Source organism: Rhinatrema bivittatum, chromosome 15, assembly GCF_901001135.1.
Source record: "Rhinatrema bivittatum chromosome 15, aRhiBiv1.1, whole genome shotgun sequence".
In the NCBI taxonomy this organism is placed as follows: domain Eukaryota; kingdom Metazoa; phylum Chordata; class Amphibia; order Gymnophiona; family Rhinatrematidae; genus Rhinatrema; species Rhinatrema bivittatum.
Window position 1 is genome coordinate 43,723,425 of NC_042629.1, and position 144,179 is coordinate 43,867,603.

The 144,179-nt window shown below is 43.4% G+C and overlaps 2 protein-coding genes across 8 annotated transcripts; one reads left to right on the top strand and one right to left on the bottom strand.

Moving 5' to 3' along the window:
- Positions 1–749: 749 nt before the first annotated feature.
- LOC115076687 (beta-1,4-galactosyltransferase 3-like) lies at positions 750–59,196 on the top strand. Of its 6 annotated transcripts, XM_029578408.1 has the most exons (8): positions 751–1,077; positions 26,622–26,793; positions 26,886–27,107; positions 36,992–37,227; positions 39,492–39,682; positions 48,042–48,164; positions 55,100–55,204; positions 58,050–59,196. In XM_029578408.1, exons 3-8 carry the CDS (start codon positions 27,074–27,076, stop codon positions 58,222–58,224), a joined length of 864 nt encoding a protein of 287 aa, XP_029434268.1. In that variant the 5' UTR covers positions 751–1,077; positions 26,622–26,793; positions 26,886–27,073; the 3' UTR covers positions 58,225–59,196. The 6 variants fall into 6 exon arrangements, with proteins under 6 accessions (XP_029434263.1, XP_029434265.1, XP_029434268.1 ...); XM_029578403.1 differs by having other exon boundaries at positions 750–1,077; positions 26,622–27,107; XM_029578405.1 differs by having other exon boundaries at positions 750–936; positions 26,622–27,107.
- A 28,951-nt stretch (positions 59,197–88,147) lies between these two features.
- Positions 88,148–125,472, bottom strand: B4GALT4 (beta-1,4-galactosyltransferase 4). Of its 2 annotated transcripts, none has more exons than XM_029578588.1 (7): positions 125,336–125,472; positions 118,268–118,666; positions 103,059–103,291; positions 101,984–102,171; positions 97,609–97,731; positions 92,086–92,190; positions 88,148–88,871 (listed from the first exon to the last, which is right to left on the bottom strand). In XM_029578588.1, the coding sequence occupies exons 2-7, from the start codon at positions 118,515–118,517 to the stop codon at positions 88,730–88,732; spliced, it is 1,041 nt and encodes a 346-aa protein (XP_029434448.1). In that variant the 5' UTR covers positions 118,518–118,666; positions 125,336–125,472; the 3' UTR covers positions 88,148–88,729. The 2 variants fall into 2 exon arrangements, with proteins under 2 accessions (XP_029434448.1, XP_029434447.1); XM_029578587.1 differs by having other exon boundaries at positions 103,059–103,294.
- Positions 125,473–144,179: the final 18,707 nt, after the last annotated feature.

The following is a 144,179-nucleotide window of genomic DNA, read 5'->3' on the forward strand; positions in this document are numbered from 1 at the left end:
CACTTCTTACTAGCAGTACCAGGCTCAGTGCTAAGCTTCTCAGTGACCAGCGGGCAAGATTTTTCTGTCACTTCGCACTAGTGCCAAGCTGAACGTAACGTAGGGGTGGAGAAAGCCCAGGCAAACCACTTACCCCTGCCCCCAGCCAATTCTCTTCTTCTGGCCACCCTTAGACCCCCCCCCTCCCCCGCTGGCAGCGCAGCCCAGCAATGGAGAGAACAAGGAGCAATCCTGTTGGCAGAGGTGGGGAAGAGAAAGGGAGTAGGAATGGTGATTTTCTGCCAGGTCGCCAACCCAGAACCAGACTGACCATTAACGCAATAGGGCAGTGCCCGAGAGCCCTCATCACCTTTAGCCTCAGATGAGTGGTTAGGGGCCAATGACATTTACTGTCCGGGGCCCAGATCACTGTCAGTCTGCTGGCCTGGAACCTTTTTGAATTTAATACCCTATCCCAATTTCAACTGGAGTAGAAGATGGAGGCCACTGACACTGTCCTGGGACCTTTTCTTTTTAGAAAATTACCAGCGAGATCTGGGGGTGGAGGGGGAAGGGAGAAGGAAAAGTGGAGAGGGGAGCATGGAATTATTTTGGAGGGAGAGGGACCCTGGGGAGAGGGGAAAAGAAAGTAGTGAGGGATCCTGGGGGTTATGTGAGAGGTGGGGGAGTGCAGGGAGGGACCCTGAGATGAAAGGAGAGTGGAGGGGAAAGCAAGGAGGAATCTGGGAAGGGAGAGGGGAAGAGAAAGTAGTGAGAGATCCTGGAGGGTGGCGGGAAGAGAGTGAGGGATCCTGGGAGCAGGAGAAGAAAGACTGGTGAGGAGAGCAGGGAGGGAAAGAGATCGCGTGCACCTGATCCTGTAACTTGAGAGCAGCGGCATCGGCTCCTCCTCCTCCTCTCACTGCCACCTCCCGGAGCGGCCCTCGCTCGCCGCAGGTAACGCGCTTCTTCGGTGTCTGAGGAGAGGCATTCCTTATAGCGCTCCCCATAGAAAGGGGCCTGGGCCGGGCCGAACCCGACTATAGGGTAGAGGGAGGAGAGCGCGGTAACCGGCTTGGAGGCACTTAACAGTCGCACGTAAGTAACGCGCCACCGAAACGCGTAGAAAGGAGCAAGAAGAAGGGCACGTAATGGCTTTCCCCAAACTTCCCGTTATAACGCCCAGTCTCTCCCTGCTCAGGGCAATAGCAACAATCGCCCCTCCAGAGAGTGGGGGCGCTGCGGCCGCCCCCCTAATCCCACGCAAGGGGCAGCTTTGACATGTGCGCTCCCCCCCTTGTTTGGTTTATATTTATTCTGGCTTTCGGCTCCTTCACAGCAGATTGCATTCTTGTACTGTAGGTGATCGGGGCCGTTTGCTTTTATCAGATGTTAATCTTCCTGAAGACTGGGGCGCGAGAGGTCCGTTTTCTTCTTTTTAAATTCAAAAACAAAGAGACAACGAACAAATATTTGTTTACGCTTAGGAAGTTGTGACCTTTTTTTGTTTGGGGAAACAACTGCGGGGGGGGGGGGGGTAAGGATATTTAGTATTTTCTTTTGACAATGATAAGAAAGTGAAATGACAGTAGGAGTGTGGAGAAAAGGAGGTACATTTATAATCGCAGGGACCTTAACGGCACCCTCTCAGTGGAGAGGTGCTCTCTCGCGTATTTATTTCGTGCCTTCACTGGCCAGGAATAAGGTGGAATCCCGCTTTTATAAAACTTTAAACACCTGCAGGCTGAAGCGCTATCCTGCACTCAGGCTAGCGCACTGGGTAACATTTCTATTGGGTGAGCAGTTTGGATGCGCTAAAATAACTCCTGATGCAATATGGGGATTAGCCTATCCAAAACATGTGTCCAATCGCGCGCATAGCTAATAGTGCTCATCACACGCAAATTCCATGCAGATAAGGCTGTTACCCTGAAAGGCCAAAAATTGCCGAGCGCCCAGGGCGTCCATTTTAAAATGGCAAATTTAACATCTGCCAGGGCATTAGTGTTAAAGCAAGCCGTGCTCAAGGGCTCCCTGAAAAAAAAAATCCTGCTTTCTGTGATTCCTCCTATTGGTATGGTCATGATACTAAGTAGGAGGAATCTCAGAAAGCAGAATCTTGCAGTGCTCCAGGGCTCAACAACAAAAAAAATAAAATCGGAAATCCACAGAGAGCAGTAACCCCAAGGTGTGGGCCAATTGGAGCCCCTGTTGGCAGTAAGTGGAGTGGCCAATCAGGAACAGCCCTGCCAGGGATGGCAAGGGAGCTCTGGCCAGGCTGTTGTGGGCGCACAGCCATGCCTCCTGGGCACCGGATGCAGAGTGCTGGGGACGCACAAATTACCCATTGTGCATCCCTTTTGGCGCATCAGCTCATTTGCCTGTTGCATCAAGATCCCAGGAGAAGTGGATGTGCATGCATTCAAAAAAAAAAAATGTGCGCCCAGTTTGAATGCGCACTTTTTACATGAAATTGCATCGGCCTGCCTGTGTGCAAAATGGAACTCCATTAGCACAGTTGTTTGGCTTATGCAGCAATTCAGTTCTGAGATATTGTGAAGGTGAGTTTGTGGCTGGCCCATGTTTAATTCTAGCCTGCTTATCCAGCAAATCGTAATGTAAATATTTATAGGAACCGGAGTGATTTCCAGGCTGGTGTTGCCTTTGCCGTCCAGCCTCTTAAGATAACCAAGGCATTCTGACTGCCTGGCAGCACAAGACTACCATCTCTTAAGTATGGTGATCTTTTAGTACTACTGTCAAAATCATGTATGAATAGGTACCGTGGTCGGTTTGTTTTTTTCCCTCCCCTAGCCCAGACATCATGCGCAGGTGGCACAGAGAACCTTTGCCACTCTGAGGGCAGGAGGGGTGATATTTCATATTGTGGCAGCTGCCTTCCCTCTCTCCCTGGGATCCAGTGTTTTGCTCCCACCTCCAGCTGATCCCAGTGGACAGTAGAAGTCTGTACCCCATTGCTGCAGCCTAAATCAAAGGGGCAGGCTAAGTTCTCTGTCTTTAAATATGTAGTCAAAGTGTTAAAACAAACCCTAAATTTAAAATAGATATTATATAGAAAGTACTTCCATAGAGTCATTACAAATGTGCAAGAATTCTTAGTTACCAGATCAGAGAGCACTGATGATCTATTTCAAAATAATCATAAACCTTTGTTAATAAACATTAATACGGTCCTTTGTTTTCAGTTTAAAGGATTTCCACTGATACATTCCTGGGTTTTTGCAAAATTGAAATCAGTTTAAACAGATTTTCACCCTAATTTAAAAATCATAGCTCAGGCCTGCAACACTTTCCAGCATCTAAAAGACCAGTGGTGGGGCATATGCAGGAACTGGGATGCATCCAGGGTGGCAGGAGCCACAGGCATGCTGCAGCCTGGAGTGAATGCTCGCACTGCAGGAGGAAGGGCTGCCGGTGGAGGGAGAGGCGAGTGCATCCACCGCCAAAGCTAGGGTTGCACCAGAGAAAGGAAGCCAGAGCTGTTGCCGCCGCTTCTAGGACAAGAAATGGGAGTTAACCCGCTGGTGGTGATCTCGGAACTGCCGTTTGAGAAGGGAAGGCCAAAACTGCGACTGGAACCACTGCTGGGAGAGGAGGCACAAGGAACAGTGTCCTGGGTGGAAGGGTGAGGGAGGGCCCTGGAAGGTGTGATTTAAAAAAAAAAGGGAGATATGCTGGGGGGAGTGGGAAGGAAGAGGTAAGTCTCTGGGTGAGGAGGGAGAAAGGAGATGTGGAGAAGAGACATGCTGGGGAGAAAATAGAAGAAAGGTGGAAAGGTGCTGGAAAAAGGAAAAAATTGAGAGGAGATGTTGTAGGAGACAAAATGGGTAGATGCTGAGAAAAGAAGTCATTACAGTTTTCATCTAGCTCTGTCAGTGAAGGAAAAAAATGTTCTCTATTTATAATTTTTCGCAAAATACATAAAACATAATCTTGAATCAGCAAAATATAGGAAAACAAACCCAACAAAGCAGACCACTATATAAATAAGGAAGGGGAATCTGAAAAAGCCTGGAAGCTGACCATATACAAAGGAAAAAAAATGAAAGAAAAATTAACATAAGAACATAAGAAATTGCCATGCTGGGTCAGACCAAGGGTCCATCAAGCCCAGCATCCTGTTTCCAACAGAGGCCAAACCAGGCCACAAGAAACTGGCAATTACCCAAACACTAAGAAGATCCCATGCTACTGATACAATTAATAGCAGTGGCTAGACCCCAAGTAAACTTGATTAATAGCCATTAATGGACTTCTCCAAGAACTTATCCAAACCTTTTTTGAACCCAGCTAACAAGTGACATTTTTGCTTCACGTATATAAAGCTTATCACATCCCATCTCTGATCGAAGTAAAACACAGGCCATCATGTTGCCACCCCTTTTTTTTTATTTAAGAAATATCTTAGAGAATTAAAAAAAAAATGTCTCATATCGGTCTTAAGCAAACATTTGCACAGAAATTGAATTTAAAAAAAGTAGTGCCAAACAGGAGAACATCTGCCTGCTAGCAGGACATTTTTTCCTGTGTTCGACACAGATCCGGATAAAGCCGTATTTTCTGGCCCGTGAAACGTTTTAACCGATTTTTTGCTAATACAAGTGGAAGGCAGCAACCTGATCTTGAAGAAACACAAAGGAGACCCAGCAACGAAGCTTTCTTAAGGCCTGATTCACTAAGGCATTTCTCCCATTCTGTGTCTATGGGGAAAATGCCTGGATGAATTCTCCAGCAACCCTGTCAAATCCAAAACTATCCCTGATAAGTCTTGTGCCATAACTCTGTCACCATGAAGATCCCTTTTTTTTTTTTTTTTTACCAGAAGTTAAAACTAGATTTTTATTAATTGGTGAAATACCTGTAGCAGGGACAAAAAGATCTTCAGCAGGTATTTCCTGAAAAGGTCCAGTGAGGAACTTTGCAGAAAATTGAATGATCTTGAAAATTATGCGACCATCTTTATACCAAGTTTGGGTTTCCCTGCTATAGGACCCTAATTTTTTTTGCTATCATACCTTCTGTCCACCAAAGTAAACTCCACTAATTATCTCCATTTTTGTTAGTGTTGTAATAAGCACTGACACATTTTCCAGGGAAGGGAGGGAAATAAAAAGGAAGGTCCCTAAACATTGGTTAGAATAGATGGGGGTGGGCTTATCCTGGAGGCACATGGCACCAAGAGTCTAGCAACAGCAACAGGCTTGCATGCCAAGCAGAGCTCTGACTCCCTGAACAGGCAGCCCTTGAAATAGGGAAGCAAGTAACTTTTTTTTTCAAAATAGGAAGTTAAAATAAAAATGGACCCTCTCTCTGACCCATTTGCCATACTGGGTCAAAGAGAGGGTCCATTAAGTCCATCATCCTGTTTCCAACAGTGGCCAATTTAGGATACAAGTGCCTGGCAAGTACCCAAACCCTAAGTAGATCTCATGCCAGGAATAGCAATGGCTATTCCCTAAGTCAACTTGACTAGTAGTTTATGGACTTCTTTTTCTCCAGGAACTTGTCCAAATCCTTTTTTTTTTTAAACCCAGCTAAGCTAACTGTCTTTACGACATCCTACGGCAATGTATTCTAGAGCTTAATTATACCTTGAATGAAAAAAGAATTTTCTTCGATTTGTTTTAAATGTGCTACTTGCTAATTTCATGGAGTGCTATCTAGTAATATCTCAAAGAGTAAACTGATTTACATTAACCCGTTCTAGTCCGCTCATAATTTTGTAGACCTCTATTATATCCCCTCCTCAGCCGTCTCTTCTCCAAGCTGAACAGCCCTAACCTCTTTAGCCTTTCCTCACAGGGGAGCCATTCAATCCCCTTTATCATTTTGGTCGCCCCTCTCTGTAGCTTCTCCAGTGCATCAAGATCTTTTTTTTTTTTTTAAGTGTTAAAAGACAAGGAAGCACTTAAACATAGATTCTTTTAAATAGCTTTTTTTTTTTTAATTCATTTGTTTAGTCCAGATAGCTGTAGCTGAAATTTCATAGTTCTGTATCCTGACTTTTGCTGAAACCCCAAGGAGCAAGAGAAAACAAGCGAAAAACAAAAGCTCTTTCTAAGGCTGTCATTTGGCAGAGCACCTGGCTTTGTTGCTGTATAAAGCCACGCAACTCCGTTTTTATTTAAACAAACTGCTATTGATGTCCTGTGTTGATGTTGCTGTGTTTTGCATGCAGGTAGAGATTACAATGTGCACGGGTTTCCATAGTTCACATGCACCACATAAACTGGAAAACACAGTCCTCCTTCGCTGCAGGTTCTTATCCCCACTGCTTAAAATGCGACCTTAAGCAAGCCACCTAGCCATTCCAAAAAGACAAAATTTCTTTTCGGAGCAGGGATCTTATCAGTAGGAGCTGCCTAGTACTACAGTGAATGTGTTAATAGCTCTTTTTAAAAGTATTCTGTCAAAACTGTCTGTTTTGTAATATTTAAAGGGAAAAAGGCATATCTTATTTAATTTAATCTATTATTAATATCCATATTTAATTTAATATCCTTATTTAATTTAATATCCATATTTATTTAATTTAATATCCTTATTTAATTTAATATCCATATTTAATATCCTTATTTAATTTAATCTATTATTAATATCCATATGTTATAGGTTATATGCTAAATGCAATATGTTATACGTTATATGTTAAGAAACGCTGTTCCATGTAACGCCTTTTGTGCGAAAGTTTTGTTATATGTAAACCGACCTGATTCGATACTTGTATTGAGAATGTCGGTATATAAAAATCCGAAATAAATAAATAAATAAATCTTCATCTGACATTGAAATCTTATCGGCTTTCTGAACATATGGTTTAGAGAGATGATTGGAAGGTATGATGTATAACTTTTTTTTTTTTTGTGGCCTGGAATCACCTTTTCTGTAATTGGATCCAGTAAAGGTTATTAATTCATTGTGCCCAGTTCAATAAATATTAAATCCAAAGGGTCAAGGAGTGCGTTTTTAAGAGGTCCACCAACCCTGCCTAGGAAAGGCTGCCTCTGATGACTGTATTAGAGCACAGAAATAAAAGATTAACAAATAGAAAGAAAATAAAAAAAATTGTCAGATGACATTTGGTTTCTTGCCAAAACAGGAAGCTGTATTATTTACAGATCTGAAAGGGTTGGGGAAAGTAAATTCCCAGCCACAAGGAGGGACTGCTTCCAAGAAGGCAAGAAAGGGAGGTGTGAAATAGTATCTACCTTCTTCTTAAGGAGGTTTTTAGAACAAAACAAATGTGTAGCATTATGTAAAGGGAAGAATATTTCATAAGAACATAAGAACTTGCCATGCTGGGTCAGACCAAGGGTCCATCAAGCCCAGCATCCTGTTTCCAACAAAGGCCAAACCAGGCCACAAGAACCTGGCAATTACCCAAACACTAAGAAGATCCCATACTACTGATGCAATTAATAGCAGTGGCTATTCCCCAAGTAAAATTGATTATTTATTTATTTATTTATTTAGGATTTTTATATACCGACCTTCTTAATACAAGTATCAAATCAGGTCGGTTTCCAAAGAACAAAACTGTCGCGGTTAAGGCGTTACAATAAACAGAGTTTCTGAACATAGGAACATCAATAAATATTACATAAGCAACAGTAACTCGACAGAGTAACGTGGATAAATATGGGTACTAGCTAAATAGGGGTAGTGTAACTTAGGATATACATTTAATAGAAAAATGTGTAGATGGGCGCAAACGTGAGTAGTGCAAGAGCTCGACGAACTAATGCATCAACAGAAGAGTGTATTAATAGCCGTTAATGGACTTCTCCTCCAAGAACTTATCCAAACCTTTTTTAAACCCAGCTACACTAACTGCACTAACCACATCCTCCGGCAACAAATTCCAGAGCTTAGTTGTGCATTGAGTGAGAGAGAAGTTTCTCCCATTAGTCTTGAAAGTGCTACTTTTGGTGCTGAGCATTCTCCCACTATGATACTGGTTGCTAGACAGCCTCCTGCCAGCAGTGGCCCTCACTGGGCCACAGTCAGATCTACTTTAGCCTCCACCTTGAAGGCTGCAGGATGCAGCTTGGCCAGCCCTATAAAAACCCTCCTTCAGTCTCAGCTCAGGGTTTCATTATGAGTTGTCCTGGCTCCTTGCTTAGACCTTCCTTTTGATTACCTTGCCTTTCTTTTCCTATTTGCCTTTCCTTGTCCTTGCTCTGTCTAGGCCTCTCAGTGGCGTTCTTTGCCTTGTTCTTGCTGTGTAGATCTCTGCCTTGCCCTGCCCTTCTCCTGTCTAGGTCTCTATGGCCCCTTTTGCCTGTCTGTTCCTTGCTCTTGTTGCATCTTGTTCCTGCTTTGCCCCCTGTGTTCGCTCCCCTATGTTCCTGTATCGCTGCCTGTCCTGTTTTCTTCCTGCCTTGTTCCTGCTTTGCCCCCTGTGTTCGCTCCCCTATGTTCCTGTATCGCTGCCTGTCCTGTTTTCTTCCTGCCTTGTTCCTGCTTGAACCCCTGCTCCAAGTGCCCTGCTGGTGAAGTTCTGCCGACCTGCGGGCTCAACCCAAGGGGGAGGCGGCTGGCCAGGCAGCAGAGCCTGCACTACTCTATTTTAGAGTCCTGTACTGCGCCTCGTGGGTGAATACCTTGCACCAGCCTGCCCAGCGCTGACATCCTCTTGCTTACAAACTGGGGGCATCTTACCCTGAATCACCTTTTGGAACAAGTAAGGTTCCAACACCTGGAGCTCACTTCTCTAGTCCCCCCTAGCTGGGGCCTGTCAGCACATGGTGCCATAGATACCCATATCTGGGAACTTTTGTCTTCCAGTCACCCTGAGATTACCATGGATTGGGGGGACGGGGACCGCACAGTGGGACCGGATGCTCACAAATGTGCTCTCATAAACACTCTTACATGTTCACACTTGCTTTCACTGCTCATTCTCTCACATGTCCATTTACACCTTTACTTCTGCCATTCTCCCACCAACACACACACACTCATGTCTCTCCCTCTTCCAAAGAAACAAACCGGAAACCGATCCAAGACTGCAGTAGCGACTAAGAAATGAGATGGACCGGTGAACACCAGGAAATCTTTTATTATGCACAAATCATCATTTCTTGGTCTCCCTCTTCCATACACACATGCCCACTCACTTTCACACCCATGCTCACTTGCACTCAGCTCTCTCCTACTCACCTACATACACTCTCAGATCTCTTCTTCCTACACAAATACACACTCACTCACTCACTCTCACAGACAAGCTCATTCATTCTCTCTCCCCCCTTTCAAAACACACTAGCAACAGCAGACTCTAACGTGGACTCCTGGAGCACAGCAGCAGCCTCTTCCTTCTCCTTCTGTGCTGCGGAAGTGGACGCTGCCTGTTTCTTACTCCTCATTTGATGCACGGGCAGGAAATCGCAATGTCAGTTGGCCAAGGCAAATAGGATGGGGCGGGCAAGCAGCTGGATACAGGAAACAGGCCGCGCAGGAGCAGGTGGTGTCACGAGGAAGCGAAGTTAAGAGTTAAAAAGGTCCGGAGATGGTAGAAATCACTGTCGAGTTCCTCCTTTTATCAGCCGCGCAAGACCAGTGACGTTCCTTTCTTCTTTCCGGGTCCAAGAAGATTGGTTTTGCTGCAGCAAATTGGCCCGGTATTGGCCCGGAGACCCGGTAATTCTTTTAGAATTCCGGAGTCTCCGGGCCAAATCCGGAAAGTTCCCAGGTATGCAGATACCACCACACCTATTTGGGCAGTCACCATACATAGTACATCTGTCCTGAGTTTTAGGCAGATTTGGTTATGGTATATTCTTAATGGCCAAGCTGCAGCTTGGAGCTGAGGTCTGGAGGGAGTGTGGTGGCAGCACATGCCCCTGTGGTGGGCAAAGGGAGTGTTGTCTAATTCTCGCATCCTCATCCACTGACTTTGTGAATCTGTTTGTGAACTACTGGTTTCACTGTTGTATGGTTCATAAAAATTGTACAACCCTGATGGCAGATAAAGATCACAAGGTCTATGTCGGCTGCCCAATTTAATTCCTTTGTATTACTTTTAGACCTCAGTTGATCTTGGGTCTTCCTCTGCTGTCTTGTAACTAAGGATTCTCCTTGCTCATCCCAGGGCTTGAATTCCATTGATCTGCAGATTTTCTAAGGAACTGCAAGCTAATTGAGAGAGCAGTGTGTGTCTTTTATTTTGTTTTTCTTAAGAGAAATATCATGGGAGTTGCATGTATATTAAATGGAGTTTTATTGTAGACTTGTCATAAGAGAACCCTTGTCTTGCACAGGTATAAAAGGTTTCAGAGAACATATTGAATCCCCATTGGTATTCTGATATAAAAATAAACAGCTGTTTTTGTGATCTGGTAGTTTCCTACTGATCCTTCACTTCTCCAATGTAATAGGAAGTTGCCCCATATTTCATGAGAAATTTTTTTTTATTATTTTAATTTTAACATGGACATGAAACAGGGTAGCAAAAATGGCAGTTCTGTTCCGTAGGCCCTCTCCCTCCCCCAAGAATTTCTGGGGTTTGCATTTCAAAAACAGAAAATACATTTTGGCACAAGAGAAACCAGATTTTAAAATGGTAGCTTTCAGCGGCCCGTGTAGGGCTCACGTTTGTATATACAAAATACAAGTAGACTTTCCAGTGTGCGCGGTACCTCTGGCAACGTAAACACAGTGGCACCTCCTCTTCAGCAGGTGTAAAATGTATATATTAAAATAAAATAAAATAAAATAAATGCATGTAAATGGCTTCCCCCGACCACCTCTTTGTAACTTGCATAAACATAATTGCCCTGACTGATGTTTCAAAACGCCACTTATACACAATGGGCCAGGTTTTCAAATCTCCGCCCGATTTTATAATATGCCTTGCGAGCGCCAAGCCCTAGGGGAGCCCCGATGGCTTTCCCCGTTCTCTCCGAGGCCGCCATCCCCCCCCTTACCTTTATTATTTAAGTTGCGCGCGCCGGCCAAGTGCCAGCGCGCGATCCCCCAGCCTAGCAGGCCTTTGGAGGCCTCTGGCTACGCACCCGCCCCGGGACATACGCGCGTCCCGGGGCTTGCGCACGTCGCCAAGCCTGTGCAAAATAGGCTCGGCGCGCGCAGGAGGGGTTTAAAAGGGTTACACGCAAATATTACGCGCGTAACCCTTTTAAAATCCGCCCCAGTGGGTTTTTATGCGAGCAAGTTGTTTGGAAAATCAAGCCCTTAAGCAGCAAATACCAGCTGGGACATTTCTTTCTCCCCTGCCAGTGTTCTGCTGCACTTCTGTGCTTCCAGCTCGTCTGGAACTAATGCCAAGAGCCTTCATTTGCTACTATCTGGGGCATGTTTTACCCCTGTTTTTTATATCCGATCTTAACTTACTTTAGTCCAATTGTTGTAGTGAGTTTCCGTGGTTGGGGTGGGAGGGCCCATGCACCAGGGTTCCTTCTTGTACTCCGACCACCAGGAAACCACCAGAGGCTGTGAGAGCTGCCTCTGCAGCATCCTCAGGCCTGGCTGACCCAGGGAGCAGGGGACCTTGGACAGAAACTGAGCCCAGGTCCCTCCGCATTGTAGTGTGCGGCACTGCCATTTATCCACCAGGCTAATCCAGAAATGAACACTTTAACATCCCCTTTTTGAGACTTGGGGTTTTTTTGGGGGGGGGGGGAGGGGGGAGAGAGGATAATTCAGTGGGCATTTTTGTTAAAAATAAATAAAAAAATAAATAAATCCTGCTGGTTTTATTGCAAGACACTTATGGATTGCATCATAATCCAAAATTGCAAAGCCCAGTCTGGATATCCAGGGCCGGGTGAGACACTGACTTTTCAGTAGATTGAATCAGGTTTTATCAATCAACGAATATCCAGTCTCCTGATCTGATATTTGGTTATTTTTCCATGAATTTCTACGAATTGCTGAAATCCAATGGCAGATCGCCCTGCGAAAGATCCTCACCCTGGAAAAGTCATAGATCCGATCTCGATGGGTCATCTCCAGCGATGGAGTACCGGGGAGCGGGGAACAAGGGAGATGACTAAACATGGGGGCCCTGCAGTGAAGGGGGGGCCCCACCAGGCAGAAAGAGAGGAAAAGGCAGGGGAGACACCTATGGCCTACTGCAGCAGCAGAAGGCGTGGCAGGAGCACGCTGGGCTGCTGCCGCCTGCTCTGACACTAAATACCGGCACCTGGAGCAGAAAAAGTACAAAACTCGCAGGCTCTCCCTGCAGTAATCTTGCATGACAGGCTGTGCCCATTCCATCTCACCTCTGATTTGCTGTCTGTCAAGGCTTCCAGTCCACCTGGGCGAGCCTCCCGGCTGCTACCTGTGCATGAGTCATCTCCCCCACCCTTAGCCCTACAGCCCCGGCCACATCTGACATCATCTGCTGAATGCTGGGCTAAGACGAGATCTAGGATGCCGAAGGTGCTGCACCTGAGGAGCGTGCAAAAGCAGCTGCCCCATTGTGCGCTACTGACATGCTCCAACTGTATCTCCAGATTAAGGTTGGTTTCATCTTTCTTTATAGCGTGTGTACTGTATCGGTTTGCTACCATTTGTATTGGGGAAAATGCCCCAATATTCTGGGGCCAAAGAAACATGCCTCAACTTACTTACAATAGAATTGTCTTTTTTTTTTTTTTTTTGAAACCCATTAAGTGCAGTAATATACTTCTACCTTCGTGCATATTTCTATTTTACTTGTGAATGCCAAGTCAATAACAAAAAAAAAAAAAAGATCCCAGTAATTGTTGATTTTACTGCGTGAACAAAAGCCTTCCTGTTTGTGCCTCATTGAAACATGGCTAGCAGACACAGATCATATTCTAATTTAATCAAATTGCACTGCAGGGCTATGAAGTGATATCACAACCGAGAATAGGCTGATTTGGGGGGGGGGCTAATGATAGTGTTCCAAAAATATCTAGGACTATTGCCAGTTAACATCAACATTGTTTCTTCATTCAAAGTTTTGCTCCTAATCTCTAAATTGTTAACTCAAAGGTCCATATTAGCCAGCTAAATGCTTTCTAACTCGGAAGTTAACCAGCTAAATTATTATTTGGGCGTAACCAGGAGGAAAGTTTAGCTGGCTAAGTTAATCGGCTAACTCCAATATTCAGAGTTAGCTGGGTATTCTAGCTGTCTAAACCTGGTCAAGTGAAAGAATTGTCTAAAGTTAGGCAGCTATAGTTAGCCAGCTTAGGATAGCCGGCTATATTCAATAGTGCGGTTTCACATAGCCGGACTATGTCTGAATATGGACCTCTATATGTTTAACATTGTGTCTCGAGATATTTTGCACGCCGTATGAGTTGCTTGCTAATAGTAACTTTAGATATATCTATCATAATCCTAGATTTTAATCTCCTCCATATGAACAAAATGCCCCTGTAGTTCACATGCGAGATTTGTTTAGAAGCTATGTACGCCTGCCTTATTCTAGGCCCGAAACATAAGGCAGGGCATGTGGTTGTTTAGTATTCTTGAATCAGAAGCTGTGAAAGGTTAAAAAGTTGATATTCGGATTGTTACAGTTCCTTAGTCTGACCATAAACTAACTTCAGTTAAAGTTCTGGTTCAATATAAACTGTTAATCATGCCACAGAACTGTCAAATAATAAAGAGACGTAAACATAGATTTAAGTGAACCAAAATAAAAATTGCCTGTACAACTAGAGAAAATTCGTCATGAAAATGTCACCATGGCCATATCTAATTGGAAAAAAATATCATTGGTCACTTCAAGAATTATCTCCTCTCCAAAATATACACTTAAAAGGACTCAAAAATAATAACCATGGTACACACTGAAATTGAGGGAAGAAAAACAAATCCTTCCCCCATTTGGAAAGAAAATGGTGAAGAATAAATCGGAGCAAAACCTAAGAGATTATATAAGCAAAAATTGCAGAGCTTTAGATATGGGAAAAAAAAAAAAGATACTTTACCACTAAAATTCACAAATATGGACATAATTCAAAATGTGTATTTTCCACAGTCTAACATCTTACTAAACTACTCCATAAGATATAGTACTCGGTGAGTTCTCGCTTATACCCTTGTCTTCGTCGTCATTTTATGCAATTTTTCATAAATAAGATTCAAGTTTCCTCCTGTGACTGACAGCCTTCTAACCATTTCTCAGAACGCAGTGACTTGTTAGCAGAATGTTTTCCCATGTATTGTGTGTAGAAATTCAGCAAATAGCTAAATTTAAATCCAGCATTTTGTGTACTAAATCCCCTTTTGATCCATGCTTTAAAAGCTCTTTACAAAGATAGTTCACCTCATATAGTGAAAATAGATAATCTATCATTAACTGAATGTGTCCTATCTAACTTTATCAAAAAAGCGTCTGTGAAACCAATTGTAAAAAACTGTATTGCTGATCCAAGTAATTTTGCTAACTGCAGACTGATATCCTCTTTATTCTTTATGGCCAAGGTCTGTGAAAATGTGAATAAACTGACAAGAGTATCTTGAAGGAAATTCATTATTGAATCCCAACCAATTTGGCATCATGCAAAATCGAAGCACAAAAACATTATTATTAGTGATTAGATATAGGCCAGCAGTAACGTCTGATTCTTATTGATATCTCAGCAGCCTTCAACACAACTGCTCATAGAATACTAGTAAAACTAAAGGAGTTTGCATTACAGGAACAGTGTTAAAATAGTTCAAATCATTCATATCTAAGTGAGCACTACAGATCCAGATTGGACATGACACATGAAACTCAGAACAGGGGTACCACAAGGTTCTGCAATATTGGCAACCTTATTTATCATATATTTGGCACCACTGTGCAGACTGTTAGGTGGCCTTGGGTAACATTTTGGTATGTGCACTGACAATATGCAGTTTTTTAAATCCCAGTGACCAACATGATTGATTTTACTTTGAAACAAATGGAGATTTATCTGACAGAGAACCAAGACTTTGCGATCTTGGCTTGATGTTAGACACCAAGCTATCAATGAAAGGTCATATACAAAGTTATAATCAAAATTAAAAACTATGGGCCAGATTTTTCAAAAGTACGCCCGCGCGTACTTTTGTTCGCGCAACCTTTTACGAAGCCCCGAGACTTACACGCGTCCCGGGGTTTTGCGCGCAAGTGCCCTGCGCTCGTAAATCTGGCAGGATTTACGCGTGCAGGGCTTTTAAAATCTACCCCTGTGTATGTTAAGGAGGTTACAACTTTTGAACCAAACAATGTTCATTCTTTACTGGAATCGACTATTGCAGTTCATTGATGTTGGGTCTCCCTTAACAGTACGTTAAGAACACTTCAACTATTAACAAATTCAGCTGCCTGAATTCTCACTGGACATCCTAAATAGGACCAGATCATTCCTGTATTGTGCAAGTTGTGTTGGTTACCTATGCAGTTCAGAATTACGGTAACTATAAAGTTATTCATGCTCAGGGTCGGATTTCCCATAAGGCCAACCTAGGCCATGGCGGGGGGCGTATATACAGCAGAAATAACAATCAAACATTTACACATTTTTCAGTGTTATTTTGAAAAGGCCATATAAAATGCTGTTTTTTAAATTTACATCCATACACTTTAAATAAATTGAGCAGTACATTTTCGTTGCCCATCTCTACAGTTTGCGCTATCTTGCTCAGTCACAGGCAAAAAGCATTTGCTATTTCTCTCTCACACACTCAGCGTAAACCACGTGTTAAAGGAAAATTCCAGATTTGGCATTACATTAGTGATTCCAAGTGATTCATTACGCTCATATCGCTTGCCTTCTACATATCTACTGATAATAGGTACGTAAAATATATCGCTACTACTTTTATATACTGTTTTGTTAACTCAGGGCTGAAAGCCATAAGCAGGAAAAGTTGACGGGGGTGTTCGCCAAATTATAAGGGGCTGCGATTTTTATTACAAAACATGAAACATACACAACTTATGGCTTGTTTATGCAGCATCATTTAATGTGGTGTAATGTAAGTTTGACACAAAATGCAAAACATTTAAAAAAAATTCTATAATGTCAGATGAGAATCGATGTAAATCTTCTGCATTTTATGCCAATTTTATTCACTGTTTTTTTTTGTATCGAATACGCCATCTGGGTGAATAATTTGAACTAACCAAAGAAGTAATCGTCGTACCTCATATGGGTGTTATAGCAGACGTCTGCATTTTGCGGGCTGGCCCGACCCGAACCCATGGGCCGGGTCGGGTTCAAAATATTTCAGCGCGGGTCGGGTCAGGTTGGACAGAAGAACTTCCGGGGGGCGATGCGGGTCCCGCGGGCTGAAAACATTTTTACTGGTTTTGCTCTGTTTTATTTTGCTTCTGGGTTCACTTGTCGCAAGTTTAAATACATTTCGAATAACTGGCAGGGATTACATATTAAATTGAAAATTATAAATCAACTTTTGAAGGGGAGGGAGCGCAGAATTGTGCTTAGGCCCAGGGCGTAGAAATGTGTAAATCCGGCCCTGTTCATGCTGATATAATAGATCATTAATAATTCTGAGACCATATGGTTAGGATCTTCTTTCCTTGTACATGCCTTTCAGCGTACGTTAAGGTCAGCCAGTAAGGGGCTCTTAGAAATTCCTACAATCTATCGAGCACGCTTAGCAGAAGTGAGAGTCCATGCTATTTCCATAGCAGGTCCAATTTTATGGAACACAATTCCTGAAGATCTAAGATTGACGCAAAACACAAAGACTTGGGGAAAAAATACTAAACAAAAAAACCCCCTTAGACATGGCTTTTCCAGCAAGATTTTGGGATAACAAATAATGAACCAGCAGAATGTAAATGAATTAGTGGGGTCAGAAAGCAGGCCGACTGCTTTTGTGATGTAGGATATGTGTAAGTTGTTTGTACTATTAGAGTTGTGGATTCATATAAGTTCTAAGCCTGTAACCCTCCACAGCTGTGAGTGTGCAGTAAATAACAGGCGAGCAGCAGCAGGGAGGAAGTGCAGCCCAAGACTTTTGAACTTCCTCTGCTTGTGGTGCTGGTATTTATGGGTTGATTTTAAAACCCGCGCGTGTAATAAAATTAGATGTCTGCGCGCGCATTCACGCCGGATTTTAATATCCGTGCGTGTGGCAGTGCAATCAGCCTTTTTTTTCCTAACACCCTACCTACCTCCCCTATTTATTTATTTTGTTCTGTAACTTACCTGCTCTGATGAGCAGAGGTAAGTTACTTGTGCTGGCCTGCTGCCGGTGTGCATTTCCCCAGGACAGTGTCGAATGGCGCTGACCCAGCTCGGCACTTCGGTGTGTAACGAGGATTATGCATGTGGCCAGGGCCTTCTGAAAATGCGTGCAGCGTGCGCAAGGCCCAGCCATACACATAACTCCCGTTATTTACGGACGTGGCCCTTTTAAAATTGGACCGTTAGTGTTTGAGCTGATGGCACTGAGCTGGGGATGGATGCTGGGGAAGAAGAGATAGATACTAGGGTTGAGGGAGAAGCACTAATTGGATGCTGGAGAAGTGGAGGGTGGACAGGAGTGAAATGCTGGAGAAGGGGGTCAGGTGGGGACAGATGCTGGGGTAACAGGTTAGCTATCTGTGGACAAGTTCCCTATGAGGGAGTAGCTTGCGTACGTCCCATTGCTCTCTGGCATGGTCTGGCCTCCGCCCAGTTTTGATTTTCCAAAAATAGTTTTTACTGTGAAATGAGTTTAGCCAAAACAGTTTGGCATATGGCACAGTTTCTCACATTCAAAAGCAAATGGGGTGACTGATCTTTATCTGCCACCCTCCTGGGTTCCCCTCTCTCTTTCCCTCTGGATTTTGGGCTCTCTTTGGACTGGTGGTCGGTTCCCTCTCACCGGGACATCCTGTTGTACCTTTAAGTTCTGATAGCTGAACTCCTGCTGACAAAGCATCGGGTGGCTTGTCTTCTCCTCTGCTCTCCAGCAGTATGGGACCAGATTGGTATCTGCCTTGCTAGCTGGCAGTCCACTTCTTCTCCTTTTTTCCAGACCACATCTCAAATGGCAACTGCATCGCCTGTGAGGCCCACTGAGAGCTCAGAGATGGGCGCGTTTTCTTCCCTCTCCAAATCCCAGCTCTCTAGAAATGTCCCTGGGGTTCATATAAGACGCTTAAGCCACTCCTTTTGGGGAGGCCCAACAAGATGGTTCAGGCCACTCGCTACTCTGACAATCTCAGCATGTCCTGTGGGAGGAGCACAGACCTAATAAGTGCTCCTCTTTTTACACTTTGACTGTAACAACTGAATCAGTGCATGCAGATTTTTATTTTTTTTTTAGCAGCATTGAAATTGATCCCTTTGCCTTGCGCCTCCACCATCTGAAGATCCCCCTAGGACTGCTGCTTTTCTGGGTGTATGGGGGGGATCTATAGTAGTTTGACTTGTTCTGTTTTTCAAATAGGAGGTATATTGGTACACTGGGGCTTGTGCAGTATTTGCAGTGCTACCTTTTCCATAAGTAGGCGTTGCTGCATCGGTTCTGAGTGGCGCTTGTCTTACAAAGATGATGTAAGAGTCTGCCAGTGCAGGGAGTTTGTGTTGCTGTTATGGAGGTGGAACCGGAATCTGAATATATCTTTATTGTTTTGATGAATTTTAAGGGAAAATGTTCCCTGCTTTGCGCCCACTGTTGTGGGAAATTCTGCGTAGGAGGAGCGTGCTTGAAAACTGGAGGTGCAGGGTTTATATTGAGATTCTGTCCCATCTTAGATGAATGCCAGACTTCGTTCCCATATAAAAGAACTGGTTGAGTAATTGTTAAATTAGAATGGTGGTTAGAAGTGGCCAGGGCCTTCTGTGCAATGATGCCTTTTGTAGCCAATTTTAGATGCGGGATAAGGGTGGGCATGAGCGTGCCCTTTTGTTACCCACTCTATATTTCTGTATAGAGCAAGGTTATAGCCAGAATTGAATGTGGGGTCCAAGGTTTAACCTGTGTGGGCACTGGGCTAGCTCCCATCTTTTACCCCATCTATATGACTTCACAGCAGGGGCTACTAAACCTTTTAATGTCTGGCAGACCTCTGTATCTTCTCTCTGTCTCCTACTTTATACCAGAGCAGCTGGGCTTCCACTGATGCCATGCATTCCTGCACTTAAGAGCATGAGAAGAGATGGGATAATTACTTTCATGTCCTCAAAACCTTTAAAGGGCTTGCCTATAGGGGGGCCTGTTCCAGTTGGCCTCCTTTTTAAAGGGCAGGGGATTATGGGACTGGTAGTTCATTCCATTGCCTCCAGATCCTTTTCACCGCTGCACCACGTAAGGGCTGACTCTCTCTAGATGTGACATGGCCCTCAGCCAAATGTAAGGTGCCGCCCAGAAGAGCAGCATGGTACTCTTGTCCTCCCTGCTTCATGCTGACTAAGAGTCGGGGAGAACGGCTGCTGTGGGACTGGCTCGCGCTGCTCACAAGAACCAGTCGGAGGAGGGAGAAAGAGAGCCGTGTGCTCGGCAGGAGGATTTCTTCCCCGTTCAGGGTGCAGCAGTCTGGAGCAAAAGGCAGGGGAATAGGGAGGGGTGTGTGCGTGGGGGGGGGGGGGGGCAAAATGAAACCTTGCACCAGAGCCCATGTGATCATTGCTCCACCACTGCCCATCCCTGTTTTGTCAGCGGCCTGTTGTATACAGAGTGTCCTGGTAGTTACTGAAGCAACTGAATGTTTATACATAATGTAGGGGTTTTGCACCAATAGAAAATTCTTCTGAAAATAAGAGTTAAAAATAATGAAATCCATGACAAAAGAGGAAAAAATATGTAGAGCCCTTTCCCCCATGCCTGGGTCTCGTGGCAGCTTCTCAGCATATGGGATACAATCCCTTAGTGGTAGTAACTGGCTTATAGAGTCAAGGGTGGAAGAAAGCAAGTCCTGTGTTTATACTTGCAACACAAAGAAAGTTGAGCAAGCCCATGTATGTTTACTTTCAGCGTTTTGAGGTCTTTTGTTTGACATCCGCTTTTGGCTTGCTTTCCTAAAGAAAAAGGCTTGGGTGTCTCTTTAACTGTCTTTGGTGTGGTCAATACAAGATTTGCAGGACCTGTCAAGGGGGGTGGGGGGTGGGGTCCTAGAGGATTCTATTATTAATTTTTTTATCTTCTTACATGCCAGAAAGTAGGCACCGTTCCTTCTGTGTGGAACCTCTGGTTAGCTTAAGCCTTTCTTCTGCTTTGAAGCACATTCGCATTCAGTTTCCGACTTTGCATTTTTAGCCTTCCTTTCCAATTAATGCCCAAGAGAGCTTAGAGGATTATCAGTAATCTGACATAAAAAGTCCTTGCCCCAAAGAGCTTACAATCTAAGAAGTAGATTTTTAAAGTCTTGCACATGCAAATTTTAAATAGCCGGGCAGGGCCAGCACTGACGCGCGTAACCCCTAATTTTCCTCCTCTATGTGGACCATTGTCGGGGGGGGGGGGGGTGAGTTACAGACACATTCAGAGGTATTCATTAGAGTATCAGGCTGAGCCTTATAAAGCATCTCTCTCCCTCTGCACAGAGCTGCAAATGTATGCGCGTGAAGAGTACTCCATAAGCTGCGCGTATGGTTTATAAAATAGCGCATATCTTTGCGCGTGGCGCGAGAATTTCGTTGTTTTTTATTATGGGCGCACGTGCAGCCCATTTAAAATCTACCCGTAAGTGGGCCACCTGAGGCAGTGGGAGATAACGTAACTTGGGCCTGAGATTGTCACCACTCCTCTCTCTTCACCCAGGACTGAATCTACCCAAGAGAAAACGTTTGCCCTTGTCATCGACCTGCCACCTCTTCCCGCTGGTTGTCGTCCACCTTTTGAGCGGGAAAGGAAAACCTGAAGCAAAACCCAAAGCCTGCTTTCCAATGTATCAGTTCAGAATACTCAAAGCAGATTTTTGTGGCTCTGCTTTTTGAAAAAAATTTTTCCCCTTTTTTCAAAATTCACCCAACATCTTTCTAGAAGAAATTCATTTAGATTTTCTTCAATATGTCTGCTTTAAATAGACAGAACATAAGAAACTGCCATGCTGGGTCAGACCAAGGGTCCATCAAGCCCAGCATCCTGTTTCCAACAGAAGCCAGTCCAGGCTACAAGTACCCAAACACCAAGAAGATCCCATGCTACTGATGCAAAAGATGAAAGGAGATCAGAAATGTATCTGGTTGGAGTTTAGACTACAAATAGAAGGCATTTTTCTTTTCGCATGTGCTCAATCTGTAGGCTGCTTGGCATCTTCCTAGATAGAAGGGAGAGTCACCATTAAGGTTAAGTGATGCCCAATCTTTTCTGGTTTCCTGCTCCTTGTTGGGGCCTTTGACAGTGTATGTGTGCGTTTCTCAGGCAGGAAGCCCCTGCTGACCTAGGCTCCCCGAGGAACCAAGCAAGCCAGGCAGATTAGGAAGTTTCCACGACTCCCAGATACAGTGCAAAGGTTTGTATAGTTTCATGGTTTCTGTCATCACAGCATCGTACCTGGTCATATTTAATTAACTTAATGTCTGCAAAACTTCCTTGTGACTGCATAGTAAACCGTAGGCAGTGCCCATCCTGCTTACTGGTTGGTTTGTTTTTTTTTAGCTACTGGAAAGATCCCTTGAAGGTTCACTTTATTGCTTCTGTTATGTTCAGTAGTGGGTCGCTGTAAAAATTCATACCACTCTGTGTGGTTTAGTACAAAGAATGATGGTGGGTTGTGTTTTTTTTTTCTCTTTTTCCTGTTAGTGCAACTTCAGCTTGATTTTGTTTTGTTACACTGTTCAGGATTTTTTTTTTTTAATTGTTTTGAAGGTTATGACTAACCTTATCAAGTGATCATAAATGTGCATTGCAAAAGGGGTTATGATATTTCTTTATTGTGCATTGTCTTTTTAATCCAGAATACATCAAGTGAATATATTAGTTAGCCCTCTAGTGTATTGTATTTTTTTTTTTTACTGACCTACAGCCACTCTGAGTTAATTTGTAACTAGGTTGTGTAGAAGCAGAACTTTTACTGCCATCCAGTATCCGGTGCTGTCGTCCTTTTTCCTCTTCCTCTTCCTCTTCCTCCCTCAGAAAGGAGCACCCAGTTTTGCAGGCCAGGATTCCTGCCTCTATTTCAGTTCTGGGTATTTAAAATCGTCGTCATGAAAGTAGCATGGAATGAAGGAACCAGAATGTAAGAAAGCAAGCAAGGTAAGAGTCTTGCTCGCACCCGGCCTAGCAATGGTTGTGGTTAGTGCAGTTAGTGCAGCTGGGTTCAAAAAAGGTTTGGATAAGTTCTTGGAGGAGAAGTCCATTAACGGCTATTAATCAAGTTTACTTAGGGAATAGCCACTGCTATTGCATGGGATGATCTTGGTGTTTGGTTAATTGCCAGGTTCTTGTGGCCTGGTTTGGCCTCTGTTGGAAACAGGATGCTGGGCTTGATGGTCCCTTGGTCTGACCCAGCATGGCAATTTCTTATGTTCTTATAAACAAGCGAGGATTTATACAGGATTTACAGTCCAACAGTATTACTACTTCTAATACTACCCTCACTGCGCCTTATTTCTAAGTGCTGCTGGATGTGTGCAGCGTTGTACAGGTACACATAAGAGAGTGCCTGCTTTGCGGAGTTTACAGTCCAGTAAAGATACACAGACCTGATAAATGGGAAGCTTCAGGAAGCTTTTATGTATTACAGAGAATGTGATTTTTAAACCGATTCCATGTATTCATGCTGCCAAAAGCATGGCACACAGCATCAGCCAGATCAAAAACTGTATTTGGAAAAGGCATTTTTCAAAGGCATTAACCCAGGTAAAATGCCCTCCCTCAACGGTGGCTAAAGGTTCGTGTACCTAGTTTGGTTTTTTTTTTTGGTTTTGTTTTGTTTTTTAATCTGCGGGGAAAAAGAGGCTTTCTGGTGGTTGTGCTGAGGTGGGGTGAGGAAAACTGTATATGTACAGGTGATTTTCAGCTGGCTGCGTGCTACTTTTTTTGCCCCAGCTCAGCTACCCTTACAAATAGCAAGACCAGAACAGGTAAATGCGGATCAGTTATTTACTCTTTCAGGTAATAGGACTAGGGGGCACTCTATGAAGTTAGCACATTCTAAAATTCTTTTTCACTCCATGCATAATTAAGATCTGGAATTTATTGCCAGAGGATGTGGTTAAAGCAGTTAATGTAGATGGGTTTAAAAAGGGCTTGGACAAGTTCCTGGAGGAGAAGTCTATAAACTGCTATTAACCAAGCTGACTTAGGGAAGAGCTACCACTGATTATCTGCATTAGTAGCATGTTTGGGTACTTTCTAGGTACTTGTATGCTGGATTGGCCAGTGTTGGAAACAGGATGCTGGGACCTTCAGTGTGACATAGCACGGCAACTTATGTTTTTAATATATGCACAGTCTTGTGCATCTAAAGCATCCACACAGCTGGCAACTAGGCAAGCTATATGACAATTGCTGCCCGAGGAAGTTCATGTTAATTGGGGAGGTTGTGAAGGTGGAGGAAAAGTTCTGGCTCGCTTCTCAAGTTTGCAGCCTCCTCATTCTGCAGGTCACAGTGTTCCTTTTTTAAGTTAATAAATTGGAAAATTGACAATTCTGAAAGACGTTACATTGTGTTGCCATAATCCTGCTTTGACAACTGAATTGCTGGGTCTTGGCAGTATCTTCAGGATGTTGTGGTGTGATCAGAGCCCTCCACCCCACTTCTCTGGAAAAGCTCTGGCTTCCATGGATATTTCTACCTGTTAATAAATGGGGCCACAATATATATATTTTAAAAATTATTTTTAGTTAGCATTGACTTTTACTGCGGAGGTGGCATGCTCAGGCCGAGGAGGAGGGAGGGAGGATTGCAGTGGCAGCGGCGACAGGGGCAGGCCCTGCCGGCCAACCAGTGGCACTGTGGGTGCACCTGGGAGCCAGCAAGGGATTCCTGAGCAGCCCAGGCTAGTCTGTTCTGGAAGAAGGATGGGGTGAGACTACAGAGATTACAAGGGGTGGAGGGAGGAGCGTAATAAATAAATAAATAAAATGTGATCTCCTTGAAATGCCCCTCCCCCATGAAAGCACACTATGCATAATTTAAGAAGACTGTTCCTATCTGCTGTGTTAAATAATATTTGCAATTTACCCCTAGGATAAGATTGTATTGTTTTTACCTTTTTTTTTATCCTGGCCTTTTGGTACCCTCATGGCTTTAAACCACAGTGATATTCTCTCATTATGTGAGGCCAGATTTCAGTTTATTTTTCCAGTGGTGTGCAGGAAGACTGAGCATGACTTTGGAACCTCTCTTACGCTTGATGTTGTAGTCTTTCTCTCGGCGTTAATCCAATGTGTGTGCTTCTAAGTCCTGTTTAACTGGATTACCAGCTTCGTACCTAGTTTTTTCTAGCGAGAGCACCTGTGTATCTCATAGTAATTAAGTCTTGTTTTCTTCTGCAAGCCACACTGAGCAGTTTTACACTGTAAATACAGGTGTATTATATTTGGTAGTTATCATTATACTTAAGGTCTATTCAAGCAATGCTGCCCTGCTCTCCTGTGGTGATACCTTACGATCTCCCCGTCTCAGTCGAGATTCCTGAGGTGATTTCTTCAAATTCTTCTCTCAGATGAATACCTTGGTCCGGTAGCTGGTTTTTGCAGGCGTGGACTTAGCTGTAAAAACAAACAAAAAAAAAAAAAAACTAGCTGAAAGGCAAGCGGGCACAGGAAGCAGAGTGCGGTGGTGACGGTCCCTGCCCTCTTCCCCCCCGCGGCTGGAGACCAGCTCTGTACTTGTCCGGGACGGGCTGAGCTCAGGTAAATAATTTTTTTTTGTTTTTTTTTTAAATTAAAAAAAAAAACAAAAAAACAACAACCCCCCCCCCCCCTGAAGTAAAGAGAAGGGGAATTGATTTTAGGGATTCCTCTCCCCTCTGGTCTCCATGCTCGGCACGCCGATCCAACGCCTGTTCCTGCCTCCAGGGAAGCTTGGGGGGACTTGGGCAGCTTGGCGGGTTGAGCAGCCTTCTGGGCTAGGCCCTGCTCTCAGGCTTAGATTTTTCGCTGCGTGGTAGGCCGCAGTGACGTTCATGCACTTTTTCTCTGTGCGTAAAACTGCCCTCTTCAGGTAAGATGGCTTTTGAAAATTGCTATAATATATGCCATTGAATTGTCTATAGGATATTTGTGTGTAAGTGCACTTTACGCGCATAATTGGCTTTTTAAAATTGCCTACAATAGTATGTTACATTTACACGTGTAACTCCCTTTTAAAATTACCCCCATGTGCGTAAGTCAGCTTATGCATGTAAATATTGGCTTCCACACTGCCCTTTTTAACATGCATGTATGTGCGTGCAAAAATGAAAATACATGCGTATTTGGACCTCTATAAAATACAGAATATGCACATGAAGGCTCCTTACATAAAAATTAGTATATACAAGTGTGTGTAACAGTTTGAAAATTCACCCCTAAACTTCTAGCCTGGTAAGGAATAAAGACAACTGAGGTCCGTATTCAAAAGCATTTAGTCGGCTAACTTAGAAGTTAGCTCCCAAATTAATATTTGGGCACATATCTGACTAAATTCTAGCTGGCCAATAAGTTAAGAGGCTAGAATTCAGCTGGATATGTTAGAGGCATTCCGGGGCTGTTACTGGGAGACGTTGACTTAGCTGGCTAAGTTAACTGGTTAGCACCAATATTCAGAGTTAGCCAGCTTAAGGCCTGGATTTTCTAAGGTTGCAGACCTTAAAAAATCAGGCGGTAACAGGGGGCGGGGAGGGCGAAGCGGGTGGCGGGCCTGCGAAAGCCGGCAGCCATCGCACCGAATAACTACACCATAAAAGGTGCGAAACTGGTGGCGATAAGGGTCCTTACCTTTCGCTGCCAGCGATGTCTCCGCAGAGTCGGCCCCTGTGCCGCCCCGACTCCTCCTCTGCTGGGGCCGACTCCGCCCCATTTAGTGATCGCACATGAAAAGGGACTTTTCGCGTGCAGTCGCTTTTGAAATGACGCCCTTAGTCTAGGTAGATCAAAGAGCTGGCTACAGTTAGCTGGCCCAACTATAAGATAACCGGCTATATTCACTAATGCGGCTGCACTACTGAATAAGTTTATCCGACCAACTTTGCTATCCGGACTGTCTGAATATGGACTTCCAGATTTCTGTGACTCCAAGATGTCAGTATGCTCCAACCCTCTCCTGGAGGCACACCTAACCAGTCAGGTTTTCAGGATATTTATAATAAATATGCATAAGAGAGAGTTGCATACATTGGAGACCCAGGGTATGCAAATCTAACTCATGTATATTCATTGTGACAATCTTGAAAACCCGACTGGTTAGGTGTGCCTGCAGGAGAGGGTTGGGAAACGCATTAAAGGGAATGGCTCAGTGACAGTACTGCCCTAAATATTATATTGCATCAGAACAGAGATCTCCCCCCACCGCATGCAAACAAACTTTTTGCTTTTAGTCTATCATAAGAGTCATAGAATGTGATGCAGATAAGAGCCCTAAAGCCTACCTTAGTCTGCAGCTCCATTGACCCCAGTTGATCTTTACTTTCTAGGGATCTTCTGTCCTTATCCCATGCTTTTCTTGAATTGTTACTTTTATCTGCCTTGGAAAGTCATTCCATGTATCTACCATCCTCTGTTATCCTACCTCACCGCTGTGTCTTGGGCTTCCCTTGCAGATCTGATGTACTGAAAAAAGGAGCTGCTTGCATCACGTCATACATGACTTAGAATGTAATACTTTGCACTTGTCCTAGGAAACAGCTCTACGAGCAGAGTGCCAGAAATACATTTAAGTAATTCCAAGTCATGACTTTTTGGAGCTAAAAAGAAAGACTTTGGAGCTTGAAGGTGACTTCACTTGGACTCATGTGCCAATGGAAATTTAATTATCGACTCTTGCTTTGCTTAACGCCAGCAAATGATGCTCTTTCTCCATGCAGATAAATCATTGTTTATCCTCTTCTTGGCCTTCTCTCAAGTCGTATTCATTCTGATTTTGTACCGACGTGGAACCTCCAGCCTAGTGCAGGGATTGTTGGGCAGCCCTCAAGTCTCCTGGGACTATTCCAGCACGCATGATGTGTATACAAACCTCAGTGTCTTCACAGGACTTTCTGATGGGAAAGATATGCAGTATTGCCCATTAAAGTCACAAATACTTGGTATGTATGTGTTAATTTTCAACTTTATATAGTTGCATGGACTAAGATTTCAATCTATGAACTCCCCAGGCGATGTTCAAAGTGCCTGCTGGTGAGCTGACTGCAGAAATGGCAAACCCCCATTTCAGTGCCCTAAACTTGGTAGCCATAGAGAGCACATTCAGATACTGTAGCCATTTCCCTGCCCCCGGAAGGCTTACAATCCGAGTTTGGTACCTGAGGCAATGGAGGGTGAAGTCACTTGTCCCGTCGTCGTTCCCCCCCCCCCCCCCCCCCCCCCCCCCCCCCGGCTTCTCTGGTTCTCAGCCTGCTGCTCTAATCACAAGGCACCATATTTACAGAAATGAAGATGGATAGGATGCCCATGCACAGAAATGAATTTACTGAATCCCCCATGATTGTCGCAGGAGAGCAGTATCCATGCCCCTCAAAAAAAAAAAAAGTCAGTGAAACCATCTTATGTGCTTTCTCATTACTGGGTGGAAGTATCTCTATGTCCCCATGCTTTTAGTGATGATTGTTGCATCCTGTTTCCCCTCACCCTGAATTATCTCCCTATTCTTGCTGCTCCTGTTTTAAGGTTTAGCAGAGTTATGTTTCAAAGGAAGCTACATCTTAAGGTTTACACCATAGGTTTATTCTGAGATACAACACTGAGACATGTATGTGATCTGGGTAACTCTCTGCTGTAGATGCATAATCACAGCTAATAAAGACTGAAACGTTGGGGGTACACTAAATTGCTAAATGCAAGCACAATACCCATGCCTTTTTCTCAACAAATTGCATATGCTGATGTTGAAATTTATATATGTTGGATTGGGGCCATCATACTGTCTTGTTATTTATTCTGATTTGTATATTTGATGCTATGTGATCTGCTTTGAGCATAAAATAGGAGGCAAAATGCAAAATTATATAAATATACATGGTTCCTGTTCATACCCCAGATCAGTTTAGACACTCTAGGCTAAGTTAAACCATGGATACCAACCCGCTGCTTGCCCTGCTCTGCCTGAGGGATAGCCTACGAAGCTGCCTAACACCTCAGGAAGCCCACATGAGAATCCTGTTCTCTCCTCTCCTTTTTTTTTTTTTTAATCCTCCAGACTGCAGGATTTTCACCTCTACCATCTGCTGGAGTCAGAGAAATACTGAGGGCCTGCAGGTGGCACTCTAGCTTATGTAGCAGTTTCAGAAAAGTTTTTCTTCTCTGACTCCATCTGCTGGTGGGGATGCAAAACCCATCTGTCTGGACTGATCTGTGGTATTCCAGGAACGAAAATTAGCAGGTAAGAACAAACTTCCCTATATTGATGTACCAAGTCTTCTAGTTATAACCATTTGACCCATAAAGTTCACTTTTTTGTTTCGTTTTCATATTTTGCAAATAAAGTATACTTCCCAAAGCCAGCAGGTCTTTCCCTTATCCAGTAGAATATGCAGTTTGTTGAGAAAAAGTCATGGGAATTATTTGCATTCTCTCCTGTAGAAAATGGTTTATTTCTTTTCCCATTACAAAAACCATCCAAACATATTGAAACCTTGATTCCACCAAAGACTTTTTCAGCTCTTTGCAATGTCCAGCCTTGTTCTTCCTTGGCTGCTACTAGGAGATGTGTGACCAAACCAAGTTCACTCTATATTCTGTATTTTGTGTTTGGGACTTATGAAATATGCCAGATTGATATTGTTGGGAACTTCCCTACTGAACAGTTAGATGACAGGATACAGCTATACAAGTGACGCCAACTTTGCTGGTACAGCAATGTTCTCAAGTCTCTTGTTTTGGCAGTGTTAGGTGGTGAATCACTGACTCTATCAAGCAGGCACAGTAGGTAACAGTTTACTGATCACCAAATACCATTTCCTATTCATACCCCAGATCAGTCCAGATGTGGATTTATGCATCCCTACCAGCAGATGGAGGCAGAGAACAAAGCTTTGAGGCACTGCTACCTATCTGAGAGTACACCTGAAGTCCCTCAGTATTTCTGTCTCCAGCAGATGGTAGAGGTGCCAACCTGCAGTTTGTTAGTTAAAGTAAAATAAGATTAGTTGAGGATTAGAGAGAAGATAGCCTGAAGATGGAGCTCCCAGAGGTGATATGTTCCTTTGTGGATAATCCCTCTGGTTGAGTGAGGGGTTGGAAATCCTTGGCCAGACTCGACCCTTGATTCCAGGGGGAGGGAAATAAGGGTCCTAGTTCCCTCGCTCCCCCTGAGGTCCTCTCCCCCAGGCTGACCAGCTGCAGCGTCCTGGAGTTCCTAGAAACAGGAAAGTGGTATTTTTCATTTGCTTTTACTGTTCTGTGTGGCTCAGCAGGCTATTTCTTTAAGAGCTTAACTAAAAAAAAGAAAAAAAAGCTCAGAAGCTGTGAGGCCTGTTTATTTTTTCTCTGTCGGAGCACCTGAGGTGTGTGTTGGCTCGGCGTTGGGATGAGGAGGAAACCGCATGGCTGGGGCTGTTTTTCAACATCCGAAGCAGAGACAGTGGCGGCGGCTTTATTTTCTCCTGCTCGGGGTTATTTTTAGCCGCTTCATGCGACGCTGTCTCCCACTGAATGCGGAAAAGCCTCTCGGACCTGCAGGGGGAGGTGCTCTTGCCTCAATGTGGCCCTTCTCTGCCCTGCCTGTGTCTCTGGAGCTGAGGGAACCTCGGCAAAAGGATCAGGGGGCAGACGCTGCACATGTGCTGCAGGCCCTGTGCAGGAAGCTCCGGGGGGGGGGGTTTAAGAGACGGTGGCCATTTTAGCTCCACATGGCAGGAGCCCTGACATGGGTGGGGATGGCAGAAACTCCCCTCCCCGCTTTCTCCTGTTTATCGGGGGCCTGGAGGAGGGGGAGTTGTGCCAGCGGATGCAGGGGAAGACGCGGCGCCCGTGGAGCAGGGAGACCGCTGTGGATTTAGTTTTATTAATGCATGAGGCCTATCTAGTCAGGCAGGAGCTGGCGGTGAAGAGGCCAGCTTTTCGGATGATCCAAGGCAAGGCTAAGAAGGCTGAGGTGCCTTCCAAGATGGGGAGCATTTTGCGTCTGTTGGGTCTGGATAGATTACAAGGGGAGGATCTTTCCTCTCAGGATTCAGATGACGCTGATCCGCAGTGCAGCGATCCGTAGGACCCGGAGGTGGACCAGGGCTCTCTCTGGTCAGGGCATGGTTCCAGTAGTTGATCTGCTGGGGGACCTGGATGCAGCCAAGGTCCCTCTGGCAGAAGGGGATGACCCGAGGGTGGTCAGGTTATTCCGTATGGAGAAATTGCAGCCTCTCATCCCTCAGGTTCTGGAGGAGCTGGGGATTAAGGTTGTGCTGGAGGATTCCAACATTGAAGGGGTAAACTCTGTGTTGCAGGGACTGCGTGGACCTCAGAGGGCATTCCCTTTGCCAAAGCAGGTAAAGAAGCTGATTGACCGGGAATGGAGTTTCCCAGAAGTTGGTTTGAAGGTGGCTAGGGCTATGGCCAGGTTGTACCCCCAGTTGGAGAGCACCTTGGAGCTGTGGAAACTGCCGAAAGTAGATGCAGCATTGTCGGCGGTCACAAAGAAAACAATTACTGTGGCAGGGTCGGCAGCCTTGAAGGATGCCCAGGACTGGGAGCTGGAGATCCTGTTTGAATTATCGGCTCTGAGCCATAGGGCTGCAGTCTGTGCTAGTCTAATGCAGAGGGCCTGTTTGTGCTGGGTGCAGAACGTGCAGGTGATAGTGATTTGCTCAACAAGAGGACAGATTTCTGAGCTCCAGGCCTTATTGTGCAGAGAGCCTTCTTTGCGAATTTCTGATGATGGGGTCTCATTGCGAGCATTTCCTTCCTTTTTTTTTGCTCAAGGTAGTGTCGTCTTTTTTCATCTTAGCCAGATGGTGGAGCTGCCGGGGTTTTCTCACCTGAGGCCCAATTCTCCCCATGCTAGGGAGCTTCATCTTTTGGATGTGTGTCTGGTTCTCCTCAGATATCTCAAGGTGACCAATGAATTTCGCTGCTCGGACCATCTTTTTGTGCTATTCAGTGGACCAAAGAAGGGCTGCATGATTGCTCATTGGTTGGAGGAAGCAGTAGTTTGGGCCTGTATTAATAAAGGTCGGTAGATCCCTGAGGGATTGTGTGGGCGGAGTGTCTGCATCGCTGCAGGAGACTTGTCGGGCAGTAACTCGGTCCTCTTTGCATACTTTTTTTTACCAGGCATTACTGTTTGGATGTCAGGGCCCCAGAGAAGGGCTCCTTTAAGAGTGTACTGTGGGCAGCTCTTTCGGGATCCCACCCAGGTTAGAGGGCCTTGGGTACATCCCACTTGTCTGGACTGATCTGGGGTAGGAACAGGAAAGGAAAATGTTGGTTCTTACCTGCTACTTTTTGTTCCTGGGATACCACAGATCAGCCCAGACTCCCGGCCCATTATAATGCTTTTTGAAAGACCGCTCCTGATGATGCAGGCTTAAGTTGTATGCTGCAGAATAATATTGTATATAGTTTTCACTTTTTCTTGCCCCTATTTCACGGGTCAGTTTGAGAGTTTTTCAACTTTTGCCGCAGCTTTTTTTTTTTTTTTTTTTTTTTTTGAGGAAGAGATCCTGGAGGTTGGGGTTAGACACTTTGGCTTGGGTACAGGTCAATACTGAGCGACTGCAGGTGGCACTTTCGGATATGTAGCAGTGCCTCAAAGGTTTGTTCTCTGCCTCCATCTATTGGTAGGGATCCATAAACCCACTTGTCTGGACTGATCTGTGGTACAGGAACAAAAATTAGCAGGTAAGAACCAATTTTCCTTTCCTCTTTATCCAAGTAGGCTATTCCACACAAGTGGGTTTTTGTATGCCAACCAGCAGATAGAGACAGATTAACTGACTCGTATAGTACTTTACTGACACCAGCCTGCCAGTATTCTCCCTCTCCAGCAGATGGTGGACATGCATACTTGCCTGTGGGCATAGACCTGTCAGGATCGTATGCAGTGCTCCTGAAGTGATAGCAGGGTCTCCCTCCTATTGCGAAGGGAAGTTTAGAGGTGAAGGCAAGTGGTCCTCTCCCTCTGAAGGCAGCAGCTTCATTTCTAGAAGGGTAAGGAGCTTTTGTCTCGGACCTCTTGTGCTTTTTGCCTCTTCCTTCTCGACTGCTGCTTTCCCTCTCCCTTGGCTGGGCTCTGGAGGAGGTATTTGCACCACGCTGTCCTTAGTGTGAGTGTGTGTGACTGAAAAAAAAAAACCCCCACGGCATTGCTGCATGTCTGCTTTCGATTTGAGAAGCAGTGGAAATCCAGGCAGAGTCAGCAACAGCATGGTGATTTCAGCTGTGGGGGAACAGGTAGCCTGCTAGCGCACAACAGGAATGAGAGCAGCAGGCATTTTGAGTCACGGGAGACAAGGCTGCATGATAAGTAGTGCAGCAACTTAGCACCAAGCAGTCTGTGTGGGAAATGGCTCCCACTCTGTGCAGCCTGTCATGAGGGTTGTACAGCCAACCCACTCAAGGTGGGCCCCCGAAGTGTTTTGCCCCAAGTGGGGTAGTCCCAATTGCAGATGGATGGGCTGGCAGATGGAGACCCCCCCCATGTGAGGAGGTAATCACCTAAGGGCCCCCACCCCCGGCCAGGAGGGAGATGAGCTCCCTCCTCTTCCTTCTCTCACCTGTAACTGCTGAGACCTTAAAGGTCTGTTGGAGGTAGCCTTACCTGCTCCCTTGGTACCAGACATGGATTTATCTGTCCTTTTAATGGCTAGAATTTTTCAAAGGCCTACAGACCTTTTGCAGGGGACAGGAAGGGCTATATTTGGAGTCCAGAGTGAATCCCCAACGGGGTTGCCTCCCTCGTAGAACAGGAAACGCTCATCCCCTTACTCTTTCCCTCCAAGGCGAAATAAATAGAGGGACTGTCAATTGGGAAGACGAGAAGGAGGATCCCGATATTTCGAAGGACTCCTTGGAAGAGTATACTGGCTCTTCTGAGGTTGGAGAGGTTGATTTGGAGGATGGCCACTGGATTGGCCACTGTTGGAAACAGGATGCTGGGCTTGATGGACCCTTGGTCTGACCCTGTATGGCATTTTCTTATGTTCTTATGGTTCTTTGGCAGCAAAAGCACACAAGACCATGCTGCAGCTTTTTCATCTGGATGAGTTGTTCACATTGATCTCCCAGTTGCTGAATGAACTGGGCCTTGAAGAGAGGGGTTCATCTAAAACTCAGAAGGACTCCATTATGGTCAGTTTGCGGAAGGTGTCGTGTATTTTTATTTTTCCCCTCTTCAAGAAGCAGTTCAAGAACTAACTGATTTGGAATGGCATGCCCCAGAAGATAATTTTACGTTCAAACAATTTTTATTCCTATTATACATTCGATAACATGTACAAATAATTGCTGATGCTTGGATTCTGCTGCATCATGCAATAGTGAAGTTAACATAGGCCAAACAGTAATACCCCTTTCCCCTTCAGAGTTACTCTTCCCAACCCCTCTCCCTTCCCCCTCCCCCCTCAGAAGATAATTTTAAAAGGGGCCGGTTCTTAGTGGAGATCTACCCTCGGGTGGAGGAACAATTTTGCTTTCCAAGAGTGGATACTATAGTCGACTCCTGTGACTAAAAGAACCACTATTCCAGTGGACGGTGGAGCTGCCCTGAAAGACACTCAAAATCGTAAGATTGAAGCTATCATGAAGCAAGCCTAGAAGCTATGGTCATGAATTTGCAGATCTCTGCTTGCTGCTGCATTGTAGCGCACGCAAGTATGTGTTTGACCCAAGAAGCTTAGGATGCACTGGGAGAGAGTGGGCCTTTGGAACCAGGGGCACTTTCTTAGCTGATGTAGGCTATGATCTGGCATGTACAGCTGCTAGTGGGTGGCATCTACTATGGTTACACAATTGGCCGGCTGATCCTATTTTTAAGTCAAATCTGACAAAGCTGCCCTTCAAGGGCTGCCTTTTATTCAGGGATGAGATGGCATATCACTGGGGTGATTCCAAAATTCCTCTGCTGCTGGAAGATAAGAAATCATCGCCACACTCCTTCTCTAGAAGTCAGTTTCGCAGCTTCCTAAGATTTCACTAGAACAGAGGATTGGAAGGTCGGAGATCTTGTTCTTTCGGAAGGTCTCAGTCAAGGAAGATTGGTAAGGACAATCTCCAAATCCAGAGCGTCCTGCTCCCGCACAATGAATTTTTGGGGGTCCATCTGTTTTTAACAGGGGTGGACCTATATCACTTTCGACCAGTGGGTTCTAGACATGGTCAGGAAAGTTTATGCCCTAAAGTTTATCTGATCAGTTACATATGCTTGTGCGCTTTCTTTTCTGGCTTCTGTTGCTGCATTTCCTTCTTTCTAAATCCAGTGCATCTTGTTCTACTGAAAGTGAAGGCACTGATTTTTTTTTTTTTGTTTGTTTTGGTGAGGTAATGTAGAATATTTAATGTTTAAGTGTCTGTCAGTTGTCCACAGTTGGCTTTTCCAGGAAACTCTGGCAGGCTGCTGTCAGTGCAGTGTTATATGAGTGAGTCAGTTAACCTCCGTCCCCATCTGCTGGTTGGAATCCATAACCCACTTGTATGGACTAGCCTGCCTGTCCTAGAGGAAAGGAAATTATCAGGTAAGAAGTCATTTCACCTTTTACTTTAAATCTAATTTCCTGTTAAACACAGTTCTAGAAATTACGGCAGTTTTGCATCATACTAATCCATAATAGTGCTATTTTTATTTTATTTTTTTACAGAAGAACTTCCTAGGAACTTCCTATAGAAGTTCAGTAATGTTGTTGTTTTTATTTACTTGTATTTATCTCATGACTTTTCACTGGTAGCTCAAGGCGAGTTATGTTCGAGCACTGTATTTCCTGGTCCTCAGACGATTTGCAACCTTTCTGCTAACATCAGTTCTTTGTTCTCTGTTCCTCTGTTTGGTCACTTAAGAACATAAGAACATGCCATACTGGGTCAGACCAAGGGTCCATCAAGCCCAGCATCCTGTTTCCAACAGTGGCCAATCCAGGCCACAAGAACCTGGCAAGTACCCAAAAACTAAGTCTATTCCATGTTACCATTGCTAATGGCAGTGGCTATTCTCTAAGTGAACTTAATAGCAGTTAATGGACTTCTCCTCCAAGAACTTATCCAATCCTTTTTTAAACACAGCTATACTAACTGCACTAACCACATCCTCTGGCAACAAATTCCAGAGTTTAATTGTGCGTTGAGTAAAAAAGAACTTTCTCCGATTAGTTTTAAATGTGCCCCATCTAACTTCATGGAGTGCCCCCTAGTCTTTCTACTATCCGAAAGAGTAAATAACCGATTCACATCTACCCGTTCTAGACCTCTCATGATTTTAAACATCTCTATCATATCCCCCCCTCAGTCGTCTCTTCTCCAAGCTGAAAAGTCCTAACCTCTTTAGTCTTTCCTCATAGGGGAGTTGTTCCATTCCTCTTTATCATTTTGGTAGCCCTTCTCTGTACCTTCTCCATCGCAATTATATCTTTTTTGAGATGCGGCGACCAGAATTGTACACAGTATTCAAGGTGCGGTCTCACCATGGACGATAGAGGCATTATGACATTTTCCGTTTTATTCACCATTCCCTTTCTAATAATTCCCAACATTCTGTTTGCTTTTTTGACTGCCGCAGCACACCGAACCGACGATTTCAATGTGTACTGTCCTTTCTTGTCAAGAAAACATAATCTTTGTTCTAATCTGTGTCTAATGTTCAAGAGCATTAGACACAGAGTAGATGCAACAGCAGAATGGCTCTGCATGTAAGTACAGTGTGTACCAGCATGCATTAAACTAAGAACTGTGTAGTAAAAAAAGAAAATAATTTTTAGTACTCTCCCTAACTCACTAGGAGTACACTACTTTTTTTTTTTTTTTTGTTTTTTTGTGTGTATTTGGCCTGGCAATTTCCTCCTTCTCATCCCTTTTTTTTTTAAGGGCTTCCAGTTCGGTCAGATCTGGCCTGTACTGGGCTATGGCACTGAGTCTTCACTTGGAACACTCTCTAGGGATTTTTCCCCATCTTTTTAACACCTCCCATAGCTAGCTCAGACATTGCAGTACCTGCAGGACCTGGGATGCATGCACCTTTAGCCTGGCCACGAAGTGCCATTGTTTGGGCTGTGGCTGGGACTTACTTCTCCTGGGGAGGATTCTGCAGCATCCCCAGCCTGCCACAGGAAGCAGGAGATGGGCTTGGACTTCAAACCCAATTCCTCTTTAAGGCTGTGTGAAATAGTTACCACGAAATCATCAGTCCCGCATTCACAGTTGTTGACCCCATGCTCACAAGAAATTGTACACACAACTAATGGAGCCTATGTTTTTTGGAGCACATGCACATCCAGCCTTATACATTGATTCCCCCAAAATAGCCCTGTCAGCAAGGCTGGTGCTTCCATTAGGCAAACTAGGCGGTTGTCTTCTAGAGCGCCAAAATTTTGAGGACGGTAAAATCGTGGCCGCACAAGACCCAGAAGGGTGCTATGCCGGAGCCCATACTGCCGTGCTTAGAGCCGCTGTGCTGGAATTGCCTCCAATAGGTAAATTTGGGGGCAGGGGAGGGGTAGGGCAAGGGTTTGCATAACTGAAGGTTCTCCTAGGGCGCCAAATACTCTTGCACCATTCCTGCCTGTCGGGATCTTGTTGGATCCCCAATATGTCCTGAAAATCACCAAACACAAAAGTGGGGGGAGGCTGACATGGTGATCTCGTAAGCAGCCTTCTCTTCGGAAAGTAGGCTAAAATGTTAGCAAGAAATAGGTAGAAAGAAGGAAGTCTTAACTGTACTACTGCTGCATACAATTTTAAGTTGCTGTATGGACCTAGCCATCTTGTTGCTCTTGAGCAGTGACTAGAGATGCCAGCAAAGTTCTTAAATGATGTTTTTGTTTACATCTGCATACAGTTGGTCCAATAAAGATCCTCTTCAGAAAACTCCCTAGTGAGAGAAGAATTGTCAAGAAAAACCCCTACGTTCAGCCTGGTGGATACTACAGGCCGCCTCATTGCATAGCCCGTTATAAATCGGCGATCATCATACCACACAGGAACAGAGAGCTGCATCTTTGGTATCTTCTGTACTACCTGCATCCATTTCTACAGCGTCAGCAGCTCCAGTATGGTATCTACGTGGTTCATCAGGTAACTCGGGAGCTCTATTCTGCCTCAATAAATTTGTCGGGAATGTCTCCTTTTGGTTTTTTGGGTTGTGGTTTTTTTTTTTTTTTTTTTACTTTTTTTGCATGTACTAGTGTATAATAAAACTTATTTTTGACTGGTATTTTTCTCTTGCTGCTTTGTACTTCCTGGGCTGGGATCTGATGTCTTGAGCTTTCATTTGCAACTACTCCAGGAGATTTTCCCCCTATTTTTTAATTTTTTTTTTTTTAATGCTCTCACTCTCTTCTCCCCCTCCCCAATCTTCCTGCAATGGTCCTGGGCACCCTGCGATCATGGGTTCTGATTCCAGCTACTATATGTTGACCTAAAGCAATTTTAATTAAAACTTTTTTTATTACTCGTTTTTCATCGCAAAACTTCAAGGAGAGGTACAATAAATTGTAAATAGAAAACACATACAACATTATAAAACAGATACGTAAACAAAAGTAATATCACCATTCCAACTTGATCCCTGTCAGATCTTGAGTAACTGCTCAAAAATGCTACATCATAACACTAAAACAGCAAAAATAATTCAACTACTTCTTTCACTTAATCTATGTCAAGTTCCCAGATAACTGCTCAAAAGTCCAGGACTTCACCTTGTTCCTGTGCCAAATATAATTGGCCTGTGGCCTACTGGCATAGTATTCCAAGCTTGAGGCTCAAAATAACAAAAAAACACTTCCTGGCAAATGTTGGTATAATAAAAAAAAATTGTAGAGATGAGTCTCATGGCCGGTACATAGTCCCTCAACCACATTGCTAGATACTGCAGGTAATCATAGTGGAGACATGTAAACACCAACATAGCATCCTTTAGTTGTATTTGTGATGCAGCAGCTAACAAATAAAGGTCAGATAGTAAATGGTCAAATTATTATTATTTTTTTTTTTAATTTTACTTGCATCCTTTTTAGCACATACAATGAGTGACATGAGCTAGTCCATGACTGATCGAGTTAATTTAGTCAAGCCTGCTGGTAACAAAAGGATGGATAATCATTGCTAAATGTCCCCTAATTGACAGAAGGCAATGCAATGACCATGACCTTCTCCCCACCAAGCTCTGCGAGCGTCGCCTCTGCAGCAGCTCCCGGCCGACCCAATTTAAGAGTAAAGCCAGGAACTTTCCTGGTGGCTTTGCATAATGCGGCCACTTAGCCAACAGGCTGTCTCCAAACTATAATTTGTGGATCACTGTATCTTAGGGACTTAGGTAGCTCAGGTCTCCCTTTTGACCTAGTCAGCTGCTCTCCCAGTTCCTACTTCTCTTTGCTCTCCTTGGGGAGGCTGGGAATTGGAGCCTAGAACAGAGAGGGCCAATTTTCAAAGAATTTAGGCACCTGAAAGTGACTTTTATGGAAGTTTACAAGGGCTGAGGGTCTAAATTTAGGCTCCTAGTTTCAGGGTCCTAAAAAGTGGGTGGCTATAGCAGTGCTAGAGTTGGGGAAACAAAGTTAGGAGCTTAGCACTGACTTTCAGAACTGGGCATCTAATTTAGGAGCCTAAGTTTAGGTGAATGAATAGCGTGCCGAAATTTTATGTGAATCTTCAGCTGAAAAAAACCTAAGAGCTCAGCTTTTTTTTTTGGTCCCAGCTGTGGCAGCTGTTGGAATCAAGCTTCATGAGACTGGATTTCTGGCTACTTTTATTTGGTAAAGTGTTTGAATGTAGTAGTCTAAGATTTACAAATAGGTTGCCCACTGGGGATCATGTCTGCAGCGGTCTAGCTATTCGATCATAGAGCAACAAAGCTTTCTTGTCCTGCAAGAGCATAAAGGGCAATATTTCAGAGATTCTCTGTCCATCAGCCTGGTTCTTAAACCCAATGTAAACAAATATTTCTCATGAATATTCATTAGGGATATCTTGAAAACCTGCCTGGATAGGGAGGCTCCCTCAAAGACTGGTTTGAGAATCACAATGCATGTTTTCATTGTGTTCAGCTAAATGCTTATTCGCTGTTCTTATGCGTCTGCAGAATGGAATTTATTCTATAGCGTTCAGATCTAACTATAGGTATGTATCTTCAGAGTTCAGATGATGAAACGCTGCACCTTTGCAGTATATTACATACATTCATATGTAACTGCTTTTTTCTTTCCTTTTTTTGGGGTGCAGTTCTTTGCATCTTTGGGCAGGCGTCTCGTACAGCCTTCCAACCTTGGGTCACTCTGGCCAGTGTGTTTGACGAGTAAGGATCTGTGCTTGTTTTTTATTTATTTATTTATTTTGTATAGGCTGGAAATGGTACATTCAACAGAGCAAAGCTACTTAATGTTGGAGTGAAGGAAGCCCTGAAGAATGAGGACTGGGACTGCCTAATCATGCACGACGTGGACCTCATTCCAGAGAACGATAACAATTTCTACATCTGTGACCATACATACCCTAAACATATGTCGAGCGCCATGGACAAGTTCAAATACAGGTACTGTAACTTCAGAAAGCTGTGCCTCGGGTAAAATAAGATCTTTCTGCATCCTAGTCTGATCCTAAGAACCAGCAAGAAGACATTTTGTCTGCCTCCAAACTTGGGCCTTTGTGTTTAGAGACTGGTAGGATCTCATCTTAAGTTCCTGCTGCCAAGATAGTTGATTCAGGAATATGTACATTTTTTGTAGGACTGAGAACATCAAGGTAAAAATTAGTGTTTCTTGTGTTGCTTTGCTTAATGTAAAACCCTGCGCTTTGCGGATTAGACACACAGCTCAGAAGAACACACATAGTGGGCAGGTTTCAAAGTGAGGCTCTGCATGTAAAAAGCATTTTACCCTATGTTGTAGTAGTAATAGTAGTCATCGTAAATCAGTTCTCTGAAAGTTGCCCCACCCTTATTGTGGCTAAAAGTCTGGATTTTGAGTAATATTGAGCAGAGAGGTTCTTGGGGGCATGTTTTATTGTAGGCAAGCAGGGCACCTCTACCAAGTATATCCCAGAGATACATAATTGTATTAGTTTTTTTCTGCCTTTTGGGCACATAGTTTTGTTTTGTTTTTTCACTACAGTTGATTCTAGATGAGAAACTTGAGGTCATTAGTGGTGCTAGAGATGGGGTGTCAAGAGGAAAGGATTAAGTGTTGGGCCCTTAGAGAATAAGCATGGAGAAAGTGACATCACCACAGTCGATGGGAGCCTAAACGGCTTGCTCCCGCTCACTCCCCCCTGCTTATTTTCTACTTTACTGGACCTCCAGCAGCGATTTTAATTTATAGATCTGGGCTCTTGAAAGGCTCCTGTTACCACCCCGATGTCGACCAAGAAGAAATCGCTGGATCTGCGGCACTTTTCATATGTGGCGATTGCACTGGAGGAGGAAGTCGGATGACAGGATGGCCAATGAAAGCGGGCCCGACCCGACTGGCAAACGGAGCAACAAGCCAGCAAAATTAGTTCTGTCTCACAGGAGAACTTATCCAGAGCAGATTTCACATCCTGGTTTAAAGAACTGAACGCTAATATTATGGGAGTGAAAAAAACAGAGATTCTACAGTCAGGGAAATCAAACGGAGGGTTGATGAGCTGGAAATCCAAGTGGAAGAACAGGCTGAATCGAACACAAAGCTACATTAAAAAAAAATAAATAAATTGATAGTTTTGGATACTATGCAGTCTTCAATACAAGAAAAGCTGGAGGACTTAGAGAACAGACCGCGAAGGTGTAACCTCCGCTTCAGAGGGATTCCTGACCACAAGGATTATACTGACTCCTTGGCAGTGGTGCACCAGCTGAGCAGATTCCTTCTTTCCAAGGACTGTGAGGAGGTTAACACCAGTGATACTGGGATTGAAAGGGCTCACCATGCTCTGGGTCCAAAAAGAGGTAACTTGCCTAGGGACATAATTGCTTGTTTCTAGAGTTATCAGATGAAGGAAGAAATACTTTTGAGCTGTGAGAAGAGAAGGCCCAGTGCTGTGGCAGGGGCATAGAGTGGCAGTATATTCTGATTTGTCTCCACTGACATTACAAAAAAGGAAAAGCTTACATATGATCACAAAGGTTTTGAGAAGAGAGAACATCAGATCTAGATGGCTGTTCCCCTTTGGGCTTGCCTTCGCTATTAGCGGGGTTACATCACAGATCTTACGTTCTGCTGGGATCACTGCTACTTTACTTATGGAACCAACCGAAACCTTGAATGATCCTCCAAAATAATTTTCAAAGTGGAAAAGGGCAGCTAATGGCAGCCGTCGCTTACGGAGGCAATCTTGTGGATTCACTTCTTCTAAGTTGTCTGAAACCTGAGGCATTTCTATATGGCCTGTTAGCGAAACAATTTTTCAGCCAATTTTCTGGATTTGGTAGCAACAGATCTCTAGTAATCTGTGTATGTATGTATGTATGTATATATATATATATATATATACATACATACATATAGTGACGTCATTCCTTCATTATCAAGGGAGTCAGACAGGGCTCTGCTGATTTTGTTTAGGTGAGGGGAGGGGGATTACAAGGTGTCTAGATTATGGTTATTTTGCTTCCTAATATATAGAGATTTGATAAATCTTATAATCCTTGCTACCTCGGTTGACCAGATATCAGCCCAAAAGTTCTATATGGTTCATGCCTGATAGGTTAATAATCAATGCTATCCACAGGTTTGTCTAGCATCCAATTCACTCAAAAATAAATATGGTGGGGTAGGTATATTGCTATCCCACAAGATTTGCACTGATTTTCAGACATTACAGCAGGATACGGATGGGAGGTATTTAATATTACAAATGTCTACTTCCACTGGGGTATATCTACTAGATAAGGGAGCCCGGACCGACGTGCCGCAAATGCGCAGTAGAGAGCAGCTCTACCGCGCATGCGAGCATGTCGGCCAGAGCAGAGCGTGCCCGGAAAAAAAAAATGGCGCCTGCTCCTTAGGAGCAGGAGCGGCGGCGGCGGCAGCAGCAGCAACCATCAGGAGCGGCGGCGAGCAGCAGGAGTGGCGGCGGCGACAAGCAGGAGCAGCAGGAGTAGTAGTGGCGGTGCGAGCGAGGCAGGGAGGAGCAGTAGCGGCGGCGACGCGGGAGGGAGACCCCCTGTCTGTCGGTTGTGGATGAGCTGGGAGGGGAGTGAGTGAGGGGAGGGAGGAGAGAGTGAGCTGAGGGGAGGAGGGGGGAGAGAGTGAGGGGAGGGGTGAGGGAGGAGAGAGTGAGGTGGGGGGAGGGAGGAGAGGGAGAATAGAGGGGGGAGGGGGGAGGGAGGAGAGAGTGAGGTGGGGGGAGGGAGGAGAGGGAGAATAGAGGGGGGAGGTGGGAGGGAGGAGAGAGTGGGGGGAGGGAGACTAGAGGGGGGAGGTGAGGGGGGGGAGGAAGTGGGAAGGAAATGGACAGAAAAATTAAATGTAGCCCGTTGTTACGGGCTTAACGGCTAGTATTTTTATAAATGATTATGGTCCCAATGTAGATCACTCCAAATTTTTTCAGAATCTCCAGGATACATTAGAAAGTATTACAGGGGTCTATCTTATTATGGGAGGGGACTTCAATGTAGTATTAAATCCATATGATGATACTTCAGCAGCGAAGACCAGTGTTCCCATTATCCAACATTCAAGCTTGAAAGCATTAATGAATAAATTCGGGGTTGTGCATATTTGGCGATTTCTACATACTAATGAAAGATTTCTCCTATTATTCTAAATCCCATGAGTCGTACTCTAGAATAGATATGTTTCTAGTTGATAAATTATTAGTATCAAAAGACTCCAATGTGTCTAGGATTAATAACATGGTCGGACCATGCACCTATTCTCTGTGATATATTTTTACAAGATGACACAGGGAAATATTGGTGCTGCAATTGAGCTTTATTGCAAGGTACTGATTTTTGTAAGCTGCTGCAGGGAATAATTATGGAATATGTAGAATTTAATGGAGTTATGTCAGTGGTATCTCTGTGGGAGGGTCTTAAAGCTGTTTTGTGTGGACATCTGATAGTGAAGACCAACTATAAGAAAAAAGAAAATACTAAAATTAGAATATTGTTGGAAAGTCAAATAAAAAAACCTTTTAGAACGCACCCATAAAACACACAAATGACTTGAAGATTTGATGAAGTTGTTTGAGGAACGGCAAGAACTACAGCAATTGAACATATCTGAAGTATCATATCATTTAGATATGATTAAACAGTATTTTGAGGGTGGGAATAAAGCTGGGAAACTTTTAGTTCAGCCTCTCAAAAAAAAACACCAGAGCAATAAACAAATACTAAAGATTTGGAAGGGAACTACCTTTTCCGAACTTTACGTATCAGGGAGAGATTTTCTCAGTTTTATGCTGAATTATATCAAAAATATTCATCTGTTTCTTTGGATGTGGTTGCATATCTATCCACAATAGAACTTCCCTGTATTAATGAAGAACAGAGGGTCCTTTTGAATAGGGAGATCGGAGGCATGGAGGTGACACACGCTATAAAGGAGTTGAAATTAGGCAAAGTACCCGGGTTAGATGGGTTCACGGGTAAATTTTATAAAGTGTTCGTGGATCAAGTGGTTCCATTATGAACTAATGCATTTAATTCTTTTCTGGGAGACACGTCATTAGCTCCTCATACAAATGTTGCAGGTATGACAGTATTGCCTAAACCAGGGAAGGATGTAACCTTGTGAAGTTCCTTCCACCCCATATCTTTACTTAACATAGATCTTAAATTATTGGTGAAAATTCTAGCTAATTGTTGCCAATTATTGTTCACAAAGATCAATCAGGATTTATACCAGGACGTATGGCGTCTGATAATATTAGGAGGGTTCTGGATTTAATTTGGTGGGCAAATCATCACTCTCTCTCTTCAGTTTTGATGTCTGTAGGTGCTGAAAAGCTTTCAACAGGGTACATTGGGCATTTTTATTTCTAGTTTTAGAAAAATTTGATCTAGGCTTTAATTTTATCCGCTGGGTTAAGAAAATTGTGTACACGTCCAGAAGCAAGTATTAAGATTAATGGAGGTTACTCCACACCCTCTTCAGTGCAGAGAGGCACGAGACAAGGTTGTCCTTTGTCTCCATTACTTTTTGCATTAGTGTTGGAACCATTTTCAACTAAGAGCAGGGCTAATAAGGATATTAATGGGGGTCAGGGTGAGGTCTACATCACATAAAATATCTGTTTGCTGATATCCTTTTCACTATAAGCAAACCCATGCATTCTTTACCAATTTTGTTGACAGAATTGGGGTCCTATAGCAAGGTATCGGGATTTAAAATCAATATTGATAAATCAGAAATTTATGCCTCTTTGGCTTTCAGAGACTCATCAGTAGCTTTCAGTTGCAAATTTTCTGTTTAAATGGGCGACCATGTCTATATTTGAGTAGAGAGAAAGCGAATTTAATATATATGGATATATGGAACAGATATAATCTTTCATGGCTGGGGCGGATAGCATCTATAAAAATTAATGTATTACCTAGGATTTTGTACATTTTTCAAACTCTATAGCGCTGTCAGACGCCTTTTTTTGAAAACTGTACAGGTGTGGATTTTTAGCTTCATCTGAAGAAGGCCACCTCAAGTTGCTCGATTATGTATTATATCAGTCTAAGGCGCTTGATAGACTGGGGGTTCCCAACATTAAAAAAAAATATTATATAGCCGCACAGTTGAAAGCAGTAATGGATGGCATAGGGTACATGATGGTAAACAATGGGCAAATATTGAACAAGTGCAGGCTGGCACTACCAAAACATTGTAGAACTCTGCCTTCTCAATTTCTCCTTACACTAAACGCATGATACAAATATGAGACTGGTGGAAGGGGACTCTCCTTGGGTTCTCGTGTCATTTTTGTAGGAACCTCGATTTGACAATAAAGATTTCTTACCTGGATTATCGCATGACACACATTTCAGAGATGGAGGTGCTTCAGTCTACAGGTTATTGGTCAGGTGTGGGAAGCAGGCAGGATGTTTAGCTTTAACAAGATTCGTGATTTGTTTCACATACCACAAGAGGAGGATTTTGCAGACAATCAGTTATTGCACTATGTGAATTCTAGTCATGTCAAACCACATCTCAGGGGGAATAAGGTCATACTGGCTTACACGTATGGTGAAAACCATTGGAAAAAAGTGGATTGCCCGCCTATTTTAAAGGTTGAATGTAAACTGTTTTCAGTGTTTTACCTAGGCAAACTGACTGCAACTCGTCAGGATAAGGTGGACAAATTCTTGAAAATCTGGCAGCCTTATGTGACTTGGCTGTGAAGAGATAATATGGTGAACTTTGGGCCAAATTTTAGTAGCTACGCCCGATTTTATAACATGCGCTCGCAACTGCGCACATGTTATAAAATCCAGGGTCGGCGTGCACAAGGAGGTGCATCTTGCGCACGCCGAGCCCTAGGGGAGCCCCGATGGCCTTCCCCGTTCCCTCCACCCCCCCCCCCCCCACCTCCCTTCCCCTACCTAACCCGCCCCCTAGCCCTACCTAAATCACCCCCTACCTTTATTTTATAAGTTGCGCCTGCCTCTAGGCAGGCGTAGGTTGCACGCGCCGACCAACTGCTGGCCTGCGATCCCCGGCACGACCGCTGTGCCAGAGGCCTCGGTCCTGCCCACTCCCCGCCCCTTTTTTCAAGCCCTGGGACATATGTGCGTTGCCGGGCCTATGCAAAATAGGCTCGGCGTGCACGGGAGCGACTTTAAAAGGGTTACGCGCGTAACCCTTTTAAAATCCGCCTCGTGTACCAGAATCTTGCTTATATTTTGTACTTTTGACTGGTCAAGATGTGGGATTATTGGGGGGGGAGATGACAAGGAAAAATCTGTTGATTTTATAATATCTGTATGATTTCAGAATCAATAAAAACTTTAAATTACAAAATAAAAAAAAGAGAATGGGTGTTATGGGTCGGTCTCCATTATCGGAGAGGAGGTTGTTGAACAGAAAGGATCTTCTTGAGATCTTGGATAACTTTGTGCCTTTTTAAAAATCTTTCTGAATTAAAGATCTTGATGGTGGGTAAGGCTATGTGCTGTCTTTATGATCCTGAACCCTCAGAGCTCACTGAAATCAGTCCCTGAGGATATGCTATGGATTTTAGAAATGAATTCTTTTCTGCAGGAGGGACGCCTGTCATCTTATTTTAAGTGTTCTGTTGTCTCCCCTTTCCCCCACCTCCTATTTGAAAAAAGCCATTTCTTTGATGCAACACTGCGCGAGTTACCATCCTATTGCAAATGTCTCCTTCCTGGCGGTTTGCACAATGTGAATCGGGTGATGGGGCCGCCATGAACCAGGCTCGGACTCAATGAGGTGCTTAGCTCGTTGGTGGCGTTTTAGGGGGAGCCTCGGGGACAGCTGGGTGGTGTTGGGCCGTACTTGACTTGGTTGGGGGGGGGAGGGCCCGGAAAGAGCTTGGAAGTTCTGAGCTCTTTGGTGGCTGAGGTTTGATGTTTTAATCCTTGTGGGATTGTGTTCTAATGATGTCGTACACGACCTTGGCCAGCTTTTGTATCTGCTGTTGCAGTATATAAATGGAAGTATTGTTTTAGATTTGTATTTTCAAAGCTACATGTGTACTTCATTTTTTTTTTCCTGGCAAAACTCTGCTTGCACAAGGAGTGAGCAAGCACACAAGTGTCCACTCGTGCTCTGTACCTGCAGCAGTTCTCAAAGTGAAAGTCCATGCAGATGCTTCCTTTTTGAAAAATTGGGGCAAAGATGAGTGAAAAGTATGCATGGGGCGCACACAAATATTATCTCCCCCCCCCCCGCCCCCATGATGAACAATTCTAGGCCTAACATGGCACCCAGATGGAATTCCAGTTAAGAGGAAACAGAGTGGATATTAGCACCCAGCTCATTACATTAGTGGGACAGTTTATTCTGCTTAGCTTTCGTCTCTGTTCCAGCTGTGGGATGGTTGGATTTTATTTTTTTTTAATTGGCCCTACAGACGTCTGCTAGAGCTCACACTCACACTCGCACACTGCTTAGTATGCATAAAGGAAGTAATTTTAAAAGGCATTTCGTGTGTAAATGTTACATACAATTTTAGCAATTTAAAAAAAAACAAATAAAGCTGAAACAGTGTTCCAAAAGTCAAATCAACAAAAGGGAACAGCGCTGAGAAATGAGCACCCAAACATCTACATCTGTTATATAAGCTGTTCTCATAAAATTGCTTTTTTGCCATTAGGTAGGCATATTAGCCATAAGATATGATCCAGTACCACCTGTTCAACCAAAGTAGTATATCTTCTATCAACAACAGACATTTTGTATTTTTTAATACAAATAAAATCTATTGAAGAAGAATAATCAAGCACTTGTGTTCTTCAAAATGAAGAAATCGAAACCATGCAGCATATGGATATTTCAGAAGTTCATTCAGACAGTGTTTTTTGACTTATTGAATCCAAAATGTTCTGCATATTAACACCTGCTAGCTTCTGAAGATGCCCAGTACTGCAGCGTTTCAGCACAAATGTTTGCCTGCATCAGGGGCTTCTTAATTATTGAAATTGGAAGAAATTATTACAGCGCGAATATGCCCGCCATCAGCTGGGCAGGTACAGTAGCTGTATAGTGCTGTTGTAGGCTATAAATGGTGTCTGTATTGTTAAACTGCAGCATTGGTGGACTAAAGAAGCAGCAATGTTAGCCACAGAAAACTAAGTGTGTATATATTAAACCCCCCAAAGGGACTGGACGCAGCACAAGTTCTTGAAACTTCATGATCAAGGCCTCCGCTCTAGCTGCTGTCCGTTCACACATCTGGTTAGCCGCGCTAAATAGTTACACTTTAATGACACCTGGATATTTTCTGTCCCTCCCTAGGCTGCCGTATTGGACCTATTTTGGAGGCGTTTCGGCTATGACTCCAGAGCAGTACTTGAGGATGAATGGATTTCCGAACACGTATTGGGGATGGGGTGGAGAAGACGATGACATCGCCATGAGGTAAGAGCGGGGCCATGCAGCAGGATGCATTCTTTTGCCTCCTTCACGGGCGATGCAGGAGTTAAAGATTTTAAGAAGCACCTTTGGAGTGGGAGTGGATTTGTGTAAGTATAAGCTGCCGTAATAGGGGACAATTTCTTGGAGCTGAGAAACGTGATTTCAGTAGTTTGTGAAAACAGAAGTTTCCTTTGCACTCATGCTAATCCACGACCAGTTGGTTATGCACCTCTATAAGCAGATGGAGACGGAGTAAAGCTGACGTTACAGTATATATATACACCTGCAGTGACATCAGCCCACCAGTATTCTCGGTCTCCAGCAGATGGTCGACATGCATTTTCCCTACTACAGCAAGGGTTATTTTTCCCTATATGTATCACATTGCACTTGTCCACATTAAATTTCATCTGCCATTTGGAAGCGCAATCTTCCAGTCATGCAAGGTCCTCCTGCAATTTCTCACAATCTACTTGAGATTTAACTGTCTCCATCTGCTGCAAGGAAGGCAAAACCCAGGAGTCTGGGGTACGACAGGAACGGAAATTAGCAGGTAAGAACCAATTTTCCTTTACTGTACACTGAATTTTGGCGCACAGTTTTCAATGCTTGGCTTTTTGCAGAGGCCCCAATGGGAGGAAACAAATTATCAAAATGATCAATTGGATTTAATTGCTCGTCTTGCCAAACTCAAGCTCCAGGTGAGTTAGTCAGGTACAGAAGGTATTTTCCCTGTCCACATAGGATTTGCACTCTGAGGCCTAGATTTATCATTTTGCCATAACCTTCGCAAGAATAGCGTGTTAAATTTATCACACCCACGATATTACTTCATAGCTTTGCGTAGTGCCCAGCAGGTATTTCCATGTTTTGGGCTGCTGAGAGAGAGGCTCTCTATTTCTACCACTGTAGGAGGGTCAACTAGTAACTCGAGGTGAGGTTTTGGTGGCAGTCTAGGGTTTGGGGGCCAGTTTTACATGCACAGTCAGGGGTACAAACAGCACAGTACACATCAGTGAACATTTGATGTGATTTGGAGTGAGGAAAGGAACACAAAGATGAGATTTCTACACCGTACTCTTGCCCTAGCTTGATAGCATCAGGTGCTATCACAAATCTCGGTTTGGGTATTTTGCACAGCTTAACGCCAGGAAAAAAAGGAGTTATTTCTGGCAATAATGTGCAATACACTATCGCACACAACGATAAACACCCCTCACTTTCATAAACCCCGCCCAAATGCCTCTCCTTTGACTAAATTTTCAAAATGTGCATGAACATCTCGTGCTGCGAAAAATAAAGCATTCGTTATGGCGTTATCGCAGGTATTAGGGCGTTATGCAGCCATTAGGACCCTTACGCGATTTGAGAAATGATCCTTTGAGTTTGTATCTGAGGCAACAGAAGGTGACATGACCTGCTCAAGGTAACATGGAGTAAGTGGAAGAAGTGGGATTTTCAACCTGCTGCTTTCACAATATTCTGAAAAATTCACTTACAAGGACCAATTTGTCCAGAGTAGATGACCTAAAAATCTATTTTAATGTATGTATTTCTTTTTTTTTGTCTTTGCAAGAATGTTTGTGTGTTTTTTCTGTATCCTCTTCTTATTTTATTTCTTATAAGGGTATCCTACACTTCTCTGCTGCATAGCCAAACCTGTGCTTAGCTGTATTGTATTTGTAATCATTTGTCCCTTGCAAGTCCTGAAGCACTTACAAAAATTATTTTTCAGAAAATGTCATAATTGATACTCTCCTGAGATCCTAAGGACTTGCAAAGTGAGTGATTACAAATCTAGTATAATTCAGAATTAGATTTCGCTGGGCAGCAGACTAGGTTTACCCTTATAAGAAATGTTTTTTTTAAATGCAGCAAACTTTTTTTTTTTTTTTCTTATGAGAAACCATTCTTGTGTTGAAAATAAAATTGGAGGTCCTTCACACTGGATAAAATGGTGATTTTGTTATGAAAAATGTTCTGTATGTGTTTAATAAAAGATGATTCGTTTTCTCCTCTTGTTTGGCTACAAGGTATTTTTTTGAAGAGGGATTGGTCATCTTATTTTTGCTCCTTTTTTTTTTTTTTTTTGTAATCAAATTTTTTTGGAGGGTTTTTTTTGTGCAAAGAAAAAAAAAATGTTGCAGGATCTGAGTTTAGGAGACCTCACTGGACCCTTTTCTGGATGGTCTTAAGTGAGTAACATGACACAGCTGCTTCCAGAGCAATGTAGTTCTTTTGATACATCTGAACAAAGATCTCCAGAGTATGATTGTCCCACACTACACCCCACAGACCTGAGTTATTAAAGCTTTTTTTTCCCCATTCTATGCCAGTGAGTAAACCCTTTCAATAAATTGCATGTTGTGAAATGTTCTGCCTAGATACACCTTCTTAGGACTTCCCACAGTCTTTTCCTAAAGGAGGAACTACCTGCTGCTTTTCTCACACTCTATTTCTAGCTACTAAACCCTGTCAAACTGTTTTTAAGATGCTGTTTTTAAATTTGGAAACAAAAAAAAAAAAAAAACCCACCCACACAAAGGGGTTGAATTAGCACAAGTTTGAAACCTGTAAGCAGCAGCACCAGTTGTCAAGGCTTCAACCCTGGACTACTTAACTATTTGTGCATATTTCCTAAACACTCCTAACTCAAATACCTTATACAATTCCAGAACTTCTTTCAAAAGTAATTGTGATTTTTCTTCCCCTCAATTTATGTTCTAAGTTACCCTTACATGTATGCAGGTCATAAAGGATAGCCTTTTCAACAAATAACTGAAAACTTTATAGAACATAATCAGAATTCCTGCTTCATGCATTGAGTAACAGTATTAAAGGCTTTAGGCAAGACAGACAAAGAGCTTTCCTGTGAGTTATTTTTATTTATTTTTTTTTTTTTGTGAGAGAAGGGGGGTAAGTCTTAATAGAAATGGGAGAAGAGACTTGGAAAAGTCTTTACTGTGGGTGATGTTTTTAAAAATTGAGTTGCATAATTTTTATGTATTTCTTTATTTAAAAGATCTGTTGTCCACTTACATCCATATACGTTTGTAGCAGATTACAATAAGACATACATTAAAAAAAACATTTAGAATGACAGGTAAATAAGTAGAACAGTTTAAAAAGAGCTTCATAATATGAGGTTTATCAACTCAACCTCCTTCTAAAGCTTGTTTAAACAGAGAAGGATTTAGTGCAAGTTAACTGTTCATAGTTATTCCAACAAGGAGTTCCACAATTTAGGAGCCGCAATAAAGAAGGCTCATTCTCAGAGTACACGCATGAATGACATCATCAGATGGAGGTCTGACATGGAAAACTTATATCAGTTTCTAGAACTTTGATTTGCTACACTGGGCATGCCCTATACCATGTGTCCATGCAGGGTCCCTCTTCAGTCTCTTTTATTTATTTATTTATTTATTTTTTATTGCGGAGCTGCAACATCACGGTTGGGAGCTCACTTTGGGCCTTTTTGGCCTAACATAAGTTGCCATACTGGGTCAGACCAAGGGTCCATCAAGCCCAGCATCCTGTTTCCAGTAATGGCCAATCCAGGTTACAAATACCTGGTAAGTACCCAAAACATTAAGTAGATCCCATGCTTCTAATGCCAGTAATAGCAGTGGCTATTCCCTAAGTCATCTTGATTAATATCAGTTAATGGTCTTCTCCAAGAACTGATCCAAACCTTTTTTAAACTAGCTACATTAACTGCACTAACCACATCCTCTGGCAACAAATTCCAGAGCTTAAACTTCATGGAGTGCCCCTTAGTCCTTCTGTTATCTGAAAGAGTAAATAACTAACTGATTCTCATTTACCTATTCTAGATCCCTCATGATTTTATAGACCTCTGTCATATCCCACCTCAGCCGTCTCTTCACTAAGTTGAATAGCCCTAACCTCTTTAGCCTTTCCTCATAAGGGAGCATTCAATCCCCTTTCTTTATTTTCATCACCCTTCTCTGTTTCTATTTTGGAAAACTTTCCATATTGTTTTCGCCTGAGTTTGAGGCCAGGTCCCTCTCGGTCCTCCCCTTAATTTTCCTCGTCAGGGTTTTCATCATTTATCGGTAGATTTCCTTTCATGGTCTATCCTCCTGCTGCGGCAGTGATTCGATGCCCACCACCATCTATCTTGATCTTGCTTCCCATTTATTTCGCCCTGTCCTGGCTGCGTCCAGCGATGCCCTTGGTCCCAAGAACCATGTCCATCACAGATCCCCATGATGTATATGTTCTCTGCCTGGGGGCATTGCATGACATCTGGGGATGCCGAAAATATGCATAAATGTCCCCAAAGGGATGTCCTTTTTGGCTCTAAAATGGAACAACTCTTCAGATCAGAGAAAAGCAAGCCATTGGCATCAGTATCAGTAGCATCAGCATCGAAGGACCTTGGAGCCGCACTGATGGACACGAAGCCAGCAACATCGGCAAAACTGTATTTCATTGGTGCCTTTGGCTGATAGGGGCTCCGGAGACCAACCATTGTCTGGTTCCTCCAAATCGAGGAAATCTGATTCCTTGTCATCAACCTCTGCACCGGGGAAAGACCATGCCGAGCATCGAGAGAAGCCAAAGAAGCATCAGCATTGGTCCCCATCGATGGACTGTGCTGGGCATGGGGATACGCCAGCTCATGCTGTGATGCCCCTGAAGCAACTCCGCAGCAAGGAGCGCCAGTCCTCCAATGCCAGGGGTCTGCCATGGTCTCCACCGGTCCTGATGCCAATCACTGATCTTCCTCTCAGTTCCAAAGAGGATCTGGCCTCCTCTCCTTCCTCGCAGTCTGTGTTGGCATCTGCAGTGTTTGAAGAGGAGCTTGAGCAGCGAGCAACTGGTGGGTGAGCGGGCAGTGTGGGGCATTGATCCCATGGCACCAATGGGTCGAGCCTGTTCTACCAGGGCAAAGAGGGCAGGGATTTTACTTCAGCTACTTCTAATTCCAAAGAAAACAGGAGGACTCTGCCCCATCCTAGAACTAAGGGCCTTGAACAGATTTGTAAAAAAAAAGCGCTAAAGATGGTTTCCTTGAGCACCTTGATCCCCCCCCCCCTTTTACAAAAAGGGGACTGGCTATGCTTCCTCGATCTGAAGAATGCGTACACTCGCATCGATCTTCCAAGTCACTGGAAGTCTCTTCAATTTGTGGTGGGAAAACAGAACTTTCAGTATCTGATGTTGCCATTTGGGTTATCAGCCCCACGGGTCTTCACAAAATGCCTGGCTATGGTGGGGGCACACCTCCGCAGGCCATTGAACAATTAAGACTACTTAAGATGGGTCAATTGAGGACAGAGAAAATACATGACCACCACCATGGTATAGATGGTACGCCCATCTCTGTACAGCCAATAGGTGTACATTTTGTGCGGGGCCGGCTTCAGTTGAAGCCTCCCTTCCAGTTGTGTCTTGGGACCTCAACGTGGTGTTAGCTCAGCTGATGAAAGCTCCTTTTGAGCCACTGCACACTTGTGACCTGAAGTACCTGACCTGGAAGGTCATATTTTTGGCGGCAGTCATCTAGTGCACAGGGTCAGCGAGCTCCAGGTCTTAATGACTTATCCACCTTACACTAAGATTTTTTCTCATAACAGAGTGGTCTTGTGTACATGCTTTAAGTTTCTGCCTAAGGTGGTGATGGACTTTTATCTTAACCAGACCTTCGTCCTGCCAATATTCTTTCCCAGGCCCCATTTACACCAAGGAGAATGATCCCTGCATAGTTTGGACTGTAAGCTAGTCTTTGCCTTCTATCTGGTGTGGCCAGAAGCCCATGAACAGTCCACCTAATTTTTTGTTTCTTCTATTAGGAATAGGTTGGGTGTTGCTGTTGACATTCAGACACTATTGAATTGGCTAGCAGATTACATTTCTTTCTGTTATGCCCAGGTGGGACTGGATTTTCAGGGTCATGTCAAGGATCATTCTGTCTGAGCCATGGCAGCATCAGTGGTCCACTTGAGAGCATTTCCCGTGGAGGATTTCTGCAAGGGTGCTACATGGAGTTCTCGCCACACATTCACATCTCACTATTTCTTGGATAGGGATGGCCGACAATAGGTTTGGTCAGTCTGTCCTTTGGAATCTGTTTGAGATGTAGAACCCATCCCTCTCCTGCCTAGGGCCCATTGTTTGGGTTCAGGATGTCGCCCCCTCTGTTACCAACAGCACCATTGTTGGCACTTGGTTTGAGTGTCTGTTGGTCCCCTTTTACGTTGGGGAACAACTTGTTGCTAGGGATTCACCCATGTGTGAGGACAACCATCCTGCTTGTCCTCTGAGAAAGCAGAGTTGCTTACCTGTAAGAGGTGTTCTCAGAGGTCAGGAGGATGTTAGTTCTTACCAAACCCGCCCACCACCCTGTGAAGAGGGTCCCAGCGTGGACTTGTGGTATAGGGCATGCTGGGCCTGCCCAGTGTGGTAAGCCACAGTTCTAGAAACTTTGACATAAGTTTTCCATGTTGGCGCTCCATCTGATGTCACCCATATGTGAGGACTATCATCCTGCTGATCTTGGAGAATACCTGTTAGAAGTAAGCAACTCTGCTTTCTCTAGTGACATCTAAGCGAGCCACTCTGGAAAACGATATTTCCAACAGATGATATGTGACTTTGTGGCATTTTAGTTTCGGGAAAACCAGTGTACATGAATAGCTTACATAGTTATCGTGCAAACATGAAAAGGAACCAGATGTTGTTGGATGGATGGACACAGATGGGAAGGAATGACCTGAAGACTGCTTTATTTCAGTGTATAATGTGCTGTGATTTTGCTAAGCCATGCTTGCAGGCAAATAACTGTTTTGGCCAAGGTTTTAAGGATTGTTGTTCAGGCCCACAATTTTTTTTGCTATATAGCTCTTAAGTCTTTGTCTCTCCTAATTACTTGTATGTATCTTTTTTTTTTTTTGTGTTGTGTTTTAAAGGATTCAGTTATCAGGAATGACAATGTCTCGCACCCCTCTTAGTCTTGGTCGCTACAAAATGGTTGCACACATTCGCGATGAAGGCAATGAAGAAAATCTAAAAAGGTACGGTAATTATTGAAGCAGAGACACTGCTTGGGAATCCTGCTTATGTCCCAGCACAGTGATTTTTAAAATACGTGAGAAACAGACCGCAGAGGTTTGACTCCAGTTTCTCCCCAAAATACTCACAATGATACTGTGCTGTCTGTTTTTAATTGCTCTTTAAAATATGCACTGTACATCCATTGAAAGTTTTATGTATGAGCATTTTATTTGTATGTCTGGTATGTGCCAGAAACATAGAACTGTGCCTCTGTGGCCCCCCCTTTCTCACTGAAATATTGTTTTTTACGGTCATTTTTCTCTGCAGTAGCTGTTAGTATGTATAGAGCAGATGTTTGATTGACTTAAATTGAAAGGCTGTGCTCACTGGCAGTTCATTTAAATATGATCCCTGTATGGTTTTGCCTTTTTTAGAAACACAGTGTGCGGGCACTTCTGGGGGAGAAGACCTGCAGCTGCTCATGTTTTATGAGCAGTACATGCCAGCTTGTGGATGGGAGGTGGGAAGAAAAAAAAAAAGTAGTAGCAGTTATTAGCAATATTATTTGGGCTTGAATAGACAGTAATGCAATGCCTTATTGGCACTAAATGGCTTTTTTTTTTTTTTACCCTGCAGTTTCATCTTGATCCTTTTTGTACTTTTGGCTCGATTGCACTTGAGGCTGGGGTTTGGCACCGTGAGCCTTCATTCACAAATACTGGGGGTTTCCTCCCCTCTATTTTATATCCCCGCTTTGGGAGCGGAACACTTCACCCAGGGTTTGAACTGGGGATCTTCTGCAGGGCAGTGCATAGCCCTTGCCAGCTTGAATGGGTTTTATTTTTAACTCTTTACTGATTTATGTAACTTCAGAAGCAGAGAAGCTGTAGGTAGATAGATCAATCCCCCTACTCCTCACCTCCTAGCAGAGGCTGCTCTTTCAGAAACAGGTTTGTCAGCTATTGGAAAAGATCATTCTAATTCAAGCCGAACTAGTGATCTGATTGAGTGCTCTTAAACTGCTGGTATGCAGGATCAGCCATCTTGGAATGACAAAAGGAAATAGAATTGGTGCATTCCTTCAACTGGTTAATACTTCTGTAATGTTTATGCTATGTTGTATGGTTTTTGGGTTGTTTTTTTATTTTTATTTTTTGATCAGGATGCACATTTTAAGTCATGTCCACATTCACAGCTTATTTACAAGAAATAAGAATAAAAATGCAATAACAGACTTGCAAAGGATGTTAAAAGACCAGAGAAAAGAGCATAAAAAAGGGAATAAAGGATATGAAATTAACCAGCGGTATGCAGGATGGATCTGTCTCCCTCTCCAGCTGCTGTTGTGCGGTTCAGTAGGTTAAAACAGATAGTGGGAACATATTATGGAATGGTTGGAGAAACTAGAGAAAGCAGCAGTGGAATTGAAAATGTTTACTAAAGAGACTACCTTCAAAGTGTGTATTTTTGTTTGTTTGGTTTTTTTTTTTAAGGTGATAAAATATTCTTTTAGATGACGACAACCAGCCCTCTTCCTAGAGGAATCCAGGTTTCCGATCTGCTTTGGCTCTGGTTTAGTCGGTCATTTGATTACTGCAATTGTGTTATACAGTATTTGTACTCCTTTTCCCAATGTGATTTCTCTTGTCATTTTATATTTCTTAAGCATTCAGTGACTCCGGTTACCCTGAACTCTTCCACTTTCTGTCTGATACTGTAGACTCTCCAAGTAATGTGCTAAAAGAGAAGCATTAACTGCTCAGAGGTATAGAAAAGATGATGCTGGAGCATGTGGTCAGCAGGAAAGTTTTCTCCCTTCCCATACTCATTCCTTCTCAAAAAAAAAAAAAGGAAACAAAAAGGGGAGGGATGTTGATTCTCAATTACCTTTTAAAGTATCCTCCAAATCAACGTCTCTTTTTGTATATATTCTGTCTCTCTCTCTCTTTTTTTTTCCTGTTGCTTTCCTTGGCATTTCATTCCTCCCTTACCTTGCAGGCATGAGGACACTCTGGAAGATCAGAGGGAAGATAGCAGGGATTTGGGTGCCAGAGCTGGGGTGCTGTTGCAAATTTAATCCTCCTCCTTCAGCCTGCTGAAACCTAGCCTTGGCAATGCTGAAATGTCTTCCGAAATATACAGCCTTAGCCTGCAAACTTTCAAACCGGTGCACAGTATGAGTGGCGCCGGTAGTGTATCTACAGATTTTTATTTTTCCTGACATTTTAGTCTACGTTCAAATCTAATCACTTTCTTGGGTCCCAGTTGTGTTTTTTTACTCCTCCTGAGACACACAGTGCCAACTGCTAGACTTTCCTGTCCTCCTGCACAATTAGATGAGAGAATTCCTGCATGACTCGCTAGTCTGGAAAAGGTGCTCCTGCATCGCTCGGGATGTGCTGTAGGAAAGTGGTGTGTAGACCTCCGTTGGGTTCAGCTTATACAGGCTGTGCAAACATGCCTAGCGGCTCATGGGCAACAGGAAAGGCCTACATGAGTCCGGTTCAGGTGTTGGCCGTCTGGTCTTTGTTTCAACGCTAAAGTACAAGTGCTGTGATTGGGTGGAATTAGCTGTTTTACGAGGGTAATAAGACAGTCTTAAGTTATGCATAATTCATTGTATTCATATGGGTATGTTTCAAGCATCACAGCACACTAAGCATACAGTAGACTTGTATTATGACACATCCAGTCATATGAATGTTGATTGATTTATATTCTGCTTTTTGGCATTTCAAAGCGGATTACATTCAGGTACTGTATGTTGCTAGTTAAATGAATCACAGCTTATCTTCTTGCACTATCCTTTCATTTTCACTGTTAATGTGTTTTTTTGGGGTTTTTTTGTTTTTTTAAATTTCCTAGATACAGCAAGCTCAGAAAGACCAGAAGAACCTGGAAGGAGGATGGGATGAACTCTTTGACTTTCCAGCTGATTTCAAGAGAGGAAACGAAGCTTTATACCAACATCACTGTGGACATTGGCGATATCTCAACTCTGCCTCCTGTAAAAGCAAAAGAAACGTGGAAATCTTTGTAATTACAGTTTCTGCCTTGACAACCGGTGATGTGGAAGGAAGGTGTGATAAAACGAGCAAGCAGCTAGCATCTCCCTCACTTTTTGCAGAGTGTATTCTGCTCTGCATCTGAAGCTAAACACATATGTTTTTATAGTTTGGCTTCATCTTCTAGTGAGGCTGAGTGTTTCTAAACTGTTCACAAATAGAAGAAAAAGGGTCTTGGTGCCTTACATGCTTGGCTGTCTCTGTATTAAGATAGAGATTCTACATAGTTGTGTGTTTTTTTGTGTAGAACATTGAAGATACTTCCAGTGCCTTAAACTACCTCCTTTTTATGCCTCTGTCCTCGGTGTTCCTCTGCACAGTCCTTTCTGTTGAAAGGGAGACATTTTGATCTTACATCTATGTGAGCAAAATCCCCGGCCCAAGATTCCAGGGCTAAGGGATTGTGGTGTTGAGCAAGTGATTTTAATCTGACCACTAGTTTGCTGGCACAGTAAAAAGTAGTTGTATTAAAACTGCTAATGCATGTACAAATATTTAGAGCAGAGTAAAGAGGAAGAGGCCCGGGAAAAAGACATTGGACTTGTTTGGCATATGGAGCTCAGAAATCAGATGTTTGCGAGTTGAAAAAGTTTTGGCTTTGTTATATGTTGCCACATCTTGGTAGTGCATGGTAGGACAGTTTGGAGAATTTTTTTTCATCTCAGGTCACATTATTATTATTTATTATTTGATTTATATTTTTGATTAATGATCAGGCATATTCTAGGGTTTTGCTTTTTCTCATATCCTATTCTACGATGTCTTCTATGTTTGCTTAATTTATTAACAAAATAAGTATTTCCGCCCATTGAAAGAGGCTTGTGGAATGCAAACTCTTCCTCGTGACATGACTTTTTTTTACAGTGTGATCTACTGATGCTATGAGCAATATTAGATACCCATATGGCATTTGTAGTAACCCGGTCTAAATAAATGCTGTTTTGATACATTGAGCAAACTGCCTCTGGAAGTTGAATAGCAGAAGCAAATGTCCAGCCTATTAAGTCTTTTAGCATGTAGCATGTTGTGTTTTTTGGTTTGTCGTCCCCCCCCCCCCCCCCCCCCCCCAGTGTTTTACTGGAAGCAAATAGTACGAGTGCCTCTGACTGCAGCCATGGAATAAACAATTTCCCTATGGCTTGTTAGGATAATCCTGGTCATGTATTTTCTCTATTCTCAGTTGACCCATCTTGAGTAGCCTTAATTGTTCAATGGCCACTTACAGTATGTTAATTTAAAGTACCCCCCCCCCCCCCCCCCCCCCAAGGCTTTCTCCCCATATTGTCTGGTTTTTAAAATGATCGGTTTCTCTAGACTCTGGACTTGGTGTGTGAGCACTTCCAGCTTACTCCAGCGGGAATCTTCCTGAATCCAGCCACATGTAAAGCTAAAAAATCTGGCAACTCTGTTCTATAAAGATTGTGCTTCCTGCACTACATGAAGCGAGCTTTGTTTTGTAACCAGGAAACAAAAATGTACCTTTTTGCATTTATATGCTTTTTATTTTTTTATTTTCCTTTTAACATTTATAGTACAGGAAAGCTAAAAAAAAAAAAATGCTTGTCCACGTTGTACCGGGAGGCTATGACTGTATATGCAACGCAGAGAAGGGCTAGTGAATGGTGAGTAAAGGCCCCCTGTGTTCAGGGTGGCAGGCAGAGTCTCCTTCACAAGCCCAGTCAGCGCTGCCACCAAGCCACTGGAGCGGTCCTTATCCAAGGATCACTTCTGTTTTGCAGGTGTTGCGCATTTCAAGGACATTAACCCCAAGCTGCCTTCATCCTGTTTCTCAAGTCCTTTCTGGCAGTGCTAAGAGAAGACACTGTACGAACTAACAAGTGCCTCGGAGTTCTTTTCTTGTAAATTGTCCATATATAGATGGTAATCCTTTACCTACAGCTGATTTAAAAAAACAAAACAAAACCAGCTTTTCTTTGGGCTGCTGCAAGACTAGTTAGCATTCTAGGCAAACCTTCGGTGGTGCACTCTCCAGCCCCAGTTTTCCTACTGGCAGCAGCTCCAGTACAGCGCTCCCTCCTTTCGCAGCATTGGCTTTCCCTGTCTGGGGCTCATGCTGGTGGGAGTTTTACCACCCCCCAAAACTTTGGCACTCTAGGCTTCTGCTACTTTGTCTAATGGAAGCTCCAGCCCTACCTTTTTTCCGTTTTTTTTTCCCCCTCTCCTCCAATGCCTTCCTCCTTTCCTTTTGACTCATGCATGGCTTTGCGATCAAATATCCTGAATCGGATTAATATCAAGGAGGGAGGAAAATTATAGCAATAGTAACTTTAACAAAAAGTTGTTTATCTCTAAAGGTCAAAACAGGATAGTGCTTACATACCTGTGATATAAAAACATTTTGGTGGGTTCCTTTCCCATCAGGAGTTTAAACTGCTACATTATTTTTATAGGTGGAAACAGAGCATTTTTGTAGCATTAAATCTTATCTGCCATTCCCTAGACCATTCCTTGAGCTTTGCTAGATCTCTCCTGTTTTACACCTTCCTGGCTGTCTGCCCTGTTGCAGATCTTTGTATCGTTGGCAAAAAGACAGACCTCCCCGATTTAATCCTTTTGCAGTGTTGCTCATGAAAATGTTGAAAAGAACTGATCCCTGTGGCACACCAGTAGTAATGCCCCCTCCTCGGAGAACTCCATTTACCACTACCTTTGTCACCTCCCACTCAGCCAGTTTGTAACACCTTAGAGTCCCTCCGAAGGGTGCTCAGTTTGTTTATAAGCAGCTTATGCAGAACTGTGTCGTAGCCAGGCTGAAATCCAAGTACACTACATCTAGTGTTCTCCTTTGATCCAGCTCTTTCATTGCCCGATCAAAGAAATTGATCGACTTCATCTGAAAGACTGACCTCTGGTAAACTCCTGCTGCCTCAGATCTTGTAATCCATCGGATGTCACAAACTGACCTATCCTCTGTTTTTTTAGCAGTGGTTTCATTAATTTTCTCACCAGAGGTCAGACCGATGGGCCTGTAGTTTTGTGAATAGGAACTAGAGATGTGAATCGGAACTGAAATCCGAACCGATTCTGGTTCCGATTCACATCTTAGGAACATCTTCCTGTTTCCAGTCCTCCTGAGCTACTCCTGACTGTAAAGAAGCATGCAACATGCCGACACATGACAGAGTTACAGAGAAGTCTGCTTCATGTCTGTAGAGTGATAATAGGCCAAGCTAAATACGGTCTCCAGTTGGAGAAGGAGAGTACCGGCTGTGAGGCAAACTCGAGCAGTAACAGCTCCATCTCTTGTTTAGAAATTCTGTTTTGAATCCAGCTTGCCATTTGAAGCGTAGTGTTGTGAAACCTGGGGAAACGAAGTAGCACCCAGGAGCAGAGAAGTACCAGCGCTGTGAGTGCAAGGCCCTTGCTGTGTTGGGACACCTGAATCCTGCCTGATGGTGGTGATGTGCAGCGTTTGCAGTGTCTTGCTAATAGATCCTGGTGCATAAGAAACTGAATTTCAACATGCAGACCCAAGAAGAACAATATTTTTTGCTTTTAATTTTTTTTAAAGTTTGGAGTTGAGTAACATAGTGAATGACGGAAGATAAAGACCATCCAGTCCACCCAACAAAAGTGGTTTAGGGTTGTAACTGCTGCCTCGTGTAGATTACGTCCATACAGAAATGTTACATCAGAAGTTACCCCATTCTTCATTTCTATCCTCTGTTTATTCCACACCATGTTGAATTCTATTACAATTTTTTCCTTCACTTCTTCTGGAAGAGCATTCCAGGCATCCACCGTCCTTTCTGTGAAAAAATATTTTCTGATGTCTCTAAGTCTACCCCCTTAGATTTTCGTATTGTGACCCTCTAATCCTACAGCTTGCTTAGTACTGGCAAGGTTCAATTCCGTTGCATTAAGACCTTTCAGATATTTGAAAGTTTATATCTAGTCCATCTGGTCTCTCCTTAGGGTATACATATGTAGATCCTCATGTCGTATGTTTTTTTTTGCTGTAGACCTCGCACGGATCTGGTTGCCTTTCTGTGGACGACTTCTGTCTGATCTCTAGCCTTTTTGACATACGGTTTCTGGAACTGAACAAAGAACCCCAGGTAGGACTTCACCAGTGACCTGTACAGGGGCCTTTAACTTTTTTTTTTTTTTTCCCCTGCTGGTTATGCCTCTCTGTGCAGCCCAATATCCCACTGGTCCGAGTCATCGCTTTGTCATATTGCTTCACTACCTTCAGATCATCTGACACTATATTGCTCTGAGGTCTGTCTCTCAGCTCCCATCACGGCAGCTCCTTTTGGATTTCTGCATTCTTAAATGCATGGCTGCCCTTCTTGGCATTGAATCCCAGTTGCCAAATTTTCGACAACTCTTCGATCTTTCTTACACTTCTTCTCATTCTGTCTAGGTGTGTCCACTCGTTGCAGATAGTGCCATCTGCAGAAAAGACAAACTTTTCCTTCTAACCCCTCTGCAGTATTTCTCAAGATCTTGAAGAGACCTGGCCCCAGAACTGATCCATGAGGCACTCCACTAATTGCCCTTTCCTCCTCAGAGTGAATTCCATTTCTCACTGCCCGTTATTAGAGAACTACCTCCTGAAAGGGGAGTAATCTTCCAAACCTTATGCACGCAGTTTCTGCATTCGCAGGAGACACTAGGATTACCAGCTTTTTGTAGATTTTTTTCCCCCTTTCTGGTATGCTTAGCATGTTTTGATCATTGCTGCATTAAGTTGCAGTGTTTTAAACAAAGACAAGTTCATGATTTGGTGAACGGAGATCTACTGGACAGATGTCTTATAGTGCTTGTTTCTGTGACAGGAGCTTTTGAAATTGTCTTCCAAAGACAATGTTTTGAAATGCTAGGTTGATATGTTGCTTAGCTAGAGTTTGTTTGATCTGGATTCCCTCTGAAATGTTTCTGATATTTTAGTCACTAGATGGCGCTTTAAAGTAAGCTGTGATTTAAAAGTTAGTGAGGGTGAAGTGAGAAAGGTGAACACTGGGCCCTAAGTATGCCAGGACAAACGTTTTTCTGAGCACCCTATGGCTTGTTTATATACTGTAGAAGGGAGAGTTAACAATTTAAATCTGAAGAATATAATAAAAGGGGGGGGGGGGAGGAATCTGGCATAGGAAAGCTTAAAAAAAAAAAAATCCTTCCCTGGTGAATCCCTGTTGGTCCTGATATATTTCCCCAGAACACAGTAAAACCGTATTAAAACTAAGTCAACTCCCTTCCGTGTAAGTTTCAAGCTCTTCTGTAGTTTTCTCCAGTTTTCTTAGTAAGAGTGCCCTGTTCCATAAACCGGTTCCAGTTGAATTTTCGGTGCTCAGGACTAGACTCTTTCATGTCAGTTGGGCCAAGAGTAAATGAGTGCTACTTGACTGAAGGTGAATGTTGTTCGTTTTTGCAGTTCAGAAATAAAAAAAACCAAAAACCGTAAAACATGTTTGTGAATTTTGGCTTTAATTGAACCATTTATTTTTAATTAATTAATTATTTATTTTTATGGACCGATATTCGTGGTAGCATCATAGCGGTTTACTTCATGTATACAAATAATAACAGAACCAACAACCAAAATCTAAGGGGGATAATTCTCAAACCCCAGAAGGGACCCTTGCAAGCAGCTGCAACAGCAGATGCACAGTCTTCACACTTTCCTTCCTCCCCCTGCTTTCTGCTGCAGCAAACGCTATGAAAGGCCAAAAGGGAAAGCAATTCTCAGCCTGGGGAACTTAAGCGGGTAAAGGCTTAATAGCCAAGCAAATGCCTCTTGACAACTATCCGCACTCAGGCCGGCGCACGGGTTAATGAGCACTTGGACGCACGTTTTGGACGCGCTAGGCTAACACCTGATGCAATAATGAGATTAGTGCATCCTGAACACGTGTCCAGCACATACCTAACAGCACTCATCACGTGTAAATGCATTTAGATGAGGCTGTTAGCTATTACCCCTCCCCCCATGCAAAAAAATCACTGGGCGCCTGATGTGAATGTTTTAACACAGAAAACTTAACCCAAGACCCAGGGCTGGCATTAACTCTTTACGCACTCCAAGCCATCTGAAAAACACCCCATAGAGTCACAAAAAAGGCCAAAAGAACTGCTTTTCAATAGTTTCTTCTACTTAGTATGGTCCTGATACTAAGGAAGCAGCATGAAAACTTAAAAAAAATGTTGCCGGCGGTCAGGTTAGGAAAGTGAACGCCCATTAATTGAGCGTCCGGTTTCCTACCCGGCGCACAGCCACATCCTGGGCGCCCGATGCCAGGGCCGCGCAATTTATCCCTAGCTCGTCCTTTTTAGCACAGTGGCTTATTTGCCTTTTGCATCGAGCGCCCAGGAGAGGGGATTGTGTGCACGTTCGAGAAATGTCTCTCCCAGTTTGGATGCACATTTCTGCAGGCACTTTATTGCATTGGCCTGTTAATGCGCACATTAGCGATTACCATACTGTCCTCAACTACCAGAATTGCGTTAAGAGCTAGTCTTCCAATTTTTTTTTCTTTTTAATTGAGAAAACTAAACATCTCTTATCATAACTTTCTGAATAGCTGTAGAATTATTTATTAACAAATGGGTGAGGAAAGAAATGGGATCACTGCATTCAGGGATACCTGTTTCGTAAGCAAGAGCAGCAAAGGCTATGGGAAGGGAAGAGAAACAAAGGGGCTGATGTACAGTCAAACGCAGGGCTTTCTACGCTGAAATTTAGCTCAGTTACATAACGCAGGCCCTTTAAAAAAAAAAAAAAACCACCCAAAAAAACATGAATTAAACTAGTGCAACTCTTCCAAGGGTGGGGGTAATAGTTAATGCCTTCATTAAGATGAGATTTCCATGTGAGTGTGTTGTGCACTAGCCATGGTTTTACATGCACATTTTCTGTGTGCAAAACTCCTTGCTGCAGTGGGAGTCCAGTTTCCGCACAGAAATAGGACAATTGCGAGTAAACTGTGTCCTGCTGAACGAACCTTTTTCCTTTGGGCCCAAAGTGTCTTAACTTAAAAAATCTGATCACAAGTCTGAGATTTTAATTGTGATGTGCAACTGTACTGGTATGAAATTCCAGAACGAGCCAGCATCTGTACTAATATAACAGAGATGGTTTACATTATAAAACCTATGTAGAAATTACTGCCTCCAAAACTGTCAGCATAAGGCTAGAGAATCCCAAATGGAGCCTCAGGGAGGACTGAAGCTACCCTGCTTGGTGTCTTTATTAAAAATGCACTTCTGAATAGTTCTTTAAAGTTAGATGAATTTGTGCTGGATTATAAGACAATTCAGGTTTTTTTGCAGTTAACATATATGCCAGAGCAAACTTACCCAAATATCCCTCCTTCAGAGGTTACCACCATGAAACAAATCCACTCGATGCTTAACCCATGTGAACCTCCCAAATTACTTTAGGGGGATAGTCTGCCATCTCCTGACATCTCGGCTTCCACCAAATCCAACCCGGTCGTCATGCTGGGGCCAGGGCATAGGACTTTTGTTGGTTACGCTGGTCTGTAATCCTGCTTTTTATTATCATAAGAGTGCAAGCTACAAGACTGAGATTTGCGGTAGAACAGTCGTAGACAATTCTGATCCTCAAGTGGTGCAAGCTGTCTGGGTTGTCAGGATATGCAAAGTGAACATGCATGAGATACGGTTGCATGCAATGGAGGGTGGCACATGCACTCGTCTCACAAATGTTCGGCCTGGATATCTTGAAAACCTGACTGGCTTTGTAGCACTGGTCTCGGGTGGTAGCTCCACCTGAGATGAGCGCTGCTTCCTGGGGTCTGTGGCCATTGCCTCCATAGCAGATTCTTCACCTTCAGCTATGAATTATTTACACAGCCGTAGCCCACAGGATCAGCCACTGCGCATGGGAAAAATATTCAGGTTGACACCATCTCTCTAGTAATTCTATAGCTTTGGTTTCAGACAAACTACTTACTTGGAGAGGGGGAAGATAAACCATGATGGAAACAAATCATTAATAGGAATTGGATTTTTGAAAAATATTTATCCTCAAATTGCTGCAAGCAGTATACATCAAATTTTGGGGGTTTGCAAGATAGAAACAGAGAAAAGATACAACTTGTTAACTGAAGATTTTCCATCAGAACAATATCCGGGGGGAGGGGGGAACATGTAGGTAAGGAAGATTATTTCCTAGATAAGAGTGATTTTCTTGAAAACGATAGTCTCTAGCGCTTCCACAAATGAGATTAACTACTTATGTGCTAGCAATTACTGTATTGGTATTTTTTTTTCCCCCTAAATTTCTGCACTTTTGTGTAAATGTTTTTGTTTGTTTGTTTGATCTAGCAGTTTCTTTCTGTTCTGGGTTGGGCTTCCACTCAATTGCAACCAACCTTTGTTGAGGACCATAGTACCATGAGCTTTTATTTATTGGTGCGTGTAGTTCCCTCCCATCCAATCCAGCTGCTGCTGTCACAATTCTTGCAAAGGGTCATAGAATACAGCTACCTCCCGAACTCAGGATGTGTGCATTCTGATTCTGGCCACCGTACCTTACAGTTGTGCGATGGCTGTCTCCTTTCCCCCGGAGTCTATGAATGCTTAGATCCAACCAACCCAAGAAGCATAAGCCCAGGCCTGGGAAATTAACCCAGCTCTCCTACATGTTTTCTATATGTATAAATGCATTTGTATATGTATAAAAGAAGGGGACCAAAATGGTGGGTGGTCTCCATCAAATGACTTGAGAGAGGTTAGAGAACCTAAATATGTATATCCTGGAGGAAAGGAGATGCAGGGGGCGATATGATACAGACCTTCAGATACTTGAAAGGGTTTAATGATTCATGGTCAACCAACCTTTTCCCTTGGAAAGAAATCAGTAGAACTAGGGGTCACAATTTGAAACTCCAGGGAGGGAGACTTAGAACCAATGTCAGGAAATATTTCTTCATGGAGAGGGTGGTGGATGCCTGGAATGCCCTTCCAGAGGAAGAGGTGAAGATACTGTGAAGTATTTCAAAGGGGCATTGGATAAAAACTGTGGATCCCTAAAGGCTAGAGGATGGGAATGAATGAAGAGGCATGGGAGTAGCTTGTTGGAATGGCGGTTACTACCCTTATCCAATGGGCCTTCAGACAGTTTGTACAGCTCCAGCATTGCTCTCTGCTTCAATGGCAAGGGGAAATATGGAAAAGAGGATTTACATCCAGACAACAACCAATAAGGACATTGAACTGTACAGTCTGGATAAACAAGCATGGGGGTAACTTGCTTGATGCAGCAGTTACTACCCTTAACCAATAAGCCTGATACTTCACTTTTGATGCAATTACAACTGTGGGGTAGATTTTCAAAGGAGTATGCGTGTACGAAACGCGCATACCCCCCGAAAACCTACCCCAAACCCCCCCCCGCACGCGCCGAGCCTATTTTGCATAGGCTCGGCGGCGCACACAAGTCCCGGGGCTTGCATGGAGGGGGCGGGCCGCGAGTGATGCGGCGTTTCGGGGGCGGGCCCGGGGGTGTGGTGCCAGCCCGGGGGCGTGGTTGAGGCCTCCGGACCAGCCCCCGGGTCGGGTGATGGCGCGCGCAGATTTACGCCTGCTTTCTGCAGGCGTAAATCTGCCGATTTCGGAGCGGCCTTGGAGGGAACAGGCAGCACGCGCTGGGCTCGGTGTGCGCAGGTTGCACAAATGTGCACCTCCTTGCGTGCGCCGACCCCGGATTTTATAAGATACACGCGGCTACACACGTATCTTATAAAATCCAGCGTACTTTTGTTCGCGCCTGGTGCACGAACAAAAGTACGCCTGTGCGTACATTTATAAAATCTACCCCATTATGTTTTGCTTCAGTGGCAAGGGATGATGGGAAATTGGACTCGAACTGAAACCACCAAGGTCCCTGACCTTGGTGGTCTATGAAACTGAGAATTTCAGGAGCTTGCTGGGCAGACTGGATAGGCCATTTGGTCTCTTTCTGCTGTCATTTCTATTTCTTTATATTCATATATTATTCTTACAATGGGGCTATTCAACCAATGCAAGAGCTAGGCTGATATACCCACTACCAGCATCTTATTCTGTGTAGTAACATAGTGTCGGCAAATAAAGACCAAACTGGAAGATCCAGTCTGCCCAGTTAAGATTTGTCCATGTTGGATAAGTGCATATATAAATTCCCATATACAGCCCCATACTATGTCTTTTTCCTGACCTCTGTCCTCCATATTTATCCCAAATAACTGTAACACTGATTATCGCTATCAGCTTTGCTATTAGGCTATTTCAGGCCATGCCATTTTACTACTTAAAGACCTATACTTATGCCACCATGTATACCCCCCACACACATACCTTTTCTAGGTCTTGTGAGGACGTGTACTAGCTGATGGAGCTTTAAACTCTGAGATGCAATGGGTCTCACTTTTGTATTTTTATTAAAATATATAATAAAACTATTTAAACACATAAAATACATAGCTATTATAAAAACTGAGGCAACAAGATATCCTTTGCACGTCAGAACAGAGGAGTATTCAACTTCATGGGCATCTCACTTGTTGGAAGAGAGGATGTATTGCACACAATGACCTTCACGCATGGATCCGTTGGAATGGTTGGTGAAAAGCAAGGTAAAGACTTGTTCATTTAAATTCAGCGCTATTTCTAGAAAGCTGTCTCATTTATTTCCTGATTTTTGTGAAGTGGTGGTGATCAGATAAGGCCTGCCTGCAGGTAAATCCAATTGGAGGATCGGTTTCTATCTGGCCAATCTCTAGTTGAAATCAGCATGAGGTTAATATTTAAAAGATTTATCCAGCTAAGTTTGGGACACATGTGGATTTTAAATATTCCCCCTATCCAGGTGTTTTTGAAAAGGGTTTTCCATAAAGCCAGGCTCGTTTGGTAGCAGTGACTGCACTGATCAGACTTGTAGGAATTGCCAAGACTGTTTTGTTTAAAATGCTAAAAGGTATATTAAAAGTCAGCAGTGTTTTTGTTTCTGCCTTCTAGACTCAACAAGCAATATGACTTGCAAGAATCCAGTCTTATTAGCGCATATGAGATAAAATTATTATGCAAACCAGCTGGAAAATGTTATGCAAATAAACTAACCCATTGGTGTGTAAGTTTAGGGGAGGTGATGTATTTAACTGTATAACAGTGCAGAAGAGCTGATGTGGCATTTACTCTATTATTTGGAAAGCTGCACTGCTCCTATAATGAGATATTGTATAATAAAAGACTGACTTCTCTTTCTGACTGTTGGTATTAATAGTGCCTCCAATAACCCCATCCTCTGCTGTCTGGATAAGTTTTAGCCAGATAAGTCATTATCAAACTGTCAGTGCTGAACACTGTCCCAGGGACTTCTGTGATGCAACAGGGATGACCGGACACAGGAAAATGAGGCTCCCATAGCGCTTCATCTAAACTATTTCCTGGAGAAATCTGCAGGCAGGTGCTTGCTGTTATCAGGCAGGAAAGAAGGGCATGAAGTGAATTGAAGGTTTTGTTTTGTAAATGACAACTATAAAATCCCGCCAGCAGCAGGTACTAAAACAAAGTCAGTGGAGCACAAGATGGCGGCAAGTTAGTGGCTGTATTGTCTGATTATGCTGCAGCAACTCTCAAACAGCCTACCAGTAGCATTGGATGACAAGCTGAACAAACTGCAGTCCGCTATGGAGGAGCTCAAAGAGAGCTTTGACTCGCACACGGGGAGTTTAGATGAGGTGGAACAATGTGCTGCACAACAGGAGCGTGAGACGGAGCAGGCAAATCATTAGTTTACCGCGCTGCAGCAAACCACTCTGCATTTGGCTGAGAAAGTTGACAATTTGGAAAGCAAGAGCAATAACCTCCCTATAACAGGGTTACCTAAATCAGAGAGGGGTGAAGAGCTGTCTGTTTGTGGAGACATGGCTCCCAGAAAAGCTAGGCCTGCAAGCACATGGTGCCCTGCTCGTCTGTGAGAGGATGCACAGAGTAGGTACTGGGAGAGAACAAAAATAAGCCCAGGCCAGTCATGGTGAGAACCCTGAACTGGGCCCAGAAATATTGATCTCCTAAGGGCATCTGGGAAGCTAAAATCGGTGGAATACAAAGGGGGTACATTTTCAGTTTTAATGACTACTCCCCAGGAGTTGCGGTCCAAAGAAAAGCAGTGGCACCTGTGTGTACAGAACTCCTATCGCAGGGGAACAAAATTTGCATTGCTGTTTCTGGCTAAATTGAAAGTCTTCCATCAAGGTTCGAATTTGCTTTTCACCAATGGAGATTAAAAAAACAAAAAACTTTTCTGGAAAAGAGCAATGCGATAAATGTAGAACGGGCTGCAGGCGAATAGAGCCAAGCTTGATTTACTGCTGAAATAGCTCTCTGCCTGCAAAGCCAGGACTGCATTTTTTTTCTCTGTGTACTTGTTTTACTGCTACATAGATCTCCGGGAAGCTGCAAGTAATAAAAGTATACCACTGCCTTAGAAGTGCAGCTGTGCTGTTTTTGTTATCAAAGGGCTGTATGACAGTGTTTATCTTTGGACTTTTTTTGTTTTTCTCTCTCTCTGTTGAAAACTGCGATGTCTGCTATTTTAAAGCAGGGCAGGCTGGAAGTAAAGAATCGGCTTGCCGGTCTGCTAGTAAGGGGCTACATCCACAGTTAATCACCAAGAAGAGATGGGACAGACCTCTTTTGTTATGCTTAGACTGTTTACAGAAATTCCTGTTTGATTTTAAAGTTCTTTTGCGTTTCTATTTTTTTTTCTCTGTTAGGTATTTGAGACTAAATATTTGCTAAGTCTAACAAAGAGCCTCTGAACGTTAGTAAACTGTATGAATATTTTTTTATAACTGTTTCTCTTTTAGGAAGGCAATCTTTTTTTTTTTTTCCTTATTCAGGCATACAGAGAGGTGGAGCGCTGCCTGGGCACTCCCCAGTTAGAGGTAGAGGGAATGCTGGGGTATTTGGTCCCTTGGGGCAAAATGTGGGAAGATACAGGGGAGAAAATGAACATGTGGGGTGTATTTGCTGTGTGAGCGTAGGGAGGAATTTGAGCTGGGATTCGTAAGTGGGAGGGGTGCCACGGGCAAGAAAGGTTTTATTCAACTGTTATATATGATGGAAGAAGATGGGGTGTCTGCCACTTGGGGCTGGGAGTGGCTGATGCTACATGGACTAAGGTGCTTAGCTGTAAGAGTTGCTGATTCAAACTTTTCTCATGGGTAAGGTGAAGGTGGTCACTGAACGTATACTGAATGCACTCCCCACTCAAACACAAAAAACATTTTCTTGTTATTTCAGAAGCTAAAAGCACAGATTGTTTAGCTATAGGAGACCCACCTGAATGATTTAGAACATGCCAAATTGAAAAAGGAATGGGTTGAGTAACTTTTTTTTTCCTATTTCTCTAACCACCACCAGGAAGTATTCATCCTTTTTCACAAGCAATTATCTTTTATAGTAGATACCACTGTATATGACTAGGAAGGCCAATATCGATTGCCTGCCACAATATCATGTGGAAGGAAGTTTGCTTTCTGCAACATATATATATGGGCCAAACCAGTATGCCCAGGATTCGTTTTTGTAGTTGGGGAGCAGACTTTTGCAGATGCCAGACTATCAACCAATAGTGGGGAGGAATTTTAATATTGTATTAGATGTCATGGTAGGTTGTAATCTAGCAAAAGTCCATAGAGGAAATTCTTCCCAGCTAGGAGTTAATTACACCTGCATGGAGATGGGTTTGATTGATATTTTGCGGGTTCTGCATCCTGGGGGAAAAGAGTTTACTTTTTATTCCTATCCACATAACTCTTATATTCGTTTGAACTATCTCTTGCTAACACAGGCACTATTTTCAGTTACAGAGGCAAAATAGGAGTAATCTCAGTATCTGCCTATGCGCCAGTCAATGTTGTCTTGGAACAGGGTGGATATTTCTTCAAGGGAATAGGGGGTGGAGCATGATCCCAGATTTGTTCCAAGATGAACCTTTTCAAGTGTATCTTTGGGAGCAGTGGCAAGAGTCTATAAAACTTTCAATATGCAACCACAGATTTCCCCAACTCTTTTATGGGAGACAGGAAAGGCAGTTATGCATGGGGTGATCATAGCCTAAGTCAGTAATAAAGAACAAAATACAAAATGCTGAAATTTTAAAATTAACCAAAGGGATACAGGCAGCACAATTCTGCCATCAAAAAGGGCTGTCAGATGAATGGGAAAAAGTGCTGGAGGAGGCTAAAGCAGTCTTGGATCAGCTACTTTTTTTCAGAGGGCAATAAAATGTTTACATTATTTCAAATATAGATTTTACAAATGCGGCAATAAAGCAAGCAAAATGATGGCAAATTTTAGTCAAAGGGTCTCACTCATATCACAGGACTTAAGGATGGGACTAGGAAAGCTTGTACTGATATTGAAACCATCACCAATTGATTTTATCCAATGTTTTAAATTGTGTTATGTGTACAAAGAAGAAGACATACAATTAGACTCCTTTTATGCTGAGCTAAAGGTACCTAAACTCCCAGACAAGCAATCAAAATGACTAAATGCAAATATTTCCGAAACAGGTCTATGGAGCCATCCAAAGACTAAAATTAGGGAAAGCACCTGGTTTAGATGGCCTAGGATGAGAATTCTATAAGATTGTGACATTACCAATTCTTCCTACTGAGAATTTTTATGGTGACTTGTTGCATAGAGGTTCGCTGCCTGCTGAGATTAATCAGTCCCAGATAGTTTTACATAAAAAGGGGAGAGATCCATTGGAAGTGGGTTCGTACAGGATCATACCACTAATTAATGTAGACGTAAAGTTGCTAGCTACAATTCGGGCAGCTAGGATGAATACAGTGGTACCACACTCAGTGGCAGCTGATCAGACAGGTATTGTCAAGGGCAGTCATGGAGTGAGGAATGTGAGGAGACTGATAGCAGCATTGATAGACACTGCTTGTAAGGATGGTATGATCCTGAGCCTTGATGCGGAAAAGGTTTTTGATTCTCTGATATGGAGTTACATGTTTTAGATACTAGAAAAGTATAGATTTCATGGCCCCTATCTAAACTGGCTTCACATTCTATATGACAACGCAGCAGCTAAAATTTTGGTTAATGGGCAGCTGTCCACATCTTCTGATCTATGTGGTGGAGTAAGACTAGGCTGCCCATTGCCTCCTATTTTATTTATATTGGTGGTTGAGCCTCTGGCAATCAAGCTGCATTCCCACCCTTTTTCAGGAATGCAGCTGGAATCCCAGACTCTAAAAATCTAACTGTTCGCTCATGCCCTGTTACTTTTTACAGGGGAAAAAGATAATTAAATCTGTTTTTGCATAATGTTTGGAATTTGTGGGCCTGAAAATGAACTTGAAAAATCAGAGGTTCTCCCAATAAATGGAGATCTTTCATCACGATGAAATGGTACTTTCCCCTTTCGGTGGACAGGGGCCTAGTTGAAATATCTTTGTGAACCGGGGTGATATGTATATTATACAGGAACCTCCGGTATATAAATTATTTAAATAGATAGATATTTATTTATTTATTTATCTAGGAGGGATAGAATGGATATATTCCGTGAATATCACTAGCATTATAACTCGGATCACCACCTCACTGTGGGGAAAAATATGCTCCTATCACTAATGGATAGAGGTGGGCTATTTAAAATGGTGCTGTTTCTAAAGCTGTTGTACAAGTTGCAGATGTTACCATGCTGGAGCCCTGGTAAAGATCTAACACGAATCAACTCCATCTTTGCAATGTTTGTTTGGAGTGGTGAAAAGGCAAGGATTGGATATGCCAAATTAAGAAATAAAACTTTGGGAGAGCTGAGCCGCCAAAGTTTTGTCTGTATAATGTTGTATGTCAGATGCATGTTATTCTGGAGTGGTATACAGATTATGTATATTGCACCCCTGGCCTGGTGAGCGAGCCAGCCAAATTGTATTCTGTATTATACACAATTTAGGGCTCATAGAAAACATTTGCTTACAGCTGCAGGGAAGGCATGTAAATGGTTCTCTAGCTGGTGGACATAACCTAATACAGTTTGATTTGTTTATCATTGATGGGCAAGCAAGACTTCTCTCCAGGACTGTCACAAATGATATTTAGCATGTTGAAATTTGGCATGTTAAGTCCCACTTTTTTACCTTATTGAAATAGACAGAAATACAGATTAGATGGAGGAAAGAGATATTGGCGGATATGAGGATTGTGGGAGAACAAGCCAACTCTCTCGCAGTGGTATAAAATAATTGCATGTCTAAAGAATCACCTGTAGTGTTGAGTGACTTGAGCAGATACTGGAGTAATCTTGGAGGAGGTTACTACTGTAGCTATTCAAACAGTTATATATTGAAAATGTTGTGACAAGAAATGCGATTTAAAATATTACATCGTTATGTAGATAATAAGATGTTGCATGGGACTGGATAAATCTGCCAGTTGCAATAAATGTAGGGCAGCATTGGGTACTCTATACTAGAAACGTTTTTTCAATATGACCAAATTATTCCTTTTTGGACTGTGATCTTTCAACAATTAGCAGCATATACTGAGATCTCTGTTCCTTTTAGATGGCATACTGTGCATACTACGGGATATGGCCTGCCTTGCTGATAAGACAGTCTGACAGGCTTTTCTATTTTTAGTAATACACGTAGTATGTAAATGTATACTCCAAACCTGGATAGAAGATATTGCACCAATAGTTGGCTTATGGCAAAACAAGATAATAAATTTGATGCAGTGCAAAAGATTGGAAGTCAAGATTTGCAAACGAAAAGTACAACAGGATTATGTTGTATTTATGGAATAAATTCCATGAATCTTTACCAGCTGAGACTAAGAAGCTTTTCACTAGTTGGATACTGGACAGATTGGAGCTAAGGATCTTATGAAAGTGAGAGATCCATTTTACTGGGTTTTTTTTTTTAATCTTAATGTATGTGTTTTTTCTTTTCCTCTTTTCTTGAATTCTCCGCTGAACACTGATATAGAGTGTTGAATGCAGGGTGGTAGGTGTGTAAGAGTATGAAGTAGAAAATAGGATGGGATGGCGAATGTAGAAACGAGAGGTGCGGGATGTAGAGTTAAGAGTTGGGATTTTTTTTTTTTTTTTTTTAGGGTGCAAAATGGAAAATTTGTTTCTGTGAAGTGCACATTTAGCTGCTAAATCTGTAACGGCAGGGGGAGTGTGGAAGGGAGGATCTGAGTGTGGACGGCAACCAACGGAGTCTGGATCGTATAGTCTGGGTGGACAGGGGCAGGGGTGTGGCCTGCTTGTTGCAGCAGTTGCTACCCCTAATTGAGCTGGATGTTCACTTGGATACAGATCTGGCGATGCTCTCTACATTGGTGGTTGGGTGGAGGGGAAATAGGGCTGGAAGGTACTGGAAGCCAAGAGTAACAGGTGGGAGAGAGAAAAAGGAAGGAAAAAAAAAAGGATAAAGTGTGTAGCTTGAGGAGCAGACTAGATGGGCCATTTGGTCTTCTTCTGCCGTCATTTCTATGTTTCTATGTACCCTTGGCAAACGTCATCCTGACTGAAATGCTATACAATTATGTTTTTGGTTCTGTTTTGGCTGTATTTGAGGACAGTGTCTATATTTGTATTTGTTTCTTGTATAAGTGTCTGGCCAAAATAAAAATTGTGAAATAAAAAAACAAGACACCACAGCAGGAGCTGAAAGCTTGTACTGAGCTCCTGTGGGGGAGGAAGTCATGCAAGATCTTTTTTTCCCCAATCGGTGAAGACTTCTTGGGCCAATAGGCTTGCAACTTTTGTTTGTTTGTTTTTTGGTGGCATTTTTAAAAACATTGTTGGGGGGGGTGGGGAGGGGGTTCAGGCACTATGGCCCCCATAGTAGTTGGTCTTTTTCTTATTTAGGTGGGATCTGGTCTACAGATCCATAAGAAACATAGAAATGACGGCAGAAGAAGACCAAACGGTCCATCCTGTCTGCCCAGTAAGCCTTCACACTTAAGTATGAAAAAATATCTGTTACTCTTGTCCCTTATAAGTAATTTTTTTATTCTATTTCCCTTCCACCCCCGCCATCGTAGATAGCAGTGCTGGAGCTGCATCTAAGTGAAGTATCCAGCTAATTGGTTAGGGGTAGTAACAGCTGTAATAAGTAACGGAATTTTTTTTTTGCTATTTCAGCTATGTAAGTCTGTAATTTAAATAATAACCAGTTCAGGCTAAAAGATATGAGTACATGTACCCAGATACATAACTATCTCTATTCAAATAGAGCTGGTTATGACACTAATGCCATTTGCCTTTCTAGAAATGATTGGGAATCATCCAAGTTCTATTTAAAAAAGGGCAAACACAAAAACACTCCGAAGGAAATTTTCTATGTGAGAGTCGCTTGTTCTAATTGAACTCAAGTTTCTTTGCTGGCAACTTCCACCAATGAAGAATGTTCTCTAAATGAATTGCTTTCAAATAAGCCTTAAAAATCAGGGAGACTTAAACCACCCCTATGCCAAAGACCCACTCACTCTAGCCTACTTACCCTTCCATAGGAAACGTGACACCCTGGAGGCCAAACCCCTTAAACATGATGGAGGCAGTTTAACAGGAAGCATTTCACAAATAAACAAAAGCCAAGGTAAAGTATTCATTTTAATTAGAGAAAGCTCCCCCCCAAACCAAGACAGAGTGAAAGGTGTCCATCTCACCAAATCATCCATAATAGGGGCACATAGTTTAAAGTGTATAACTTGTCCAAACTCTTTGTAGTATAAGCCAGTGGCATAGTGAGGGGGAGGGGGGGGGGGAAGGCTCCCGGGGGCCTTTTTTTTTTTTTCTTCTGGCCCCCTACTGCAGAAAGGCCTGGATGAAACTGACTAGGCCCGGTGCTTCCGGGGATGCACACCCTGGGAGGGGGTGGCAGAAGAAGAGGCCCGCAATGCCACTGGTGGACCCCCATCCCACTGGAGGCCAAGAAGAGAAGGTCCACAACGAGGATGCCCATTCTCCTATGTGCCAGTATGTGGCATCCAAAACAAGTGCAGATCGCACATGCTCCATGTCTTAATTCATTAATCTCAAGTCTGTGCTTGAGCTCAATAATATCTTTTTGCACAGTAGTAATTGTAGAAGTAATGTCTATATGCATTTAATCAGAGTTCTTGAATTAAAGCTGCCAGGTTCTCCTTAGATACAGCAGCATCACTTCCTATTATGATAATAATACCCAGAGAAACCCACAAGCAATGACTTCTCCATTTCCCCCTGTCCGTTGCTATTTTTAGGGGAAGCAAATCTTGAATATTTGGCCAGAGCTGCAGCAAAACATTTTGAGTTGGCCATCCTGAAGATTTAAAGTTCCCCTTGGTTAAAATATACTTAATATGGGACACAAGCACTAAAGGGATTTTCTCTCTCACTTCTTCCCTTGTTTATAATATATGGTGCAATTAAAGTAATTACTAATACCTTACTTGATAGCAAACCAAACTAGTGATGACTGTATCTCACTAAGGAGAAGTTCATGCAGACAATAGTAACTGTGAAATGCTGGAAACTGCTTTGATGTTAACTGAAGCCTTCTTTATTATGCAGCAGGAAGAACGGTGCTGGCAGATTTCGAAGTTGCAGAACAAGTTAAAAAAAAAAGGCTTCAGGATTCATCCTTCACTGAGTCCAGTTAAGAGCAGCTTGCAGTCTAGGACAGCCTTTTTTTAAAACCATCCAAGCAAGCCGATATCAGCTGCTGCTAAACACCAGGCCAGCACTTTAATAATGAGCGGTGACAAAGAAAGACGAGAGAGCTGTTGATCCACCTGCATGCCTCCGAAACAGGCCTTTCACTTAACTGCCAATTTAAGTACCTTACTCACGGGAATCGCTGCTCAAAAAAGGCTCCAATTTCACAGAAAAAAAATACCAGATAGGGTTTGATCAAAGAAAAAGGAATTACCTCTATCTTACTCACTGAGTGCAAAGCATAACTACCCATTTTTTTCCACTGACTCCTCTGTGGGATAATCCATGTTTCTCAGAGCATCCTCCTAAAACCAGTTTCCAATGGTTGTATGCACATGGCTTTCAATAAGATGGAGAGTTAAAGAGGGGAAATTTTCCTCCATCCAAGAACTTAATGGTAGATTGGGGCGGGGGCGATTGATATCCCAATATTTAGGTATTTACAACTTTGGGGAATGTTGAATGCAGGTCAATTTATATCTGCATTCCGTGGAAAGATCTTACCCTTTGAGAGTTTTCTCCTTGGGAAAGGTAATCTCTACAATTTTTCAGATTCTTCTACGTGAAGAAAGTGACCCAATAGCGAAATATAAGGATCTTTGGATCAAAAATTTAGAGAGCGAAGTTTGAGGAGGAGAAATGGGAGCATACACTACGGAGAATCAGTCAAAGGAACTCTGGCTGTATGCTTGATAAGAATGGCTATAAAATTTATCATTGGTACTTAAATCCGATGCAGTTCTATCGAATGAATTTGAGTGACTTGGTCAGGGCCTGGAGAAATGGGATCCTTTTTTCATATATGGTGGATATGCCCCTTGATCTCGGTATTTTGGAAAGAAGTTCTATCATGGATGCAAGAGGCAACGGGGATACAATTACCATTTGATCCGAGAATATTACTACTAGGTCTTCTATTACCAGGTATTACTTCTTCTTGTCAGGGGGCCATTCCTTTAGTGATACATCTGCTTGATGCAGTGAGATGTACAGTAGCTAGATTTTGGCCGTTACCAGTTAAACCTTCTTTTGAAGGGTGGATCCAAGCATATTGGTCTGTATTTTCTATGGAATTACATAGCTTGTGTATGATACATACTACAATGCGCCTAGAATTTTGGGTTCTATTTTTGAAACTTACTGGTAAAGAAGTGGGTTTTGTTTCCACTGTGTCCAGTGTTACTAGAGCAGCCCTCTTGGACAAGATTGGGATGGTGAGGGATTGTGACATAATTTTTATGTATATTCTGCCTTTCTTAGCTGGATGATATAATTCATATTTTGGGTGGTATATTTTTGATCCTGTTCAACTTCTTATTGTATTGTCTTTCATTCTTACAATAAAGCCTGTTTGAAACTCAAAAACAACAACAACAACAAAAAAAGCAAAGCTAGGCAGGTAGGTTTGAAAGTTTATCCAGATACCAGTACCCTGATCTCGTTAGGCAAGTATTTTCGGTGGGATGTGTATGGTGCTGAATATCCCTGACAACTTATCCAGCTCCAGTTACCTGGATAAGTAGTGTGTTTCTGCAGCTTGGCCTCCGTGAGCCTAAACTACTGGGTAGTAAAGAGAAAGGTATGTCAAAAAGTTGGGTGATGGGTTTGTTCTCCGTCAGCTTCCTTTAGCCTAGTGCAACAGTGGATGCAGTGCAAAGCTTTTACTGACATCTGCAACCATCTCAAATGTAGAAGTTGTTTGTTTGGACACTGTACCAAGGATGTCAATAAAGAAATAATGGGATTTAGAAGGGGGTACATCTCGTGGCCACCAACGTGACACTGTAGCAGCTTATGCCATTGAATTAAAATGTACATTGATAAGAAAATACATTCTGTGACCCCTCTCTTCATTCTCAGTGAGGCATGGACTGGGCCTCATGACAAGCCAACTCCTCCCATGAGCCAAATTGCAGAGGCTCAACATTGGTTTACAAGGGAACGGCTGCTACAGTTTTGCTTATAAAACACAAAATATAAAAGAGCATTTTCAGATTCTAAAATGAGTTATTACCATCTCTAGGAATCATGTAGTCAAGTACAATGCAAGTACATCAAAATGTTTTCTGCTTATTTTATAGTATTTGAGGAGACAGCACCTTGTTTCTTATGGATTTATCTGGTCCTGTTGTCTCATGTTTACTTCATGTCCTAAGGCCTGGCCTGTGCTGCTAGCCATCCACAGTGAATTAAGGAGCTAAAGGTTGTACACTCAAAAAGAAGAAAGGGAAGATTATAAACATGCAAAGGTCCAGTGGGCTTCAATAACATATTACAAGGTAGTGAGGGACAATAGGAGGTGTGGTAAATGGAGTTCATTCCAAGGTAAGAGAAGTAATTAGCAGATTTCTGCATGGAGCTGCCTGGGGCTAGTTCTGTTCAATCTCTGAGCAATGTTGCAAAAAGGTTAGTAGCAACTTTGCTCTTCCTTCTTTGAGTGTTATCAGCAAAAAGGCCACCTAAGCTCAAGTCGCGGTCCAGTGCTTGGTAACTAAGCTTCACTGTGGGGAAAACAAAAAATGCAGTCATGCATTTGGGGTCCAGAAGTTCAAGGGAGCAATACAGGCACGGGGTAGCATAGAAATGATTGATAGAAGAAAAAAAAACCCTAAAATGTTCTATCCAGTCTGCCCAGCAAGTTTCTTAGGGTAGTAACAGCTGCTTTATTCAAGTTACCCCCCTCCGCTTCTGTTTAGGGCTGTAACTGCCACTCCATGCAGATTAACCCCATGCAGAAATGTTACTTCTAAAGTTAACGGAGGTTACTCCCTTTCTTCATTTCCAACCTCGCGCCTCTAGTGTACCACAGTGTTTATTCCATACCCTTTGAAATTATTTTACTATTCTTGTCCTCACCACTTGCGGGAAGGGCATTCTAGGCATCCATCACCCTCGCTATGCAGATATATTTCCTCATGTTGGTTCTGAGTCACCCCGCCCGAGATTCATATCATCACCCCTAGTTGTACAATTGCCAATGTAAAAGTTTTGTGCATCATTAATACTTTTCAAGTATCCGAAGGTCTGTATCACATCTCACTGCACCTCCTCTCCTCCAACATCTATTTAGATTCTTCGGCCTCCCCTCCTAGGTCTTCTGCAACAGATCCCACACCAGTTTGGTCACCTGCTGGAGCTCTTCCATCCCCTCTACCCTTTTCAAGATACGGTTTCCAGAAGTGAACACTGTACTCCAGGTGAGGCCTTGCCAAGGGCTTGTACGAGGGCATTATCACCTTTATTTTCTTGCTGGTTATTTCTCTTCTATGCAATCCCTCCTCCTCCTGGCCTTAGCTATCACTTTGTCACATTGCTTACTGCCTTCGGCTTGCCAGACCCAGTCACCCCAAGCTCCCGCTCTGTGTGTTTTAGGGTGCCCCTGCCTGCTGCCTGAGATATTCCCCTTACCCCCGTCCTCTCTTCAGAGTAGGTTGCATTTACATGCAGTCGCCTGGCGCTCAACCAATTTGTAATCCACGCCACCACTTTCTCACTCACTCCCAAGCTTCTCCTTTTATTCACAAGCCTCCTGTGCGGGACCGTATCAAAAGCTTTGCTGAAATCCAAGTAGATCACATCGAGCGCTCTTCCTTGATCCAATTCTTTAGTCACCCAATCAAAAAAAAAAATCAATTGCAACCCCATTTACAGAAGAGAACGTATTTACCCCACTCTTCCATGCTCGTCAACCAGCACTAGTCCTTCTCCAGGGTCTCTTATTTAATATTTATGCTATTGCTTCATCTTTTGCCACATATTGCTAGTCTCCTTTCACGTTTCCTATATCACCTTAGGCCTTTTTCCTTTCTCTTATATTTATTTATTTTTTATTTATTTATTTAACATTTTTATATACCGACCTTCATGAAAGAAATTCATATCAGATCGGTTTACAAATAACATGAGGGGAATAACAAAGTCAACCATATAACAAGAAATGAAAGTTACATATAACAAGGGGTATTAACCTGGAGGGCTAGGATAGCCGGAGCAATAGAAGGCATAACTGAACAAGTTAGATAATACAATAATATGATGAGATGAGGCATAAGTGTATAGGCTACACTTGTCAGAGAGTTTAGGTAGGAGTCAGTGTCTGAATTAGTGAGGAATTGCTGGATCTGTAGGTTAAGTGAAGGCCTGGATGAAGAGCCATGTCTTAAGTTTTTTACGGAAGGTAAGCGGGCATGTAAGGTAAGCGGACATTTAAACAAATGTTTTCTCACTTTGCTTTACCTGTTTTGCTATCCTTTCAGCAGCTTGCCCTTTTGTTTCCTAATTTCTTTTCTCATCTTCATCAGATCATCTTCTTTGTGTTCCTCTTTTTGGGATCCTTTGTACTGCTGGAATGCAGTTTTGTTTTGGTTTTGCCTGTGTTTAATCAGCCCCCTCCTGTCAGAACCAGATTGGTCTCTTTTTTTCCACTTATTTCTGTTTACTTTTCTTATCACTATGTTGTTACCCAATCAGTACCTAAGGCTGAAACAGCAACGAAGCCATAGAATCATCTCCGATGTGCTCAAGGTAATGAAAGGGTGAGCAAAGCGGTTGCTGGAGCCCCCGAGGGCTACTAGGGTGGCCAGGGACAGGCATAAGTAGTAAAAAAAAATAAAATAAAGAGGTGATAATATTCACCTCTTGTTTCAATGTAAACCGGTACGATAAGACACTAGTCTTGAGTATCGGTATATCAAACGTATTTAAATAAATAAATGTAAATAAATATTGCTAGACAGAGCAGGGGTGAGACCTTGGCTGGAGTGTTACGGCTAGTGTTGAAGCATGTGCCTCCAAAAACAGATACGGAGTAGAGTGATTCAGAAAAAAAGATGCCAAATGAGGGTTCTGTACTAAAAACCCTATGAGCTGAGTATTTCTACCTATGCATAAGCGAGCGGAGAGGCTGTGCTACGGACTTCAAATACCTCATAAGACAAAACACTTGCCTTAGAGCTTTTTTTTTTTCAACGGTACAAACCCAACATTTCTTTAGAGACAAAGATGGTGGAGATAAAAACAGTAATGGGAATTCCAGAAAGCCTGGGCTAAGCCTAGAGGATCCCCTAGTTAGAGAGCAAGAAAGGGAAAACCTGAGGCCCATACACATCAGCAGGGCAGATTAGAATAGCCTTATGCTCCTGTTCTGCAATCACGTTCCAGTTCTATACTGCACGCTCTATAGCACAAGACTATCGGTACTAAAGGGCTATCACGTAAAGGGGGAAGGGAGCAATGTGAGAAGACCCCCTTTCCCTGGCCAAGCTCCAGCAAGAAGGGTGGGAGCCAAAACGGTGAAAAAATGCAAGCATGCTTGGGCTAGGTGCCAAAAGGGACCTTCGTGTAGGGCAAGGGTGGGAGAAGGAGCTGGGCCAGCATTGAAGCAGAGCAGCCAGGCTGGCGAGGGTGGAGCCATTGCTAGTAGCTCTGCACCTGTGGCAATGATGACTGCAGTCAAACTGAGGGTACTTATGACTTCAATTAAAGATACATGAGATACGAAACCAACGAATGCCCCATGAATGGAAAGAAACAGAGCTTGCTGCCTGCCACCACCTTGCTCGTTTTGTTGTACTTTAGTCGGTTAGAGAAAATGGCTGAAATTCACAACTGTTCGCTTCTGTTTAAGGTGAGTAAGTTTTGGGTATAAAAACTGTGACTTGGCAGCGGGTGGAGCCTTAAGGCAGTGGTTTTAGTTTCTGTAGGCTCAAGTCCAGTTTTGCAGGTGCTCTGAGGAATGTAGTAAGCCTCCAAGGAATGTGCGGAGAGGTACAGGACATGCCCTTGTTCCTCTTTCTTTTTTTAGGGCAGATCGCTTCCCCCACTCCATGCATTCTCTTTTCTAACCGAGAACAGCAGCTTTTCAGGCTGAAATCTCAGCCCCTCTCTTATGTCTTTGCCCTTTTCGGTGGCAAAACTAAGCAGGGCGGCACCCCCTTCTTACCCAAAGCACTTTCCATCTCTTCTGGAGCACAGGAAAGCCGCCTTTGTGAAGGAAGGATTGCAACAGACTTTTCAAGGAGGTGGGATGGAAGAGTGCAGCTTGCTTCCTTTCTGGAAAGAAAAAAAAGTCCACTACCGCCAACCAAGGCTCGCTCCTGCCTTGGGCTTCCATTCAAACATACCGTTGGATTATTATGAAGCAGTAAGGTAGCCTGAAGCTGTAATTAAAAAAAATAAATTGGGGGACTTCTTGGATTCTGTGTTCTGAAAAGATTACTAAATTGACAAGGGTGACACATCCACCACATGGCATAATAGCACAGAATGCAAGTATTCATAAAAACCTTTCTTGGTGGTAATGATGAAAACCTCTCTTTAGAAGGTGGCAGCAGAGTGGGTGACAGCTAAACTGAGAGGCTCCTAATCTCTCACACAATATTCTTTGCAAAAGCCCGAGCTCTGTGTTTAAATTATGGCTAAGGAGGCACCCAAAAGGTCCCTGCCCATGCTGTGGGCAGAAAAAACTGCTCGACCCAAGAAAGACCCCCTGAGAAAACTTAGGCCCCCTTCTCTGGAATAAGAATAGAGAGACTGGCTCTGACGAGGACTCGGCAGGTGAGGTAGGCCTCGCTGGAGATGTGGTCAGTACCTTGCATGATGTGGTGCGCAACACTGGGACACAAATGACAAATAGCCTCGAGGCCAAACAAGTCTGTAGTGGAGCAGATCACTAATTTACTGGCCACAGTGTCTCATAATACTAAAAAAAAAAAAGTAAACTTACAGGAGTGAATGGAAGAGATGGCGGCTATAACTACTAGCCAGCAGCTAGCCAAACTGGAAACTGTCACGCAGCAACTAAATGAAAGACAAGAGGATAAGGAAATCAGGGGCAGACAGATTATATCCATATAGTGGGCCTGCCAGAAGGGTCAAATCGGGTGAGATTCTTCGCTACGTGGTTGCCCCAGATATTACAGCTGCATGGCGTGTCTCCTTTAAAATAGAGCGGAAATGCGAAGCTCAGAGCAGTTATTATTCAGCCCCCATAACTTTGAGGACAAGGTCACAATTATGTCAACCTCCAGGAAATTACAGCTCCTTAAATAAAACGTGCAGCACATCTAGATTTTCCAAGATTTCTCAGTGGAGCTACAACGTCAGAGCTTCTATAGGAAGCCAAGAACATTTTGTAATCAAACAGTGTTCAACATGCGCTATTTACCCAGCAAAGCTTTGTGTTTTTCACAAGGAAGGAGTGAAATTTTCCGAGCGTGTGAAAGAAGCTGTAAAGTTTGCGATGGATCTGCCTGGAGAAATGACAGGTCAGGACACGGTTACATCAGTTTTTGTTCGGATAGAATGAACAAATCAGAGCTCTACAGCAACAAGGAGAGAGATCGGGAGCCGCGTATGAGAGACATGAGGCGTTTTTGGTTTGAAAGGTTTTTTGGGGTTTTTTTCCCCTGTTTGTTTGCATCGGGGACTTTATTGGGGGGAGGAAGGGGGGATATGGAGTGCAGATTGTTTGTCAGCAGCAGTAGCGGGAAATGGAGCCAACATGTACCTGCAGTCAAAGCGCCGATGACCTTCGTGGGTGGGAGTTAATGTGCTGGAGTTAGCGTGTTCAGGAGCTGATGCATGTACGGCGCCGAAGAAAACGTTTTGCAATTACATGCGCCAGTAGACCCACGATTGCATGTTGCTGGCTACATGATAACGCCCAGTCTCGATCAGGTTTGGGGGGGGGGGGGGGGGGAACGACTGGGATGGCAGGATTACCAACGCAGCACGATTGGCAGTATGAATGGCTAAAGACTGAGATGATAGATTACAACGAGCAGAGACAAGAAGACTGGTTACCTGGCTGGGATAGTTTTGTATTGGAACATTTGAATGACATTAATAAGGAGATGGGATTAGGAAATGCTGAAATGTTTGGGAAGGGGGGGGGGAGGGAAGATATCGAAAACCCTCACGTGCTTCCCGAAAGGGTGTCTTATCCCCCATGGCTCTCTATAGGCATTCCGTGCCAAGTATAAAAAGTTCCGACTTTTGGTAATTAACTTTGTGTCCTGATGGCCTTCCATATTCTTCTAAAATCTGTAGCAACCTAGGTACAGAGGGGGGTGGAGGGCTCCCCTGCCTCTGGAGAAAGAAATCATGGATGAAGGTTTTAGGAAAAAGTTACTACATGGTTAGACCAGGCCCTTCAGGGGGGAGGGGAACGCCCGCTGCCGTTGATGGATAAGTCTGAAAACAGCACTGTAAATGACCCAAAAAATAGCTTGAAAAGTTGAAATAAACCACAAAAATATCAATTCAACTATATTTAAGAACTCTAGTGAGAAACTCTTTTTGGAAAGATATCTAGCAAACCTCATATATTGCCGCAAAATGCTTTCTGGCTTATATTGTGAAGCCCGTATAGCACTGGGCTTGTCTAATCATAGGTTGCGTAGATATCCGATATTCTCCCTTCGGGGCTATATCGCAAGAGCAGGCACTGTATGATATGAAACAACTAATGCATGCACTTATCTCAGTCTACACGAAAAATAATGGCATGTGCAGTTCTGAAGTCCATCCTCCGACACGGCAGTGTTTCGGAGTGTGTTACTCCTTCTTCAGGGAGCTCCAGGAGATGACATACTGTCAATGCAATTTGAATAGCTGGGTACGATCAGTCCATAAACAGGTAACAGCGTCTGCTTGAGCGGTGCGCTTCCAGAGTGCAGCCTGCCAGCAATCTGCTCCAGACAGAATCTGCATACAGTAACATGCAAATTTACTAGCCCTAGGCTTGTAAATTGTGTTAAAATAATGAATCCCCAAGTCTAAATGCAACAATTCTATCTAATGCTGTCAACTGAAATATTAATTCAAAATACTGAAGTATATTAAATGAGTGACACTAGAGTGCAGGATAACTCATTTTAGAAGAGGAAGTGAGGTGCCAGAGATTATCTGAGCTGCACCTGACCAATAGTGGCAGAGGGATGCAAAGAGTGAGGCATAAAGGGAGGAAGATGAAACGAGGCATAAAGATACAGATAGGGGCCTTAAGAGGCGGTAAGCATGAAAGACTACAACTGCCAGCAGGCGCTGCAGCTGAGGCACAACTGGGGTTCCCATATAGACTCACAGTGACAAGCAGCGAGAAAGAGGCCAAGAAAGAAAGTTCTGGGATATGGAAAATTCCAGAAGCATTAGAAAGAAGAAGCCTATGATGTCATTGCTGAAGAGAATAAATAGAGAAAGTTTGGGCTGGGGAACTTCAGATCATCTCAATGGTGTGTGAGAAGTGGGATCCTGAACCTGACCCTGGATAAGGTGGTCATATGGAGGTTTACTGGGGGGAAATGGTTTCTTTTTTTGAACAGGAGGGTATGTGACAGGGGAGAATCGAGCATTTGAGCAACTTGGTTGCAGTAACGAGGGTTCTCCTATTAGCACAGTTATGGGAGCTGCTGCTTGTAGCTTAGCGGTAGAGCCCTGGTTTGATGGCCAGGCAGTGGCAGGTTCAAACACAAGAGATCCCCAGTTAGAAAAAAATAGACTGTGGCACTATGGCCTGCACAGTAAGCGTGGCACCTTCACAGCTTGTGACAGTACTGAGCGTGGAACCTTCGCACCAACCTACGACTATGGGGGTGGATTTTCAAAATGATATGAGCGTAAACTAGCACATCTACGTGTGTACTTGAAGTCGGAGTGGGTAAGCAGGCTGGCTGACCTCGGGGGGTGGGATTCAGGCCCAAGAGCCAGGATGACCTGGCGATGCGCTAGGCAAACCGGTGGACTAATTGGGAAAACTCACTTCTGCGCATGTGTTTCAAAATGCACCGACTTACTCAAGTAAATCCTGATTTATTTGTGCATGTAAAACGTGTGTATTTTTAAATTAGGGGTGTACAGTATGTGCGTGCAATGGATTGATGTACACTGTTTCAATACATTGCGGGTACTCATGCATAAGCCTACATTCACGTGTATGTGCTGGGGTTAAAAAATGTGTATTTTACAATGCGCACATTTATGAGACATGCGTGTTATAGAACACTAGGGTAGCATTTGTTTGAAAGTTATCCGCATCGTGTCCCCTACTCAAGCACTCAAAAAAAAATTCCGACTTCATCCAATTTTGTCCTAACAGTCGCTGAGCTGCGTAAAACGTTTTTGAACATATGTCCAGCTTTCTTTATATTGCTAATGTGCTCGCCCCCTTGAACAGAATTGAGAATCACTTGTGCATATAACTCTTTTTTTGATTTAAAAAAAAAGTAGTTTCACATCTATTACTGTACAGCTCTATATACAAATGTTTTGCTCTTAAAAAAATACAATTTTCATTCATATGAACATCAGCTGTTGGGACTTTAAGTCTTCAGCTATTGCACACTGGAACAAGAAATGGATTTGTCAGGACAACCTCCTTCTTATTTTGCCCCAATTTTTAATGGCATCTATGAATCCAGCTCTTTTTTTTTCTTGACCATAAGTTTTGAGAAAAAGCAACATTAGATAAAAGTATAGAGGGGAGCACTGCACTTTCTGTATGTCTTGGCTAGACACATCCAGTAGTGCACTCAAGGCCAGATGTGCATATTGTCTTCATAACCTACAAATCAAATATTTGTCCATAAATCTCAAAAATCTTATAAACCTTACAACACAAATAAAGCAGTCTCTTATTCAGCAGTCTTGTGCATCCAAAATATTTTTTCCTGGAAGAAATTTCTTCTGGAAACGGAAGTTCACGTTATTATTTCTTCTCCTACGTGTAGGAGGAATGTGAAACTGTCTCTGTTTAGATAATGGCAAATTCACTGTCAAGGGCTCTGGGATGAAACACTGATATTCACTGTGATGTTGATGTACAGGGGGTTGTGTTGCACAGATAGCAACTTATACGAACAGGAGTTTAATCCGTCTGTCTTCCAAACACGTGCCACTTGCCTCAAGAGTCGCATCCTGAAGAGAAACAAGAATGGGAGGGGGGGAGAAGAGTGAGTCGGTCAAGGAGCTCTTGTGCAGGAGAACCATTGCATCTCTGCAACCACAGACAACGGGTAAATGCAAGCTGTACACATCTCACGTTAAGACGCAGCCCAAGCAAGTACTTCAAGGCTGAAAAGGCAGTTTCAAGGCCAGAGTAGCAGCTCTCATCTTCCGTTTACCTCATGCTAACTAAACCTTGGCTGTTTGCATCCTGTCACAACTAGTGCTGGATTTGTTTCTTACCAAACTATCTGAACAGCAGGTGCTGGTTGGCTCCTGTCCTGGCAGCTGTGGCGTGTCCTGTTATGTTTTCTTTACTTTTTAGTTCAGAACTTATTTATTTATTTAATGAGTTTTATATACCGTAAAGCCATCACAGCGGTTTACAAAAGCTCAAAATGCAGGAATTTTAACAATTGAGCAAAAAGGGATAACAGGAAGTATATTAAACAAAGGAGAGATATTCAATTGCAAAGATAAAAGAATAAAATATGCTGGAGGGGGTGCTTCTTGCTAGGTCCTTGACTCCCAGGAAGCACCCCCCCTCCAGCATATGATTTTTTTTTTTTTTTTTTTTAAATGAAAGGTGTCCCACTGAGTGGGAAGGAACTGGCAGAAGCATCTTAATAAGAATCTAGCAGAGCGTTGATTATAACCAAGTTGAAATATTTTCTCGCATCTTGCTTGGTGTTGCTGTCTCGAGGACAGGAGTGGGACCCCTTAGCAGGAGAACTCGGGGGATGCCTGCATTGCCACCTTGGCCCCTTATCTGTTTCCACATGCAGGACAAGATGACTCGTAAGAGCCTTCACGCTGCAGCTCCTCACCACCTCTCTGCCCTTGCAAGTCCCTCTTATCTATACCCTTCTCATCTATCACCAACTCCCGACTCCCAGGCTTTTCACCTTGCTTGGAATAGTCTGCCCTAATTGGTGTGGCAAGCTCTCTCTCTCTAGTTATATTGAAAACCAGTCTAAAAACCTACTTTTTTGAGTCTGCTTTTAATCTTCACCCCTGATTATCCCACTTGTGGCCTTACTGATTTTATTTTCTTAATAAATGAAATTCTCAAAATCGCTCTTGCTGTGTATGTTTGTCTTATTTATTTGTTTGGTTTATATTTTACCTTTCAGCATTGTAGGTTATAGCAAGCAGGGACTCATGTTTTTCTACAGAAAGTGGTGCTATAGAAGTGATAAGTATTAGTAAGCTATACTGTAAAATCTATTTTTCTCTCTCCATAATGTAATTGAAGTCAGTTTCAAATTTTTTTTTTTTACTATATTCCTAGATAATTAAAAGTTGTTAATTCTGCAATTAAAAGTCAATTGTTTGGTCCAGGCCGATTGCAACACTGTATGCTGCCATGCAAGGGGGACCCTGGTTCAATTCCCAGATCTGGTTTTTCTGCTGGGGCCTGGGATTTGGGGGAGGCAGCATTACAATGCTAGGGAATCGTGGTGGCAGGATATTCCAGAAGCAGCCCTTGTGCCTAGCTCCTGGCCGCAGAGCCTTTGGTGCTGTGACCAGGCTGGGCAGTGAGGGGAAGTCTAGAAAAATTATGAAAATGAAGGCTCCTGCTGCCAGGATCCCAGCACTGGTTCCAAGTGAGCTGGAAAATGCTGAACAACTAGGCCCTAAAAAAAAAAAGGAAGTCCCTCCAGAACTAGGGAGAACAGAGTTTCTCATGCATGCATTACTGCATCCAGAAAACAAATCGGAAGCCGATTCAGTTAGCTGTGTAGCAGTAAAGAAAGTGAAGATCGGTGTATATACAAAAGCCCTTTATTAGCAGTAAAGAAAGCGAAGATCAGTGTATATACAAAAGCCCTTTATTGAAATAAATGGCTTTTGTATATACACCGATCTTCGCTTTCTTTACTGCATTACTGCATCTACATAAACTAAAAAAAAAATATATATATATATATATATATCCCTGTCAGGATTCTTTGACATGTCCTGAAAATACGATGCAACACAAAAGTTATTAGGGGTCACTGACAGTGCTTTTTCTTCTTTTATTCATCCACTGACTTTCAAAATGAACTCTTTAGCCTACTAGCCAAAGATACATTCCTACAGTACTGCTGAAACACCCTAGAGAAGTTAAATGGCTAAAGGACTTATTATATAGGTAGACTTGTTAAAAGGTAAATGCCTACTGTGATTACGATTTCAAAGTCAAACTAGTTATCTATGGACCATACATGCAGGTCTCTCTGATCTTCTCTGAACTTTGAATCATCTTTCAATGATTTACGACAATGGCTTCTCTATAAAGAATCATTCAATAGTCAAAAGATATGAATATGTGCCATTTAATTAGAGTTCCATTAGATACAGGGTGGCTTTGTTTTTATTTTAAGTTGTGATGTATTTATCTTACTTTGATATTGTTAGATACTGCTTTGATTGATCATTTTGACATAGAAAGCAGTATAAATACGTAAACAAATAAATACTAAGATGAGATTTAAATGGGTATTTCAGCTTGGCCAACTCAGCAAGCGTTACTTACGCACCTTTTAAAAGGAGAAAAAGTGGAATTTATTTTCTCTGTGATTCAGTCCTTGGCACACACCAAAAGACCATTTGTTCCCTCTCAAGTTTCTCAAGGGCTTGAAAGTCACCAATCAAAGAATCACATTCTCCCCAGTTGTTCCTCCAATCACATCACGGGGGGGGGGGGGGGGGGGGTTGATGGTAGAAGGGAGTAGCCCCATTATTAAAGCTGTAGCACCTCACAATATGGCACAGTGGAATCCAGCTTCATCTCCCCTGTCTCCAGAGGTGGGTACACATAGGTCCCAGAGAGGGAAGTGGGCTGTCACACCCACGGTGGCCTCTGCCAGCCGAAAAACAGGGGTGAGGGTGCATCTCGGAGAAAAAGTGCCCCTCCAGCCTTCAGGCTGGTGAGAGCTCTCCAGAACTGCCCAGGCATGGCATCTGGAGAAGAAGGATTCAAAAATGGAGAAGGGAAAGAGGGACTTTTTTTTTTTAATTGATTTTCTTTATTTGCGGGTGTATTATATTAATTTGAACCTGAGCAGCATTTTGAATTGGCTAAGATAAAATGCCTCTTTTAAAATGAAGTCCAAAGCAGTTGGGAATCAAGATTACAAGGAGGAGGACTGGCTTGCTGAGAAGATCTAGAGGACATGCAGAAACCCTGCCCTCGACTCACCTCTCGCCATTCACCTCATTCCCGTCGTCTCTTTTGTGGAAGATCATAGTGTACCTGGCAATTTCAGGGGATGGTCGCACCACCTTCATCTTATTCAGCATCACCCTGAAAGAAGAAAGATCTTGGTGAGCACTAAATAGAGTCCGGTTCTCAGGTGGCCCGGGCAAGGCTGGACGCACAGAAAAATCAGCAAATGATTGCACCTCATGCATAACCCCCATCACCCATCCCACCCAAAGACATTATCACAGGGGTGGCCAGCTCTGGTCCCTGAGAGCACAAACAGGCCAGGTTTTCAGGATATCCACAACTGGGTCTATATTTAAAAGCCATTTAGAGAGATAACAACACTTATCTGTCTATAAATCGCATAGCCGTTTATATTCAGCCCTTATCCGCCTTAAATTCTAGTCGGCCTAAAACGTTGTCTGGCGATATGAGCTACTTACCCAGATATCTTCAAAAGATATCCCAGTAACTAGTGCTCTTTACTAAAATAAATACGTTAAAATCTTGGGCCTCCCAGCCTGAATCCTCCCTCCTGAATATCAGTCAACCCCAGCCCCTCTCCAAACCCCTTCATCAGGAACAAGTAAACTTATGCCACGATGCCGGATCTGGTCCTCCTACTTCCTTCTATCCTTGCTAAATTAAAAAAAACCCATCTACTGCCCCCTCTAACACCCCTCCCCACCCTGGCATCTGTAGCCCTCCCTCCCATCCACCGGTACCTTAACTGGGCCAGTTCTTCCACTGGGATTGCAGAGCAACGCTTTATGAGTAACTGTGGAAGCGTAAATGTATGCTTTATGTTTGCAACTGTATCTCATGCATATTTTTTGTAGATATCCTGATAACCAGACTTGGTCGTGACTCTTGAGGAGCAGAGTTGGCCACCCCTGCTCTAGCTGCTTTTAAGATTATTCAACAAAGGTCAAGTGTAGTGTTTATAATGGCTCTGTATGATTTGAAAAAAAATGATTATATCTATATCTTTACCATAAAAAATTATATATATATCTATTGTACAATGAACTAGATTTCCTGAAAATGTATAGGAGGTGGGTTTTGTTCAAATGCTTGCAATAAAATCACAGAAAAATTAGATGATCATTTTTCAGAAATGTATGGCATCGCGTTTGTTTCGTTCATCCTTTTTCACAGTACAGTGTATTGAGCTTAGGGTATTTGTGAAGGTCTCCACCGCATAGCCAGAGGTTTAAATGACAATTTCTACCATCTATGACCTAGACAGGGCAGTTATGAGTTGTAGTCTATATGTTATAACCCTATCTTTGAATCATTTCTAGCTATAAACACTTCTTTCTTTTGTAGTACAGACCTTTATTTTGGTGTTATCAAATAACATTTCAAAGTTCATATGAAGTGCAGGCATTTTACTGCACATGAATTATCTTAACTCTAAAAAGGCTGGCAAAGAAAGGCTTACATCACTTTTTTTTTCTCCCAATCTTTAACTCATTTTCAAAACCTAAGAAAACTCTTTTTCTTAATAAAGTAAAAGGCTTTCTCCTATGAACTGATGAATCAAAAATGCACAGCAGCAATTACTGTCTCAGACAGCACACCATATAGAATATGGATGAGGACCTATCGTTCCTCAAGGACCTCACCCCAATCCGATTTTAAGGCTATCACTAATGAATATGCACAAGAGATTTACATGCACACTGCCCTAGTTGTGCGCAAATCTATCTCACGCACCAATATGTGACCTGCAAGGATTAGAGATTCCCTACTCCTGATACAGAAGTTCAGATTGAAATGGCCAATATTACGTTTTGATAGTAACATCATTGTGTTCATAGGCTGTGATGCTTAGAAAATAACACAAACCCGATGGTGAGAAGGTCCCAGCTGCCACATCTCTAAGGAATGTATTTTGAATGTACTTAAAATCAGCAAACTGAGGCAGCTGCAGAGCATTACGATCTAGGCACTTGTATACCCTGCTCCCATCTGCTTCCTCAATTCCAGGAGCATGAACTCAATAGAAACAAATATGGAGGCCGGTGGAAGTGGTACCTGGCAGGGATTATATGGAAGGTTCCCAGTTCTATCCCAGAGTTGAGTCTTCTGCTCCCCAGGTCATCAAGGGATAGAGCAGAGACAGCATTCCCAACCCCTGGCACGGAGGAAATTATGGTTATTGCTTAAGGGTGACACCGAGTGGCTGAGCAGAGACGGCATTCCCAACCCCTGGCACGGAGGGAATTATGGTCGTTGCTTAAGGGTGACACCGAGTGGCTAGATTAAGGGCCCATGATTGCAGCATTCCCAAAGGAGCTCTGGTGCATGGTCCCCAGCCAAAGGGCCACTGCTGCAATAATTGGACTAGCAATGTTGTGGAGGAAAAGAGGGAAGAAGAACAGAAAACATCCCTGCAGAGTTACAAATGAGGGTTGATGGCACCAGGAACCCATCCCTGGTTCTGATTTCAGCTAGAAGCCCTAAAGGGGCAAGAGAAAACTGGCAGGTCAAGAAAAAGAAAAGAAATCCATAGTAAAAAAAAAATCGAAGGTAGAAAACAAGAACATAAGAACATAAGAAGAACATAAGAAAATGCCATACTGGGTCAGACCAAGGGTCCATCAAGCCCAGCATCCTGTTTCCAACAGTGGCCAATCCAGGCCATAAGAACCTGGCAAGTACCCAAAAACTAAGTCTATTCCATGTTAACATTGCTAATGGCAGTGGCTATTCTCTAAGTGAACTTAATTAATAGCAGGTAATGGACTTCTCCTCCAAGAACTTATCCAATCCTTTTTTAAACATGATCCTGTTTTAGAGAGACAAAACCTTTCACTCCAAGAACTCAAGAATTTGTGTACATATGAGTGGGAGAGCACTAAATAATACAAGAAAATAAGTGTGTATGTCAAAGCTACTGTCTATCTATGCACTTCTGCATGTTGTAACCCTACCTTTGAATTGTTTCTAGCTATAGAAGCTAGATAGAAAATAGAAAATACAGTGTGAAAATTGGCCAACACAAATCCAAACCCAAAAATCTGCTACAAGGAGTACCCCAAGGTTCCTCTCTCTCTTCAACTCTTTTCAATATATACCTCACTCCACTCTGTCAACTGTTGATCAATCTGGGTCTGCCACACTTCATATATGCAGATGATGTGCAGATCTTAATCCCAATCAATGGCTCCCTACCCAACGCTCTCAAAACCTGGAATACTGCACTAGCGGACATTAAGAATCTACTAACAGAAAACTCTTTAGCATTAAATACCAACAAAACAGAGCTGCTCATAATTTCGTCACAAAACATACATTCTAGCCCCAATATACAATCCCTACCTGACCAACACAACTTACAACAAGTCCGCAGCCTGGGCGTTATTATTGACAAACAATTAACCCTAAAAAAATTTATTACCTCCACCGTCAAAAATGGTTTCTATAAACTTCATATATTGAAAAGGATCAAATCTCTCCTACACCCACAAGACTTCAGGACTGTACTACAAGCTACTATATTATCAAAATTGGACTACTGCAATTCCATTTTACTAGGCCTCCCAAAAAATTCTCTTCATCCACTATAGATGCTACAAAATGCAGCTGCTCGCTTGCTTACGAACACATCACTCCAGCTCTACAATTCCTCCACTGGCTTCCAATCTCATCGAGGATATTATTCAAAACTCTTACTCTTATGCACAAATCATTATATAACCAAGATATGCATTGGCTCACTGATCATTTTACATTCTATACATCAGACAGACCGATAAGAAAAATACACCAAGCTAAACTTTGTATCCCATCGCTCAAACATATAAAATATGCGTCTACGAGACAACGATCATTCACGATTGCTGGAATCAACATTTGGAACAAAATGCCCACAGATCTGCGCCAAGAGCCCTGCTACAAGAAATTTAAACAGAACCTGAAAACATGGCTGTTTAAACAAGCCTACAATTTATGAACACTTCCCCTGCTAATTATATGACTTTTTGACACATATCCAATAACATCTATCCATACCACTCAGTTTCTTTCAATATCGCCAAACACACCCTATAAACTTGCAAGACTCTTACTATTGCAAAGAATATTATCTTCTAACCTGTATTATCTTCTAACCTGTATATTAATGCCTGACTCTCAAGCAATCTCCATCGCCCGTTCCTTATTCCAATATTGTAAATATGTATATTATAATATTAATTAGTTTATAATTTTTAATTTTATCCGATATGTACAATTCTATAATTGCTAGATCGTATAGATTGTTGCTAATTTAATGTTCATTGTAAACTGATGTGGATTGTAAAGCTTGTTGCTAATTTAATGTTCTCTGTAAACCGAGGTGATGTTTCCCAACGTGCCGCGGTATATAAAAAACCCTTAAATAAATAAATAAATAAATAAATATAGAGCTTCTTTCTTTCTTTTATACTACGAACTTATCAAATAACACTTTAAAGGCATCTCCCTCTTGTGCAAACATTTGTATTTCCTCACGGATGACAGGATTATAAAATATTATAAGATTATAAAATATCGCCCTAATGTTGACTGGCATAAGAACAGACACAATTTAACTGTGTTTCTTATTTTGGTCCCCAGTTGTTACTAATATCGTGAACGGGTATTGGCATGCAGCTGACTAATTTATTTCCTCTTTTTTTTAGGATAAAACAGTTTCCTTGTGGTTCTTTATGTTTCCAGCTCGATTGGAACTGGCCTCTGATGGGTTATGGTGTCATGTGCCATTCCCATCTGCCTAGGGTCCCCCCATCCCAGCTCAGCCCAGCGATGGAACCTTGGCCAGGCCTTGCAAACTGCAGCTCCTGCCAGAACCCTAAGTCTGAGCAATGACCGTGCACACGGCCTCTGCAGCATCCCCAGCTCTGGCCATCCCAGGGAGCAGAAGACCTGATCCACTCCTCTGTCGCTAGAGTCTCTTTGTGCCTTGTCCCACACAGGCTTGAATTCTGCTATTGTTTTTGACTCCTAGAACCTCCGCTGGAAATCTGTGCCAGGTATCCATCACCACCTCGGTGAAAAAGTATTTTCTTACACTCCTTTTGAGTTTCCCTCCCTTCAGTTTTGTTTTATGATCCATTGTCCTTGAACTTTTTATTCTATGGAAAATGCAATCTTCCAGTGCTTTCTTGAAGCCTACTTTTTTTTTTTAATGTTTGTTCCCATCTTTAGCTCCTTCAGCCTCTCCCTGTATAGATGTAAATACTTATCACTCATGATACACTGTAAAACAGTTTTTCCTGTTGACTCCTATACTTTTCTCCATCCCAGGTTTTTTTCAGAAATATGTGGAAGTTGATTGGTAGCTCCCAGATGATACCAAGCTCACTAATAGCTTAGGTGGTCAATACAGATTTACCCTTTAGACTTAAAGTGGCAGCTCCCCATATCTCTACATCCTGACATAGTTCCTCACACCTACCCCCCTACAAGCATCGATCACATCCAAGTCTCTACAAGCGCAGTTCCAGTCATCTCAGAGAGCTCACTTACCTTTCTCTCAGGTCGTCATCCTCTCCTCCCCAGCCCCAGTAGTTGTTGGAGAATCCGTTTACCTTGGCAAACTGGTCCCTAGTCATTGCTGTCACACCACCAAAATATCCACTGTACCGCAACCTAGAATCACAAAGAGAAATGGAAAAAAGACCCATCAGGAAAAGAAAAACACAGGAAAAAGAAAGGAAATTCAGCTCCTGGCTCCATTCTGGATGATCCTGTGCCTTCTCTATGAACATTTAATCCAGTGTTGGAGTTGGACAGCTGAAGGTTTGGGCCGGTCCAGTACTTTGAAGACTGGTGAGACTAGACTGGGCATGTAAATGGCAGATGCAATTTAATGTGGACAAGTGCAAAGTAATGCAGGTAAGGAAAAATAAATTCAATTAAAGGTACTTGATGCTGGATTCTGTGTTAGGAGTCACCACCCAGGAAAAGGACCTCGGAATGCTTGTGGACAATACCTTGTCAAAAGTCAAATAGAATGTTGGGAATTATTTGGAAAGGAATAGAGAACAGAACCGAAAATATGCAACCACACCTTGAGTACTGTGGGCACTTCTGGTTGCCCTACCTCAAAAAAAGACTTAGCAGACATAGAAAAGGAGGTCAGATGGGTGACAAAAATGATAAAGGAGATGTGAAAGCTCCCTTATGGAGAAAGATTAGATTGGGGCTCTTTAGCTTGGAAAAGAGACAACTACGGTAAGAGGGGATATGATTGAGAATTATAAAATCATGAGTGATGTGGAATGGGTAAATAGAGAAGGGTTATTGACCTTTCAAGAAACACTAGGGCTAGGGGACAGTCCAAGAAACTTGCAACCAGCAGATTTCAAATTGTAGGAAGTATTTTTTCCACTCAGTGCACAATCAAGCTATGGAATCTGTTGCCCGAGGATGTGGTCAAGGCAGCTAACATAATGGGGTTCAAAAGAGGTTGGTCAAATTCTTGAAGGAAAAATCCATAGGCAGTTATTAGCCAGGTGGACATAGGAAAGCAGCGTTTATCCCTGGGAGTTAGATACAAGAAGCAGATCAACTATTGGGGATCTAACTGGCTACTGTCAGAGACAGGAAGCTGGGCTCGAGGGATCTTGGTCTGACCCAGCATGGCACTTCTTATGTTCTTACTTCAGACCTTCAGCTTTACATGTTGGTGGAACACAGCCTGCCCATGACCACTCTCTGAAAGAGGAAACAGAAGGCCCATGCCAGACTGACTTGGGACTGTATTCTTCTGGCCAGACACAAATTGTTTTGGTCTATCTTTGAGGAAGGAAATTGTCAATGGTTAAGGCAGGGTAACCTCAGAGATAGTTAGAAATATTGTGGAAAAACCTATCACTAAGGTTAGGGAAACCACGTCATCTCTCTGTGCCACAGCATACCCAGCCATAACCGAGTAGCCATGATCCAGTTTTGTGCTTTTATCTTATTTTAATTTCATTTTGCACCCTAATTGCATTTTAAATATATATTTTATGTATGTTTGAATTGCAAACCACCTCGTTTGATACTTAGGCAGTGCACAAGCAATGTTACAATAAAATTAAATAAATAAACAAATCTACCAGACAGAGCGACCTTTTGAGGAAGGGGCAAGCAGCCTGATATATCATGAATCTTCTCAAATCCTGTGCCTAAAGGAAATACCTTCCTACAGGTGCTGACTGGGAATCTTTTTGAAAATGCAGCAAATTGCTCCTTTTTCTCCACTGCAGCTAGAGGGCAAGGTAGAGGCTACCAGTGATCCCAACCGGTTACTCTTTAAGAAAATCATTACTGCCCCCATAAATCAGATTCATATGCAATTTTGTTGAATGAAGTTCTGGCTCTAAGAACCAGGCTGCATATTCATTAGAATAGTCTACAAACCAGACTGGCACTGGGGAGAATTAATGAACTAACTGAAAATTAATGAACTAACTGAAAATAATGAATTAATGACTAACTGAAAATAGTTGCACTCAAGTAATTCTTTGTCACCAGTGGAGATGAAAAGATTTATTTATTTATTTATTTATTTTTATATACCGATATTTGATCTGAGATATCACATCGGTTTACATTCAGGTACTGTAGGTATTTCACGGTGGACTCTCGCTTTCGCTTCATTTCTAATATCAGCATTATTAAAGTGTGAGGGGATGACTCTTCTACTCAGTCTCAATAGGGTGACTTGGGAATGAGAGGAATCAAGACTTGTAGTTCTACAGGTGCGTTCCAGGCTACTGCATTTCAATCTAGGGGCGCAGTGACATAGCTCCTCTTGCCCTGCCCTGGTTTCGCTGGAAAGTCGTGCTCACAAAACTATTAGAAACCCGCTCCAGCTTGACGCTTGCTAAACGTTTCCTGGCCTGCTGTCTCTAACAGATAAATGTACAGCTGGCCAGCACCTTCCTCACTGCCCACTTCAGGAGTTGCACTCATGGACAGACGGACACATTCTCTCTCAGCACAAAGTGCAACACAAAGGTACTGCCAAGCCTACACCTCTGTCCTTTAGGTCTTCTTCAAGAATAGTAATAGCGTATTACTAACAACATTACAACTTGATAAGCACTTCTATCCTGTATCCGGTTTCACTGGATCAGAGCCAAGGAAGCTGTGCTGAGACCAACTCTGTCCTCCTTGACAAAGGGACAGCTGCTGAATGACCCCCCTGAGCAAAAAGATAAGGGCGAAAGCTCATGAATAAAGGATACTTTTCAGAAGGAAAAACAAAAGGTTATCCACAACCCAGGTTTACACACAATATAACGTGTCAAGGAACCTTTGACCCCACCATATACTGTGTCATAAATCCTGGAGCTAAATGCTTTTGAAATCTTCTCGGCTCTTGTTGCCAGTGATCTGCTAACAACTGCATGTTCTGCTTTACCTCATTCAGCTTTTAGCATTCTTCACACTGGGCACATCTGAATCCCACTTGTTTTTCCTCTGGTTTTCTTTCACGTCTTGTGACTTTGTCACATGAGGTCAGCCGGAGAATATATTAAAGCAAATGTGGACATGGTCTAATGCAGAAATGATCTGCCAGAGTCCTTCATCCAGCCCAGAGCCAAAGACTGTTTGACTGTTTCCATGGCTGGATTAAGAGGAATATTCCTGCCCCGGATGTCTGTCTTCAGGTGGAGGCAGCGAGAGGTAACCAGCATGGAGCCTGTGAGCCCTCATAGGCCCTACAGCAACTTCGCCCCTGCCCACTCTACCCAGGTTTCCTTGGTAACAGGAAGCCCATGTGAAGAGGGGGAGAAGCTGCTGCAGAGCTGTGGTCACATACGGCTCACAGACCCAGACCGATTCTCTCTTACTGCCTCTGCCCGCAATCGCCTAAAAGATAGGTGCCCTGTAGCACGCCCACAAAACCAGCCAGACGAAGCGAGGGGAAGCAGTAAACGTTGGAGGATCACTAGATTGGGGGGGGGGGGGGGGGGGGGGAAGAGAGAAATTTGAAGGGCCAAGGTAGAAGCCAGGAAATTGGGGGCAGTAAAGATTGAAAGATCAGGGGAAGTGGAAAGGGGACAGTACATTTTAGTAGGTGGCTTGGGGGAGAAAGTAAAAATTAGAGGTTCTTAGGGGTAGTGAAGGAAGCAGTAAAAAAAAAAAAGGAAGATCAGGGGAGGAGGTAGAAGAGGGGGGCAGAAAATGTTGGAGGGTGGCTGAGGAGTAAGAGAGAAGGCAGTAAAAACTGGAGGCTCACCTAGGGGAAATGGAAGAAGATTGATGTGGGTGGGGAAATAGAAAAATCTGAGAATTGTTGAGGGTTGAAGAGACTTTTTGGTGTGCTCTGGAATATAAAAATGTTAATCTGGTCTGGCCTCGTCTCTCCTCTTCCTCTTGGCCCCTCCCCCACCCAACCTGGGATCAAGTTAGGGTAGGAAGAGAAGGAACAGTTTAGAATTCATAACTCGCCTTTCCAAACCTGAGCTCAAGCCAAGTTACATTTCAAAGTACAGGAAGAGGCTTCAGGATGGAGAGGAGGGATAGGACCTGGGTTGGTGGGGTGGAGGGGAGGGGAGATACAGATAGAGGAAGGAGAGCATCTGGGATAGATTATGGATGGAAAGGAGAGAGAATCCAATATCAAAGAGACCTTTACATTCTGCCATGAGCCCTAGCACGTCTAGCACCAGCCTTGCTTTGGATGGCCAAGAAAAGGATCCCTTTTTCCTTGAATGGATGAACGGATGGGTGGTGGCAAAGAACTATTGACCTTTCAGATCTCCGGGAGGGGGGGGGAGGGGACCAATGTGGCCCATCAGACCAAATTGTTTGCCCACCCCTGGCCTAAGGCCCTTCTCCCCTTCCAGCACTGGATTTTTCTGTCTCAGGGCATCCCCCCCTCATTCCTCTGCCGCTGCTGTACCTGTAGCCCGTGGCATTCCTACCCACCACCAGATGTTTTGGTTCATTGTCGCAGAGGTAAAGGTTAAAGTCATTCTCTGGCACAAGGTCCACATCATGGAATATAAAGCAGTCCCATTTCTCTTCCTTCAAGGTCTCCAGGTATCCTATGTTCAGCAGTTTAGCCCGATTGAATTTGGTATTGCCAGCCTGGGTAAGGGGAAGGGGGAAATCAATGCATCATCTCACTGCTTCTTTCATTTGCCTTATTCCACAGTATACAGTTCAAATGGTAGTAATGGGGAGTAAGAGAGCATACGCTATCTTCTTCCCAAATGCATGTATGACGCCACACAAAGCAAACAAAATCATACTCAAGCAATGACAGTACCGAGTTGCCTACTTGCCTGTCCCTTGTCCCTGTTAGTCTTCGCTCAGGTTTTTTTTCAGCTCTTCCCTCCCTCCCCCCCCCCAAAAAAAGTGTGTATTTTATGTTGTTATATTGCTCAATTAACTTAGAAAAACTTCTCCCAAAAATCTTATGCTATTTCCAACCCTAAAACTTTAATGTCTTTTTCATCTTTTGTATAAAAAGTGGAAGGACCTTCATTCGTACACATAGTCATCCACTAAAGGCTTTTTGTGGAGATTCAATAATATATAATCATAGGTCTGTTGTGAAAACGTTTCTACGTTTATCTCTTTGGAAAATCAAAACTACTCAACTTCTAAGCACATCAAGCTTTTGGACATGTTCTTCATCCCTTATAGTCTTTCAAATATAATTTACTTTACTTCCAGATGCAGCTTTTTTTTTTCATAAGGAATTATGCTAAAAAGCAGAAATAGAAAGGGGATAGTTTGTTGATTTGATTTATATTGCCAATTATTTAAAACAAAGCACGATAATCCTATTGCTTTAGCTTAGTGGTTCTGTTTAGTTTGTAAGTTAATGATAATTTATTTTTATCCCGTTGGGTAAAAGAAAAGCAATGTATACCAGGGCCAAGGAGCAAAGGATGGGAGACCTGGCAGGGAGCAACCAGGAGATGTAGTATTCTAGATTACGTCTGATACCCCACTGATACCTGGCTCACCTGGTGAATGATGTAGATGGCATAGTCCAGCTGCTGCCGCTGAAGGAACGGGTGAAGGTGATCTAACAGGTATAAGAGGTGCTTCTCCCGGTTCCGGTGCGGGATCAGGATGGCCACACGCTGCAATGGCCGACACTTGCTAGGACGATAGTGGCCCTTAAGCACTTTAGGGTTACTCTTCTCCACTTCTTCTAGGGTCAGAGACATTTTGAAGGATAGGTTCCTTGATCCTTCTACTACAACAAAAAATGATGAATTGTATACCACACTGGGGAGCTTGGAATGTGAATATCACAGCTGATGTTAAACAGCAAGACTTTTCTTATGTCTGTTGATCACCCAGTAAAATGCATATCAATGATTTATAAACACTGGAATACAAGGAGAGATGCCTACACCCAAAATGAAAAGACAAAAGACATTAATAGTGGTAGAAGAAAAAATATATAAATTAATAGGGATAACCATGGAAAAAATGTCTGGTTCAAATTTTTGGTTTGGTTTCCTCTTTCATACAGTTCAGATCAGAAGCTCATTTGTTTTATTCAGCTCATTTGTTTCCATTAAAGTCCATGGGGGAAGCAATGTAATTATTTTTTTTTTAACTAACTCTGGGGGTTTTCCATCCAAGTTTTATGAAACTTACTGGAAGCCATGAGCAGCAGAGGCAATAACACCCCAAGACACCAAGAGCAGCATGAATACCACACTCCACGAAATTGTTGATAATACGTTGAAATCTTCTACTCATTAGACAGCAGCAGTCAAGAAAGCACATAGAATGCTAGGGATTATTAGGAAAAGAATGGAGAATAAAACAGAGAAAATCATAATGCCTCTTTATTGTTCCATTGTGCAATCTCATCTTGAGTATTGGGTGCAGTTCTGGTCACCACATCTCAAAAAAGATATAGTAGAATTAGAAAAGGTACAGAGAAGGGCGACCAAAATGATAAAGGGGATAGAACAATTCCCCTAAGAGAAAAGGATAAAGACATTAGGACTCTTCAGCTTGGAGAAGAGCTGGCTGAGGGGAAATATGATAGAGGTTGATAAAATGAGTGGAGAGGTGGTCACGTGATGCAGTGAGCAGGAGGAGACGTGATTCCTGCGGCTCAGGGTGCCTTTCCTCTAAATCCCCTAACATCAGGATCACAGGCTAAACATTTTATTACCAAACCGCATCGAACATACCCTCAATCAGTTTCCTTTGGTTTGTGCTGCTTATTGCTGGGGCATAACTACCCGTTTGTCCAAAAAAGAGAAGGAGAAGTCAACAACAGTGGAAAAGAACATGGCGGCCGTATGTGATTCTTCTAATGCGATGGGACTGAGTGAAGCTGCACTGGCCGAATTAACAGCGGCGGTTGTCGCCGCTCTTTCGCCCAGATTCGATGATCTATCTGTGCATTACCAGCGATGATCTATCTGTGCAAATATTGGATATTAAAGGTTCCATGTCAGACGGCTAAGATCAAAAAACTGGTTGGTAGCCAAGCAGAAAAAATAGATGACTTAGAAAATAGGTCCCTGTATTCAAACTTATGTTTTGTGGGGTTCCCTGATAATATATCTGATGGAAAACTGCATGAGATCCTAGAACAATGGCTGCTGTCGGAATTGGGCCTACTTACAACCAAGACCAGATCCAGTTTGAAAGAGTGCAAATAGAAGCTGCAGTAGTGGACAAAGCAAAACCGTGTCCAGCACTGGCAAAGATTCTGATTTATGCTCATAAAATTTGCATTCTTCAAGAAAATCAATGACGTAAGGACATTAGATATGATAGACAGCGTAACTTATATTCCAGGACTTTTCGGTCAAGGTCTCCACTATGCACGGAGAATTTGGGCCGATTTGTGCGGAACTGGTTAAACGACAATTCCGGTTCGCTCTACTGTACCTGGCCAAACTTAAAATTTGGATGGATCAAGGCATAAAATGGTTCGAGTCGGCTTAGAAGGCGAAGGCCCATCTCTCAGCCTTACCATTACCAGTGTCAGCAATGGCCAATGCCAAGACATGACAGCTTCCAGTAGATAAAAGCATGTAAACGTTGTGACTTTAAAGTACAGGGAGGAGGAGAACGTTTTCTTTTGCTCAATGGAAAATTGGACTACTCTTCCTGCTGTGCCGGAGACAGTAGAGAAAGATATGCTGTCCCTTTCTCTCTGTTTGTCTTTGGGTTAACTTGCCACGAGTTCAGATATCCTCACTTTGGGACTTCTTCTTTCCCTGCAGTACAATTTATAATGCGGTCATCAACATATAACATCTTGACTTTTTGTTAAAAGTACTTCAGGGTTGATTTGATTGGGCCCTAGGGTTCCTGAGATATAGGGATCTAATGGTGAACCCAGAGGCTATGGGTTACTGCTCCACATATTTTGCATCTTACTATTATTGTTGTTATCTGCGAGGTTCTAGGGTGCATCGCTTAATAGCAAAAGAGGACAAACATTTGTGACTTTGTTATACTTCTGCACTTAGAGGAAGGGCATCAAACGCATCTCAGTGCCTTATGTTCTCCATAGATAGAAAGCGGTTTTTTCTTGGTTTGGAGTTTGAGGGGAGCAGGGGCTCTTTAGATAATCAAGGCAATTATAAGAGCTACAGGTATATATTTCTTAAGTGTATTATTGTTTTCCTCTATGACACCAAATGCTATGAGGTATGGAAGTGTCTCAATGCTGTTTGGAGGGCCAACTGGATGTTATGGAAGAATCTATCTATTAGTGGGCTATACATGGCATAAAGATGGGGAGTAAGGTCACGTTTCTTACTCGGAATGTCTTGGGTTTGGGATCTCCAATTAAAAGAGAAAAAGTAATTTCACTTATGAATAGATTGAAAGGTTCCATTATATTTTTACAAGAAACACATATGCTGCAAAAGGAATATTTCAAGTTGAAAAAGCGTGGTTTTAATCTGGTTTTTGCCACATTAGGTTCCTCTCATAGTCGTGGAGTGGCCATCTTGATCCATAAATTTATTTCACTTCAGTTAAAAACTTTGATCACTGACCCTAGGGGTAGATATGTTATTATTCAGAGATTGCTTTTTGGGAAGCCTATGATAATGGGTTCCATATATGGCCCCAATACACATGATAATCAATTGTTCTCTGAAATTATCACACACATTATGGCTTTAGATAAGGTTCCTGTAGTCTTGGGGGAGATTTCAATTGTGTAGCCGATCTCCAACTTGAGAAATGTTCTGCTGGGGCTCAGCACCTATGCAGTAGTTCTAAAGGTATTCCCTTTGGGGTAGATTTTATAAAACTACACCCGCGCGTACTTTTGTTCGTGCACCAGGCGCAAACAAAAGTACGCCGGATTTTATAAGATACGCGCGTAGCCGCACATATCTTATAAAATCTGGGGTCAGCGCGCGCAAGGGGGTGCACATTTGTGCACCTTGCGCGTGCCGAGCCCTGTGCGCGCTGCCCGTTTCCTCCGAGGCCGCTCCGAAATCGAAATCGAAATCAGAGCGGCCTCAGAGGGAATTTTCCTACGGCCTCCCCCCTTCTTCCCCTCCCTTCCCCTACCTAACCCAGCCCCCCAGCCTTATCTACACCCCCCTGCCTTTATTGTGAAAGTTACGCCTGCCCCAGACAGGCGTAACTCACGCGCGCTGGCTGGCCGCAGCCTCGCGATTCCTCGGCCCGAGAGCGATTTCGGAGGCCTCGACCATGCCCCCAAAACGCCCCCGGGCCAGAACCACGCCCGTGGCCACGCCCCGGAATGCCCCCGAATGACGCGCCGCCGCAACACACACCCCCAGGAAAGCCCCGGGACTTACGCTCATCCTGGGGCTTGCGCGCACCGCAAAATAGAATTAAACATCAAATTCTCTGAGGATATCAAAGTGGCATTTTCTTGATACTAGAAAATTACTTAATGATAAACTACAAACAAAGGCGACGTTCTCCTTACTCTCTTTAAAGCATAAACTATTCTTATTTGGTAATCTCCCGGAAAAAATGTTAGCAAACTGAGGGGGGTCATTTTCAAAAGCGATCGCACGCAAAAATGGGGGCAGAGTCAGCCCCGGAAGAGGCGGGGGCAGCACCAGGGCCGACTCTGCGGAGTCATCGCTGGCAGCGAAAGGTAAGAACCCTTATCACCGCCAGTTTCGCACCATAAAAGGTGTAGTTATTCAGTGCGAAAACAGGCAGCCAGCGCACCGCCGGCTTTGCAGGCCCGCCCCCTGCTTCCACCGGATTCTCTAAGGTCGCAGACCTTAGAGAATCCAGGCCTTAATGCTTGGAGAGCGTAAATCTGTATTTGTATTGGGCTTGCGTTCACAGATAGGTACTTTGGTTATTACGACTCAAAGGGTTAGTGATATCTTCCATGCCTTTTATGAACATCTATACAAGTTTGAGGGAACAAATAGTGTGGCGAGGGATCATTTCAAATTACTCTCCCTACCTTAATGGCGCTGCAATTGGAAGCCCTTAATGCCCCTATCCAGGAATCTGAAATTGCTGCTGTGATTCGAACTCTCCCTGGCTTGAAGACCCCAGGCCTAGATGGGTTGTCTACATATTTCTATAGGGCACTGTCCTCGCATGTGCTTGAGAGTCTTAAGCTCCTATTTGAGGTAATGGTAATAAGGGGTACAATGCCCAATTGCACAGCAAAACACATATGCCGACCCGAAATCCTGTAGAGAGCCTGAGAAAGCGCGTGAAATGCCGTTGCGGCCTACTACGTAGCAAAAAAGCTTCGGAGCGTGAGCCTGCCTAAGTAGGCTGCTCAACCCATCAGGCTGTCCACGTCCCTCAATCTCCCACGGAGTGGGATGAATGTCGGAGTGGCGTGCTGAGCATGGAGATCGGGGGGAAGGAGGAAGCCCTATGCAAAAAAGCCTCCTAAGTCTCTGTATATTACATTTTTATTTTTTAAAACTTACTGGAGCTCAGTCTTACCTGGCTGAGTACAGACAGTCTCCGGCTGCGGGGGAGAGGACATGTGCTGTCACCACCTCGCTCAGCTTCCTACACAAGCTGCCTTTCAGCTGCTTAAGCAGCTAAGTCCACGCTAGCTGAAAACCAGCTTCCGGACCAAGGCACTCATCTGAGGGACCTCAGAAATCACCTCAGGAATTCTCAACTCTGGGAGGGACCATTTGGTATTACTGCAGGAGAGCGGGCAAATTTGTTTTCCTTAATTCTCATTTCTCAAAAGGAAGCAACCCCAGTAGGGAGATGTACAGCCACCATCTGCTAGAGACCGAGAATACTGGCAGGCTGATGCCACTGCAAAGGTATTCATACTATGATGTCAGTTTGCTCCATCTCTGTCTGCTGGTAGAGGTGCATAACTCACTTGTTCAGGATTCATTTGGCTGGACGCTAAGAAATGGGCAGTTCTACAGGTACATTCAATATTTGCAGAAATACCTTTAATAGCATATACTCATGGCAAGATTATAAAAGGATTGTGTTCTTCATTCTTGGATGCCATCCATGTAACGGGTGCTCTGTTTATCATCCATTACTGGCCCAACCTGGAATGATCCTAAAATGGGCAAAGAGTATAGAGCACATGATTATACTGATTGTACCACTTCTAATGTAATTTACATGACTGTTTGCCCTTTTCAGAAAAGATATATAGGCAGAACTAAATGACCAGTATGAAAAACGCCTTATTGAACACCAAAGTTGCATACAAACTTGTAAATTACAAGCACATATTGTGTGACATTGTTGAAAACAATCACATGGCTTTGAAGATTTGAAGTGGCAGGTCATTGAGAAGTTTCAAGCGAGCCTTTGGGGTGGAGATCTTTTACGTTCCTTAAATTACAAAGAATAGAGGATTTTTTACTTGAATACCATTCATCCACATGGACTTAACGATGAAATTGATTGGTATTCCCTTGTATAAAGGCACTTTAGGTAATACCCTATGTCAGCTACACTGATCTCTGTGTAAATGGTAGGTCTTTTCAGGTAATAGGTACTGACATCATATCTGGCCAGACGCCATTGTTGTTTCAATGTTTGGAGAAGTAAGCGGGTCTCTTTATGCAATTGATTTTTTTTAAATATATGGTATTTTAATTTAAAATTTCTTTTGCTCAGGTGCAAGCATAAACAAACAATGTACCCTGAAGAAATATTCAGGTTCGAAACATGTCGGACTAGGACTATTTTATTTATGGCAGATATTTGGCATTTTTCAAGCCATAAAAAAGATAAGCGCATCTAGCATTGCAAACATTCTATTTTATCTGCAAATGAAAATATCCAAAATAAGTACCTAAGATATGGACATATGACCAATGATTATTTATAAGGCCGAGTATTAAATATGCAAACATATACTGATGACACCTATTATGAAGGTCATTCTACAGTGCATTAGAGCATTTTGAATGTAGCCTTTGCTACTGGGTTCTTTAACCATATATTGTAATACAGATAAGGAGGATCAATTGCGAGAGTGTAACTCACAACTTATCCAAGTTATCATCTTCCAAGTCATCCATCTAATTCCAAGTTAGCCATGTAGTTTTGAATACTGACATTAATGTCATTTTGGCTGTGGCAAAATAGGAAGCCACAGTAACTAAGATTTTAGATAATATTGCTCCTCTGAAGATTAAGATTAGTGCGATTATTTCCCATAAGTTGCTCACCCCTGTACTTCCTCCCTTTTCCCCTCTCCTCTCCTCTCCTCCCCGACCTCTAAACCTCACCTACCTATCCTCATTTTTTTGTTGTTGTAAAACTTACCTGCTCCCAGGAGCTGAAGTAAGTTCCGCGCGCAGGCCGGCTGCCGGCACGCGCTGTCCCGACCAGCCCCTTTTTAAAAGCCCAGCACTTACGCACAAACTGGGAGATACGCGACTGGCCGGGCCGCATTGAAAAAGCACAGCCCGGCCACACACATATCTCCCAGTATTGGCATGCGCCGGGGATTTAAAATTCCCCAGTAAGGGATTACACCCTGTAAAGAGGATGTAACAGGTAATGCTATCTTATTTTAAGAGTCTGAAGCATTAGTGATGATTTTTACATTTTTTTTTTTTAATTATTTTCCCCCTTTGTCCCTCTCTTACGTGCTTTTGTTTGCCATACATGCAGGCCGATACAGTACAGGGCGCTCCAGCGGAGTGCACCTTTAGCCCAGGTTTGGACGCGCGTTTTCGACGCGCTAGCTTTACCCCTTATACAGTAAGGGGTAATAGCACGTCGAAAACGCGCTATTACCCCTTACTGTGCGAACAGGCGTTAATTTCTGCCGGCGCCGAGGAAGTGTACAGAAAAGCAGAAAAAACTGCTTTTCTGTACACCCTCCGACTTAATATCATAGCAATATTAAGTTAGAGGCCCCAAAAGTAAAAAAAAAGTAAAAAATTAAATTTAAAAAAAAATTAAAAATCAGCCCGCGGGTCATCTGTTTTCCGAAGCCGTGGCTGTCAGCGGGTTTGAGAACCGACGTTGGCAAAATTGAGCGTCAGCTGTCAAACCCGCTGACAGCCGCCGCTCCTATCAAAAAGGAGGCACTAGGGACGCGCTAGTGTCCCTAGCGCCTCCTTTTACCGCGGGCCCTAATTTGCATAGGCCCCCCTCCTGAATCGCGCGCCCAGGAGAGTGGCCTGTGCACGCGCCGGGAGAGCGGGCGCTCGCCAGCTCTGCCACGCGTTTTTCTGTATCGGCCTGAAACTTAGGAGAGGGCTGGAATAGTTTACATGAGGAAAGCAATGGTATTGGGCAATACTATAGTAAACGAACTTAGACTGTAAGGAGCTGACGAGTTCTTTTTGTGTGAGTGATTTTTTTTTTCTTTTCTCCATGTTGAGCAATATAGCTCGTACTGTATACAAATTTGATGAAAAAAAAGAGATGAGATCTAGGATATTGGAATCTATAATTATTGGATCATATTGTTAATGTTATGAGATAAGGGTAGGAGATGGGCTTTAAAGGCCATAAAAGCAACGTCAAAAACATTAGAAACTGATGTTGCAAGCATTTTTCAAGACTGTGCTATAAATTACTGGGGGAATAAGGGGCAATGGGGAAAGAAAGGGGTACAGCTCCAGCTATAAATTACTGGGGGAATAAGGGGCAATGGGGAAGGAAAGGGGTATAGCTCCATCAAGTAGTGAGTACATAAGAGAATGTAAAGGTGCAAGTACTATAAAATAGATCAGTGTTTCCAGATTTGTAAAGGGCATACTATCTTCAATACAAAAATGGAAGGAGCTCTTATAGTCCGGGTGTAAATGGTCGAGTATATAAAGTGTACGGGATTTAGGTATCCATCTAGATGAGAACCGTACTATGAAAAAGCACATCAATAAATTAATAAATATCGGCTACGCCAAGTTGCGCATATTACATCAGTTGAAACTTCTATTAACCTTTGAGGACTTCTGCACTGTATTGTAAACTCTAATTTTCTCAAACCCAGACTACTGTAACTCTCTATTACTCTGTCTTCCTGCAACTATCATAAAAACATTACAATTATTACAAAATGCATTAGCAAGGCTCTTTTTAGGATCCAGGAAATTTGATTACATTACACCCTCGCTGATTTCACTACATTGGCTGCCAGTACAATCTCGAATCTATTTTAAAGTATTAAACGCTAATATTCAAAATTATTCATTCTAGTAACACCAATATAATAGGTGTGACATAACCACACACACCGCAGAGCACACTAAGATCCCAAAATAAAGGACTACTAACTGTTCCAACAATATGGAGCACACACCTGATACATGTAAGAGATCGTGTGTTTTCCATAGTGGGTCCAAAAAACTTTGAAATTCTTTACCTTAAATGCTACATTTGATACCAGATAGAAAGATTTAAATTAACTAAAAACATGGCTATCCGAAAATGCATACACTCTAACTTAAAGCATCAGAATGTAGAGATATACAACAAGAAGGACAAGAGATACTAATTTATGCATGAGAAACAAATTAACAAGAGATTATAAGAATTTCAATACAATGTACAGAATAATATGTGAGATTTATTTTATTTTTGTACGTCACATCTTATGTCCTTGATCTTTAATTAATATGTATTTGAACAATTCAATTGATAGATGTTAATGCCTGTTATGCATACTTCCTATGTAACCCTTCATTCGCTGATTTATACCTATGAATGTCATTATTGTAAACCATTGTGATCTTTACATGGAAAACTGTATATAAAATGTCTAAATAAATAAATACTGTCAACATGTGTTGTCCTGCTACTTGCTTCTTATGCCCGCCTCTGTGCTCTGCCCACAGTCCTGCCTCCTTGATGTGGTCTCCAGTCACAGTCCTACTACTGGTGTCTCTTCTCATCCTATCATCTCCTGGTTCTGATGCTGGTTCTCCTCATCTTGCTGCTGCCTCCCTGCTGCTGTGTCATCTCATTCTACTGCTGCCTCCATGCTGTGCTCTCCAGTCCGGGTCCTGCTGCCGTCTACTTGAACTTTGCTGTCGTGGCCCTTAGGCTATCTCCCCTTTGAGTGCACTCTTTCAACATGGACTGTCTGGGCCTTCTACTTGCCATCACAGAATTGTGCTGGTATCAGCTCTAATGTTAGAGATGAACTGAAGCTATTGGGTTGCCTCTTCCACTTTCTATGGTCTTTGCTGTAATCCGGAACTTGCAAAAGAATAAGATTCTAATATTGCATATGTCATGTTGACATTTGTAACTATGTATGTAGTGTTCTACACTATAAATGCTGGTCATTTCAGTTACAATGTCATGTACTATTTGATCTCTTGTCCTTGCAGAATGTGATTACCAAAGACCTTTACTTGCTTTGATTCTGTTGACTCCAATTGGTTAATAAACTAGTCATATTTTGAAACGTAACTTTATGGTTGTGTCTTTTTATTGTGTTGTTTTTTTTTTTTTTATTAAGGGTTCACAAGGACAAAGGTTTGGGACCATATGACCTTGCATGCTAGAGTGCCGTTGGCCATTGCAACTAGACAAATGTCTTATTTGCAAGGCCATATGGCCTAGGCTTTTAAACAGAAAGCTGATTATATGCTCCAAAAGTAGACAGCAAGAGCAAACCTGGAAACTCCTTACTGTGGAGTTTCACAAATGGCTCCTGTTGCCTTCTCCAGAGCGCATAAGAACATAAGATATGCCATACTGGGTCAGTATCCTGGTCCATCAAGCCCAGGATACTGGGCTTGATGGACCAGGATACTGGTCCATCAAGCCCAGTATCCTGTTTCACAAGTACCTGGCAAGTTCCCAAACATTAGACAGATCATAAGCTACTATTGCTTGTTAATTACTATCATAGCAGTTTATGGATTTATCCTCTAGGAACTTATCCAAACCTTTTTTAAACCCAGTTACACTAACTGCTGTAACCAAATCCTCTAGCAATAAATTCCAGAGTTAAACTAGTTAACTCTTGGGTACATGGGCATGTATGTGAGTTAGCCACTTTCTAGCCAGTGTTCACCTCCATACGCTGTCCAGTAGAACAGGTGTAGAAATGTTTGGCTAGAGGTGCTGTACATATGTCTTCACTCTGTTGATGAGCAATAGGTGTCCAGCTATGCAAATGTCATAGTGCAGCTATAATTGGTCTTTTCCTTGGTGAAGATATATCACCTCTTTCCTGGTCTAGCACCGAATGCTGCCATCACATAGGTCTTTAGTCAGAAGCCTACTTGAAAGGTACATAGAACCCTAGTTCTTGTTCATCAGTACAGTGCCAAAATGTGCAGCTGCAAATTCCAGACCCAGAGAGTATATAATTACATTTAAATTTTGTGAGGTAATAGGTGAAGTGACAATAATCATCCCACAAGAATCTACTTGGGGCCCCTAAACTGTGTCTGCACTCCACTCAAAAGGCACCAAAAAAACTAAGGCTTTTTAGGTCAGACACTTCCAGAAAGATGTCATCTACCCGCAATCTTCTCTAATCGTCGGCCGAGCGCACCGTTTAGCCCCCATTTGGCTGCATGTTTTTGACACGCTATTATTACCCCTTACTGTAAGGGGTAATAGCGCATGGAAAACACACGGCCAACCCCCCCCCCACCCCCGAAACTAATAGCGCTCATCACATGCAAATGCATGTTGATGAGACTATTAGTTAGTCACCCGCAATACAGAAAGTAAAATGTGCGGCCAAGCCGCACATTTTACTCTCAGAAATTAATGCCTGCCAAAGGAGTTAATTTCAGACGGCACCGGGCAAGTGTACAGAAAAGCAGAAAAAAATGCTTTTCTGTATACCCTCCGACTTAATATCATAGCGATATTAAGTCGGAGGCCCCAAAAATTAAATAAATAAATAAATAAAATCTGCCCGCGGGTTGGAAAACAGACGCTCAACTTTGCCGGCGTCCATTTTCTGAACCCATGGCTGTCAGCGGGTTTGACAACCAACACCGGTAAAATTAAGCATCAGCTGTCAGACCCGCTGACAGCCGCCGCTTCCACCAATAAGGAGGCGCTAGGGATGCGCTAGTGTCTGTAGCGCCTCCTTATTAGCACGGGCCCTAATTGTTGTCGTTGCTGCCAAGCAGCTCGAAAGGGCAGCCAGTATCCTACTAGAAATAAACTTCCCCCTAACATTGTAGCTTTAGGAAGATAGGCCAGGTAAGAAAAGGTGTTTTTATTGGCCTGGGAGTCCTTGGCAGATGTGTCTGATAGAAGGCCTCACTTTATTTATTGCGTGCAATAACCACCGCATTAACAGCCGCATTCTATGATAATGGCCGCTGTCCCGTGAAAAAAACTTTTTTAGCTCTCTACCACAAAAAAAAAAAAAGTGTTATTTCCGATGTTAAAACCTGCGTTATGTTTGTTATTTCACCGCTAAATGCAGTAGGAACCACTAATTTGTATAATTTTCTATCTTTTGCATACTCATATTTGCATACTAATGAGCCACACACTAAATATCCCCCATCAAACGCACGTTAGACCCTTTTTATCATGTCATATGGCCCTAACGCAATTTGATGATTGATTCTGTGTGTTAGTTACCTTAACCACATCCTCCGGCAACAGATTCCATAGTTTGTGTGCAGAGTTTAAAAAATACCTACTCGGAGGGGGGGGGTGGTGCTCTTCCGGCGTGAACGGGAATGGTCGCATGAGAGGCGTGTTCTACTCCCCGGAACACTAAAAACAACATAAAACCGGCTCTAATAGCCCAACCTGCGTCCTGCCGTTCCTGCAGCACGGCGGATACTTACCCGATGGCGGCGAAACGAAAAACTGCTGACCTCAAGCAGTTTTCTTTTAGTAAAATGCCCCCGGATATTGCCGACAGCAGCGGAGATGGGCCTGCACAGGCCGCAGCGATCTACCCTGTAAACCCTCTGCAAGATGGCGCCGGAGACGCGGAGCAGTCAGAGACTACTGTAACGCTGATTCCCCTGCACCTCCGTGATGAAATCAGGAGCTGGTTCCTGGAGTTCAGGTCAAATCTTAAAACTCACACACAAGAATTATTGGCCTCTGTTAGCGATCTTAGAGATGACTTTAATAACCTGGGTCACAGCGTGGATAAGACAGATGCATGGACAGACAGCCTCGCAGTGGCACTAAATAAATTAGATAGGCGACAAAATTCTCTGGAAAATGAGTTGGCTGTACTTCAAGATAAAGTCGAGGACCTGGAAAATAGGTCAAGAAGATGCAATATTCGTATATGGGGAGTCCCTGATTCGCCTGACTACAGCAACGCACACGCGGTAACGGAAAAGATCTGCACTCCCAGATGGCTTCAATGGAGGAAGAATCCCGAGTCATCAAATTTGAGAGAGCACATAGGGCATTGGGGCCCCGGTCGGATGCTATAATCATCTGTTTTCACAATTTCAATCAAAAACTCAGGTTCTGGAGGCAGCCAGAAAGCAGAACACTTGGTCCTGGGAGGGTCACACGCTCAGTATATATCAGGATCTGGCTCCATCCACATTGAGACGCAGGTACGAGATGCGCGAAGCCACTTCATTTTTACGTGCGGAGAATATAAGATACAGATGGACTTTCCCCTTTGGACTGCAATTTATAGTGAAAGGGGTGACACATAGCGTAAAAACGACTGCTGAGGCGGTGGAGGCACTAGAAAAATCTGGACTTCAACTGAACATCACCAATACTAAGACGACAACCAAGATGCAGAAAATGGATGATCTTCCTCGCTGGCACAGAGTGGGAAAAGGAGGGAAGCGTCTGCAATGACACTCAGGGAATTCGAGATCAGTACTATTGGACCAAGGATGACAAACTGAGGATTTGCCCTTTTTCTGATATGCAGTCTTACTGGATATTAACCAAATGGTGCCCCTGATGTTGTCTTCTTTCTTTCAGGTTGCCACAAAGGGAGCCTTTAGTCTTCCTATTCATCAGGGCAGACAAAGTTTATGGGGGCTATTAGTCAACCTGCATTATGGAGCCTTAATTCTCAGAGGTTATGCTCTAGCAGTTGGTTTTTGTTTAATGTTTAATTTTTTGAATGCCTAGGTTTCTTAGGCTACAATATACCAAATGTTTCTTAGGCTACAATATACCAAATGTGCCTGATACTTCACTTTCGATGCATATCCAGCATGGCTCTCTGCTTCAACGTTCGATGCATATCCAGCATGGCTCTCTGCTTCAACGGCATGGGAGAAAGGCTGATACATCACGCATTTCCAGCATAGCTCTCTGCTTCAACAGCAGGGGAAAAGAAAAACTGATGCTTCACGCATATCCAGCATAGCTTCAACGGCAGGGGAGAAGAAAAAAAGGATTCGCACTCACAAAGCGGGGAGTAGCTGGCTTGTTACGGCGGTTACTACCCCAAACCAAATGTGCCTGATACTTCACTTTCGATGCATATCCAGCATGGCTCTCTGCTTCAACGGCATGGGAGAAAGGCTGATACATCATGCATTTCCAGCATAGCTCTCTGCTTCAACAGCAGGGGAAAAGAAAAACTGATGCTTCACGCATATCCAGCATAGCTTCAACGGCAGGGGAGAAGAAAAAAGGATTCGCACTCACAAAGCGGGGAGTAGCTGGCTTGTTACGGCGGTTACTACCCCAAACCAAATGTGCCTGATACTTCACTTTCGATGCATATCCAGCATGGCTCTCTGCTTCAACAGCATGGGAGAAGACTGATACATCACGCATTTCCAGCATAGCTCTCTGCTTCAACGGCAGGAGAGAAGAAAAACTGATTCTTCACGCATATCCAGCATAGCTCCCTGCTTCAACGGCAGGGGAGAAGAAAAACAACCAATAAGGGCTGTATAACATAGTCTGGGTAAAACAAATAAGCATGGGTGTAGCTTGCTTATTGCGGCAGCTACTACCCCTAACTAATCAAGCTAGATATTTCACTTGGATGCAGCTCCATCACTGCTCTCTACATTAAAGGTGGGGGTGGAAGGGAAATAGAACCAAGAGCTAAGAGAAACAGATAAGTATGAGAGAAAAGATGTGTGAAGTTTGCTGGGCAGACTGGATGGGCCATTTGGTCTTCTTCTGCCGTCATTTCTATGTTTCTATGTTTCTATATGTAATTGGCTGTTCCGGGGGTCCTCCAAGGTGAGGAGAGGACCATCTTGGAGGTTGGGAAGTTGGGGGGGGGGGGGAGAGTGGATGGCTCTCTGATGTGCACCATTTTTACTAGATGCTTTCCGGGCCCTATGTTTCTCAGTTACAGAGTGTGCATTAAGGCGTTATTGACATTATGTAGATACACGTAAGATGAAAGGCCTTAATCATTACCACAAATGCCACCTATTGGAAAGGGAACTGTTGGCTCACAGAGCGTCTATTGTTATGTTGGAAGAAACCCATTTACGTAAACGATATGAACATTTATTATCATATCGACAATTTCCCCATAAATATCTAGCTGCAAGCACTAAGGAAGTCAAATATGCGGGGTGGGCATCTTAATAGCCACTCCTTGTCGGGGAGACATACTCTGTAGTTTACCATCTCTGTGTAAAGCCTTAAATAAACCCTAAGCTTGCGAATAACTGAAAGCCTTGGTCCTAAACGTTTTGTGGGACAATATACCAACCTTGCAACGCACATCTTGGACTGTATTTACTTCCTGTGTGTTGGTTTACTCCACAATTCTGGACTTTGCTAGATATGCACAAACCATCAAGATAAAATCCTGAGTAGGAACTGACAATATTATAGAAGACAGATAGAAAGATTTGTTACTTACTCAGGTATGGAGAGAGGGCTGGGCAGACCCTCAGATCTGAATTTTCTGCAGGTGCCTCCATGAAAGCAGAAGTCTTTTTCTCCTGCTCAGCCACGATACGCTTCCTAAAGTGCTCCATCACGATCTTTGTTTTCTGGAATTCCCACAGGTAGTAGGATGTGGCCCACCCCACCACCAGTGAACACACAATGAAGAGCAGAAGCACCCTGAATCTGTAGAAGAGCCGGAAGGACAAACAGTTCACATCCATGGCCTTCCCTCCACTGTTTCTTCACGCCAGCCTTGTCTTTTGAGGCAGCCTCAGCGATCAAACAACATGCCAGAAATACGGCAGTGATCAGTGCCTCCTCCCAGCACCTGCTCCAAAAGGTCTTGTAAATGTGTAAAATGATGAAACGTCTGAAAACAAAGCATAAAAACCAATGCTATGAGTGACCTACATCATTGCAGTGATGAGATGACGAAGACCTGCCTGAATGATCCTCATCTCTCTCTGGTCACACTGGAGAAGATCTCCAGAGAATGCCCACCACGAATACATAAACCCAGAGCAGTTTTCTGTTTCACCCACTCAACACCGCCAAGAGAATAGTCACGGTGTCCCCATAACACTTCTGTCACCGTGTTGCAACACTGCTTTCATGCGTCACCAGCAATACTTTTCTTTGACAGAACAAACTCAACTTTAAAAGAAGGCAGGTGGGTTTTGCAGCTGAAAAAAGACGTGATAAATAGCTATTTATGGGTTAAGTGCTGTTGGGAACGTAAGTGGTGAATTCCTAACCCAAGAGATCACAGCACTAATATAGATCTGCTTTCAGACAACTGAGAAGAGATTAGACAAAAGGGAAGGAAATACTCAGCCCTCAGGAGACTGCAGAATTTAAGAAACCGCATCCTGAACAATGGTTCATCTCTCCAAATTTACCCCACCTGGGTGGGAATAAGTTTAACCTGTTGGTGTGAGATGACTCAGTTTCATACAAAGCTGGACCTGCTCTGGATCTGGCTTCGGGTATTATTGAAAATAATACGGCGTGAAACTTTAGTTGATTTTCAGAATCACTGCCATGGAAACATGATGGCAGAAAGAGACTATATGGCCATACCTAGTCTCCCCATCCAGAGATCCCCCATGTTTCTCTCATTCAAATACCATTCTTGTCTCCACCACCCCCACTGGGAGGCCGATCCATGGATGCACTACCTTCTCTGTAAAGAAATATTTTCTTCCTCCCGAGTTTAACCCCCTTTCACCCTCATTCTAGAGCCTCCTTTGAGATATTTAAATGTCTCTATCAAATCTCCCCTATCTTGCCTTTCCTCTAGGGTGTACATGCTTAGGTCTTTAAGTCTATCCCTATTTTAGTAGCCTCCCTCTGGACCAGCTCCATCCTGTTTATATCCTTTTGAAGGTGCGGCCTCCAGAATTGTACTCAGTATTCCAAGAGAGATCTCACAGGGGCAATATCACCTCTCTTTCTGCTGACGATTCCTATCCCTGTGCAGCCAAGCTTTTACTGTCATTTATCCACTTCTTTTGCACCTGCTCTTCTTTTGCACTTAGAAGTATTTCACCCCCAATACTGAACCTCTTTAAATTTTATTTCAAGCACTTATAGGCTGCCTAATACCCAATGCCTTAAGAGGCATACAAGTTAAAACATAAATTCAAAAAAATACACAAACAAAATACCATCCACACATAAAACAAACTGACTCTTCTCTTTTTGCAGCCTAAATGCACAACGCTGCATTTTTTTTAGCTGCCAGTCTATAGACCATTCCTTGAGCTTTACTAGATCCCTCTTCATGCTTTCCACACTTGCCTGGCTGTCTACCCTGTGTCAGATTTTGGTATCATGTGTTACGGTTCTGGCCGCGAGTGCCGCACCCAGACCCTTACCTCCGTGCTCCTGGACCTGTTCCCGCTTCTGCTGGCCTAGTTTCCGGCCTGTTCGGCGGTGTCCCTGCGAGGGCCGCACCACCGGGAAGCCTCCCATGGATGCCCTGTCTCTAAGCGCAAGAGTGCGCCACTTGGGCACGTTTCTAGGCTATTTCCCGCCAGAGGTGACTCCGCCCAGTTCCTGACGTCAGACGCCGCGGCCTTGATAAGCCGGCCGTGGACACTCAGTCTTTGCCTTGCAACGGGCTTTTCTACCGGTTCCCTGTTGCTCCGTGCCCCGGAGTGAGCTGCCTTGGAACTCGCTCCGTTCCTGCTTGCCTGCTACATTACCTGCTTGGTTCCTGCTTGCCTGCTACAGTTCCTGCCTGGTTCCAGTACCCGAGTCTTGCTACAGTTCCTGTCTACTGTCCTAGTCTGGTTCCAGTTCCCAGTTCTGCTCATCAGCCTGACCCGCTCCAGTCTCAAGATCATCTACCCGCCTAAGTCCCAGTGGCCGGGCTCCTACGGGCTCCTCCCGGGGGAGCACCAGCTTCAGGGTGAAGAGCACCTCCACGTCCTGAACATCTGCCTCTCGACCTGCGGTGCACCAGAGACAATGAACACCTTTCCCAGTCTCTTGCAGGTCGGCCCAAGGGTCCACTAAACTGAGACTCCATAACCTCATGGGCAAAAAGGCAAACCTTTCCAGATAATCCTTCCGCTATGTTGCTCATAAAAAAGTGCTGAAAAGAATCGGTCCAAGCACTGATCCCTCAGGAACACCTCTAGTGACATTTACCAGTACCCTTTGTCGCCTTCCCCTTACCCAGTTTCTAACCCAGTCACTCTAGGGCCCACACCACGCATGCTCAACCTATTTATAAGTTACCTATGCAGAACCATCTCAACGTGCTTACTAAAATCCAAGTACACCACATCTAGCACTCTCTCTCAGTAACAGGTTTCTCTCCGCTAGATCCTTCTCAGAGGGGAAAGCTTACATGAATCGTATAACAGTTATTGCACAACCGGGCTTGGTCTCTCAGCAAAACACAGCTTGAAAGCTCCCCAGGCCCCTTCCTCCCTCTCTCTGCTTTCAGAGCTCAGAGAAGGGATCTTCAGACCCTGTCCTTCCTCCTTCTGGGACTCGGGGAAAGGATCCCTGCTCCCATGCTGGCCAGGTGACACAGAAGAATGTGTGTATACCACGTCAGTCATTTTTACAGCAGATACTGTAACAGCCTCTGCCTGGACCTTTTTCTTTTTTTGCTTTTCTTGGCTGCATGCCACATTTAAACTATTATTTTTTTGGCAAACCCCTGCCATTTACTCTTTTCAAAGACTTCTCAACCATGTGTGCTAAGTAACAGGAAGTGCCCTAACAATGTGTACACACAAGCCGGGTGAGTTTGCAATTAACAGAAAGATAGATGTGTTTATTAATGCTTTTCTACAAGTCCTCAATAAGGCCTCATGGAACAATTAAGTAAGGGCACATTATCCTTGCACAAATGTATATTCACTATGGTTCCTGTTTGCTCAATTACATGCTCTCAAGCCAATTTATAATATGGCTAAGAAAATTCAAGCAGTGTGATTTGCCAGACGCACCCCGAATTGTGCTCCCCACAGCCCTAAGGCAGAGTGTCTAAGGCAGTGATTCTTAACCTTTTTTCTCTCTCGGAACACACCTGATAGAGAGTTCCCACATGCGTGACACACTGAACATGACAGTCACAAGACTAACCCCACCCCCACCCCTCAGCAATGGGTATAAAGCAGAACATTCCCCATACAACTCACCACACAAAAAAGATATTCTGGTGTTATCTCAATAACAGCAAGACAAACTCCCTCTACTATCAGGTGCAATAGCCCTACTTATAAAAAGACAGCAGTTCACCACCAATGCATGTCCTATTGAGAAAACACAACAAATAAGGTGAGGTATTTTACTAGCCTACATGCTAGTACAGAAAGACCACAAATTACAAATATGGAGACAGAAACTGAAATGGAAACAAAAAAAAGCCACCCTGTGTGCAGTATAAAACTGGAGAAATGAAAACAGAAATATAGCACCAGGATTTGCAATAATACACACAAACTAATCTGCACAAAGTTACACCTGCATTATGGAACACACTCAAACAGTAACAACCCTATCTATGAAAAGGCAACACTACAAATATTAAATCAGACCCTAAACACCAATACACCTCCAATTAGGGAAACAGAAAAAGCCAAGCTGCTATAGATCCCCACACAGAAATAATTGTAAAACTATATGAATAAATGTTTCAAAACAGCTGATGAACCGAATAACATCTAACAAAAACTCTTCAAAATTATTAAAAATTCTTCAAAACAGCAGGCACATTGCATAATACCCAATAATTAAAATGGCAGCCAAGCAAGAAAAATGAACTTAAAAAGCCACCTTTACTTACCCTCTCCAGTAGTTCTACTCCTTTCCCTTGCAGGCCACACCAGAAGCAGCAAGCTGTCCTCATGGTCCTCTTCCTTAGGGACCACAACCAGTCTCCTCTCTCTCACACACACACCAGTCACACCCTCAGGATCAGTTTCTGTCTCTCACACACCAGTCTCTCTCTCTCAAACACACACATACCAGCCATCTCCATGATCAGTCTCTCTCACACATACACACGTCACCTCTCTGACTAATCTCTTTCAATCACACACATACTCTATTTCACTTACATATAGCTCTCAATCATGCATGTTCTCTCTCTCTAACTTATAAACAGGCTCACTCACCCTCCCCGTCACACACACCACACACACACACGTGCACCCTCCCTATCTCACATACACAGACACACCGGCCCCCAGATGAATAGATCATCTTTGGCCCCACTGGCCTGGTCTCTGGTGGTGGCCAGCATCGCCAATCTTCGTTTCTTCAGTCCCGCCAGCCTGGTCTCCAGCAGTGGACAGCACCCTTCATTGGGTCTTCGGCCCTGCTGGCCTGGTCTCCGGCAGCAGCCAGCAGCGCTGGTCTTCGGCCCCGCTGGCTGCGGGTAGCATGCAACACACTGGTGTGTCGCGATACATCAGTTGAGAATCGCTGGTCTAATGATATCACCATATGCTGTAACCTTACTGAGAGTCCAGCCTGGCACCTCTGGGTAGTGTCTCTCTAGCCAAACTGTTCCCGCCGGGTCTGGTTTTCCGGATTTCCTCTATGAAGTTTACTCTATACTGATTTCCTCTATATAGCTTACTCTATACTGATAAATGTTTCTTCTGTTGTATGGTCCAATTCATAATTTTAAGCTAGAATAAATTCCCCGGTCCAAGTTTTTGTACCCCCTGTTCCATGTACCCTCTCTGGGCGAATTCTTTTTCTCTGTTCAATGTTTCAATGTAAAGACTTTCAAAGGAAAGACTAAAGAGGTTAGGACTTTTCAGCTTGGAGAAGAGACGACTGAGGGGGGATATGATAGAGGTGTTTAAAATCATGAGAGGTCTAGAACGGGTAGATGTGAATCGATTATTTACTCTTTCGGATAGTAGAAAGACTAGGGGGCACTCCATGAAGTTAGCATGGGGCACATTTAAAACTAATCGGAGAAAGTTCTTTTTTACTCAACGCACAATTAAACTCTGGAATTTGTTGCCAGAGGATGTGGTTAGTGCAGTTAGTATAGCTGTGTTTAAAAAAGGATTGGATAAGTTCTTGGAGGAGAAGTCCATTACCTGCTATTAAGTTCACTTAGAGAATAGCCACTGCCATTAGCAATGGTTACATGGAATAGACTTAGTTTTTGGGTACTTGCCAGGTTCTTATGGCCTGGATTGGCCACTGTTGGAAACAGGATGCTGGGCTTGATGGACCCTTGGTCTGACCCAGTATGGCATTTTCTTATGTTCTTATGTTCTTATGATGTGATTTGTATGTCATACAGGAACACCGGTATAGAAAAATTAAAAATAAATAAATGAATAGTCAGTATCTCTACAGCACTGTTGTGTCTAGTACTACTTTAGAAATGATTAATAGAAGAAGGAGGAGACCTGCTCAAAACCCACGTCCAACCACAGGTTAACCTGTGCACTAGCCTGAGCGCACAATATTGCATCAACCTGTTAATGTGTACAGCCGCAGGTGAGCAGCACAGCTCTCATCTTTACTCCTTCTACCCTCATGTGTCTGCACTGATGCTGTTTGCTTAATCCTGACCTAAGCATACAACAAGGTGAAATAGGTATACAAGAGCAGACTCATAACTGCCCCCTTGTACTGGCAGGAGAATGAACGCATCACAGACATTTTTCTGAACTTTCCTATTCTGTTCCTATTCTGTTTCCAAGTTTAACTGAAGTCCTCTTGCAGGGAATTTAAGGGCATAGCAGAACCGTAAGGCCCATCCTGTCTGCCCAATTTACCTCCTGTTGCAATTCCACACACCATAGTAGATTTCCATCTTTTCAAAATAAACGTTTGGGGGCCCCTTCCCCCACCACTTAACCAAAAGCATCAAAGAGGAGCTGAGGGGCAGGGACTGGGATAGGTGGCAGCTTGCCTCACAGCTCAATCAACTGATGGGGAAACTTTGTCCACTTGTTTATACTTTTAGAAACAGCAACCATCTGAAGCATTGCAAACTCCATTCTAGATCCTCCAGTATTCTTCACGGCTAAAAACCTTAATTATTTCACAAATAATACTCTGACAGGATGTCTAACACTTGCTAGATCTTGGAGGCCCAGCTAGCTCCCTGTCACAATAATCATTTCTTTTTATCCTACTTTAAATGTTACAGTTTAAGGCTGAAGCAGCAGCATCCCCCTGAGCAAGCTCGGCTTACTGCCACAGAGACCCCTCTGGGAAGAAAGGGGAACAAACTGGGCTCCCAGAGAGGTCAGAGCGCTCCCAGAAGCTGGACCTGGGCTCCGCACAACTCGCAGGGGGCCTCTGCTTGCCATTCTTCAGCTCGGTGCCAGCCCTCCCCCATTTCCAGTCTCTCTCCGCTTCTCAAGCAGCCAGGCCCGAAAGGACCAACCCTTCCCTGAGCCCAGAGCTGTGCTCCATCAGCTCCAGTTACAAATGCTGGCAAGAAAGCTCAGCAGCCCGTTGCTGATGCGGTTACCGCAGGGCACTGCGCTTCCCATAATCAAATGCAAGTCGAGAGCCCCCTTCCCGCCCCCCTACTCACTCGCTTGCTGCCAGTGAAGGACTCCAGCGCTCCCGTTAAAGCCAGGGCTGCTTGACCCTCACCGGAGAGAGAGAGAGGCCTCCCGTCCTCCGCCTCAGCCAAGAAAGCCGATGAAGCTTTTCTCATGGACCCTCCTCTCCCCAACCAGACTCCTCCTTCCTCTCCTCCTCCTGCCCATAGCTGCCTCTCTCTCTCTCTCTCTTTGTATCCGCAGGGCTGGTCCTGCAGCGGGAGCCCCGTCTTCTAACCCTTGTGATCACCCGAGACCTTCCCCTTCCAACTGATGAACAGCTCAGAGCTAGAAACCCGGACCTTGTGGTTAAAGATTCTAAAAAAAAAAAAGGTTTATGTGCAAAAACAAACTCTACCGTGCTGGTACCATACACAGTGCAAAGCAGCCAGTTGTGTTCAGCAAGTGCACAATCCTGCAATCATGGAGCAGACTTTCATTCGTTGAATGCAGTCGGGGTTTGTTTGTTTTTTCTTATTGCAATTAAAAACTACAAGGGTGGCTACTCTCAGGTTCCACAAATTCTAAAGATGATACAGTTATATCACCAACTGATAAAGTCACATCATCCCCATGGCATGAGAGTAAACACTGTTCATATAGAAAAAGTCCCTTTAATACTTAGCTTCAATATTTTTGTTTTTGGGTTTTTTTCACCTGTCCAAATGAACCCGAGATATTTCTGAAGCTGAAACCATGGGGACCTCAGCAATGCCCTTCTTGTGTTTCTTGTCTCTTTAACTACAATTGCAAAATACCAGAAGGCGAACAACCTGTCCAAAATAATAATTCTAAAAAAAAAAAACCATGGATATTTTTTGTTTTTTAAAATTAGTATTTTGGATGGGTTGCTTTGCTTCTGGTCTATTGTAATTGTGGTTAAACAGACAACAAATACAAGAAGGGCAATGCAGAAAGAAATGACAGTACAGGCCCAGATTTCAGTGTAGGCAGCCCATAGGCACTAAACTGAGAGGCGCTCTCAGGGGCTGTGGTGGGCGGGTAGGGCATGGGCAGAACAATACAAGGATTAAAAGGGGATGCAAAATTTGAAAGTCTATGTTAAATATATAAATCATAAATAGTAACAATGAAATATGAACCCCTGCTTAAAATGAGCAGATTGGCAAAAATAAAAACTATGTTTCAGCCTTTAAATACAGAGGTGAAAGGGGTCATCAGAAACTTAGAGGAAAGAAAAAATTCTAATAGGGGAAAATTAAACCTAAGTAATTTTCATTTTTTATTATAAAATTTAAAACAGTAATTAGAAAATCACTGAAGAAAAAGTTTGAACAAAATCGGACAAATCAGTTGCTGATACCAAATCAGAAAAAGGGTTACTTACAGCGGGCAAACATATTGATATCGCAGTACGAATTTTTTTAAGCACTGAGGCAACACATATGTAGTGCAGAACGATCATTTTCTACGCTGAATAGAGTTAAAAACTGTTTGCGATCTACCATGGGCCATGATTCACTCAACAGCCTTGCAGCTTCAACAATTGAAACTGATTTTTTTTTATTTTGATTTTTATATTCTGCTTTTCACACTTTTTTCAGTTCTTCAAAGTGGATTACATTCAAGTGCTGTCTAGATTACATTCAAGTACTGTCTGGATTACATTCAGTTGCTGTCTGGATTACATTCAGGTGCTCTCTGGATTACATTCAGGTGCTGTCTGGATTACATTCAATTGCTGTCTGGATTACATTCAGGTTTTGTCTGGATTACATTCAGGTGCTGTCTGATTACATTCAGGTATTGTCTGGATAACATTCAGGTGCTGTCTGATTACATTCAGTTGCTGTCTGGATAACATTCAGGTGCTGTCTGGAGCACATTCAGTTGCTGTCTGGATTATATTCAGTTGCTGTCTGAATTACATTCAGGTGCTCTCTGGATTACATTCAGGTGCTGTCTGGATTACATTCAGTTGCTATCTGGATTACATTCAGGTGCTGTCTGGAGCACTGAACTTTGATGATGTCATCAATACTTTTGCCAGTCAGAAAGCTAGAAGACAGAAACTTCAGGTGTAAAAGCATCATTAAGAGAGGTTAGTTTCTGTCAGGTCACCAATCTGGAAATTTTTTTTTTTTAATTTGCATCATTTTCCCCATTGGAAAAAAATGGAAAGGATTCTGCCAAAGGCCTTGACCTGGTACCTTTTATATTATTTTAGAAAACTACCACTGAAAAGCAATAGAGTTCATATATTGGTTTGCGGTGTTAATAGCAATGAGGTATTTCTGTCACTAATTGTCATTCTGGATAGGTGTGCCCGAAAATGAAGGCATTCTTCACCAAATGTTTCTTCCAAATCCAGTGGGCAGCAGTTCAACACATTTTTTTTGTTTTCTCTGAAATTACTGACAGTTCCATCCTGCGTATTTTAGGAAGAAATTAAAATAGATCTACAACGGATTTATATGATTCACTGCGCCAAATCAAATCAGATTTCAGCCTATCCAATATTAGGGGACAAAATATTTACACAAAAAATGTTCCTTTCAGTCAAGTTCAATTTTGTTGCCTTGCATTACATCAGAAAATGCTTTTTCTTTTCTTAACATATTCTGATGAGAAATGTATTGCTTTTTGTTCAACTCATCAAACTGTTTGCTGTTGTGCATATCAGATATAAATACAATCAAGGAACCTGATTTTCAAAAGCATTTACACGCTTAAAACTGGGTTTTATACATGAAAATGTACTTTACCCATGTAAGTGGGTTTTTGAAAATTGTTACAATGTATGCCATTGAATCGTTCATAGGATTTACCCTCATAAGGGCACTTTACGTGAGTAAATAACTTTTGAAAATTGCTTCAATAGTAGTTACATTTATGCACATAACTCCTTTTGAAAATTCACCTGAATGAGTCATAAAATTCTATTCCAATGCCAACATCAGTGTTTTGAAGCTTTTGTCTAACTGCACCAAATCTCTTCAATATTGTGTTCCAGAAAGTACACATGAAAGCGATTTCAAGATTTTCTAATTGCTCTCGCAATCCTGAAGCTTGACCCTTTGTGCTAGCTGCGTCGGAATAATCATTCTCAATGGTTTCTAAAACTTTCATGATTTCTTTCCAGGGGATAACCTAAACTTTTGCAAACATCTTCGTGGGCTGACCTTCTTGTTACTGGCAAGATCTTCACAACTATTTTAGCCTTGATAAGAGAGAGAATAATTTCCCATCGATGTGCTGATGATTTTAAGAATGTATAGATAGCACTTCTTCTGTTAATATTAAAATTGAAGATGATCCAGGCTTATTATTACACTTGGGGCAGATAATCCAGAATAAGGCCTTCATCACGGTGATGGCGGCACAGCACTTCTGCAGTGGCACTGACTCCAGCATATCAGCTCCCTCCATCCCCTATACCCCAGCTTAGCAGCATTCATCTTCTTTCACCTTTCTATCTGTTGTGCGGCCCGGCCGCGCTAGGGCTGCGACCGGCCCTGCTCACCTTCCAGACCCAGCCTCCACTGCTCCCCCGTTCTCTCCCGCGGTCGTAGCTAGCTGTCTGCGCCTTCGGGCTCCTAGCTCCTCGGCCTCCTCAACTCCAGACCCGGTTCCCTCCTGCTCCAGTGCTCCGCGCCACGCCTTCCTGCAGTCGGCCCGTAGGCACGTGCGCACAGGGCCGAACTTTAAAGGCGCCGCGGCAGGAAACTGCTCTGTTGCGCCCAGCGATGACGTCACCCGAGCCCTGCATAAAAGGCAGGGCTCAGCCCTCCATTCCTTGCCTTGGCAAACGGGTCATCACATTGTGTGAGCTAGTTGCCGTCCTCGTTCCTGAGTTCCTGTGCTTGTTCCAGTGTTCCCGCGTCTGTTCCTGTGTTCCTGTTCTCGTTCCAGTGTTCCTGCATTGTTCCTGTGGTCCCTCCTGTGTTCCAGCGCCTGTTCCCGTGTTTCTTCGTTCCTGAGTTTGTTCCACGTTCTGCAACCCAGGTTGACCCTGCTTGGACTGATACCTGGAACTGACCTCTGCTTGCCTCTGACCACGCTCGGACTGATACCTGGTACTGACCTCTGCTTGCCTCTGACCACGCTTGGACTGATACCTGGAACTGACCCTTGCTTTGGCTGACCATCCTCAGATGGATACCCTGGCTTTGACCCTTGCACTACATTCGGACACTCTCTTTGCTTCTCCTGAGACCATCAGGCCCACCTGCCTTGACGCTGTCTGCGGCTTTCCTCGAGCTAGACCACTAGGCGCTGCCTACCCTGCCCGGAGGACCTTCAGTTCCTGCCTTGTACCCGTGGTCTCCAGTACTCTCTGTTCCGGTCTAGCTCGTCTGTTCACCGTCAGCCGCACACCTCTACTCCTTGTGGGCACACCTCTCCACCATCTCTCCGGGAGACCCCCGGAGGCCCTCCTAAGCCCAGGCAGCCCAGGAATCCAAGGGCTCAACCCGCGGAGCCCCCGGGCCGTTATTGCTGAAGCTCTAACTTCCCTCTGTCTCCTTGTGTGCTCCGCCTCCTGGCGGCAGGCGCCCTCTGGGATCCCTGAGAGGGCCGTACCAATCCTGTGCCAGGCCAAGGGTCCATCTCCAGCGCAACAGTATCCCCAACACCCCCCATCTCTTTTAGCTATCAATTATAGTTAAAAGGAATTTCTGCAGGTAAATTGGTGCTTTGCTTATGGAAATGGTTTGTTATAAACTCAACCACTCATTAAGAAACACCTAGGTTTGCAATGCTTGACTTAAAAATGATACAGTCTTCATTCACCTGGTCAGGACAGATCAGTCACTAACCCCTTTAGCTAGATTTTTCACTGCATGAAACAAAAGTTTATATCCAATCCTAATATGAAGTTTTCACGTAAAGTGATCCATAAAATGTGAGCCTGCGATCCAATCAATGCTAAAATATGCATTCATTTTTAGCACAGGTTTTACTTTAGTCACACAATGGAAAACCATCATGGTACTGCAGGATGCAGTAATTTAATAGATGCAAATTAAGCAGAAGTAAAAAAATGCAAGTTAACCTGAAAATCTGCACTAATGCGGAAAGGTGCTTTAAAAAGGCCAGCAAGCGTCCAGAGCAGATTTTTAGGCACAGTTCCAGGATATGAAGTCTGATATTTTAGAAACAGTGGTGGACTGAAGGGCGATATCACACAGACTGGTAAAAAGGTGGATGATGTGGAACAAAAGTGAAAAGACCAAGCAGATAAAGTGATACAATTGCAAGAAAAATTATTGGTTGCTTCGGAAGATAAATGCTGACTTTTCAGATAAAATTAATTTGTAGAATTGTGTTGCGAGCGCAGAATGTGATCGCTTGCTTCAGGGAGCGTGAGCCCTTGGACCACGGTCCAACCTCAGGGCAATGTGCTACGCGTCCCGTCCACGCCCGGCCCACACACGGGCCTGCTCACCTTCATGATTCCACAGCAGGTCCCAGGTCGGCCTCCCTAGTGGCTGCTGCTAGCGCATCCAGGCCCCAGCATCCAGCGGCGGTGGGCGCCAGGCCTTCCACCGCGCACCAGGCCTTACGCCGGAGCTCGGCGTCCTCGGTTGTGTCGGCCACGCCCCTACACGTGCACGCGCGGACTGCCCGTCCCCTTGTAGGGTCAAGGACGGGTCCTATCTCTGTGGTGCACCCTGAATGATTCTCTGTTATAAGGAAGTTATTGCATGCATTTCCTTACCTTGGCATGTGGCACAGTGCCCAAGGTAAAGAGACCTTGATTTGAAGGTTGTGGGTTCAATTCCCCACTCTAATGCTTCCAAGAATTCATTCTAAGCTTGCGGGTTCCAGCCCACACATCCTTGATTCCAAGAACACTTGTTTCCAAGCTCGTGGGTTCAAGCTTGAATTCCAAGAACATCTACATCTACATTGCCAGTACTGGAACATATCTGCCTTGTTCAGCTGCTTGCCCCAGACCTCAATCCTGTTGATCGGTTTGGGTTGGCTTGTGCTAGATTTTCACTGTGTGTTTGTCTGTTCTTAGTCTTGTTCCAGGATTGTTATTTTCCTGTTTCCTAGTACTCCAGTGTCCTACTGTGTCTGTTTGTCTACACAGGTAGTACCTCAGACTGTCTTACTGGTACTGACCTTGGATCACTTCTTGATCTGCCTGCCTTCTGACTCCAGACCATCCCTTGACTTGCCTGCCTTCTGACTCCAGTCTGTTCCTTGACCTGCCTCTGACCTCAGCTCGTTGACTGATTCTAGACTTTTACCTCTGCTTGATTGACCACATTCCTAGATTCTGGCTGTGTTCCTCGCCTTGTCATCACTGACGCTCTTCTGGTCCTCCCTGTTACATCAGACCTCCTGTCTCTAACCTGACCATGCTCCCCTTCTGCTTGTGGGCACGCTGGACTTCCACCTTCCCAGGAGACCCTGTGAGACCCATCTAAGTCCAAGCGGCCCGGGTCCCTATGGGCTCCTCCCGGGGGGATCTCGGGCTTCCAGTGGTGAAGCTCTACCTAGGCTCTGTCTCCTCCAGTGCTCCACCCCCTGAGGGCAGTTGCTTCCTGGTCCAAACCAGGAGGCAGTAGGGATGTGCAGAGCAAAATTTTATGTTCATATTTTTTATGTCCGAAAGGGGGTCCCACTTGCGGCCAATATGGACATAAAAAAAATCCAATGAGTTGGGTATATGTACATATGTGCAAAAAAAAAATTTAAACCCCCTCACCCTCCTTAATCCCCCCCCCAGACTTACCACAACTCCCTGGTGATCGAGCGAGGAGTGAGGACGTCATTTCTGCAATCCTTGGCGAGAAGCATGTGACGTCGGTGGCACGTCGAGTGACGCGGCGTCACGTGATTCCCGGCGAGTTCGCGCCGGACGGCTCGTTCGGCCCAAAAAGAACTTTTGGCCAGCTTGGGGGGGCCTCCTGACCCCCCCAAGCTGGCCAAAAGTTCTTTTTGGGCCGAACGAGCCGTCCGGCGCGAACTTGCCGGGAATCACGTGACGCCGCGTCTGAGTGATGCGGCGCCACGTGATTCCCGGCTCGTTCGCGCTGGACGGCTCGTTCGGCCCAAAAAGAACTTTTGGCCAGCTTGGGGGGGCCTCCTGACCCCCCCAAGCTGGCCAAAAGTTCTTTTTGGGCCGAACGAGCCATCCGGCGCGAACGAGCCGGGAATCACGTGACGCCGGCGTCACTCGACGTGCCGCCGACGTCACATGCTTCTCGCCAAGGATTGCAGAAATGGCGTCCTCACTCCGCTCCATCACCATGGAGTTGTGGTAAGTCGGGGGGGGGGGGGGGGATTAAGGAGGGGGAGGGGGTTTATATTTTTATTTTGGCTCAACAATCGCGATTTCCCACATATCGAACATATCTATGTTCGATATGTGGGAAATCCGATCGTTTATGTCGAATCAATTTTTTAAGTAAAAAAAAAAATGAGTTGCGTTTCACTAATGCGGTCAATCCGAATGCACACCCCTAGGAGGCAGTTCTCTACTGCCTCAGGACTAGGGTCCACCCCTGAGTGCAACAGTATGCACCACATAAGGCAAGTGTATCCAGGCACAAGCTGGACTTGGAACTTAGCTTGGACTTGGAACGAACCTCACTCAGGCCTCCGCTGAACCTGCACGCACCAAGAGTGAGAACCAATAACATAAGCTGCTGCTTGGGAACGGTGAGTGTGTCAGGACAGATGGAGGTCTAGGACAGATGATGACTCTGAAGTCAAGGACTAGATAAAGGCATGAGGACTTAGCACAAAAGACTTGGAACTTAGACGAAGACTCAGGTGCAGGTTCAGGATTCAGACTTGGATAGAGCCTTATACAACAGCGCGCTCTACACAGCCCATAGGCTGGTCACGGATCACGCTGAATGCGAAGCAGACTCCAGGCTTGGAACATGATAAAGTCTTGGCACTGGAAAGAACTGGGAGAGTTCTGCGCAACTGCCCGCCTGACATAACCTCAAGGGCGGGTCGTGGACTAAGCCGACAGTGAAGCAGACTTACTGGACTTGAGATTTGCACATGGACAGAAGCTGGACAAGGAGCTCTGAAGACTAGGAACAGGATTCAGGGACTCAGGAATTCAGAACCAGGGAGGGGACCCCAGCATTTAACACAAAGTACTTCCAGAGATTAGACTGGCAAAGAAGGCAGGCCTTGTTCCTTGAAGCACCCTACAGAACCGTCATGGGCTCAGACCACGAGGCCAACACACCTGGAGGAGTGGATGAGAGAGAATACCTGGACAGTGGGCAAAGGCGAAGTCTTGGACATCAGGCTTGATTAGGGACTTGGAAGACGAGATGCAGGAACCAATGAGATACCAGGAATGAAGAACATGGAAGAGAGGACCTTGAAGAGGAGAGATGTGGAACTCTGAAGACTCCTGGAACACAAGAAAGAACAGACGCTGGGAGCAGAACAACTCCTTGCGAAGGTAATGAGAGACAGACTGAAGAACCCTTTTATAGGACAAGCAGGCTGATGCCATCAGGAAGGACCGCGGGGCTCTTCCTGCCACAGGCCCTTTAATTCTGCAGGAAAGGTGTGCGCACTCGCCTAGGAAGGTGCCATGCAGGAGCCGAACATTGGCAGCATTGGAGCAGAGTCAGTGGCCCAGGCCACGAAGAACAAAAAGGTGGCTTCATGGTTGGCGGCTCAGGGCCACAAAGCAGAAGAGGAGCAGCTCCTGCCGCCAAGATGTGGCAGTGGCAGCAGCTTGGGCTGCAAAGGGAGGTAAGAGAGGCGACCATGGGTCCAAACCGCAGAGGTATTCATAACAAATTGCTCCCACCGCACAAAATCTGTTTGAGGAGTGCCAGACTGTGAAAAAGTGCTTTAAAAACAAATATAGGTAAATAGGTGTTGGAAGTTGGAAAAGTGACCGAATGGCCTTGCATGCAAGATTGTTTCCAATTTGGGAATCACAGTGCCAATTTTGCATATAAAGCCACATGGAGGCTGCTTCCAGTTAAGATGGCTGCCTGAGAAGTCACAAGATATAACTGTTCCCAGGATTATCTTTTATCTTTTACACTTTTTTTCTGTCTCTCCAATTATTTACTCACCTTTTGATTACGACACTTAACTGAAGATTTTTGTGGTGAGTCACGGCTGCTTTTGTTGCACGCCCTGTCGGCACCCAGCCCGCACATGGGCCTGCTCACCTCGCTAGCTCCTCTGCAGGTCACGGGTAACCTCCCCAGTGGCGGCCACGAGCTCCTCCAGGCCGCGGCGACCTGTGGCAGTGGTCGCCAGGCCTTCCACTGCGCACCAGGCCTAACGCCGGAGTTTGTGCCCCCAGTGACATTGGCCATGCCCTTACGCGCACGCGCGCGGACCACCCAGTCTCTTGTAGGGCCAGGGGCGGGTCCTAGCTCCGCGGCACACCCCGATTGAATGTACGATATAAGGAAGTCCTTGCCTGCACTTCCTTGCCTTGGCAATCGGGTCGGCACTGTATATGTACTAGTTTGCCTCCGCGTTCACAGTCTTGTTCCAGCCTTGTCCAGCGTCCTTCTGTTCCAGCGTCCTTCTGTTCCTGCGTCTATCTGACCTGTCTTCCCAGGTAGTACCCTCGGACTGTCTCTCTGGTACTGACCTCGGCCTGCTCCTTGACCATTCTGTTCGCTGCCTGGATCCTGACCTCTGCCTGCCTTGTGACCTCGTCTGACCTCTGGAACCTGACTCCTGCTCCGTTGATACACCTCGGACTGATTCTCGGATTCTGACCCCGGCTGCCATTGACCACGTCTCCTGATTCTGGTTTATCCCTTGCCTTGTCATCGCCTACGCTGTACTGGCCTTCCTTGTTCCTCCAGACCTACAGCCTAGTGTCCGACTGCGCTCCCTTGCTGCTTGTGGGCACGCCTCTCTACTACCTCTCTGGGAGACCCAGCGAGGCCCACCTAAGTCCAAGCAACCCGGGTCCCTACGGGCTCCACCCGGGGGGACCACGGGCTTCCAGTGGTGAAGCTCATCCTAGCCTCTGTCTCCTCCTGTGCTCCACCCCCTGTGGGCAGGTGCTTCCTGGTCCCTACCAGGGAGCCATTCTCCACTCCTCAAGGACCAGGGTCCACCTCCAAGCGCAACAGCTTTCGGTGAGAGGGACCCTTAGTATGTTGGTGAAAGTTGCCAGGGGATTTCAGGACAAGATGTAGATCTCTGAAAACAAAATGGCAGCTGAGACTGATTTCCCAATGCTGACATTTAAGGAAGATCTGATTAAAGAAATTTAAAAAAATGTCTCAGCGATTATGGACGATCAGCTCAACAATTTCCAAGCAACTTTGGAGGATATAAAGAAGAATGTAGAGAGACACACCAATAAGATTGATGACCTGAATCAGAGATTAACAATACAGAGGCCAATATTCAGTAGGCTGTTTAGTGGACAAGTTATCCAGCTAATGTTAGCTGAATAGCTTAGTCTCGTATATTCAATGGTCGCGCTGAATTTATAACATGCCGGGAGTGAGACCCAAACTGAACACAATCTTGAATGCAAGGCCATTTGATCACACTTCCACCTTCCAGCACCTACTTTCCTATATCTGTTTTTAAAGCACTTCTTCACAATCTGGCACTGACCCCTGCTCAACCTTTTCTTGAGCCACGGGTTGTTGTTGTTTTTCTTGTTCACGGCACTTTAAATGTGAGCCACAGGTCTTTTAAATGTCTAGCAATGCCCCTGTAATCCACAGATTAGGGGTGTTGCTAGATATTTAAAAGACCTAGGACTTGGGTCCAAAGTCCCGACTCCAAAATTGTGATAATTAACATTCATGATGAGCTTCTCTTCCCCTCTTGCCCCCACCAAAAACAATCCTGTAAAACACATAACTGGACATAGCACTTTTAAATATTAAACTAACTACTAACCGTACAAAAATAATATTAAAACTTTGATGTTACCTTAACACAAACTCCCTCTGTTATCAGGCACATTGTGAAAATACCAACAATTCTACGCTTGAAAAGATAGCACTGTCCCTAGAACACCAATACACCTCCTACTGGAAAAAAACAAGCCAGACCCTTATGGATGCCTATAAAGAAATAGCACACTAGCAGAATCTCTCGTCTCAGTCAGACTTGCAGACACAGCCAGACCCTCACCAAATGCAGAATGCCTGACTACAAATTAGAGATGCACAGAAAAAACCCGAAATGGAGACCACGGGAAGTCAGATTCTGCAGAAAGAAGCCCAGGATTTAACATGCTTCATGCCTGGACATGTAAGAGAGGGGACAGGAGCAGGGAAGGGGGAGCCTGGGACTGGGGGCACCTTGCAACAGACTTGAGCCGGGGGCCCCATGTGCCCATCGCTAACAATGCCCCTGCCATGATTTCTGATAGGTTTTTGATAGATTGTAACTCCCTTACTGTGCTCAGAGTCATATTAAGACATGCTAAGGACCTAAATTAGGTCAAGTTCAAGAGGCCCCATGGCATTACCAAAAAAATAAATGTTAAACTTGAAATGTTGTAATTTTTTTTGTTTTTTGTATTTAGAGGCCCCCCTCATAATCCAAGGCCCTAAACTGTAATTTAGTTAGCTTGTTCCTGCATCCAGCACTAACCATGCAATTGCAGTGACTGGAAAGAAGGAAGCATAAAACACGACCATTGTGCCTTCTTCTGACAAAGCCAGAGGCAGGAGGTGGGGGAACGCAGACGATTATAGGGTATCACCTTACCTGTGACTATTAAAGCAGGAGAGAGCGAGAGATAATGGGGAAGATAGACATGAAACAAAAACTCATTTGTGCCTCACATGTTGAAAAAAGGGCTCCTCCGTGTGGGGCTGCAAGGTCATTGAGACCCAAGGTGCCCCGCTGCAGGTGTATTTGTCTCACACACACACACAATAAAGATGTGCAGGGGGACGGAGAGAGCTGAGAACTATCTGTCGCCTTCCACGTTTATAAACTGGAAGAGTGGAATGCCTGCCCTATACATGTTCCTTTCACTTTTTTTTTTGCACTGTATGTTAGGGGTATGAATGGGAAAAATGAAGTTTCAATTTGGTTTCATTTTTCTTTTACTGTTTGTTTTGTTGGTTTTTTTTTTTTTTGTTCATTTCATTTAATTTCGTTTCTGCATTTTAGCATGCACTAAATGGCTAAAATATAGAAATTAAACAAAAATAACAAATGTCACGAGTGTTTTCGGTGCCATTTTAAACTGACTGCACATCCCTACTGTATGTTTCCTTCTTTTGTTGTTTGAAAATGTTCATGCTGCTGCCTCCTGGCCCGGATCACCCTTGACAGTGTGATCCAGTCCGGAACTTTTCAAACACTTCTGAGATTTGTAGTCATATTTTTTTTATTCCAAATAACAAAAGTCTATGTTCTTTGTTGTATTCATTGCACCCCTGTTTTTATGTAAACCGACATGATGTGAACGCTTCATGAATGCCAGTATAAAAAAACCTTAAATAAATAAAATAATTAAAAAAGTCTCAAAATTGGCCATGGAATACTATTACACTCAGATTCAAGCATAGTAGTACTAGTCAATAGCAGAGTCATTGCATTTTATATAAGCAATCAGCCAACACATTGTATATAATCTGTAAAAGTTATGAATACATAGGAGCTGATGCGATACAGTGTGCTCAGCCTAGCACACAGTGTGGCTGGACGTACCTTTTGAACGTGCCGGAATAATTCCCAATGCGATAATGGGATTAGCGCCTCCGAAACATGTGTCCAAACTTGCGTGTAGCTAATAGTGCTCATCACATGTAAATGCCATGTTGATGAGGCTATTAGCTAGCAAACCTGAGAGAAAAAAAAATCACCGAGCACCCAATACGCATGTTTTAACCCTCAAAAGCTAATGTCAGCCCCAGTGCTGGTGTTGTTTTGAGGCGCCCCAAGCTTTTCTGTGGTTCCTCCAACTTAATAAATAGCCTACTCCAATGTTTGCTTCTCATATAACTATTGTCCAGATCATTTTACATTTTAAGTTTTAATTTACTTCCCTATCATATTTTAACCTGCTTGACCTTTTACAACCTGTATTCTATTTTATTTTTTGATGTCCCTTATCTATTGTATTTTACATTTTTATGAATGCCTTTTATTGTAAACCGCATAGATCAATTTCCAGATTGTATTAGCAGTATAGAAGAACTTTTAAGTAAATAAATAATATAGTCATGATATTAAGTCGGAGGAACCACAGAAAGCAGCAACATGAAAAAAAAAGTCTTTACAGTAGTCAGGTCAAGAAAACGGACGCTCAATTTACCAGTGTCCATTTTCCTAACCCGTGGCTGGGTGTGGGTTTGGAAAACGGGTGCGTGTTAATTGAGCATCTATTTTCCTGACCCAGGGCTGTGGAACAACCATCTCTCTTGGGTGCCCGATGCCAAGGACATGCTGGGGATGCACAATTTCCCCTAGCGCGTCCTTTTTAATGCAGCTGTTTATTTGTATATCCCATCGCGCGCCCAGGAGAGGTGGATGGGCGCACGTTAGGAAAACGGGCACCCAGTTTGGATGCCCATTTTTAATGCATCCATATTGTAACAGCCTGAAAGAGGTTGACCTAGCAGAGGGGTAGGCAACTCAGGTCCTGGAGTGCCACAAGCAAGTCTGGCTTTCAGGATAGCCACAAAGAATATGCATGAGGGATATTTGCATGCACTGCTTCCACTATAGGCAAATATTTCTCATGGTTATTCATTGTGGCTATCCTGAAAACCTGACCTGTGCGTGGCGCACCAGGACCTGAGTTGCCTACCCCGAACTAGCATAAGTTTGAAACTGATAGGCAGTAACACCAATCATCAAGGCCTTACCCCTACCTACTGACCATTTGCACGTCTTTCATAAGGATTTGCAATTCAGTTACTTTAAAAAAAAGTACAAAAATCGATCAAAACCAAAATAAATCATTTCCTTGCCTTGTGCTTGGATTGATAGGAAGAGCTGGATACAGTGGTTTAGGAAATGTTCTGTTAGAATATTTCTGGTCAGGGTAATTAACACATCTGGGGCTGTGTTTATAGAAACCCCTGAGAAAGAGTGCCTCTATTGTGACAGGATAGCCTGAAGGTCCCGCCGTTGGCTTCTGCTTTGTGTGACCCTATGATTAGGCATCACCTTATAGAGCTGGACTGCCTGTCCAGATGTCCTGGGAATTCTGCAAGTCATTCTCAATAAATCACTTAGAGATCATGCAGCCAAGGCAGGCTAAGAAACCAGAGGATTCTGGGGCATTTGCCTTTCTCCATGTTGGTTTTCTGTTCAGGCACACTTCTCATATTCCAAGAGAGGTCAGCTGTAGAAGATCCCCGACTCAGAAAAAAAATAGAAGGTCGAGACAGTAATTTTTGTAAATCAGCTTCAGAAAAACTGAGTATATCTGATTGGTCAGCAGCCATCAGTGGACACAAGAACAGAACAATCTGAACAATACAAAACTGCAAGAGAACTGTCCTTGGATTAATATCAAATATTGGAATGGCACATTATTGCAAAAAACCCAAAAGGTGATCTAAATACACACCAATATACAAAGAGAATAGCAAAAACAAATTCAAAGTTGGGGTGTTAGCAAGCCGGGTGCAAGTGTAAGACCTCCCTTAAAAAGGGAGATTACCCAGTCGACTCGATCACCCACCCCCAGCCCATAGAGGTGCTGAAGACGGGAATAGTCACAATTAATATTTGTTAAGCATTTTTGTAGATTGCAAGTAAAATGCCTAAAAGCAAAAAACAAATTTTAGACGTAAGAGAGCCAAACCCCGACATCAGCTGGTGTATCGGATCTCCTGCTTCAGGGGGACTTATCTTACAAATAAAGACGTTTGTAATGATAACTCTAGCTGGATCCACAGATCTCCATCTTGTTTAGAGGAAGACATCCTGACCTGACCATGCACAGGGCCATACTAAAGATCCAATACCGGAAGTGATGTCATCCAGAAAATCCAAAACGAAAAAGATTTCTCAGCAACCTTCGACTAAAACACACAAAACATCTATGGCATTTCTTTCTAAGACATCATCTTAAAACTACAGCGAGATCTAAATCTGTTTTGAGGCCAGATGGTGTCAGAGTCTGTAATCGGTAAATCCACCCTTGTTCCACCTGTAAAAGCTGTCATGAAAAGTCCCCCCCCATCTGCGCCGATTGCAATAGGACACATCTATTACACAAAAACGGAGATCTTCAAAACTGTGTCCATATTCTAAACGATGTGGCACCAGCGGGGCGGTCAAACAACCATTTTTTAAGCAACTGCAATGTTCAATCATACGTGAGCTCACCACATGGGTAGTCTTTCCAGTGTAAAATGTTTCACATGGACACTTGGTGATGTAGATTACTTCCTTGGTTTGACAGGTAGTGGCATGACGTAAAAAGAATTGGTACCCCAAAGGTGTAATGAATATAGAGTCAGTGGGCATAGAAATAGCACATACAGAACAATGTCCCAGTGTGGACTGTGTCTCAATAACAAATTCTCGTTGGAAGTCTGAATGTACTAATTTGTCTCGAAAGTTAGGACCTCGTGTAAATGCAAATGAAAATTGCTATGATGTATGCTATTCTTACTCGTGTATCTCCTTTAAAAATTCACTCCATAGTGCTCTCTGTAAAATAGTCAAAAGGTGTATAATATTATGGTCTGGCACTATATTAAATACTAAAATAAAATATAGGAAGGATAATTTTCAAAACTTTTTGCATGTGTTGTACACCTATACATGTCTACATGTGTTTTGCATGTTTTATGTGTTACCTGCATAAAAAGGATGTGTGAGAATAGTTCTCCCTCCCTTCAATGTGACCCGTGGAGGAGAAAAGGAGTCTGGTTAGATCCAGGGGATTTCATTTTGAAATTTGTGTGCTTACTTTCATGCACACACTTTGCACATGCTTAAGAACATAAGAACATAAGAAAATGCCATACTGGGTCAGACCAAGGGTCCATCAAGCCCAGCATCCTGTTTCCAACAGTGGCCAATCCAGACCATAAGAACCTGGCAAGTACCCAAAAACTAAGTCTATTCCATGTAACCATTGCTAATGGCAGTGGCTATTCTCTAAGTGAACTTAATAGCAGGTAATGGACTTCTCCTCCAAGAACTTATCCAATCCTTTTTTAAACACAGCTATACTAATTGCACTAACCACATCCTCTGGCAACAAATTCCAGAGTTTAATTGTGCGTTGAGTAAAAAAGAACTTTCTCTGATTAGTTTTAAATGTGCCCCATGCTAACTTCATGGAGTGCCCCCTAGTCTTTCTACTATCCGAAAGAGTAAATAACCGATTCGCATCTACCCGTTCTAGACCTCTCATGATTTTAAACACCTCTATCATATCACCCCTCAGTCGTCTCTTCTCCAAGCTGAAAAGTCCTAACCTCTTTAGTCTTTCCTCATAGGGGAGTTGTTCCATTCCCCTTATCATTTTGGTAGCCCTTCTCTGTACCTTCTCCATCACAATTATATCTTTTTTGAGATGCGGCGACCAGAATTGTACACAGTATTCGAGGTGTGGTCTCACCATGGAGCAATACAGAGGCATTATGACATTTTCTGCTTTATTCACCATTCCCTTTCTAATAATTCCCAACATTCTGTTTGCTTTTTTGACTGCCGCAGCACACTGAACCGACGATTTCAATGTGTTATCCACTATGACCTAGATCTCTTTCTTGGACTGTAGCACCTAATATGGAACCCAACATTGTGTAATTATAGCATGGGTTATTTTTCCCTATATGCATCACCTTGCACTTATCCACATTAAATTTCATCTGCCATTTGGATGCCCAATTTTCCAGTCTCACAAGGTCTTCCTGCAATTTATCACAATCTGCTTGTGATTTAACTACTCTGAACAATTTTGTGTCATCTGCAAATTTGATTATCTCGCTCGTCGTATTTCTTTCCAGATCATTTATAAATATATTGAAAAGTAAGGGTCCCAATACAGATCCCTGAGGCACTCCACTGTCCACTCCCTTCCACTGAGAAAATTGTCCATTTAATCCTACTCTCTGTTTCCTGTCTTCTAGCCAGTTTGCAATCCACGAAAGGACATTGCCACCTATCCCATGACTTTTTACCATGACTTTTTACTTTTCCTAGAAGCCTCTCATGAGGAACTTTGTCAAACGCCTTCTGAAAATCCAAGTATACTATATCTACCGGTTCACCTTTATCCACATGTTTATTAACTCCTTCAAAAATGTGAAGCAGATTTGTGAGGCAAGACTTGCCCTGGGTAAAGCCATGCTGACTTTGTTCCATTAAACCATGTCTTTCTATATGTTCTGTGATTTTGATGTTTAGAACACTTTCCACTATTTTTCCTGGCACTGAAGTCAGGCTAACCGGTCTGTAGTTTCCCAGATCACCCCTGGAGCCCTTTTTAAATATTAGGGTTACATTTGCTATCCTCCAGTCTTCAGGTACAATGGATGATTTTAATGATAAGTTACAAATTTTTACTAATAGGTCTGAAATTTCATTTTTTAGTTCCTTCAGAACTCTGGGGTGTATACCATCCGGTCCGGGTGATTTACTACTCTTCAGTTTGTCAATCAGGCCTACCTCATCTTCTAGGTTCACCGTGATTTGATTCAGTCCATCTGAATCATTACCCATGAAAACCTTCTCCATTACGGGTACCTCCCCAACATCCTCTTCAGTAAACACCGAAGCAAAGAAATCATTTAATCTTTCCGCAATGCCTTATCTTCTCTAAGTGCCCCTTTAACCCCTCGATCATCTAACGGTCCAACTGACTCCCTCACACGCTTTCTGCTTCGGATATATTTTAAAAGTTTTTACTGTGAGTTTTTGCCTCTACAGCCAACTTCTTTTCAAATTCTCTCTTAGCCTGTCTTATCAATGTCTTACATTTAACTTGCCAATGTTTATGCTTTACCCTATTTTCTTCTGTTGGATCCTTCTTCCAATTTTTGAATGAAGATCTTTTGGCTAAAATAGCTTCTTTCACTTCCCCTTTTAACCATGCCGGTAATCGTTTTGCCTTCTTTCCACCTTTCTTAATGTGTGGAATACATCTGGACTGTGCTTCTAGAATGGTATTTTTTTAACAATGACCACGCCTCTTGGACATTTTTTACTTTTGTAGCTGCTCCTTTCAGTTTTTTTCTAACAATATTTCTCATTTTATCAAAGTTTCCCTTTTGAAAGTTTAGCACGAGAGCCTTGGATTTGCACACTGTTCCTCTTCCAGGCATTAAATCAAATTTGATCATATTATGATCACTATTGCCAAGCGGCCCCACCACCGTTACCTCTCTTACCAAGTCCTGTGCTCCACTGAGAATTAGATCTAAAATTGCTCCCTCTCTCGTCGGTTCCTGAACCAATTGCTCCATAAAGCTATCATTTATTTCATCCAGGAACGTTATCTCTCTAGCGTGACCCGATGATACATTTACCCAGTCAATATTGGGGTAATTGAAGTCTTCACTAAAAAGACGTCATGTAAATATGATTTTGCTTAGTGTGCTGTCTACTTACAGACCCATCATAACACCTGCAGGCATACCAGCGTTTTTTTTGCTTTAAGGTTTTGCCACTTCAGGTCACGTTTAATCATTGGCTCTAGTCCTTTATTCTACTACTTGTATTTTTTTGAATTTTTGAATTTTTTATATAAAATTCTGTGTCGGGGTTAAATCTTCCTTGAAGTGACTCTCAATGTCAGAAGTAATTCTGACATTGAGAGTCACTTCAAGGAAGATTAAACGTGACCTGAAGTGGCAAAACCTTAAAGCAAAAAAACGCTGGTATGCCTGCAGGTGTTATGATGGCTCTGTAAGTAGACAGCACACTAAGCAAAATCATATTTACATGACG

What these genes read in the sequence shown, in the direction of transcription:
- B4GALT4 (XM_029578587.1), bottom strand. Translation starts at nt 118,517, where the DNA reads ATGGATGTGAACTGTTTGTCCTTCCGGCTCTTCTACAGATTCAGGGTG. An exon ending in GATGACGACCTGAGAGAAAG is followed by an intron (nt 92,191 to 97,608) that starts GTAAGTGAGCTC and finishes TTCTTCTTTCAG; the next exon opens with GGTGATGCTGAATAAGATGA. An exon ending in AATGAGGTGAATGGCGAGAG is followed by an intron (nt 88,872 to 92,085) that starts GTGAGTCGAGGG and finishes GTTTCTCTTCAG; the next exon opens with GATGCGACTCTTGAGGCAAG.
- LOC115076687 (XM_029578403.1), top strand. Translation starts at nt 26,864, where the DNA reads ATGATGCTCTTTCTCCATGCAGATAAATCATTGTTTATCCTCTTCTTG. An exon ending in ATGGACAAGTTCAAATACAG is followed by an intron (nt 39,683 to 48,041) that starts GTACTGTAACTT and finishes GTCCCTCCCTAG; the next exon opens with GCTGCCGTATTGGACCTATT. An exon ending in GACGATGACATCGCCATGAG is followed by an intron (nt 48,165 to 55,099) that starts GTAAGAGCGGGG and finishes TGTGTTTTAAAG; the next exon opens with GATTCAGTTATCAGGAATGA.